We start from the raw sequence: 144179 nt of genomic DNA, 5'->3' as shown, positions 1-144179 counted from the left end.
TATACAGACAGCTGGACACATCAGAAATAACGCTCAGAAAATACAACACAGAACAGGCAGAAACTATATCATAGGTTACCATGACATATAATCTAGTGTGATATTTCATCAGAAATGTCTAAATATACACTAACATCACAGCTTTTGTATAAATATAGGATTTGTCTAAATGTATACAATCTACATATTTGTTAGTAAATCATCAACCAAGGTTTATAAACTACAGGTAGGAAGGTGGGCCATATATAAAATCAGATTCATCCAAACACTGTAATAAAGAGAAGCAAATGGGTAGAAATGTTGGTCCGCCCCAAAGCCTTTTGTCCCATAACTACCTTTCTTCCCAAAACATGTTTATTTTTTAAAATGTCATGCATATTTCTGAATGTCGGATGTTCAATGACAAACATCTTTTTAACAAATATTCCAGTAATGACCAGTTTTAGGTATTCCTGATGAAGGTGATAATTCTATATCACTTAGGTAGATTTAATAAAGGAATTGACATGAAATGATGTGAAACATATTATATTATAGATATGCTAGTGAGAAAACTAACAGATGGTAGGACATAGGACCTTCGTTACTCTTTTGGGACTTTCTGTGTATCAATTTTCACCCTTGTGACCACGAAGATGTTCAAGGTCATCTATTTGAACAAAGTTTAAATAGCCATCAAGTCTGTAGCTATGTCTCTATATACATATTGGAGTAAAGAAAAATAAGGAAGCTGCTCAAAGAAAAAAAATCATGACAAAAGATACAATAAGCAGTACGTCATGCTAAAAAGTTGAGTATCATATATCTTGCTTCAAAAACCTCTGCTGTTTATTAATATATCTTACAATACAGATCTAGCTTTACACAGTTTACAACATCAGTGATAGACAACAAACATACATCGAATATAAGGAGCTCCAGATAACTTACCCTCATGGATAGCATCAGAGGCCTTGTCGAGGGCCGTATCAATCCTGTCCTGGTATTTGAGTGCGATTGGACGGATCGCACGGTTGTAAATCGTGTGTGAACCATTCCATGCTGTTGGGGCCATACAGTAACCAAGGAAACAGCACTGCAAGACGTAAACAAACTTTTAAAGTCAGGACTTTTTCCAAGTATTTTATTTAATTCAAATAAGTTTTATAATTTATACCATTCAGTCTTGTTGGCCCTGATAATGATGGAAGCATGAAGCTAACTAGGAGGTCTTAATGTGGTCGAGGACCAGAGCTGGCTAGGGGGTCTTAATGTGGTCCAGAACCAGAGCTGGCTAGGGGGGTCTTAATGTGGTCCAAGACCAGAGCTGGCTAGGGGGTCTTAATGTGGTCCAGAACCAGAGCTGGCTAGGGGGGTCTTAATGTGGTCCAGGACTGGAGCTGGCTAGGGGTCTTAATGTGGTCCAAGACCAGAGCTGGCTAGGGGGTCTTAATGTGGTCCAGAACCAGAGCTGGCTAGGGGGGTCTTAATGTGGTCCAGGACTGGAGCTGGCTAGGGGTCTTAATGTGGTCCAGGACTGGAGCTGGCTAGGGGTCTTAATGTGGTCCAGGACTGGAGCTGGCTAGGGGGTCTTAATGTGGTCCATGACCAGAGCTGGCTAGGGGTCTTAATGTGGCCCAGAACCAGAGCTGGCTAGGGAGGTCTTAATGTGGTCCAGGACCAGAGCTGGCTAGGGGGTCTTAATGTGGTCCAGGACCAGAGCTGGCTAGGGAGGTCTTAATGTGGTCCAGGACCAGGGCTGGCTAGGGGGGTCTTAATGTGGTCCAGGACCAGAGCTGGCTAGGGGGTCTTAATGTGGTCCAGAACCAGGGCTGGCTAGGGGTCTTAATGTGGTCCAGAACCAGGGCTGGCTAGGGGGTCTTAATCTGGTCTAGAACCAGAGCTGGCCAGGGGGTCTTAATGTGGTCCAGAACCAGAGCTGGCTAGGGGGTCTTAATGTGGTCCAGAACCAGAGCTGGCTAGGGGGGTCTTAATGTGGTCCAGGACCAGGGCTGGCTAGGGGGTCTTAATATGGTCCAGGACCAGAGCTGGCTAGGGGGTCTTAATATGGTCCAGGACCAGGGCTGGCTAGGGGGTCTTAATGTGGTCCAGGACCAGGGCTGGCTAGGGGGTCTTAATGTGGTCTGGGACCAGGGCTGGCTAGGGGGTCTTAATATGGTCCAGAACCAGAGCTGGCCAGGGGTCTTAATGTGGTCTAGAACCAGAGCTGGCCAGGGGGTCTTAATGTGGTCCAGAACTATAGTTACTTAGAGAAAACATATATAATTCAGCATACTCTTTCAATCAAATATTAATTTACAAAAAGAAAACAACCTACATATATATGTGCTACATAGTAATGGTTTCCTTGAAGAACAAACAGTATTTCAGTGCAAGTGCAATAAAATACTTACCTTCAGAAACCATCATTGTATGGATACAAACTTACCTGCAGAAACCATCATTGTATGGATACAAACTTACCTTCAGAAACCATCATTGTATGGATACAAACTTACCTTCAGAAACCATCATTGTATGGATACAAACTTATCTTCAGAAACCATCATTGTATAGATACAAACTTATCTTCAGAAACCATCATTGTATGGATACAAACTTACCTTCAGAAACCATCATTGTTTGGGTACAAACTTACCTTCAGAAACCATCATTGTTTGGGTACAAACTTACCTTCAGAAACCATCATTGTATGGGTACAAACTTATCTTCAGAAACCATCATTGTATGGATACAAACTTACCTTCAGAAACCATCACTGTATGGATACAAACTTACCTTCAGAAACCATCATTGTATGGATACAAACTTACCTTCAGAAACCATCATTGTATGGATACAAACTTACCTTCAGAAACCATCATTGTTTGGGTACAAACTTACCTTCAGAAACCATCATTGTATGGATACAAACTTATCTTCAGAAACCATCATTGTATGGATACAAACTTACCTTCAGAAACCATCATTGTATGGATACAAACTTACCTTCAGAAACCATCATTGTATGGATACAAACTTACCTTCAGAAACCATCATTGTATGGATACAAACTTACCTTCAGAAATCATCATTGTATGGATACAAACTTATCTTCAGAAACCATCATTGTATGGATACAAACTTACTTTTAGAAACCATCATTGTATGGATACAAACTTACCTTCAGAAACCATCATTGTATGGGTACTAAGTAAACCTTTAGAAACCATCATTGTATGGGTACAAACTTACCTTCAGAAACCAGTAGAATGGAATCCAGAAAAGGAAGATATCAGCGAAAAATTCAATGAGAGAGAACAATGCGTAGACCACCCAATATGTCAGCCATTTTGTATCATCATCCTTGGTGTGACTCTCGATGGCTTTGATTCTGAAATCAACAACGTCGATATCTTAACCCTGAAATCAACAACGTCGATATCTTAACCCTGAAATATTGTTTTGACTACTTAAGGATACTTTCCCTTGAGATTTTTTGGTGAAGGGAAAGGGTCACACCTCATGATAAACAGAATTTTAATATATTTTGAATACAAATATATGTGCATACACAAGGGAAAATAAAACGAAAACAAGCTCAGGTCCTTTATGTACAATGGGGCTCCTACAATTCAATATCCAAAGATTTTATCATTTATGAGACATGGATAGTTTAAGACAGGAGAAAACTCTAATAATTCAGTTTATAAACAATTGTATTAAGGGAGAATACCAGGAACTCAATTTGTACCCCTTTGACTAAACATTTATAAATGATACGGTGTATGAGATAACATTTATAATACTGTGATGCGGGCCAACCCATTGATGAATTCAATTTCTGGTTCCACTGATGTTTTCACATAAACACATGCATAACAAAATCATATCTGTTAATTGATGATGATAAGTAATATGATACCTAAAATTTGTTTGTATGTGAATATTTTCAGGAAAGTTTCCTGATATTTAGGACTTACATCTAGCATGGAGGCAAAATAAATAAATGAACATTCCTATGTGTAATTTTTTTAAATATTGATAATGAATTTGTGACTTGAATTTTCTCCTCAATACCTATATCTACCACGTTTATTCAATTTCAGGTAGCCAAGCTTATTAATTAAGTGTTTCAATGACAGACACTTTCACCAGGTTTATTTAATTTTAGCCAGCTATTTCAGTGTTTCATTGTCAGACACTTTCACCAGCCAGCCATGGCCAGCTATTTCAGTGTTTCATTGTCAGACACTTTCACCAGCCAGCCAGCTATTTTAGTGTTTCAATGTCAGACACTTTCAACCATGTCATTCCTGTGCCTAATTAAATTCATTATTTTTTTCTGATGTACATACATATTCATATTTTGGATAATTTTTTCCCATGCCTTGTCATCTAATTTCATATTTCTTATTATATATTTCACCATAAAACTTCAATTAATGAAATGAATTGCACATACATTGTATATATACATAGAGTTGTGAATTTTTTTTGCATGATAAATGAATGTTTTGAACAGACTCTTAAAGCTCTGTTGGTTAATTAACCAACAGAGCTTTAAGAGTCTGTTCAAAACATTCATTTATCATGCAAAAAAAATTTACATTGGTGACTTTGCTGTATCATATGTAATTTTATGTTTGACTATATATATATGTTAGACAAATCTTTGACTCAACATATATTAGACGAGTCTTTGACTCAACATATATTAGACCAGTCTTTGACTCAATATGTATTAGACGAGTCTTTGACTCAACATGTATTAGACGAGTCTTTGACTCAATATGTATTAGACAAGTCTTTGACTCAATATGTATTAGACGAGTCTTTGACTCAATATGTATTAGACGAGTCTTTGACTCAATATGTATTAGACGAGTCTTTGACTCAACATGTATTAGACGAGTCTTTGACTCAATATGTATTAGACGAGTCTTTGACTCAACATGTATTAGACGAGTCTTTGACTCAATATGTATTAGACGAGTCTTTGACTCATTATGTATTAGACGAGTCTGACTCAATATGTATTAGACGAGTCTGACTCAATATGTATTAGACGAGTCTTTGACTCAATATGTATTAGACGAGTCTTTGACTCAATATGTATTAGACGAGTCTTTGACTCAATATGTATTAGACGAGTCTTTGACTCAACATATATTAGACGAGTCTTTGACTCAATATAATTAGACCAGTCTTTGACTCAACATGTATTAGACGAGTCTTTGACTCAATATGTATTAGACGAGTCTTTGACTCATTATGTATTAGACGAGTCTTCGACTCAATATGTATTAGACGAGTCTTTGACTCAATATGTATTAGACGAGTCTTTGATTCAATATGTAATAAAATTCAAATAAAGACTACTATTATTATTACTGATCAGATGAAGATCTAACATGTGGTTTATATTTGATCAATATCCAAGGCAGTTTTCATTTCTCAGTACCAAGTAGACCCAACAAACATGGATATTATATTGACATTTAATATTAAAAATGATGCATAATTACAAAGCACAAATTTCAGTCCCCTGGCAGTTAATTTTAATTAAGTGCTGTATATGTGTTTGTAATACTACACAGCATATTAACTACACAATGTACCTAAGTCCTTGAACAGTTCGAACTCTCGACATTAACACAAAATAATAAATAACTGTATCCTGATCATGAGTATTCCATGTTACCCTCTAAAAATAAAATGAAGGTCAAATTCAAATATACTCATTGTATGTACAGTATACATATACATGTCAGATTATTTTTTTTCCTGCATCAAAACGTTGATGCTAGATCCTAAAAGAACTTCTATAAAAAAATATAGCAAATCAAATGGCCATGGATTCCGGATGTTATAGGACCATTTCATCAACCAGGGAAATATCATATTCCACCCCATCTTCCTCAGCCAACGCCTGTTGGATCATCCAAAATACAAATAAACAATTAACCACAAATAATTGGGTGACCAGGACTGGTAATACTAGTACATTCTATAGAACCAGCCATAAATATTTAATGCGACATTTGCTGATAAAACAGGACATCACAGGACAATTATTACGTATACACGATCCTGTAGGCATTGATTCTGCTAATCATGTACCAAATATTTGAACACCTTTTTGTATGTACAGTGTGTCACAGTTATATTACATGTGTACCACACAAAAATACACTACAGAACACAGAGGAAAGTGAATCATTTTGTTATAAATAAGACTACAGCTAATTCCCTCTGTTTGATCGTGTATCACCGTCCCAGTATGTATTGATCAGCTGATGACAAAACACCTCGCCCAGTACAGTCTGATTTGATGTATACACATGCAGCCCCATATGATATATAATACACCAGATTTATAGTCAATAAAAAATATATAGTCATTTTAAACACAAGATCATTGCATATATCTATAGATTCACATGTCCCACAGTAAAAGCATAGTCTCCACAAAAGTCCCTAAGGAAGAGCATAGTCTCCACAAAAGTCCCACAGTAAAAGCACAGTCTCCACAAAAGTCCCGAAGGAAAAGCACAGTCTCCACAAAAGTCCCGAATGGAAAAGCACAGTCTCCACAAAAGTCCCGAAGGAAAAGCACAGTCTCTACATGCAAAGCTTCAGTCCTGACAAAGTCCACCAGGAAAAGCATAGTCCCCACAAAATATCCCACAGGAAAAGTTAGGATATATAGTCCCCACAAAATATCCCACAGGAAAAGTTAGGATAGTCCCCACAAAATATCCCACAGGAAAAGTTAGGATAGTCCCAAATCTACACAAAGACCCAAAGGTTATAAATCTACACAAAGACCCAAAGAAAAAAAACACATAATTTCATACAGGAGTCCCACATACAGGAAAAGTAATTCTGGTGTGACAAAAATCATTGTCCACACAAAAATGTCCCTCAAAAAATTAAAAGCTGAAGTCCAAACAAAGTACTATAGAAAAAGCAACTCACGACTGGGTTTTCTGGAAATCACCAACCTATTATATAATTACAGCGAACAACTTAAAATTGGCTGAAATAGGAAGGCAACCATAGGCTTATTGCAGGATAATGAAGCCTTATTGCAGGATAATGAAGCCGGATTCATTAGCATTTTTAACAGCAAAATACATAGATATATATATGTAATGTTTCTTGTTACCAGGCATGGGCTCAGTGCTGTATAAATACGGTATATATAGGTAGAATTAGGTGTACGATATCTATATCTTAACCTGGTATATAACCATGTCATATTCATTTAAGTTCCTGAACACATCCTTGTCATATCACAAGGCAACATGTACAAGACATCATTATCAGTGGGACTGATGCAGTAACATGTCTGAGTACATAACCACAGACTGTTTGTCTGGAGACAGATATGTGTCTATACTAATTTACTCACAAGGGAATGGTAATTTTTTTCAGCATGAAGTAAATAAGAACATTAATTCACGACCATTGGTTGCTTGTTGATCAAGTAAATATGCTGTATTTCTATAGCTATATGAATAATGATGAGGAACGAGTCTCAAGATCTTTATATTTTTGTGAGTCAATTATATAACAACAGTTTCATAAAATGTTACATTATATCAAATGAAAATTTTGAGATACATTTGACATTTTGTTACACCATTCACATTTCATTTTACTCAAGTTGTACATTTAATTAGTTTCTTGTATAAAACACAATGACAGTATGTTCATTATTTATATATATGTAAATAAATGTACGCCTTAAATGTGTCACGCCCCAGAATTAGTACCTGCCAGTGACAAAATAAGTCAAATAAACAATACAATATATATATAAATTGTACTAAAACCTATTTTAATGATTTGGCCAGACTATCTACACGTTTACCATCTTCATCCTGCAATTAGCCGATATAGCTATTAGATCATGATCAGACACCCAACACTTTTTAACCCACTGGCTAAAAGACGTTGGGCTTATGACAAAGAAACAGCATTTGTAGGTTATTCACTAATGAACTACAATGGGTGACCTTTACAGGGCATTGGCATGTTTATAGGTAAATAAAGTATTGGTATATGTATACAATTTTGTTGGGGAGTTAATTTAATTTATTAGACCCCATTGAAGGATTTTTATCAGCCCTATGAAAGACCGACCTTTTCTCACTTTCTCTTCTTTCCCTTTATATCCTCTTAATCATTTGATAACATGTGGAACCTACATATGAAGTCAAAGAAAAATATAAGAACTTCTGCAATTATGTTTCCCAATCAGACTCAAAATTCAATGGGCACAACTAAGGACCAAGAGGAACTTATACCTGTGAAGTATGAGAAATATCCCTCTAGCACTTTTCAAATAATAGCAATACCTATCTTCAACACAAGTCTAAATATAATTCAAAAATGACTATCAGCTAGCTGTCAGCCACTTTGTTTTCCATATTATCCTCAAAATTCAACTAGGTCCCAAGGGGAATCTACTTGTGAAGTTAAGAAATATCTCTTCAGTACTTCTCAAAATGTGCTTGCTTATAATTACAAACCTACAGCGGATGATTGACATAGACCAATTTGAATACCACACCATTACAAGATATACTTTTCACATTAAATGAAACTCACATGAAAATAATTTGAAATAACTTGTAGATTTTATCTGAAAATCAATTGTGTTTTGTACACAAATTGTGAAACATGTAGGTAATTCAGGTAAACAGGTGGATGAATATACCTGTCAAATACGATGGATACATTTAATTATATTGACACACCTCTGTGATCCCAGCTTGTGATTGCTAGCCAAGGCAGTGTTGACAACACCCTCAGCTTGTTGCAAGTTCCATACAAGACTTGTTTATCAAAATGATTGAAAATTCAAAGTGTAATTTTCCTACTTAAGAAACATAATAAACATACAGGAAATACAGTAATCGAAGCATGAAAAGATATGCATCACTCGATACATTGCAGCTAGGTCCCCATTAAATTTTGAGCTGGCGTATTCTTGTTTAACTTTGTGTGGCTCAAACATATACACAAGTTCTGTTTAAAATACTTATCCCATGAAACATAAGAGAAATATGTAAAAACATGCATGGCATCAATAAAACACAATCCAAACAAATTGGTTTCCAAATGAAACCACAAAATCTAACCCCAATGGAAGTAAATGCTTTTACAGTACAATCTGTGAATGGGATTTGGTATCTCATATATAGTCCTACAGTTTATAATGACAGTCTTTTATATATATGTTATTTGTTGTTTGTATTATTACTATATATACAAGAGGCCCTAGAGGGCCTGTTTCACTCACCTGGATATTTCATCAAATTTTACAAAAACTTCTACTTGAGTTATATACCAAACACTTTCGAAAATAAGGAAATAAAATTTATTTAATCGGTATATATATAAACTTTGGAAAAGGTGACCTTCATAGATCTCAGTTCCACACTTCAAAAAGATATTGGTCAACAGTTTTGGCCCTATGCTTTTTGTTTTATAGAATTTCAGTCTCAGAATGATTTCAGCACTGATTCACCCATTTTCTTAGGGTTTTATCAATTTGAGATACAAAATGCCTTTGTATTGTCCCTATTGAATTCAAGGGCTTAATGCAAGTTTAAAGAAAAGTTAGCCACTCTTCCAATTTGGATCAATTACTTTAAATATCCATTTCCCCCAGTCATGTCTCTTTGTCATTATTATTATATGGAACACCAGCGATACAAATGACTTTTCAAGGTCTCAGACCAGGTTTCAAGGACATGAAGTATTTTCAATGGCTATGTATAAATTTCAAGAACTTTGTAAGTTTTCGTGCTTTCGGTGACACACTCTCCCCTTCTACGATTCTTATAGGTCTGATATATGTCACTCACAGTCCCAAATAAGTCCCAATCCAACATAAGTCAAAGCCCTACCAAGGGTGTAAAAATTCACTTGCCCGACATCCCAGGCAACCAAAATTTGAGTTTGGACAAGTCAAAAATGTTTGTTTACTTGCCCAGGACAAGTAAGATTTTTCTATCTCTGAAATGACTTTAATGTTTGATTTCCTGAATTCTGTGTGATTAGGAATTTATTAGTATGACAGTAGTGTTGAAGCACATGCTAAAACATTAAAATAAACAATTAGTAGTTGAATTATATTTATTTTTCGTGTTGATAAATCAAATTTTTGAGGTGGGAAAAGTAGGTCGCTGGTGGCACTCTGGAGCCTTCCCTTCACAAACGTTTTTAAGACTTTAAAACTGATGAAAATAAAAGAAACTGCAGCTGAAGTATGAAATAATGTTTGAAAGATGGTACTTTGATTTGTGTGACTAATATTCGGAGTGGAACCGGACCGGAAATCAAGAATTAACAAAAAATCAGAAAAAGAGACAATAATACAAAACTGCAATTTAAATTAAAATACATAGTCTTTCCTTTCAATTATGGATTGTAAATATTTTTCATTTATTTAATATCAAATAAAAAAATTTATATGGACTTTTTATATATTCTAATGAAATGCACACTGGGGCAAGTAGAAATTGCATTCGGGCAAGTGGCTTTCTGAGCTCTACGCGATATACTTGCAAGGGGCAAGTGACTTGAAATTTTTTTTTACACCCCTGGCCCTACACAAGTCACAGTCTGATATAATTAATATGAATTTGTTACACAATTAAATGTATACTTACGAAGCATAGGCAGGATAAAGGAACCCGACAAAGTTACATACAAACTGGGCACCATATCCAATCATCAGGTAGAGTCCCAGAAAGGCCAGCAGACCTGTAAGTGACAAGGACAAAATAAGTTGTATATTTTAACAGACCCATGTCAATGTCGATATGTTTCCAATTATCACATCTAATATTATCTGTACACCACAAGTAATCATTGGTTTGTGTCTAGATAATATTGCATCTCTATGGTACAGTAAACGTATAGATGTGACCTTGTGTAGAACATGTATATCACTTCATCAACTATTAAAACTAACCTATAAAAACTTATTATATTGATAATTAATCCTTATTATATTGATAATTAATCCTTATTATATTGATAAATTAACTAGAAATTTATCATTAATTATCAATTTAATTATGAAAATGACACTGAATCATGCCTAGTACTACTACATGTCAATATCAAGGCTTATGAACCATGACAGGAGGAAAATATCATCAGAGCCACATCAAAATGGACAGAACACATATACATGGACGGAATCCTGAATTGAATAGGCAGTGTGTTCACACTTATCTTTATAACAAAGGGTTTTTGTACCCCCAGTGTCCCAAAAGTAGGGGTATGAATCTTAAGTAAAGAACTGGGGGTATGAAGTTAAAATGTGAGTGTTCAATCATTTTGCGTCTGAAAAAGATATAAATCATATGTGTGCTGATATGACATTTTTTTTCATTTAACTTAACACGTTTGATAACTTCCAAGATCTTAGTTGTTCTTTATTAATTTAACCATTGATCATGAATATTCAATCAGTAACATCACTGCTGTTAAAAGTGTTATTTTGCTGGGAAAACTTGACACACATGCCCTATACACTAGTACTACAGCTTCTGTGTCAGTCTGTTTTTGTTGAGTGACCCGATCACCAATCTATCCTCCACTTATTACTACCAACAGTGAATGGCAATGTGTGGGAATCAATGTTTATATGTGAATTACGTACATAAGTATGTGTAAATTGGAACACTGATAGGCCTTTAGGATTAAATAAGGGGTTTTGTATAAATAAGTCACCAAAAAATATATGTAAGGTATGTAAGATTAGAAGGACTTTCACAGAAAAAAATACATCAAATTGAAGTAAGATGTCATAAGGAAAAAAAATAATCTAAAAATCATTGACAACAAAAGAATTGATGGTAAAACACATTAAAATCTATGGTATAGTTCTATTGCATGTAACCTTAAAATTCAAAGACAAAGACCTATTGTCTCATCTGACATTAGACAGAGATTAAATGATTAGCTTCATATACGGTAAACCTCCGGTTAGTTCGAACAAAATTATATGAATATTGACGGACCTGTTCGAATTATTCGAAATTATGCTTCAGAAAATAAGCGCGAGTTCGAACTATCCGAGTCGACATCGGCGAAAATCTCAGCAGGGTAAAATCATTAGACACAAACACATCCATTGTAAATCTGATACATAATAACGGCGGCCTGAACAGTGGCACATTTATAAATAAATTAAATGATAGTATGTATTTTATTTTTAAAATTCAATATCAATTGATCGTTAAACGTTCTTCATTTCGCGATAACTAAGATGGTTATTGCGCGAGGCTGCTCGGGCAATGCGTAGCCTATAGGCCCCAAAACAGCACAGAACATGTTTCATTTGTGACACAAAAGTTAAACATTTGTACAGTATAATCTCTGCGTGGCTATATTTTTTATCTGAATCAGAAACTAACGCTTTATTTTTGTAATAAATGGTCTCTTTAATACATCTAAAGCATAGTCCCCATAACTTGTTGCGTTTACGAAAGCACTACTGTAAAAATAGGCGATATATTTTGATAAAATTAGGTCAGAACATTTTGCTTTTAAATATGCCCAGTCGTATTATCTACCAAACATATATTTGATACCTGCAAAATTATCCATCTCTTATTGGGACACCTGTGGATTTTTTTTGACTGGATATGAATGCTTATCACATCACTCATCATAACCAGGCGGCCGATCCTTTCAACTTTACCACAAGCGACACCTCGCGTGGCCTGTTTACCTAGCGTGAGGTCGCCGGTTTTCAGGTAATACCTTGATTGGCAATAATTAAGAGATGTCCAGTCACAATTAAATAATCATGATGCTAAGTTAACACTATATTTGAAAATACACGGATGATTTCTTAGTTTGCTATAACCACCGCGATTACAAATATCGCATGCTATTTATACATTGTCGGGGCCTAAATTTGCAATCCGCTGTCTCGTGCGTGGTGTATTTTGCAGTGTAAAAAACTGAATTAACGCTAAAATATGTGGCATATATTAAATCACAGACGCATTCAAATGATCACGCATACAATCTAATAACCTAAACATGCCTGTCGATCAAAATTAAGTCTTGACATTTTTTTCAGGGCCGGTCGTCGGGACCCAGGTCGTCGCGAGCTTTCAATGGAGTTTGTCAAAAAAAATCGTACTTTACGTTTTTAATTTGACATGTTTGAACTATCTGAAATAGTGTCAGTTATAAACAACCAGAGTTCGAACTATTAGTAGGTAAAAAATATTGTTTATCTTGGAAAAAAATGTGCGTTCGAACTAACTGGAGGTTTACCGTACATGTAAATTATGCAGCCTGTCCCAAGCCACTAAATTAGACATATACAAATTATATATCTATATCGCACAATATAAAAAAAACTTGACACTGGTTTCCTTCCTGAAATCCATTCTTTTTTTGTTCCTAATTTCCTAGAATTGAGCATGAATTGAAATACATGTAAATGCAACATTTAGTGCAATAAATTTTCAGCACATGAAAAAAGTAAAAATGCAACTCTTTGAAATGCTTAATATGAAAAAGAAATATAAATAAAAAAAAATTCTCTGATACATTTAATTGGTAATTTCGCTTTATTTCTGGTTTATGGAAAAAAAATTAGTTAAAAGGTAAAACTGACTATTGTAATTGTATCGCTATATATATAGTCTTTGAAATATCACAATACTAATTGTTCCATCGCAATACTATCATTATAGCTTTTTTTTGCCTCAATAATTGCCCCTATCTATAAGGTAGTTGTCATTAGTTAATTTTGTCAGCACCAAGAACTTGGATAAAATCAGATGTCTCTATCATGGTTTTAAATTGAAGCTGTACATGCCCCGAACCCAAATTATAAACATCATTACTTTGTTATGGTTGGAATAGGCACACGAGTCCCTCATTTTTACTTCAAATCGTTACACAAACATTGTTTACAGAACAGGCGCGAATTGATAATTTTGATATTAACAGTTTTATAAAGTGTATCCAGTGGTAAAATGCAAGTGATATCAGTTGTTTTGCACTGCAAAATCTAGCCGAAGTTTCCTCTGACACGTTTTCACATAGTGTGCTCTGGCCATACACCAGACATGGTGTCAGGGCCAGAGGATTCAACTCAGGCTATGCAAAATCGAGACTGGTTCCAGAGCAAGGAGTTCCTAACCTGACAACAAACACCCTAATAAGTTACCGCCTTACAGTACCTTTGTTCGGATCTAGCCGTGTAACCGATGAGGTTTCTGTGGTATGGATCCAAATATCAAATGCAGATTATGCACAAAATTTAGATATAATCTTCAACCGTTAAAAAAACCTCAAAACGACTGCTCCAAATACACCCACCACCACCCCCCCCCAAAATAATCAATTTAATTTGACCTAATTGCTCTGGTCGTATTTACGTGCCCAGTGTGAATACACTTATTTACTGTCATGCATGCACAAGGCAATCAGGACCAGCTGTTTGCCCTCCCATTCCTGTAATCCAGCATGGACTGTTGAGCTTACCCAATGCGATATATAAACGCCTAACTCCAGTTTTCTGCTCTATTTTTTCTAACGTGTCGTTTGCGAAATTCTTCTCGTGGAGTATTTTGTCCAGTTTGGCCTTCCACGTCTCCACATTTTCCGAAACTGCACTTGCCATTTTGATCTGTGTGTGGATTTTCGATTCCGACTGACTAGGAGTGACGTCACCGGAAATGGACAAATGCATCTGGTCAGAATCAGTGAAAAGCTTGTGTATTACGAGTAGTTTTACCACATTTCTCCCAATAAAAGCACAAGTAAAAAAGAACAATTCAGATACAAAATCAAGCCGTCAACCTTTTTTACTCAGGTTAATATAAAAGTAAGAGATAACATTATAAGCAAGCTTGTCAGGTAATTAATACGTTCGTTTGTTTTTTTTTTCTTATTTATTTAGTAGGCCTACTAGCCATTTTCAGTGATACAGTATATATGAGTGCATCAGGAAAAAACAAAATTAATTCTCCTAGTTAGCCCGTACAAACAGCTACATAACCTTGTATCAAATGGCTCAAATTATAAGTAATTCCTTGAAAACAGTAATTAAGCGAATTGTAAGCGCATTACGATGGGAACAACCCGCATTTAGAACACAAATTAAGTACATCATTTGTAATTCGATAATGCAATTTCAGATCATATTTTGCAAAATGTTTAATTTTAAACAGTGAGTGTTTTAAAGAAAATAAAGGGTGATATCACTTGCTTCAATACGATATGTACATGAATAATCTTAACTTTTTGCTCGGGTGGTTTGATATTCAAAACATCAGATTTTTTGGGAGTTCATAGAAATTTCTGGGGTCAAAGGTCGGAGGGTGAAAAAATTCAATATTGGATTAAATAAACATAATATTTTTCTGCTAGATAAGTATCACGTTTTAAAAATACAGCTGAAAAAAAATTAACAAAAATTGACTAAAAGTTGGTCACAGTGACCTAGTTTAGCATATGGTCTATTTTGAAGTATCTTCCGGAAAAAAAGTGCTTATCTTTAAGTGGACGCGGAATGACCGTGCTTTACTATCGCGGATCCGTGGGGTTCATAGAATCCATCTGATCCTTGACACCCATCGGATCCGTGGGGTTCATAGAATCCAACTGATCCTTGACGCCCATCGGATCCGTGGGGTTCATAGAATCCAACTGATCCTGGACGCCCAACGGATCCGTGGAGTTCATAGAATCCAACTGATCCTTGACGCCCATCGGATCCGTGGGGTTCATAGAATCCAACTGATCCTGGACGCCCATCGGATCCGTTGGGTTCATAGAATCCAACTGATCCTTGACGCCCATCGGATCCGTGGGGTTCATAGAATTCAACTGATCCTTGACGCCCATCGGATCCGTGGGGTTCATAGAACCCAACTGATCCTTGACGCCCATCGGATCCGTGGGGTTCATAGAATCCAACTGATCCTTGACGCCCATCGGATCCGTGGGGTTCATAGAATCCAACTGATCCTTGACGCCCATCGGATCCGTGGGGTTCATAGAATCCAACTGATCCTTGACGCCCATCGGATCCGTGGGGTTCATAGAATCCAACTGATCCTTGACGCCCATCGGATCCGTGGGGTTCATAGAATCCAACTGATCCTTGACGCCCATGGGATCCGTGGGGTTCATAGAATCCATCTGATCCTTGACGCCCATCGGATCCGTGGGGTTCATAGAATTCAACTGATCCTTGACGCCTATCAGATCCGAAAGATCTACGACATCCATGGCAGTTCCTGAGATCCGTAGACAGACTCTCACTTGACCTCTACAGTAACACAGGGTTGAATACCGTTGTAATATATGTGAGTTGTCGGGAGCTGGAGTAACAGTGTACATGTACCATAGTTTTGGAATGTGTTTGACAGCGAATATTTTTTCTTGATACGAAAAAGGGAGACAATCATAATATAGATTGTTTTAAAAGGACCACGCCAATAAAAGCACACCTTGCTTATTCCGCTCGTGACCAGTGAAGTAAAGTGTACTAACGAAGTTTGAGCACATATAAGATAGAATTTGTGTTTCTTGGATGCAACTTTTCCAGTTTTAAGTTTGAAGCCCGAGAACTAAATAACAGATATATGTTGAAACTTAAAACTGTAAAAGTTTTACACCATGTACACTGTACTCATTGCTATTGTACCGTAAATATTCCAATATATTACGGCAAATTAACATTTTATTTTCTACTCGACTTGTATATTTAAAAAAGAAATGATTAAATTATATGTTTTCTTTATATCATAGCATTCACATTTTGGATCAAATGGAATAGATTAATCCTAATATTTATTTATTTCAATAAAAAATGACTTCCTTACGTCATCATGCACAAATAAGATATATATCTTAGATCACACTCAAACCCAGAACGCACGTGCATTTCTGTTACTTACCTGAAAAAATCAGAATGGTAAGCTCATTAATTCTAACACTTTGTACCGTATCTGTATAAAAACACTTTATTAATGATAATTAATTACAGTCTGATTATCTTACCGACAGTTTCCACTGTTTTTTATTTGTTTGATTTTTGTTTGCTTTGTGTTTGTATTTCTTTTTTTTTTTCCCGCTATACAATTTATGCTAGGTGGGTCTCTGTGACATTCCATTTCATTGAGTGTATATTATGCTCGTACATACGACGGTGACCAATGCTATATAAACATTTGTCTAGCCACCATTGGTACCCACCCACCACATGTCTACGTCATACTGGATTAGGGATTTATACACATTCTAAAGCTATGATGGACTTACGGGTGTCGTCCCCACCGAACCCAAACACCTTTCGGACGTCCTCTCCGACCACGACTTTGTCGTTTCGCTCCAGATCTAAGATACAAACTGGCGCGCTCTCCATTCGAGATATCCCTAACTTTTAACTAGACCAGTTTTGCCGCTAATTTCTTTTTTTACACTATATACATTTTTCCTCGAGCGCGGAACTCTTGAAATACAGCAAGATACTTTTTCCGGACACAATTTTAACGAAAGTTTTGACATTTACATTTCCGTACCGATATTTTTAGGTGATTTACGGTAGCGGACTTTGATCTGATCAGTTAAAGATATCTATATATAACCTATTATTCACACAGAAAAGCACCCCTCTGGGCTACATTTACAGAGAGATAATCCTACACATATTTATATAATGGATAAACTCACAAAATGCAGTGGAATTAAAGTATGATGTGAAATAATCCACATCAGAGATAGATCGGCGAAAACACATTCACCTAATAAGAATTGTAAATCACACATTCTAATCATGATTTTTACTTCCTTTATACTTTTAGAGATTACGACATATGTATATCAACAGAAAGCTTATACCGTCTTTTAAAAATGAACACAACACATTTTCTATTGATCAATCCTGGAACAGCAAATCCATGCAGATGGGAGATGCATGGGGGCCAAGTTATCTCAAACTCCCAGGGGTTGTGTTCGGATAACAAACTCCCAGGGGTTGTGTTCGGATAACAAACTCCCAGGGGTTGTGTTCGGATAACAAACTCCCAGGGGTTGTGTTCGGATAACAAACTCCCAGGGGTTGTGTTCGGATAACAAACTCCCAGGGGTTGTGTTCGGATAATAAAATCCCTGGGGTTGTAGTCGGATAATAAAATCCCTGGGGTTGTAGTCGGATAATAAAATCCCTGGGGTTGTAGTCGGATAATAAAATCCCTGGGGTTGTGTTCGGATGATAAAATCCCTGGGGTTGTGTTCGGATAATAAAATCCCTGGGGTTGTGTTCGGATAACAAAATCCCAGGGGTTGTGTTCGGATAACAAAATATCCCAGGGGTTGTGTTCGGATAACAAAATCCCTGGGGTTGCGTTCGGATATAACAAAATCCCTGGGGTTGTGTTCGGATAACACAAAATCACCTGGGTTGTGTTCGGATAACACAATATCCCAGGGGTTGTGTTCGGATATAACAAAATCCCTGGGGTTGTGTTCGGATAACACAATATCTCAGGGGTTGTGTTCGGATAACAAAATCCCAGGGGTTGTGTTCGGATAACACAATATCCCAGGGGTTGTGTTCGGATAACACAATATCCCAGGGGTTGTGTTCGGATATAACAAAATCCCTGGGGTTGTGTTCGGATAACACAATATCTCAGGGGTTGTGTTCGGATAACACAAAAGCACAGGGGTTGTGTTCGGATAACACAATATCCCAGGGGTTGTGTTCGGATAACACAATATCCCAGGGGTTGTGTTCGGATAACACAATATCCCAGGGGTTGTGTTCGGATATAACAAAATCCCTGGGGTTGTGTTCGGATAACACAATATCTCAGGGGTTGTGTTCGGATAACAAAATCCCTAGGGTTGTGTTCGGATAACAAAATCCCAGGGGTTGTGTTCGGATATAACAAAATCCCAGGGGTTGTGTTCGGATAATAAAATCCCTGGGGTTGTGTTCGGATAACACAATATCTCAGGGGTTGTGTTCGGATAATAAAATCCCTGGGGTTGTGTTCGGATAACAAAATCCCAGGGGTTGTGTTCGGATATAACAAAATCCCAGGGGTTGTGTTCGGATAACAAAATCACAGGGGTTGTGTTCGGATAACACAAAATCCATAGGGTTGTGTTCGGATAACAAAATCCCAGGGGTTGTGTTCGGATAATAAAATCCCTGGGGTTGTAGTCGGATAATAAAATCCCTGGGGTTGTAGTCGGATAATAAAATCCCTGGGGTTGTAGTCGGATAATAAAATCCCTGGGGTTGTGTTTGGATGATAAAATCCCTGGGGTTGTGTTCGGATAATAAAATCCCTGGGGTTGTGTTCGGATAACAAAATCCCAGGGGTTGTGTTCGGATAACAAACTCCCAGGGGTTGTGTTCGGATAACAAAATCCCTGGGGTTGCGTTCGGATAACAAAATCCCAGGGGTTGTGTTCGGATAACAAAATATCCCAGGGGTTGTGTTCGGATAACAAAATCCCTGGGGTTGCGTTCGGATATAACAAAATCCCTGGGGTTGTGTTCGGATAACACAAAATCACAGGGGTTGTGTTCGGATAACACAATATCCCAGGGGTTGTGTTCGGATATAACAAAATCCCTGGGGTTGTGTTCGGATAACACAATATCTCAGGGGTTGTGTTCGGATAACAAAATCCCAGGGGTTGTGTTCGGATATAACAAAATCCCAGGGGTTGTGTTCGGATAATAAAATCCCTGGGGTTGTGTTCTGATAACAAAATCCCAGGGGTTGTGTTCGGATATAACAAAATCCCAGGGGTTGTGTTCGGATAACAAACTCCCAGGGGTTGTGTTCGGATAACACAAAATCCATAGGGTTGTGTTCGGATAACAAAATCCCAGGGGTTGTGTTCGGATAACAAAATATCCCAGGGGTTGTGTTCGGATAACAAAATCCCTGGGGTTGCGTTCGGATATAACAAAATCCCTGGGGTTGTGTTCGGATAACACAAAATCACCTGGGTTGTGTTCGGATAACACAATATCCCAGGGGTTGTGTTCGGATATAACAAAATCCCTGGGGTTGTGTTCGGATAACACAATATCTCAGGGGTTGTGTTCGGATAACAAAATCCCAGGGGTTGTGTTCGGATAACACAATATCCCAGGGGTTGTGTTCGGATAACACAATATCTCAGGGGTTGTGTTCGGATAACACAAAAGCACAGGGGTTGTGTTCGGATAACACAATATCCCAGGGGTTGTGTTCGGATAACACAATATCCCAGGGGTTGTGTTCGGATAACACAATATCCCAGGGGTTGTGTTCGGATATAACAAAATCCCTGGGGTTGTGTTCGGATAACACAATATCTCAGGGGTTGTGTTCGGATAACAAAATCCCTAGGGTTGTGTTCGGATAACAAAATCCCAGGGGTTGTGTTCGGATATAACAAAATCCCAGGGGTTGTGTTCGGATAATAAAATCCCTGGGGTTGTGTTCGGATAACACAATATCTCAGGGGTTGTGTTCGGATAATAAAATCCCTGGGGTTGTGTTCGGATAACAAAATCCCAGGGGTTGTGTTCGGATATAACAAAATCCCAGGGGTTGTGTTCGGATAACAAAATCACAGGGGTTGTGTTCGGATAACACAAAATCCATAGGGTTGTGTTCGGATAACAAAATCCCAGGGGTTGTGTTCGGATAACAAAATCCCAGGGGTTGTGTTCGGATAACAAAATCCCAGGGGTTGTGTTCGGATAACACAAAATCCATAGGGTTGTGTTCGGATAACAAAATCCCAGGGGTTGTGTTCGGATAATAAAATCCCAGGGGTTGTGTTCGGATAACAAAATCCCAGGGGTTATGTTCGGATAACAAAATCCCAGGGGTTATGTTCGGATAACAAAATCCCTAGGGTTGTGTTCGGATAACAAAATCCCAGGGGTTGTGTTCGGATATAACAAACTCCCAGGGGTTGTGTTCGGATAACAAAATCCATAGGGTTGTGTTCGGATAACAAAATCCCAGGGGTTGTGTTCGGATAAAAAAATCCCAGGGGTTGTGTTCGGATAACAAAATCCCAGGGGTTGTGTTCGGATAATAAAATCCATAGGGTTGTGTTCGGATAATAAAATCCCAGGGGTTGTGTTCGGATAACAAAATCCCAGGGGTTGTGTTCGGATATAACAAAATCCCTGGGGTTGTGTTCGGATAATACAAAATCCCAGGGGTTGTGTTCGGATAATACAAAATCCATAGGGTTGTGTTCGGATAACAAAATCCATAGGGTTGTGTTCGGATAATAAAATCCCAAGGATTGTGTTCGGTTAACAAAATCCCAGGGGTTGTGTTCGGATAACAAAATCTCTAGGGTTGTGTTCGGATATAACAAAATCCATAGGGTTGTGTTCGGATAACAAAATCCCTAGGGTTGTGTTCGGATAACAAAATCCCTGGGGTTGTGTTCGGATAACAAAATCCCTGGGGTTGTGTTCGGATAACAAAATCCCAGGGGTTGTGTTTGGATAATAAAATCCCAGGGGTTGTGTTCGGATACCACAAAATCCCAGGGGTTGTGTTCGGATAATAAAATCCCTAGGGTTGTGTTCGGATATAACAAAATCCCAGGGGTTGTGTTCGGATAACAAAATCACAGGGGTTGTGTTCGGATAACAAAATCCCAGGGGTTATGTTCGGATAACAAAATCCCAGGGGTTGTGTTCGGATAACAAAATCCCAGGGGTTGTGTTCGGATAACAAAATCACAGGTCTTGTGTTCGGATAACAAAATCCCTAGGGTTGTGTTCGGATAACACAAAATCCCAGGGGTTGTGTTCGGATATAACAAAATCCCAGGGGTTGTGTTCGGATAACAAAATCCCTGGGGTTGTGTTCGGATATAACAAAATCCCAGGGGTTGTGTTCGGATATAACAAAATCCCAGGGGTTGTGTTCGGATAACAAAATCCCTGGGGTTGTGTTCGGATAACAAAATCCCTGGGGTTGTGTTCGGATAACAAAATCCCAGGGGTTATGTTCGGATAATAAAATCCCTGGGGCTGTGTTCGGATAACAAAATCCCTAGGGTTGTGTTCGGATAACACAAAATCCCAGGGGTTGTGTTCGGATATAACAAAATCCCAGGGGTTGTGTTCGGATAACAAAATCCCTCGGGTTGTGTTCGGATATAACAAAATCCCAGGGGTTGTGTTCGGATATAACAAAATCCCAGGGGTTGTGTTCGGATAACAAAATCCCTGGGGTTGTGTTCGGATAACAAAATCCCTGGGGTTGTGTTCGGATAACAAAATCCCAGGGGTTATGTTCGGATAATAAAATCCCTGGGGCTGTGTTCGGATAACAAAATCCCTGGGGCTGTGTTCGGATAACACAAAATCACAGGGGGTTGTGTAACAAAGAGATCGAAGCCCGTGGATTACGTAAGAAAATGGTTAATCTTGATCATAGGACAACAACTAGACCGTAAATAGCGACACATATATACCTGGTCTATGTCTACCTTTTTGAAGGATCAATGACAATTTGGTATGTGGATACGGTGTTGTGGTTTTATAGGTCTGTATGAAGATATCCGTAATACCCAACCCAGATATTATTATAACCCCGGCCACTATAGCCAGCCGAGTGACGATGGCCAACCAACGGACATAATAACAACGGTCGTCAGTGATATTACGTCATTCACTGATCACCAGTACTATACGTAATACCCTTTTACCTAGTTTTACTCAAGGTCAACTTCGTAATCTAAAGGTCACAATCTTGTCGGGATCCAAATTCTATCACTGATAATGCTGACCCATTGAATATTGTTGAAGACTTTAAAAATAATACCGTTGACCCATTAAATCCAGTTTTAGATCTAAAGTACACAGTTTAAAAGTAATGTTTTGTTGGATAGGTGTGGATCCTAACGTTATCTGAGTACTGATGAGACATTTTATTCCTCTTTGTGTCCCACAGCCATGGACTTTGACCTACTTTTTTACCGTTTATTTCCTGTCCCTATGATACCATGTACGTGTTTGTATATACTACTTTCCTTCTCGGGGCCCTTACAGTTTTGTTTCATATTTTTTATCCATATCACATGTTTATACCGCCGAATCTTCACATTGCTGTCATTTGTCACATATTTCTGTATATATCACATTTTGAAACTTTATAACTACTTAGCTAGCTAAATGTCTCTGTTTCTTTTTAGTTCTGACGCCAACCCGTCACAAGTTTCTCGTCGTGTCATCCTCTAACCTTGTTGGAGTACTTTATAACCTGTTTTCCTTTGTCTTGACGCCGTTGTTAGATACCCGCCATTAGGGGCGCTACGTGATAATCATTGAAAAACATAAAATAAAAAATTAAGAAGTGATAATTTGCCAATGGCTGTTAAGACTTGATTTAAAACAGTTTAAAACGGATGGTGTCTCAACTACTTCATTAGCACTCGAAACATCTCGGCCGATTCTCTACGGTCATCGTTAGATGACCGCAGAATCGGCCGAGGTGTTCCGAGTGCTTCATTAGCGATACATGTTACCTTGACATGTATCTCCTTTCAAAAGAGTTCCAATTTAAGATTAAAATGTAAACGATTTTAAGACTAGAAATTGTTTGATCAATAGAGAACCCATTGATTGAAATATACAGTAAAATACATGTAACGCTATAACATTATTAAAGGTATATCCCGCTATTCGAAATATGTCCAAGGGAGATAACACTTACAGAAAAGAGTGACGTCACATATTATATATACATAGCGATCGAAATAGAACATGAAGGTTTATGTTAGGTGTATTTTTAACAAAACATGGATTAGATATTTTTGGATCTGTTGTTAATGTGTCGAGCAAAAAGGTGATGCTCTGAATTGCTGGTTACGTTACAGGGTTGTGACGTCACCATTACTCCATATTACTCAATTTTCAAAACAATATAAAGGCTACTGTAGAGTTAAAGACCTGCAGAACAATTTTCTCAGATTATCGGCAGCCACGCGGGAAATATTTCGTAATAATTTTCACGTATTTCAACCTCAATACATCCATTCTTCTAGCCACCGATACTTCTAGCCACTCATACTTCCGGTGGACGATGCGTGCGGCAGGATGTTTAACTTCCTGTTTTATCAAAAGGAAATAAAACAGCTAGATCAGTTTAGTATAATCCAGCTTGATTAGTGTACACGCTATGGCAAAAGTTTATTTTAATTTGTTCTGTGTACGGATTCCTATTTTGTACATAAAACTGTACATTTTTTAGATATTCTTCTTTCTCACTTCTAGAACACCACGTGTATATTTTTACTATAAGTTTGAAATAATGGATAAAACAAAATATTTAGTGTTTTCAGTGTCGTAATGTTAAACTAATTATTGGGCAAGTTTTAATTAATGCTTCATTATAAAAGATATACAAAGAAACAGAATGAACGAACAGACGAATGAACGAAAGAATAAAAGGGATTATTTCGGCCTTGGATAAGCAGTGAGATTCGTTTTAGAAATGTCTAAACGCATCCGAAATGAAAATTTTTGACAAGTCTACAATACTTATTAACTCAATGCCATTTAGATATTACGTGTATGAGTCATTTGAAAGAAAAGAAAAAAACAAGTTTATCGCAGTACAACCGGATAAAGCCTCTCGTTAAATAAAATTATGTTTTGGTTTTTCTGAATTAGAAACCACACACGTTGTCTCTAAAACATAAAATTGGAACCAATCTTATAGAATTATGCGTGTGATTTCCGCTCCTCTACGATACTCTACGGTAGACTGCAGTGCAATGTTGAGTATCCCAGTAGGGCGGAAATTAAAAGTCTAATTTTAATCAAAGTATATTGAATTGGAACAAGATATGTTTAAGGTCGCTTAAGAAACTGTGTGAATCCATCTGAACATGTCTTTCACGTTTTTTGTTTTCTTGAATTGTATCATTTCTTTTCAAGTGCAAGACGTGTCTAGGGTCAATATTAGACGGTATAGAAGTATATCAATGTCGGAGAATTACATGCAAGTAACCGCCCAGGACACGAACAGAACATTTCAAGACATATTTCAATTTTATTTTGATCGATAATACGTCTATTACCATGTAACTGTTAATATTTGCTAGAAGTTCATGATAAATTATAATCGTGTGTAATTTGGCAACAAGTCTCTCTCGGTCTCAGGCTTATAAGAGTTATCTCCCTTTCAACCATTTATCACAGGAGGTTGTTAGGCAATTGGACTCATGCCACTTAGGATATTTTTAGAATGAATTAACTTTTTTGCTTTCTTAATCAATATTTAGATTTAGCTAACCTCATTCTTATGTAATTTATTTAATACCTTTTATCATTTTTGGTAAGCCATAACGATGTACATACATTTAAAGCACCTTTACAAGACACGAAACCACTAATTTCTGAAATGTTTAAAATCAGTGTTTTATTCACTATAAATACATGAACTTGTCATGATAATAGTTTCAAAGTCAAAGTGATAATTGACAATCTAATCCCCAAACACTTTTCTGTAGAAAGGAAAGGGGGGGGGGGGGGTTGTCCTGGGGGAGGATGAGGAACATCCCCCCCCCCCCCCCCCCCCCCCTATCGAAAAATCTGTCCCCGAAAGATGCAAATAATCATTTCATTACCACTACATTTTCGGACCCCCTCCCCCCCCCCCCCCCCTTTCAAATTCCTGGATCCGCGTCTGTCTTCTACAACAAACTGTTTACAATTCATGTGTTTTTTATTAACACTTTCATCATCGTTCGTACTATTTTCGAGAAAGTAAACCACGCCCAGGAATGAATTCATACCACAGGGGTCTGCCTCTGGTTAGTATTGATAGAAAAAAAATTAGGCGCTACCCCTACTATATCAGGGGTAGACTATATCAGGGGTAGACTATATCAGGGGTAGACTATATCAGAGGTAGACTATATCAGAGGTAGACTATATCAGAGGTAGACTATATCAGGGGTAGACTATATCAGGGGTAGACTATATCAGGGGTAGACTATATATCAGGGGTAGACTATATCAGGGGTAGACTATATCTTGGGCCTTATATTTGTTTCTATCAATATTAATCAGAAGCAGACATAATAAATGGCGTAATCAATGTTAAATCCAGCTGCACATGCGTGAAGTGGTCAAGTCTATTCCAATTAGTGTCGTCTGCACAAAAAGGGCAACCATGTTTGGAAGTCGTTAATTGTCAAAGACTCTCTGAATATACCATTGTTACCTTCGGACAATTGGAAAAAAACTTGTGATAACCCAATTGATTTAAACTTACCAAATTAATGGGAATGGTTAATGTGCCTTTTGAGTTTAAATTCAAACATTTTCGTCAATATTTCCAAATCTTCTATTTATCAGAGCTGAGCTAGCGAGTAGTAAGCGATATCGTTTAATTTCAAAAGAGTTTTATTACAAGACTTTTATCCAGCCAATATTGATATCAATAAAAATCAAAGTACTGTAAGTACTGTAGCGCTAAAACTTGTGCAATTTTATCAGTTGACAATATTTTACACGTTCTTTTCTGTTGGAATTGTATCACAAACAGGATTTCCCTTATTTTTGAGCAAGTCGATATTCAGTTCTTCAATTGGTTCATCACCGTAATTTGACAGATAACACGTTTGGACCTGACCAAACTCACATTTTTAGTTAGCCAAAAGCCGTTTGAAAGTGTTAACACAGGTGTTTCATTGAATATGGTTGATGTTAACTTATTCCAAAATATGTTGTTGACTTCTATTACATGAACGCACCAGTCAAATGTAACTAAACTATATATGAAATTTGAGATTTAGCGATAATGGCTGTCTGTCGGCCATGTTGTTTTCAGATTGATACCAAAATGCAATACGAGGGACCAAGAGAAACCTACATATGAAATTTGAGAAAGATCCATTCTGTACCTTCTGTAAGATAGCGATAACAAACTTCAGTTGTCAAAATCCAAGATGGCTGTCTGTTGGCTATGTTGTTATCCGACTGGTCCCAAAATGAAATATGGTGGGACCAAGGGCAACCGATATATCAAATTTGAGAAAGATCCCTTCAGTTCTTTCTGAGAAATAGCGATAACAAACTTCAGTTGTCAAAATCCAAGATGGCTGTTTCTTGGCCTTGTTGTTATCTGACTGGTCCCAAAATGAAATGTGCATAACTAGGGACAAGGGCAATCTTTATATCAAATTTCAGAAAGATCCCTTCAGTTCTTTCTGAGAAATAGCGATAACAAACTTCAATCGTCAAAATCCAAGATGGCTGCCTGTCGGCCATGTTGTTTTCTGACTGGTCTCAAAATGAAATATGCATAACTAGGGACCAAGGGCAACCTACATATGAGATGGTGGGCTAAAAATTGGGTCTTAATTGGTATTAATTTCAGAGAATGGACTAAAATATATGTTCTTCATTGCACAACTGTATCATGTATGTAAAAAAAAAATAGGGGTTTATTTTTTAATCATTCGTGACTCACAGTCCGATTTCCGTTTGAGTTGAATATTAGTTCAATAGTTTTATATGTTGTTGAAATAGCATAATTATTAAGACATAAATTGAAATATTAAAGACACTTGAATAAACTGTATATTATTCAATAATCAACACAAGAGTTGCTGTATTGAAATCATTTAAATTTTAAGAATATCTTATTTTGATATACATATGTTACACCATAACTTTTTTACACGTTTTATAATTCCAACATCCTCATTATGCAAATTCCACATGAACTTGTATAATACAAAATAAGAATAAAAATAATGATTTAATATATTATCCATGGTTATACATATTACATAATATGCAAGAAATAGTGAGTGCATGGCACAGTAAAATTGTGATTTGCAGTTTTATGTGGGTTTTTTTTTATTAATTATACAAAGGCAACGCAATTACCAGTTTGTATTATTACTTTACCTTGATAAGTAAGATTATGAACTATATATGATTGACTACTTAGATTCAATTTCTGTATGAAATATTTATTTAATTTTTGTTGCTATTATAGCGTGTGTTATATAGATTTACTGGGCAATATGACTTTCAACATATTTCAACTATACAAATTACTCCATCCTACTCTTTAAGTCACCTTATACATTCACAGTTATGGAAGTAATTTCTACCATATATGAAGATTAATTTCTCACACCAATAAGTTGACATCCTGAGGCTATACCTGAACTGTCCAGGTAATCAAAGGGTGTCACACCTGTATCAGCAGGGGTGAGGAGAGGAGGGGAGGGGGAGGGGGAGGGGGAGGGGGGAGGGGGGAGGGGGGAGGTAACCTTTGGGGACAAGCTGTTTCACCACAAATTGAAAAAAAACATCTTCTTTTTCTCAAAGACTTACTTAATGTTAAGAAATCGGTAAATTCTGCTATGGTCTTCTTCGAAACTGGTAGATATTCATTGTATGTGCAACGTAAAATAGCAGTAATGAAATATTGGCTGAAATTACTAAAAACCAATAATTGTGTTTTAAAATCATGTTATGATGCACTTGTCGAATTGAATAGCAAAAAACCTAATTGTAAAAGTATCTGGGTTTATCATATTAAACATAAACTTTGTAGTCTGGGTTTTGGTTATATTTGGAACAGTCAATACGTTTTAAATGAAAATCATTTTATGCAAGTATATGTCCAACGTGTTCATGATGTATTGATTCAAGAATTACGCAGTGCGTTTGATATATCGTCGACATGTTATTTATACAAACATATTGTTAATACCTTCAATACTCAATTTTATCTTATTGAGGCAATTGATTATAAATTTAAAAAGTTGTTGAGTCAATTCCGTATGCAAGGACACAGTCTTAATATTGAATCTGGGCGCTACAATAAAATACCTAGAAGTCAAAGAATTTGCACAGTTTGTGACAAAAATGACGTCGAGGACGAAGTACATTTTGTGCTTCTTTGTCCTGCATATTCTGAATTAAGAAAAACATACATCAAAAAGTATTATTATTCTCGTCCAAGTGTTTATAAACTGATAGAATTATTTTCCAGTAAAAGTGTTAAAACTTTGAATAGATTGGGTAAATTTTTGTTACATGCCACTGCAGAAAGAAAAACTCTCCTCGTAAGTAATTAAATTAAGTGTGTTTTGGAAATTAAGATCACAGTTTTCATATATAGTGTTCTTGTGTATATTCAGAAAGCATGTTACTTATATTGAATGGTACATGTTTAAATTATGTCGTCATACTGTCATGACGTCATAGGCATGCAATACGTAAATGCAGAATTGTTATGCATCAGTTACAAGTTTTCAAAATCATTATGTTATTCATTATTACGTGTCGTAAGTATGTTGCTTGTGTTGTGCCCTCCGCTATCTTGTCATTCAAGTTGCAATATGTATACATATATTTGAATATTGTGTTATCCTATATGCTTTGTTGCATTTGGAATAAATAAATTGAATTGAATTGAACCTATATACCTCCATTTTTCACCTGCGAGATATACCCAGAATTTCCTAAGACTGTCTTTATAATAACTTTAACTAGATGTAAATCATCTTTGACTGTAGGTTTAAAGATACAGTATAATTTATCGTTTTGTATCGGATTAGAAAACTCTACTGAGCTAGATCTAGTTACACTTCTTTTGCATTAAAACATATGTACTTGTACAATTAATATAATAATTAGAATAAGACCATCAAATGTTAGATGGCTATACAAATTCAAAATTTACACGGTGCAGATATGATTAAAAAGTTGTTACATTCCAATTTAAATATATAAAGTAAATTTCGGATCAATATTAAAACGATTTCCGGTGAAGATAGACGACAGAGTTTTTACAAGAATTTATTTGATATATCTGTGTTTCTTTTATACTCAGAACATTTTAAACATACAGTCACAATATGTATATAAGTATATATACGTCTCTGTCTTTTTTATAAAAATTCATGTTTATAAGTTTCTTTTGAAAAAAAAAGATAGATTTTGCCGATTTTTGTGAGAGATTGGCTGCAGTTCTTTCCCAACATTCTTAAACCAATTGAAATATACTGTTTCTTAGCAAATATATCTAGGTTGTAAATAACATAATTTCACTTCAGGTAAAGTTGTTAATTGGAGAATTCACCTGTGACCCAATTTGGCGACAGTCGGAGTGTTTCACGGTTGGCTGACTCTTGTAATTAACCCCTTGGGGTTAATTAGTGTCACTGACCATAGCTAATCTACACTTTGGTTGTATATAGGACAACACAAAAGAACTTACATGCAGCACTAGTGTTAGTCAAAATTTGAAGCGTCAAATTGACGAGCGGCTCAAATTATTTTCTGCGTCAATGCACTGATTTAAGATATTGAAATCATTATAAAATTATATTTGCAAATCAGCTACGAAAAGATAGTACTAAATCTATATTTAGCCTTACTGTTGTTTGTGTTAAAAGACCATTTACATTCCGAGCAAATATGAATTAAAACAACTATAAACACACATGCGAATATATATCTTTTATCAAAATATAGATAGATATAATTATAATAAATATATTTATGAAAAAAAGCGCGTTGCGTGCTCATCTCTCAAAAGCGATGACAATAGCTGTTTTAGCGCTAAAAATCAAATTGAAATATCGGCGCGTAGCTGCTTATAGGTATACAATAGGAGATAACTCTTACGAACAACAGTCAAAGGTAGGTCTGGTGTTTGATGGATTTTTTTTCTCGGAAGGTAGCGTTTTATGAATACTTCTTTCCTATTAAAACATAAATAAACGACTTGAAGTGAGACATATTGTAAACATAAATACATTTTTTTTTTCAGACACAAAGTGGAGTGCAAGTCCTTTTAAATTAATTGGTACAGTCAACATTTCGTATGATGTACTCGTCTAGGTGGATGGGCTTCTGCCCAAGTCGCCATAAAATGTCTAGGGAGACAGTCATAGAGACAGTCATAGAGACAGTCAATGTCTAGGGAGGCAGTCATAGAGACAGTCATAGAGACAGTCATAGAGGCAGTCATAGAGACAGTCATAGAGACAGTCATAGAGACAGTCATAGAGACAGTCATACACTGTCTAAGGAGGCAGTCATAGAGACAGTCATAGAGGCAGTCATAGAGACAGTCATAGAGACAGTCATAGAGACAGCCATAGAGACAGTCATAGAGACAGTCATAGAGACAGTCATACACTGTCTAGGGAGGCAGTCATAGAGACAGTCATAGAGACAGTCATACACTGTCTAGGGAGGCAGTCATAGAGGCAGTCATAGAGACAGTCATAGAGACAGTCATACACTGTCTAGGGAGGCAGTCATAGAGGCAGTCATAGAGACAGCCATAGAGACAGTCATAGAGACAGTCATAGAGACAGTCATACAATGTGTAGGGAGGCAGTCATAGAGACAGTCATAGAGACAGTCATAGAGACAGTCATAGAGACAGTCATACACTGTCTAGGGAGGCAGTCATACAGGCAGTCATAGAGACAGTCATAGAGACAGTCATACAATGTCTAGGGAGACAGTCATAGAGACAGTCATAGATAAATATCAGTACCTGTTTTTCTTGATTCTTCCGAGTGTTTGCAGAAACAATGTTTTAACACTATCAAAAGGTTTCACGAACATCATCAGACTGAATGCAAAAAAATACTTGTATTACAACATTGCTTATTCATTCACGTAAAAGCACGTCACACTACACATGCCCAAAGCTGCCGCGGGTTTTAAGATCCGGCGGCTTCCATGAAAAATGCAGAACGCCGAGGTGCCCTCAGTAAGGGTCTCCGCGCAACGCGATGACATCTCCATTTGTCGCGGTGGGGTCACCTAGAACATGCCATGGCGCTCACTTAGTACATTCACAAAATGTGTGCCGTAGCTCTGTGTTCTGATGTGCGCTCAGTAGAAATGTTGTAGGGGCAGCGTGCCAGCGCAGTAAGTAAACGGGACTCTGTCCTGTCCCGTTTACTTAAGGATTGATTGTCAATTTTGTTGCTTGCATGGACTGATGAAGGGAAGTGAACCTCGTGCAAATGGTACAAGAACTGCTTCGCAGTTCACTTCATTTGCACGAGGTTCACTTCCCTTCATCAGTCCATGCAAGCAACAAAATTGACAGCAGTTCACTTCATTTGCACGAGGTTCACTTCCCTTCATCAGTCCATGCAAGCAACAAAATTGACAATCAATCCTTATAATTACCTTAACCAAATTTATAACTTCGCCACCAGATTGCAAAATTCGGTCGCAACAGTGTGACGTAAGTGCGTCACTTTGTAACATTTTTATACTTATCGTACATGTGTGGACGTCACAGGACCCCATTTGGTACAATTTTTACACATTTATTCTAATATAAAAAATACTCACGTGAGAATTTCAAATTAATGTTGATATTTTACTAAGACAACCTTTAGTACTTCCAGCTGCATGATCAAAAAATAAATAGTACGTGATAGCTATTTATAGATCCGCTTTTTTTGTGTTACGTAACTTCCGGTCTGGAGCATGCAGAGAGGACCCCATTTGGTACAAAGTGGTGAGACATCGATTTTTTCAATTATTTCCAAAAATATCATCAATAATGTGAGCGATTGCGATGGTAATACATATATTATTACTTATTACATCAGTATTTTTCCAAAATATCAGTCATTCGTGTATAAATACCATAGCTGGAAATACAAATATCCCGGCCCGTATTTCCCGTATTTTTTTCCATTGAGCTCGAGTCCACGTGGTTTCATTGAACGATATTTTGTGACAAATATCATAAATGCACATGTATGTAAAGTGGTTTCACAACTTACTATAAGTGACAATACATTATACTTCTTTTAGGATGATGAAAATTGCATAATTTTTTTTTTATAAATAATAGATTACTAAATTAGAATATTGAAATAACGGGCACTTGTCGCTGTCAGGAGGTATGTAGAATGCTCCAGTGAGGACATTCCTACTAGCCGTCGGGCAGCTCAGATGTATGTCTACAGGATACATATTGAACCACAGGAATGTTACAATATAATATTAAAAGTATGCATAAAATGTATAGGGGTCATATCTGATCAGTTTAAAGTTATAAACATGTTACATTGAGTATCATTGTCCCTGTGATTGAACAGTTATAATATAACATAACAAAAACACAAAGTTCGTTTCATGTTGGTGACTATTACTGGCAGTATCATTTATTAATTTTGCTTCCTTTTGTTTATTTTTTCCCCGGGGTAATTAGGGAAATGAAATATTACAAGAAAAACCTTTAAAATGACAACAAATTTATTTTAATCAATCAATCAATTAAAACACTCTTGATGGAAAGTCAGGAAACCTTATTTAAAATTGAATATTTAAAACATGATGACATTAGCACAAGTGTTATTCTCGCAACATAACACGAGTAAGATTTAACAAGATATCACAGTTCATGTAAAAATGTCAACAAATTAATTTGAATATAATTAGATTGATCACTTACATCATAAAGGAAGTTAGGATGAAATGAAAGATATTGAATTGTTGAATAAATGTACTAGTAATTCTCACAGGTGTGACTAAAGAAATAGTTATAATACTATTGTAATGTACATGTATATATAGATTATATGCTAAAACACTAATATAGTGTGAGTTAAGAACATTCAATCAACAGAAGTGAAATTAAAAGTTAACCATATTGTTTCTCAAATTGCAGGGCACATTTGGCAACACCAGGATGAATCTGATGCCTTCCTCATTTCAAATGTTCGGTACACTCTGGGTGGCAAACAATATGCATGAAACGACTTTTTACAGAAGTAGCATGTCATCCAATATATTTCTTCCTCTATCGGAGAAAGAAGTTGGTGATACTTGACATATAAGCATGCTGTGTCCCTCTGGGGTTGTACGATCCTGGTCAAGAGCCTTGTCAAGTGTTGGAAATACAATGTAGCTCAATATCTGACTGAACACAAGTACTGTGACTGGTGTCCTGACCAAGAGCTGAGAATGGCTCAACATCAACATTCATGCTCTTCATGATTGAGGCAGTCCTGGTGAAACCAGCAGCCACATTAGTTACCAGCGTATCTAACCCAAAGGATATCTTCCTCCTCATCATTACATCGATCCCTGATGTTGCAAATTTTGCATGTAAATATTTCTTCTGCAAGTTCATTGCATTTGTTCTGTAGATGAAAGATTAAATTATGAGTTAAACCATAGCCGTGTTGTTATTTGTGTGTAAAAAGGTTCTAACTAACAAAACAGAGCCTTTACTGCTCAATTCCCCCGGCAGTAATGCTAACTTTTTTTATTTTCCTGTTACCTGTAACAATCAAAAGTAATTACAAGAGAGTGACTGATCGCCATCTGCAGAGGTGTTTTTTCCTCAACCCCACTGGTGACAGCTAGCCATTCAACCATGGCCTAGACAACAAGAATGGTCAGGTAGTAATTAAATAATTATTAAGACCAACAAAAGGGGATAAAGCAATAGTTATGTCAGTCATAATTGGTTTACTTACAAAAACAACCGAATGTAAATCTGACAGAACAATTCTCTTTAGTTTTACAGGGTTAATGTTGTAATAGAAAAGATATTTCAAACCTTTTTTTCCAAAATATTGATGATTAATGAAAATTGTTTTAATAAGAATTATCTTTACCTTTTGTCTGTGGAGTATTTGTCTGAATAGACATTCATTATAGGATGATATTGTGAAGATTTTTTTATACTATTGGCTTACTATAAATTATTAAAACTATCAACTTCTGAAGTTCAGTGTTTATTTCAGATAAATAATTGAAAATTAATTAGGCATTTGTCTTTTATTCATTTGTTTTATTGTTTAAATATAATAAATCAGGAGATATATATGGTAGTGTACAGTAGTCAGATTTGGTTTGTTTCTTGGTTTATAAGGGATATAACTTGTTGAACATCTATATGAAGGACACCTCTCTATAAAGGACACTTGTCTTAAAGGACACTTGTCTCTTAGGTGTCCTTTATACACAGGTTCGACTTGTACATTGGGTTTTCATTCATTAAAACTAATAATAAATACTATGTTAGAATATGTTGCATACTCCGGCAAGATCTTGTTCAATATAATATGTTGATCAATTTTATCACTTAGCCGGCCTGCTCATGCATCTGTTACAGTCATGCCATAAGTAAGGACATACAGACTGAAACAAAAGGGTGGGCTTGGCATTTTATAAATGGGGTCTTTTTCAGATAAAAAAAAAATTGGGTTCATGAGAATAATTTGAATCGAAAAAAAAATTGGGAGTCCCAGAGTGTTTTAGGTGTTAATAATCTGCTTGGAGGGAATGGGTGAATGTAAAAAAAATTATATATATTCATGTCATAAATATTATATTAATTTGTATTTATTTTTTCTTCATGATAATATTGATAATGATAATGTATATCATTGAAGGGAAATGGTGAATTACTTTTTCTCCAATGTCCAGAGAGAATATTTCCCATTTATGTATGTTAAAAGTATTAGAAGGATTATTATAAATTTAATTATTTATTGAATTATTTCGCTTCAGTGTTCAGTGAATGCCCCTTTATGTTAAGTATTCATAGTAAAAGGGAAATAACTCTTAATAAAGGCCTTAAAAATCCGGACTTATCTTTGATCAAGCACCTGTGAGAGTGTATTAGAGATCAACTTCCGACATGCGCACAAACAGTTTTACTGCAATGGCGAAGCGGGGGAAGTTCGAATTGCAGGTACAGCACACTGAAAATGAGTGCATGTTCACTTTATAAGGCAAGTACCTGTGTAATACGACCAACGAAGACTTTTAGGACTATAAGAAATCATTTGGAGTGATAAATGTGCCGGAAAACATTTCAAAAGTTGATATAACACTGTCGTCGAAAGGCAAAACTATGCACAAAACGGATGTTTTCCTATAACTTACCCATTTCAATATCTTGTATTAAGCAAGCTGGATCGCTGCATACCTCAAAATTGACGTTGAAATGACCGTTTATGTTTACATTATGACGCCATGAAATCTTGGGTCATGGAATGGACATGCGAGGATTTGGGAGCTATTTTATCAAATTTTGTACCAAATGGGGTCTTGTACCAAATGGGGTCCTGTGACGTCATATGTTTAGATTGAGTCAAATTACGACAATAATGTGTCCCTGTTCTCGATATAGCATACTTCTGCTACCCGTCTGTTTTGTGTTATTAAATAGTGTTTAAATTTAGGTTTATTTTCTGACCACTGAAATGGTATTAAGCATGGCATTCGAGATACAGCTAACGTTAGACCTACTGCGCTAGGTAGGTCATGAGCTCGGTGCTATCGAGAGTGTCAGTGTTCTGTCAGATCCTGTTTTCTAAACTGTCTGCATTATACTGGCATTTTTATTAGCACATAAAGTGGCTATTCCACTTGTGTTCATATACGTTTATAACAATGTTACACAATTCACAACATGAAAGTGCATTCAAGTCTGAGGCGGTACAGAACTCGATCGCCATTGTAAACTCAGTGAATGTATTCACACGCCGGCAAGAAAGTGATTCGTCTCTCAGAACAGAAGCACGCGACCCAAACTCTTCAACGGGAAATGAAGTGATCTGAGTTTACTATGTTCATTGAGGCGGAGCGAAGTGAAAATGTAAATATTTCAATGTGTTAATACATAAGTAGATGTACATTGTACAATGCTGATACTGACTAATCATAGATACAATCCTCTGTCGCTCTCTCTCCCCCCACCACCTTTAGTGTCCTCACTGACATTAACATCTGGGGATGTAGTAGGAGGAATTATTTCGAATCGCGAAGACACAATGTCATTGTCAATGGTCTGGCGTGCTCGTGGTGTAATGACGGGAACATATTGCCTAAGGAAGAGTCGTTGGAGTTCTCCGGTCAACTGAAATCGTTGGTCAGGTTTGAGTAACTGACGGAAGACTTGATGAACCAATCCAAGTCATAAGCGCACATCTGTAATGTTCCTGGGTGTTGGAAAGTCATTGATGGTGCGTAAATATTTCTGTGATGGCCGCACACTGTCGTTGGGGTTCAGTGTAATGCCATTACGTCCACAGATTTCAAGCCATTGAACTGCGTGAAATAAACTTCCTTCGATGCTGTCGGACCATAATAAAACATCGTCGACACGTTTGGTTTTGTTAGGGATATCTCGAACAAGCTCGTCGTAGCGCCTTGTGCAGCCGTCGCCAGATGCAATGTAGCCTTGAGGTGCAGTTTTGTAACGGTATCTTCATCAAGGAGTAATGCATGTTGTTAAGTGCCTGTCCTCCTCGCAGATTGGTACACTCTGTGATAGTCGTCCCATGCTTCAAATAGTGTTTTCTTTTTGCCTGGTGGAATAGAGCGGGCTTGGTGGAGTGGTGATTGGGTGTTATGAGTCTCGCGGGTGGCATGCACGTTTAATGGCTGAAAGTCAGCAGAGTGACGCGGTGTACCACTCTTTATCGCACATACGACCATCCTGTGACACCAAGTGACAAGCTCAGTATCTCGCGTCAATGTGAAGCCTAGAGCAGCACAGTCCTTTACAGTAACTTTAGCAGTTACGTTTACAAATGGTTGAGGCTTAGAATGTTGCTTAATCCATGAGTTTGCGAATTCATCGTAGACATGGTGGTCAATGCAAATTGAACGTTCAATGCAAGATTCCCTAAGGGTGCAGTGTTGACCATCTAGAGGATTGTGGACGGGGCACAGTGCATCAAACACAGCACTACCTGATAGTGTATCTCGGTCTCGGTCTGTCACTTTGGGTTTGTCCTTGCTTCTACACACCGTCTCAAAATGAGGTTTATTTTGTCTTTGTGTGTTGACGCTTTGCTTTATTTTGTCCTTGTTGGTCGATACTGTGGTTTATTTTGTCGTTGTGTGTTGACGATGTGGTATATTTTGTCCCTGTAATGAATAATATTGTTTCAATATATATAAAAAAAACTTGTTTATACCAAGATAACTTTTTACCGGATATGCAAATATGAATTCCAAGTTGGTTCCCTTTATCACGGTTAGCCTGTTCCGTTTTTATCATTGAGGAGATGTTGATTATCTATAAACCCGATTGACGTATAGTCCTCGTTAAGTAAAGATGTCACTCATTTGATGTTACCGTGATATTATCGGTCCCTTTACACATTAATCGATCAATGGAATATTTACATAAACCCTTTTAACCCGCTCATCCTAATGATTTACTTTATAGTGTTTACGTCATTGTTACCGTGATTGTTTACCAGAACTGAAAACGAAGGATAATAATGATAAAGCAAAAACAGAAAAATGAAATAAATTAAATATATAGATAGATAATTAAATAAATACTCTGTGTTGATAAAAAGAGTATCAAGGAAATAAATTTTCACAAATTTAGCCAGTATGGCGAGAAGGCATCCTGCCACCCGGTAAGTGGGGACTTTAACACGCGCTGTTATAAGTTTGCTAATTATCACGGCCAAGGATAGTCAACAGACTCAAAACTGACCTGCCTAATATAAAACAAGACTGTTTAACTGGACATTGATATGAATACCTCTATATCCATGTGGCCAGATAAACTGCTTTGGTCCGGTGTCCGACTATAACACAAAAATATCAGCCTATAATGATTTGAGAAGGACATTTTCAAGATGACATAAATGTGAGTATACGTATAACTATGTATATAACAATATTTTATGTGGTAAGAGTTTCCTTAATGGTCAGTTATTTTGAAAGTCTGTAATTGATGGATTGTGCTATAGCTTACACTACTTATTTGTTTATTGTGATATTGTGAACTTTCCTTTTCTTGATAGTGACACTGTGCTTGCTCATTCTATGGTTTTCAATGACTTCTTCACAAGATAAGCATTTCAGATTGATGAAGACTATATGAACAAATGTTGTGGTTCTCATCATGATCTCACGGAGAAATGTTCTATTTTCATGTCGGCAATATCTTATTGCGTTGCTAGGGCGGTAAATAATAGCAATCAAACTTATTTAAGCATGCGTTACAAAATTCAATGTGTTCGCCAGTTTTGTACTCAGTACACCAGTGATATGTTCACATATATTTGGTCGTCGATGGAGCAGAAGACGTTTACGCTTTTGAAACACCTGGTCTTACATCACCTTCACTATTTCGAAAGCTCCTTCTTTTTATTCATACTTCTTCTCGTATTTTGTTTTTATTTTGAGTTTTGACACTCGCCAAATCCAGGAAAATAATGAGCGAAACTGAGAAGATAATGTAATGCTGACGTCACATTTCAAAATTTGCTTTGAAACTGTTAGATTTCATGTCGAAAAGAATGATGTTGACATCAGATTTTTTCGTTGGTTTGTTTTTTTATCGTTCCGTGAACATCTAGGACATCCTTGTAGTAGCTGGAGAGTGCTTTTAACAACAGTGAACAACTTACGGAAGGCCTGTCGCGTGCTATTCAGAGCATACCACTATAGCATCACAGGGCAGTCTGGGATCTCAGCTTCCTGATAGACACAAACGTACGAAAGCCGAGAGAGGTCAAATTTGAAGTGGCGAAAAAATTATGAAAAGTCGTTATTACGAGAAAAAAGTCGTTTTTACGAGATAAAAAAAATCGTAATAACGAGAGGAAAAATTCAAATTTGACCTCTCTCGGCTTTCGTACAAACGTATCCCTCGGTAGTGATCGAACCCTCACCTCTAACCTCTGGTCCCGAAGTTGCATTATTTGGTTTACGACCGAAATATAGCAGGCCTAGAAAAAGGATACAAATAAATGAAACCTGTTGATAATTTTGTGTTCTTGGGAAACAGCACGTGTTCAGAAACAGTGTACGTACACTGTGTAACTGTATATACAATGTCAATTTCGTTATGACGTCAGAACAATTGATTTCTCCCAGCTAGGTAAATGTTAGATTTGTCTTTTTAAAAGATAAAGCAAGCGCCTTATGCTTTAATGAATAAACCTGGTACAATTTAGACAATGATACATGCGTACTCTCGTGACGTAACATTTCATGTCACCAAACAAATGCGTCCAGGGAACAAATAATCCTGGCCCAAATCTCACGCAGTACTCATAATGGTACAGTTCATCGGGTATATCTCAACACCACGAGGAATAGGTTTCATTGCTGACATGACTTCATCAAACAAATTATATCCTCAAAATACTATATGATGTCTGCTGACTTTGTTTTGATATTATTGTTTATCAGAATAGAATAACTAGCTGGTGAGTTCTCTCACAATTTGGCAAGGAAATGTCAAAGTCAGTGACTGACAAATAGCTGCCGACTTCACCTTTGTCCTTGTATAAAGGGGAACACAGTATTAACTGTTGTTAAATTGAGAACTATATACTGGAATTAGCTTATTTTGATATTTGTTAATTACTGATTTGTATCTACACTGATGAAGGGACATAACAAGTCTATCGCCTAGAACAAAACACACAGCGTGTTAGATCATCGATAACTAGGAGGATTTGATGTGACAAGTGATTGTTGAGTTAAGGCACATCTCTTTATCTAAAGCTTATTTAGATTTAAATTACTCCCATTAGTGTTTCCTTGGCGTTTTTTTGGTTTCGAGTTAGAAGACCTGCTCTATGATGTCCTTAACATCACTGAAGAGTCCTTGAAGGACGATACAGCTGTGTGATGTTCCTAACATCACTGACGAGCCCTAGAAGGACGATACAGCTGTGTGATGTCCCTAACATCACCGACGAGCCCTAGAAGGAAGAAACAGCTATGTGATGTCCCTAGCATCACTGACGAATCCTTGAAGGACGATATAGCTGTATGATGTCCCTAACATCACTGACGAGTCCTTGAAGGATGATACAGCTGTGTGATGTCCCAAACATCACCGACGAGTCCTTGAAGGACGACACAGCTATGTAATGTCCCTGACATCACCGACGAGCCCTAGAAGGAAGAAACAGCTATGTGATGTCCCTAGCATCACTGACGAATCCTTGAAGGACGATACAGCTGTATGATGTCCCTAACATTACTGACGAGTCATTGAAGGACGACACAGCTGTGTGAAGCAACTCTCTATGTAATGTATCTATTACTTAATTCCTATTAATTAATTCTCGCCTTCTTAACAAATCTTCATCTTTGTATAATTGTCAAAGAAAAACATGCACTGACATTTTTCAGCGATACGAATTAATGAGGATAAAAGAAAATTGAAAGAATCACATTAAAACTGTAAATACAAATGGCTTGCTAGAATACGAGTATTTTCCATTAATTTAAAAAAATCCATATCGCCGTTAATATTTGCCCCGGCAATTATGATAGAAAGGCACGTTTACAATGGAATGATTATCGATATTTTAATTTAGTACAAAGGTTTCTGATTTTGAAAGTACGAGCAGTGGTTAACCAGAAGTAATTGCCGGCCAGAATAGCCATGTAAGGTGTCGAACCATCGAAGCTTATTGAACTCAGGTAGTCAGCAAGCGACATACTCGGAATACTTGATTAGAGATGGCCTTATACGACCAATCACCTCCCGACCTCAAGGCGACGTACGTGTGAGTCTATGGTTAGTACCGCAAGTTGTATTGTTTACTGGTATCTCAGATATTGGCTACACTCATTGATGTTCCGAAAATAACCTAGTCCCATTTTCTTAATTTAAAATTTCCATTTGGAAGTCAAGGAACATTGATGAAACCGTCGGCCTGGCAGTTACATTTCTTTCATAATGGCCATTTTTCGGAATTAAAGTTTTTATAAAACAGAGTTAAACTCTACTATACATGATACCTTTTAAAGCAGGTGTTACATTACTGTAATATTGATAATAGGAGTTGGTTTATTTCATCATAAGACAATGTTTCCATTAATAATTTATTCCATTTAAATTCAATTATTTTCTCTTTTCTTGATGTCATATCAATTCTGGTTTATTTTTGTTATCACCATCAAATTCGGATTTGTGTTATATAACAACCCTTGTTGATATATTCTTCTATTTTTATGCAACATAAAGATCAAAGCACCAGGGACGAGATCTCCTAAAACAATACGCTATTATCACGAATCGATAGAACTTTTACATAAATAATGAAATTGTAACAATTTGTGCATTGAGCACGTGGAAATGTACATCACGAGATTGGAAATGTACATCTCGTGACTATGATCTGACTACTATCAATGTCTTATGGCGCGCGATGGAATTGTCTACTTTAGCGTCATACAATATTAACACGAACCGATTACGTTAAATGTCAGACGGACAGGCTAACACCGCACCAAAGTGAGTATCAAGGCCAGAGTTACAAACTCACACCACGATTAATAATTAATGCTTTACTCCCTAATTTATTTACCCTACGGTTACAGTCCGGTTTCAGATACACAAGCCATGTCTTTTTTCATCCGATTTTCGTCTGGATAGGATCATCCGATTTGGATAGGATTTCTACGAAACTGGACGATTCTTATAAAAATGTAAAATAAATACAATACAATAATTGGTGGATGGGTAGGGAGAGAGGGTTAGTGAAGATATATCTCATAGTCTCGAATGGATCATTTTCTAGTTACACTCGCGCAGTAATATACTACCGCAGTGATACGATTGGAAATCAAACCAACATACTTGATCTAACGTGTTCACAATATTTCATGAAATTCTGCGGCAAACCTTTCAAGAACCGTTCTGTAATTGACTTCTCCTGAGATGTAGGGTTCCCGACTGTTAAATTGTAATTACAGACAATTTCCTTAATTTGAATTACACACAATATCGTAAATCATTTCTCAAACAATGCAGTCGGTCCCGGTTTTCTTGCAGGCTTTCCGTTCCTATTTCGCAGTCTTCATACTAGCCTCGCTGCCTTGTAGTGACAACAACCAACACCGTTTGTCTATAAAACAACATGTTTTATGCAGCAACTAACAATCTTAATGGTAATGACCCACTGCCAATGAATAATTCACTTCCACTAAACAACTTCTAAGATTTCATTACCCTTTGGATGTTCCCTGCGTGCTGTAAGGGGAGGCTTGCTGGAACACAGGTGTAATTTCAATGTTAGATCGAGAACTGATGTGCTTGTCGTGGTTTGTAGATACAAAGACCAGATCGGTCATGAAAATTCACGTCTTGCATGTTTAAAACTTTCAAACGCTTATCAATACATCTCAAGTTGATTACTACGTGAAATATTATATACTTCGTGGAATGAACATATCGCGGTTGGAATTCCAGCAAAAATAAGAGGAGATTTAATTTCGCGCAAAATTGCGATACAGAATAAATACCTCTATATCTACAGGAAAATAATTCCCAGTTTGTCAAACAAGGGAAACAGAACCGAAAGAAATCCATTCACGGTGTTGTTGAAGTTGTAGAGTTAGTTAATCATTTTGTCAGTCAGTTAGTCAGTCAGTGATTTAGTGAGTGAGTGAGTGAGCAAGTGAGTTAGTTATTTAGTCTGTCAGTCAGTCAGTCAGTCAGTTAGTAATTCAGTCAATGAGTTAGTTATTTAGTCAGTGAGTGAATCAGTAAGTCAGTCAGTGAGTTATTTAGTCAGTCAGTCAGTCAGTGAGTTAGTAAGACCATGAGTTAGTTATTTAGTCAGTGAGTGTGTGAGTGAGTTAGTCAGTCAGTCAGTGAGTTAGTTAATCAGTCAGTCAGTGAGTTAGTTAGTCAGAGATTTATTTAGTCAGTCAGTCAGTCAGTCAGTCAGTGAGTTAGTAAGACAGTGAGTTAGTTATTTTGCCAGTCAGTGAGTTAGTGGGTTAGTCAGTCAGTGAGTTAATTAGCTAGTCAGTCAGTACGTGAGTTAGTCAATTCAATATTGACATTCAGACAAGCAGCGCCCATATCTAGAAAACTGCCGCTTACTACTACCAAAGACCTAGCCTTAGAACATTGTAATCTTACCTACATACAAAAGGACACGGTTACACAATCGTGTCTGCGGTCTTACCTAGCAATTTACTACAGAACAAGATGACTCTGTACAATGTCACATATCTGTTTTACCCCAGGATACAATGACAAATTAATTGTACACATACTACACATTAGATAACATCGCTAAAAAGGCGTGAATTAGGCCATGCTGCTTCAGCGTGCTACAGTATCTTGACTGGAATAGATCCTCAAACATTTCGTTACCAAACTCCTTCAACCGTGACCAATTAATCAATTCCAATATCTTATTTATAATTTCTGACTATAACTAATTATTGATCATATCCCTGTCAACTTCCCTCATCCATGGTAACTTAATTATGTTGAATATTTTATTGATATTTTTAATACGGGAACTTATCTTCGATGGAGGTCGGGTGGCGCAATGGTAACGCACTCGCATGTGACCTAGCCGGCAGGGACTCGATTTCATGATCAGACGTTAAAGTATATGAAATCATTTTGACCGACCAAGTGGTTATTTTCGAGAAAAAACAATCTAAATGACCTCTTCAGAACTCCAGTGGTTTCTGTATACTGTATTGCTTTGACCAGTCTAGAACATTCTAACAAGCTTCTCTCCCAGCTTTCCCTATACATGGTTACCAATACATGGTTACCTATACATGATAACCTATACATGGTTACCTATACATGATAACCTATACATGGTTACCTATACATGGTTACCTATACATGGTTACTTATACATGATAACCTATACATGATAACCTATACATGGTTACCTATACATGGTAACCTATACATGGTTACCTATACATGATAACCTATACATGATAATCTATACATGGTTACCTATACATGATAACCTATACATGGTTACCTATACATGGTTACCTATACATGGTTACCTATACATGGTTACCTCTACATGATAACCTATACATGGTTACCTATACATGATAACCTATACATGGTTACCTATACATGGTTACCTATACATGGTTACCTATACATGATAACCTATACATGATAATCTATACATGGTTACCTATACATGATAACCTATCCATGGTTACCTATACATGGTTACCTATACATGATAACCTATACATGGTTACCTATAAATGGTTACCTATACATGGTTACCTATACATGATAACCTATACATGGTTACCTATACATGGTTACCTATACATGATACCTATACATGGTTACCTATACATGATAACCTATCCATGGTTACCTATACATGATAACCTATCCATGGTTACCTATACATGGTTACCTATACATGATAACCTATCCATGGTTACCTATACATGGTTACCTATACATGATAACCTATACATGGTTACCTATAAATGGTTACCTATACATGGTTACCTATACATGATAACCTATACATGGTTACCTATACATGGTTACCTATACATGGTTACCTATACATGATAACCTATACATGGTTACCTATACATGGTTACCTATACATGGTTACCTATACATGATAACCTATACATGGTTACCTATACATGGTTACCTATACATGATAACCTATACATGGTTACCTATACATGGTTACCTATACATGATAACCTATACATGGTTACCTATACACGGTTACCTATACATGATAACCTATACATGATAACCTATACATGGTGTTACCTATACATGGTTACCTATACATGATAACCTATACATGATAACCTATACATGATAACCTATACATGGTTACCTATACATGATAACCTATCCATGGTTACCTATACATGGTTACCTATACATGATAACCTATACATGATAATCTATACATGGTTACCTATACATGGTTACCTATACATGATAACCTATACATGGTTACCTAGACATGGCTACCTATACATGATAACCTATACATGGTTACCTATACATGGTTACCTATACATGATAACCTATACATGGTTACCTATACATGGTTACCTATACATGGTTACCTATACATGATAACCTATACATGATAATCTATACATGGTTACCTATACATGGTTACCTATACATGATAACCTATACATGGTTACCTATACATGGCTACCTATACATGATAACCTATACATGGTTACCTATACATGGTTACCTATACATGGTTACCTATACATAATAACCTATACATGGTTACCTATACATGGTTACCTATACATGATAACCTAGACATGGTTACCTATACATGGCTACCTATACATGATAACCTATACATGGTTACCTATACATGGTTACCTATACATGGTTACCTATACATGATAACCTATACATGATAACCTATACATGATAACCTGTCCATAGTAACCTATCCATGGTTACCTATACATGGTTATCTATACATGATTACCTATACATGGTTACATATACATGATAACCTATACATGGTTACCTATACATGATAACCTATCCATAGTTACCTATCCATGGTTACCTATACATGGTTATCTATACATGATTACCTATACATGATAACCTATACATGGTTACCTATACATGGCTACCTATAAATGGTTACCTATACATGGTTACCTATACATGGTTACCTATACATGGTTACCTATAAATGGTTACCTATAAATGGTTACCTATTCATGATAACCTATACATGGTTACCTATACATGGTTACCTATACATGATAACCTATACATGATAACCTATACATGGTTACCTATCCATGGTTACCTATACATGATAACCTATACATGGTTACCTATACATGATAACCTATACATGGTTACCTATACATGGTTACCTATACATGATAACCTATACATGATAACCTATACATGATAACCTATACATGGTTACCTATACATGATAACCTATACATGGTTACCTATACACGGTTACCTATACATGGTTACCTATACATGATTACCTATACATGATAACCTATACATGGTGTTACCTATACATGATTACCTATACATGATAACCTATACATGGTGTTACCTATACATGGTTACCTATACATGATAACCTATACATGGTTACCTATACATGGTTACCTATACATGATAACCTATACATGATAACCTATACATGGTTATCTATACATGGTTACCTATACATGATTACCTATACATGATAACCTATACATGGTGTTACCTATACATGGTTACCTATACATGGTTACCTGTATATGGTTACCTATACATGATAACCTATCCATGGTTACCTATACATGGTTACCTATACATGATAACCTATACATGGTTACCTATACATGATAACCTATACATGGTTACCTATACATGGTTACCTATACATGGTTACCTATACATGGTTACCTATACATGGTTACCTATACATGATAACCTATCCATGGTAACCTATACATGGTTACCTATACATGGTTACCTATACATGATTACCTATACATGATAACCTATACATGGTGTTACCTATACATGGTTACCTATACATGGTTACCTGTATATGGTTACCTATACATGATAACCTATCCATGGTTACCTATACATGGTTACCTATACATGATAACCTATACATGGTTACCTATACATGATAACCTATACATGGTTACCTATACATGGTTACCTATACATGGTTACCTATACATGATAACCTATACATGGTAACCTATACATGGTTACCTATACATGGTTACCTATACATGCTAACCTATACATGGTTACCTATACATGATAACCTATACATGGTTACCTATACATGGTTACCTATACATGATAACCTATACATGGTTACCTATACATGGTTACCTATACATGCTAACCTATACATGGTTACCTATACATGATAAACTATACATGGTTACCTATACATGATAACCTATACATGATAAACTATACATGGTTACCTATACATGGTTACCTATACATGATAACCTATACATGATAACCTATACATGATAACCTATACATGGTTACCTATACATGGTTACCTATACATGGTTACCTATACATGATAACCTATACATGGTTACCTATACATGATAACCTATACATGATAACCTATACATGATAACCTATACATGATAACCTATACATGATAATCTATACATGGTTATCTATACATGGTTACCTATACATGCTAACCTATACATGGTTACCTATACATGGTTACCTATACATGGTTACCTATACATGGTTACCTATACATGATAACCTATACATGGTTACCTATACATGGTTACCTATACATGGTTACCTATACATGATAACCTATACATGATAACCTATACATGGTTACCTATACATGGTTACCTATACATGGTTACCTATACATGGTTATCTATACATGGTTACCTATACATGATAACCTATACATGATAACCTATACATGGTTACCTATACATGGTTACCTATACATGGTTACCTATACATGATAACCTATACATGGTTACCTATACATGGTTACCTATACATGGTTACCTATACATGATAACCTATACATGATAACCTATACATGATAACCTATACATGATAATCTATACATGGTTATCTATACATGGTTACCTATACATGGTTACCTATACATGGTTACCTATACATGGTTACCTATACATGGTTACCTATACATGATAACCTATACATGGTTACCTATACATGATAACCTATACATGATAACCTATACATGATAAACTATACATGGTTACCTATACATGATAACCTATACATGATAAACTATACATGGTTACCTATACATGGTTACCTATACATGATAACCTATACATGATAACCTATACATGGTTACCTATACATGGTTACCTATACATGGTTACCTATACATGATAACCTATACATGATAACCTATACATGATAACCTATACACGGTTACCTATACATGGTTACCTATACATGGTTACCTATACATGGTTACCTATACATGATAACCTATACATGATAACCTATACATGATAACCTATCCATGGTTACCTATACATGGTTACCTATACATGATAACCTATACATGATAACCTATACATGGTTACCTATACATGATAACCTATACATGGTTACCTATACACGGTTACCTATACATGGTTACCTATACATGATAACCTATACATGATAACCTATACATGATAACCTATCCATGGTTACCTATCTATGGTTTCCTATACATGGTTACCTATACATGATAACCTATACATGGTTACCTATACATGGTTACCTATACATGATAACCTATACATGATAACCTATACATGGTTACCTATCTATGGTTTCCTATACATGGCTACCTATACATGGTTACCTATACATCGTTACCTATACATGATAACCTATACATCGTTACCTATACATGATAATATATCCATGGTTTGTTTACTGCTGATGTGGTAAGCCAAGTGTTGCTGGCTGATTTATGTTTGGATTTTGCTTTATTTTGTTGAATGTACATTTTAAAATTGAGAATATTTAGTTTCTGCCTTATTTTGATAGTGTTTTTAGGGAGTCCAGGCTCAACGCCCTTTCAAAAGACAAGTGAAGAATTCCATTTTCAAATACTGTAGCTCAATTTGATTTAAACACATTTGGCAACTTTTTTGAAATAAAATGATTAAAATTGTACATACATTTTATGTCCAAACTATACACAGTATTGAATTCCAAAGTGACTTGAGAGTGATCATTGATTTAATAGATACACGTTTGATTAAATAGTCTGCCTCCGATATCAATTTTAGTGAGAGATTAATTAAGTATTGTCGAATTCGTCACCCAGGTAAAGGCAGTGGTCGATGTCGTCCTGCCACTCTTCGCCACCAATCGATACCATGTATTATATAGTAGGGACGTGGAACAGCATACACTGCACCATGTATTATATAGTAGGAACGTGGAACAGCATACACTGTAAGGCAGCTATCGTCTGCAAGTTAAAACATTGATTTTGTAATAAGTGCACAATAAAAACAACTTTCTGTGTTTTACTGATCAAAATCAGTAAGCCAAGGTAAGCTGTTTTTATTTTTAAATCGTGTCATGGTTTACGGCACATGTGAATGCCAAGAGAAAAGTATCGCTGGCTGCGAAACTCCTCCATGGTCAATGGGAACCTACCAGCTATGTAGCCGTGACGTTTTTGCTGCTGTCGTCTGCTATCGATGGAAATTGGCGGCAGTTGTGATATAAACACCTGATGTATTTGGATTGTCACCTGAGCAACGTGCGCGTGCACTGCATATGATGCTGGTGAGACCTTGTCCGTAAAGTAACATTCGTGACACTGTCCGGTTATGGACGAACAATTGTGACTGTTCATTCGTTGGATACTTTTTATCTATTGCAAGATACTTAGAATTGTATTATGAGTGTTCGGGGTAATGCATTTCTGTTCTATCTAAATTATTAAAACAAGTAAGATTATATCTGTTCTTTCTGAGTATAAAACAAACGGAATATCAGTACAGTGTAAAGCCAGCTACTACAATGGACCTTTATTCTTTAAACAGTTAAAGCTGTATTGTTTGTTTACTGTATTGATTGTCCAGTTTTGTTGGGGTTTGGTACAGTCGAGGACTCGGAACGCAGACAAGGATCTACCTGCAGCTCCCAGAGAATATCGCTGGGTGAATTACTGGTACCTATGTTAGCAATCGTTTTAACAAGATCCATTTGATTTGTGAATGTTTTAGTGCGATGGAACTTAACGGAACGCTTAAGAACCGCTGGAAGGTGAGAGAGACTTTAACAGATGACCGTACTTCGGCCAACTCGTGGATATAACCTTCTGACCACTGTCCGGCAAACACATGGGATGTACGATTACCGTCTCCTCACGGAAAACCAAACCGCAATGGCCGATACCAAAAATCACCACTGGCAGCAAAAAGGAAAAAGACTCATATGAATATGCATTAGAGAAACGAGTTACCCCCAGAAATTGGACAAATGTTGCTGCTCCCGGTAGTGGAGGGGGAGGACGGGTGAGTGCTACCTTTAATATGTCAGTAATGGTAAAGAAATATCGGGCAGGAATTCTACTTAGACGAAAGATACAGGTCGATTCCCCGTGTTTTATATACGACAGAGTTCGATTTACAGAGAATTCAGATAAAATGGATGTAAAATAATTAAAATGAACATTATATCTAAGTAGGGCAGTATGAGGTGTATCAAATGATGTTATTGTAAGGAAACATTATGTGTCAGAGGGTAGTTACGTGTATCTAACAGTATTATCGGACATTAATTACGTGTATCTAACAGTATTATCGGACGGTAATTACGTGTATCTAACAGTATATTCGGACGGTAATTACGTGTATCTAACAGTATTATCGGACGGTTATAACGTGTATCTAACAGTATTATCGGACGGTTATAACGTGTATCTAACAGTATCATCGGACGGTAATTACCTGTATCTAACAGTATTATCGGACAGAATTACGTGTATCTAACAGTATTATCGGACATTAATTACGGGTATCTAACAGTATTATCGGACATTAATTACGTGTATCTAACAGTATTATCGGTCATTAATTACGTGTATCTAACAGTATTATCGGACGGTAATTAAGTGTATCTAACAGTATTATCGGACGGTAATTACGTGTATCTAACAGTATTATCGGACATTAATTACATGTATCTAACAGTATTATCAGACATTAATTACGTGAATCTTACAGTATTATCGGACGGTAATTACGGGTATCTAACAGTATTATCGGACGGTAATTACGTGTATCTAACAGTATTATCAGACATTAATTACGTGTATCTAACAGTATTATCGGACATTAATTACATGTATCTAACCGTATTATCAGACATTAATTACGTGTATCTAACAGTATTATCGGACGGTAATTACGTGTATCTAACAGTACTGTCAGACATTAATTACGTGTATCTAACAGTATTATCGAACATTAATTACGGGTATCTAACAGTGTTATCGAACATTAATTACGTGTATCTAACAGTATTATCGGACATTAATTAAGTGTATCTAACAGTATTATCGGACGGTAATTACGTGTATCTAACAGTATTATCGGACATTAATTACATGTATCTAACTGTATTATCAGACGGTAATTAAGTGTATCTAACAGTATTATCGGACATTAATTACATGTATCTAACAGTATTATCAGACATTAATTACGTGTATCTAACAGTATTATCGGACGGTAATTAAGTGTATCTAACAGTATTATCAGACGGTAATTACGTGTATCTAACAGTATTATCGGACATTAATTACGTGTATCTAACAGTATTATCGAACATTAATTACGTGTATCTAATTGTTTTATCGAGCATAAACTTTATCTGTTACTAAAACAGCTCTCTTCGTAAACTGTATCTGTTGATTAAACAGCTCTCTTCAGAAGCTATATAAATATATAAATACAAGTTTGATTATTAATTTATTTGTATGACGATCCCACCTGTACCAAATGGGGAAATACTACCAGTACGACCGGTCGGGAAATTATTTATTTAGCTAATTGGTATGATTAAGTTGGCATAGTAGGTAATAACAAAGATACCTAGGTTCAAATGTCATTGATCGGTATCACAGAAAATATCAATTAATCTATATAAATGAACATTGCTATTTTTGCATCTTTATTCTTCATTAGCATTGTTGACGTGAACACAAATACTTCATTGTATGATTTCCGCGGCTTGTTATACGTAAATATAGAAATAACTGTTTATATACATATGACCAGATTACTGCCTCATTACCGTGGCTGTATACTGTAATCCTAGTGTCCATACACTGATCATCTGCAATCGTCACATTATAATACTACCTCCCATGTAATTTCACAATTCAGTAATCCAACGGATATAATATATACAGGTAACATCATCGGTGTTACGTCATAGCATGGCATGAAGGCATGGGCGATGAAAACAGTAAAATACTGAATTAAGAAAACACGATGACATAAAGTGCCATGAACACAATATACAGTGCTGACGTAAGGTACCAATATGGCCTAAAGCCCTGACGTACTGTACCAAAATAATATAAATCCTGCTGTAATGTACCACCATGAAATAAATCCCTGCTGTAATATACCACAATAACATAAATCCCTGCTGTATTATACCACAATAGCATCAATCCCTGCTGTAATATTTAAGGGTTAAACTGTAATATTTTTTTAAGGTTATTGAGCAAAACACAAAAAACTGGGGTGTACTCTTTTCATAAACCGCTTCGCGGCGGTTTATGAAAAGAGTACACCCCAGTTTTATGTGTTATTGCTCAATAACGTAAAAAAAATATTACAGTTAACCCTTATAATTTAATTAACAACGATAAGAAACATTTTCATTAAGTTTAACATGTTTATTTTGCTTCAGATATTTAAAAACGCATCGATAATACAAAATCCCGTGAACAACGATTATTCCGCTGACGTCACAGTTTATTTTTTTATGTTATGAGATGATAACATCATTTGTTGAGCCAATGAAAATGCTTGTTACAAGCAAAATTAAATTATACCACAATAACATAAATCCCTGCTGTAATATACCACAGTAACATAAATCCCTGCTGTAATATACCACAATGACATCAATCCCTACTGTAATATACCACAATAACATAAATCCCCGCTGTAATGTACCACGGTGACAAAGTTCTTACGTACTGTACCAAGATTATTATGATTATGTTAACATGCATCATACTTTCTTTTTTGTGCTTATTTATTATGTATATTTTATTATTCGTCATTTGTTTATTTTAACATAGCGTGTTGCATTTCTATGTGTGAGTCTTTATTTATTTCTGTCCATATATATCAGCCCTTAATTTGATCGAATCAAAAATTGTAACCGAAATTTCTTCAGATCTTTATTAAGTGAGTTTTTAAATTATAAAAGTAATGCATTTTTTTGTTTTGTTTATGATGATAAAACAAATTCGGTGGCACACGCTGACATTCGATAATATTCGGCGATATTCGTTGAATTTCGGCAACATTCAGTAATATTCATTTGTTATCATTTAATCATATTTACCCATGGTGCAATACGATACCAGGAATGCTATTTTTAGATAATTAACTTCACCTTTTTCATTTATAATATCAGTCGTATGGTGAAGTATTAATGAATGATTTATCATCACATATTTTGTTTCTAATTAAAAAAAAAAGTATCCGATAATTTACTAGTTTGACAAGAAAACGAATGAATGCTCATAAATAGGAATGAACATAAAAATCCAGGATATCAGACTATTATTGAAAATATCATGTTTGAATTATAGATATCCGTGGGGGAATACTCCACAACGTGTCGCTCGGTAATGATAGTCCTAGATAAAAATATGGACGTCTCGTTTTCCAGGAATGATTTTACAGTAACGGCAACACAACAATTATCCCATAGCCTGAACCGACGTAATATTAGTGCCGGCCTATGTCTATAAAGATAAGTTGGGCGTTTACACTGTAACGTAATGACTCGGCAGGCATGAAATATGCCTATTAATAAGTCATAACACAGAATTATCTGGGGGATAGGCAGAGGTCGCCCGACAAAACCTGGGCAAGGGATCCATACTGAATGTGTTGATATAAGAATCCCCGAGGGAGTTCTCACAAACGAGTGTGAGATAATCATTTTGTTTACTAACATATACCGCCATTATCCATAACTAGGGCACTACTGGTTTAGTGACGTATGGGATAAAAAAACAACCTAAAAAAGATAAAATTAAAAAAAAAAGATTCAAAGCAAAAGGGATACTTACTCTTCCAATTCTGTCAAACCTATTTTGTCACAATGTCATCAGTTTGTGGCTCAAACCCCAGTGTTGCTTTAGGTTGGCGTTCTACTGGGTTTTTTTGTTTCATGAAATTGCGACATTAATTATTAAATTTACAATATGAGAATGCAAAAAAAGAAAAATGATATTTTAATGTCTTTTAATTCCCGATAGATTTATTGTGTATACATTTCAAAGTTAATAAAGGAGGGTCGTTTTTGTTACCACAATCGAACAGAAATTAACAGCGGAATCGGAGAACTATTGTTTTTATCAACTAGATAAAAGCATCCAAATAGATGAACTTTGAAAAAAATCAAGCTGAGATGTTTCAAAATAATAGATAGATGAAGCTCAAACAGGCACTAGAAATAGACCTGAGTATTTCATCTATGTTTAATTCCTGTAATGAACCTGGGTGATCATGTTTTAACGTAGATAGGTCAAACAATGGGAGAGGCACCGTTCGATTAAGTTAATTAGGGTAGTGGGATATAAAGTATACTATGTGTTTTTTAATTTCCCCCTTCGCGACATAGAGTCATATTATTTTCTGCCTGAGTAGCGGCCTACAGTTTGAACTTCTCAGAAGTGTCATAAAGTGGGTGTTACCTAATTATTGTAATGGTATATACCCCTGACGAGGTAACAGGGATGCATCACTTTGAACTTTCTAAACTGCACTGACGTTGGATGCACGCAATGTTTGAGGCGAGTATACATACAATAGCATTACCATGAGCAATATTCCCCGAAGTATTTTTAACCCATACGTAACCTAGGCAGGCACACTTTAATGACTTTAGCTGTATGATATATGGACGAAAATATTCCACTACGTAAAAAAAAAAAAAAAAAAACAGAAAAAAATACCACTGGAAAGGTATACGTTAACGATGAACGCTAACGCCAAGAACATCAAAACCTCTATATCTAACGCCAAGAACATCAAAACCTCTATATCTAACGCCAAGAACATCAAAACCTTTATATCTAATGCCAAGAACGTCAAAACCTCTATATCTCACGCCAAGAACTTCAAAACCTCTATATCTAACGACAAGAACGTCAAAACCTCTATATCTCACGCCAAGAACATCAAACCTCTATATCTAACGCCAAGAACATCAAAACCTCTATATCTAACGCCAAGATCATCAAAACCTCTATATCTAACGCCAAGATCATCAAAACCTCTATATCTAACGCCAAGAACATCAAAACCTCTATATCTAACGCCAATAACGTCAAAACCTCTATATCTAACGACAAGAACGTCAAAACCTCTATATCTAACGCCAAGAACGTCAAAACCTCTATATCTAACGACAAGAACATCAAAACCTCTATATCTAACGCCAATAACATCAAAACCTCTATATCTAACGACAAGAACATCAAAACCTCTATATCTAACGCCAACAACATCAAAACCTCTATATCTAACGCCTAGAACATCAAAACCTCTATATCTAACGACAAGAACGTCAAAACCTCTATATCTAACGTCAATAACGTCAAAACCTCTATATCTAACGCCAAGAACATCAAAACCTCTATATCTCACGCCAAGAACTTCAAAACCTCTATATCTAACGCCAAGAACATTAAAACCTCTATATCTAACGTCAATAACGTCAAAACCTCTATATCTAACGCCAAGAACATCAAAACCTCTATATCTCACGCCAAGAACATCAAAACCTCTATATCTAACGCCTAGAACATCAAAACCTCTATATCTCACGCCAAGAACATCAAAACCTCTATATCTCACGCCAAGAACATCAAAACCTCTATATCTAACGACAAGAACGTCAAAACCTCTATATCTCACGCCAAGAACATCAAAACCTCTATATCTAACGCCAAGAACATCAAAACCTCTATATCTCACGCCAAGAACTTCAAAACCTCTATATCTAACGCCAAGAACATCAAAACCTCTATATCTAACGCCAAGAACATCAAAACCTCTATATATAACGCCAAGAACATCAAAACCTCTATATCTCACGCCAAGAACTTCAAAACCTCTATATCTAACGCCAAGAACATCAAAACCTCTATATCTCACGCCAAGAACTTCAAAACCTCTATATCTAACGCCAAGAACATTAAAACCTCTATATCTAACGTCAATAACGTCAAAACCTCTATATCTAACGCCAAGAACATCAAAACCTCTATATCTAACGCCAAGAACATCAAAACCTCTATATCTAACGTCAATAACGTCAAAACCTCTATATCTAACGCCAAGAACATCAAAACCTCTATATCTCACGCCAAGAACTTCAAAACCTCTATATCTAACGCCAAGAACATTAAAACCTCTATATCTAACGTCAATAACGTCAAAACCTCTATATCTAACGCTAAGAACATCAAAACCTCTATATCTAACGCCAAGAACATCAAAACCTCTATATCTCACGCCAAGAACATCAAAACCTCTATATCTAACGACCATAACATCAAAACCTCTATATCTAACGACAATAACGTCAAAACCTCTATATCTAACGCCAAGAACATCAAAACCTCTATATCTCACGCCAAGAACATCAAAACCTCTATATCTAACGCCAAGAACATCAAAACCTCTATATCTAACGCCAAGAACATCAAAACCTCTATATCTAACGCCAAGAACATCAAAACCTCTATATCTAACGACAATAACATCAAAACCTCTATATTTAACGCCAAGAACATCAAAACCTCTATATCTAACGCCAAGAACATCAAAACAACATCAAAACCTCTATATCTAACGCCAATAACATCAAAACCTCTATATTTAACGCCAAGAACATCAAAACCTCTATATCTAACGCCAAGAACATCAAAACCTCTATATCTAACGACAATAACATCAAAACCTCTATATCTAACTCCAAGAACATCAAAATCTCTATATCTAACGCCTAGAACATCAAAACCTCTATATCTAATGATAAGAACATAACAATTAAATATACATTTGTACTTCAGGCTAACACTATAACAATAGGCAATCTAAGGACACTAAACAAAAACCCGTGTTCGATATGGTATTCTGTAGGTGGTGTGAAATTACTAAACACACCAAATGGTCAACACATGTTTCCCTAATTTCATTCCAAAAGACTAAAGATACCACGGATTCGAAATACAACTAAAAGACACTATATATCAGTCACCATTCCGGGTAATAGGAAATCGGCAAAGGATAAGATCAGGAGTCAGTAAATAAATAAGTCAACATAGATAACGGTAGTCCTGGTAACGCAGTTCAACTTCATTGCACTTACTGGGTAAGTTTATTGATTCAAATCAAGTACTTGCGCAGGCTCGAAAGCACCGGGTTTAATTGGGCGGGGGTTCAAGGCAAGTCTCTGACTAGGTCTTCTTTTCACGACCACAAACTGGGTGGTGTAACACAATGATAGTGTTCTCGGGGCCACAAACTGGGTGGTGTAAACAGACAATGATAGTGTTCTCGGGACCACAAACTGGGTGGTGTAAACAGACAATGATAGTGTTCTCGGGGCCACAAACTGGGTGGTGTAACACAATACAATGATAGTGTTCACGGGGCATTCTGTCATAGAGTCCCACTTATTCTCAAGAGTCGCTTTCTAGAGTATGTTCGATCGGAAATTTCCGGTTTCTGCTTCCGTTTTCTGCATCCATTGAAATTAGGACAATGACATTAATAAGATTAAATGTAGGAGACTTTAGACGGATACTTCGGCCCTGTATCTACACCCAATTAAGTATATGGAATGAGGGAGAATTCAATAAAAAACATTATCAATTGATTATCCGCCGTATAGCCCAAATGACAATATTAAAAGCGTTGTGGTTATATTTTTATAATATTATAGCAGTTATCATTTTTACTGAAAAACTCTAAGGTAAGTATTGAAATAATGATAATAAGATACTCTGCTATATAGTATTATAGTAGCTAGACCATTAATGACCATTATATTAACGGATAGTAAGGTGTACTTTCTTACTGAACACCCTTTCATTTTGTAAATATGCCCATATCCTATATAGTAATACCGTTTGTCAGTTTACAGGAAGACAAACTACAGTGTATCAAAACCTTAAAATTACCACGATGTTCATAGTCATAAACCAGAAAATAAAATAAAATGCATCAGACGACATGTTTAATGACAATCTCTCGGAAAGTGTTTTTTGTTAAAGTGACACCATTATAACGTGCATTATCGAACACGTGCTATATACTTTACGTATCAAATCATTGATGCTTTTGAAGTCATCAATAGTATGTATACTACACTGTATGATCTTCTTTTGTTGAATATGCCTCTAGAAAGAGATTACGAAAAATATCGGCGTTTATATCTTTAAAATAATCAATGTTATAAAAGAAAGAAATTGGCGAATTAAGTGCGTTTCATTTTTATTTTCTCCCGGAAATCAATATTAAGTTATGAGCAACTACACATTCTTTGAATAATTTAGTAAGTATGACTGGCAGGTACTGTGATTCGTGAAATATTTCACATAGCTGCAGTCACCTTGAGAATAACGTCACGAGACACAAAGAAGTCACGCCACAATGTCTCTATAAATAAATCTAATTATACATACACCTGAGAGTTATGTCATCACAGAAAAGGTTACGTCAGCACGCGTTCTTAGTCTCGTGTAAAAATAATAAGTTCTTTATTGACACGTTCGTACGTGAAATCTTGAAATCGTACCAACAACGTCGGGTTTGGCATGAAGTGTTTGAGCTATTGTATATTTTATTGTTCCATGCACTGTATTAGATTTTATGGTAAAATGAGAAAATATGCCAAAACAAGCCATTGAAACGTAATTTGTTTGTAATGTGTTATGACACACTATTTCGCTAGAATATCATCACTGTTCTGTTGATTTATGGACTGTTTATTACTAGAAGTGTAACAACATCAGCGATGTTTTATCTTCATTTTTCTGCAAATAGTACCAAGACTCGTCATCTAATATAGTATAATTAAATAAGAGGTCGCTGTATGGTTTTATTAACCCCAGAAAAGTATCAATCGTGGTCAAAGGTATCTTTTTTATGTGTTGTCTCTATTAGTGATTAAAGAGGCTTGCCCGCAGAGAGGTAAGAAAAATTGGCTAATAGAAAAAGATTTTTTACACATGACAGATTGTTGGAATTGTTGAGTTTTTCATTTTATTTTCCTTATAAAACGCTGAAAAGTGATATTAAAACCTTATTTTTTGAATATTATTTATTTAATCGCAACCCGCAATAAGTCCCCGCTATAAAGTGGAGTCTAATTTGATTGACACATCAAAGAAACAAGCACGTGCACAGTGCCGCACAGTGATAACTTCAAAGGCAGCGGCGATTTACAAAGAAGATATTGCCGTTATATTCCATACATTTCCCTCTCAGGTTGAGTTTTAAAACGTCTTTTAAATACATATTCTGTAATTGTTTTCAAGAAATAATGTCGGAAAGCCTCTAATTTTGTCACATAGAAACGTGTACTGAAGTTTATTTAGTGATCGGAGATGTGCCGATTACCGGTCCGTCTGCGGGTAAGCCTCTTTAATTGTTCGCATGGTATTCGCCTTCAGTGAACATTTTCTTGCCTTCACTAATACGTTAACATGGCTTTATTAACAGAGAAGAAATATCACCCTCGGACTAACGTTTTATAATAATAAAGATAATACCCAAAGTTCTCTTGTTTGTATTTGTTCGAGGCAATTCATCTTAGTAAAAGCTGAAGTCGAATGAGGGCTGTGACCTCAAATGATAAAGTCAAGTATGTCTTTTTGGTCGCATGTTCAACATACCGTGCATAAGTTTGAATCTGTTTATCATTGTCTATTTTAGTTATAACATCTGTTTATCATTGTCTATTTTAGTTATAACATCTGTTTATCATTGTCTATTTTAGTTATAACATCTGTTTATCATTGTCTATTTTAGTTATAACATCTGTTTATCATTGTCTATTATAGTTATAACATCTGTTTATCATTGTCTATTTTAGTTATAACATCTGTTTATCATTGTCTATTTTAGGTTGTAACATCTGTTTATCATTGTCTATTTTAGGTTATAACATCTGTTTATCATTGTCTATTTTAGTTATAACATCTGTTTATCATTGTCTATTTTAGTTATAGCATCTGTTTATCATTGTCTATTTTAGGTTGTAACATCTGTTTATCATTGTCTATTTTAGTTATAACATCTGTTTATCATTGTCCATTATAGTTATAACATCTGTTTATCATTGTCTATTTTAGTTATAACATCTGTTTATCATTGTCCATTATAGTTATAACATCTGTTTATCATTGTCTATTTTAGTTATAACATCTGTTTATCATTGTCTATTTTAGTTATAACATCTGTTTATCATTGTCTATTTTAGTTATAACATCTGTTTATCATTGTCTATTTTAGTTATAACATCTGTTTATCATTGTCTATTTTAGGTTGTAACATCTGTTTATCATTGTCTACATTAGGTTGTAACATCTGTTTATCATTGTCTATTTTAGTTATAACATCTGTTTATCATTGTCTATTTTAGTTATAACATTTGTTTATCATTGTCTATTTTAGTTATAACATCTGTTTATCATTGTTTATTTTAGTTATAACATCTGTTTATCATTGTCTATTTTAGTTATAACATCTGTTTATCATTGTCTATTTTAGTTATAACATCTGTTTATCATTGTCTATTTTAGTTATAACATCTGTTTATCATTGTCTATTTTAGTTATAACATCTGTTTATCATTGTCTATTTTAGTTATAACATCTGTTTATCATTGTCTATTTTAGGTTATAACATCTGTTTATCATTGTCTATTTTAGTTATAACATCTGTTTATCATTGTCTATTTTAGTTATAACATTTGTTTATCATTGTCTATTTTAGTTATAACATCTGTTTATCATTGTTTATTTTAGTTATAACATCTGTTTATCATTGTCTATTTTAGTTATAACATCTGTTTATCATTGTCTATTTTAGTTATAACATCTGTTTATCATTGTCTATTTTAGTTATAACATCTGTTTATCATTGTCTATTTTAGTTATAACATCTGTTTATCATTGTCTATTTTAGTTATAACATCTGTTTATCATTGTCTATTTTAGGTTATAACATCTGTTTATCATTGTCTATTTTAGTTATAACATCTGTTTATCATTGTCTATTTTAGTTATAACATCTGTTTATCATTGTCTATTTTAGTTATAACATCTGTTTATCATTGTCTATATTTAGTTATAACATCTGTTTATCATTGTCTATATTAGGTTATAACATCTGTTTATCATTGTCTATTTTAGGTTATAACATCTGTTTATCATTGTCTATTTTAGGTTATAACATCAGTTTATCATTGTCTCTGTAGCATCAGTAAAAAACAAAATGTTTTAATGTTAAATAATTTATTATGAAAATTGCTTGATGGACAAGGTGTCGATGAATTATTGATAAGGTTTAGTGTGATATCTGCCCGTATATAGATACAGCACAAAAAGAGGTTTTGACATAATCATGTTTGCGGGATTAAAAATCACTAATGCAGGTTAGTGACTCTAAAAATAGAAGCGGTTTGCCTCTAATAAATATTAAATACCAAGTAGATCTCGTTTGTTAGTACTGAGAGCTGAAGGTAAAGTTCATATGACAAGTAAATTACAACTTTTAGTCATAATGACTCAATTTGAGTTTGTAATTCCAAACAGTGGGGGTTGAAACAAGAACATTTTCCATTATCTATTTAAAACGCCTACCAAAACGACGCGGGATAAACCCTACACAGTCAATCTTCCATGACTTTATTTTGTTTTGATGTGCAATTAGTTAATCGCGTTTCTATGTACCGGTTATTCTCAATCACGTGACGACATGGTGTTGTTATTATGACCACAACAGCCTAAAACACTTGCATAGCAAATCGCTCATTTGTCCTTATGAATATGCAATTAGGCCTGGTGTCTTTGACGTCGACACTGATGTTATTGACTGCGGAACTACTCGCTTTAATACGAAAAAGAGGCAAACTATGAATATTTATGGTTCAAAGAGGTTGAATGCATAATGAGTGCGTGTAGGGTAAAATGTCGGATGATAATGCGTGTATCATATGTTAGAGAGACAGTGGAACAGATATTTACTGCCCTGAAATGCTGTAGAATAACACATATTTGGTTCGAATTTACAGATATCTTGTTTTGTATATGGAAACTATGTCTTTAAAGTGCGTTGTTTAAATTTAATTTTCGTTGTCTATTTATACGGCAGAAATTGTACTTTTATACATCAAGCTATTTTACTCCCTCTATGGGTATTGATCACGTAACCGTCAATAGGAAGGTTTATCTCCCCTGGTTCTTTTCCCCGTAGTAACAATAGAGGCAGTTTCTTCAAGATAACAATTTCCAAAGTAAATTTCAAAAATGTCGAAATTTCAGTAGTAGAACCGATAGATGGTATTGACTTTCCGTTGTGATTTAGTTTTTGTAATACTCGGCGCAGGTTTGTTTCTGGAATGTTGTGAATGTGATAAGCGATATCAGGCTTTTGTGTCGTATACAATCTGTAGAAACGCCACTTAGTGTAAGGGGTATCTAAACAGCAAATCCAGTCAAAACAGTGATATTTTACAGGCCTATAAATTCCTACTATGGTGCAATTTAACACAACTAGCATGCTGACCTTTTAGTATGTATCATGGCAACCATGGGACTTGCTGTTGACATGTTATTTGTTAAGCTGTTTGTAAATCACCAAAACATACGAACAATGGATGCTTCAGGGGGACACAATTAGCTCATTTGTATCGCATGTATTGCACAAACTAGCCATGTCGTTTTACTCACAAGTGTCTAAAGCACATAATAGGAGCATTGGTTTGACCAGATTTGATTTTATAATACATTTGTATGTATAAACACTGATTCTATTTTGACCTTAAAATGCAAATGGCAGTCGTGGATATTGTCACACAAATATGACATATAGGAAGATGTTTCAAACATCAAAAATGCTCTTATTAGATACTATAAAGAACACTAGACATGGCGAAAAGACTGCTTTTAGAAAAAAATGTTCAATCGTTCTGTTTGGGGTAGAATATGCATATTTCTGGAAGAGGCCACAAACTCACCAGTTTAACAATTTGACTTAAAAGGTCCTTCCAACTACATTTTTTGTATTGTCTTAAAAAGTTTGATATATGAGCATTTTTATTGATTGAAATGCCATTCTTTAATGCCATATTTTGTGATCTTATTCACAGCCGCCATTTGCATTTCAAGGTCAAAACAAAATTAGTGTTTATACGTACATAAAGTCAAATCCGCCCAAATAAATGATCCTATCCTGAGGTTTAGACACTTGTGAGCATAACAGCTTGGCTATTTTTCAGGACTGGTCATTTTTAGGGAGGTTGAGAGATATTATCCTGCTTTCTATTTCTGTTACAAGTTATACGAAAATTTGTACGGTTTGTGGTTTAGTTTTTCAAAGAACAGTCAGCATAGCATCGCGCTATTAAAACACGTAAGTTAATGGAATGATCACAGAAATAGATTTATAAACTCTTAACTGTATAACATTAGTACTTGATCTAGAATGGTGATAAGTACATTTTCTGTTATCTTTCTTGGAGAGATTTTTAAGTAAATATTTTCAATGAACCATCGTAAATCGTCACAAAATTACATTGGCCACGAAACTTTATTCCGTTTACAAGTTAAATATAGTATCAATCGATAACTGTCTCTGTGTGATGAAACACCACAGGGCGGATGTTGTCTAAAACTCATTAATATTCAAAACACCACAGGGCGGATGTTGTCTAAAACTCATTCAAACTATAATCCACCCGGTATCAATACACAGTGTATATTACCTGTCAGGGCCTGTATGTCTATTTAATGCTATATAATTTCATATATATTGATTATTTATCTATTTATTAGAATAAAAATAACGTCACTGTCGCTATGGAATATTGTATTTGATGACGTAGATGTTAGGTTGGAACTAAACACCAAAAAGGAAGATTACTAGTCTTCTACCGGCGAATCCGGGACGGGGGGTGGGGGCGTCAGAGGTTTTTAGGTACAGGTAAAGGTCACTATTACTATTAGTTTAGCGGGGACCGGTAGAGTACATGTATTGCTTTACTTTAGGGGGAAATCAAGGTCACTGTTACTATTTTTAGCGGGGTCCTGTAGTGTACATGTATTGCCTTAGTTAGGGGGGGGGGGTCAAGGTCACTGTTCATGTACTGCTTTAGTAATACCCAGTATTCTTGGTTTATATAGCTAAACAAAATATCTACACATCGTCCTACATTCCTGAATAATACCCATCCTTCTGTCCTCACACACAATACCTAATACAAATGTCTTTCCTGATACAATTGTACAAAAGATATACAAGTTTTTAGCACCTGTCTATACATATTGAGAGTTTGATACATTACAGCCAAGACAGAACTAAATTACACCATACAGCTGTTCCGTCCCACACGGTATCTCGAACGTAGTCCCATTATGATGTCTATTAATGCTATTTTCACATGAAACCGCGTGCACATGTTATCATTTGGTAATATAAGAACATAAAATTTGTTTAAAACAATAACAGCGAAGCTTTGCTCTCCCCAAAATGCACTTTACCAAATTCTTTAAAACTTGAACGATATTGACTTCCTTTGAAGATATTATCACGCAACGCCGTTTCGTTAAACAAACATTCGTATAGCTTAACAGCATCGACGTTAATTTCATACGGCTAGTGTGGAAATAGGCTAGTGTGGAAATAGGCTACAGTGGAGATAGGCTAGAGTGGAAATAGGCTAGTGTGGAAATAGGCTAGAGTGGAAATAGGCTAGAGTAGAAATAGGCTAGAGTAGAAATAGGCTAGTGTGGAAATAGGCTACAGTGGAGATAGGCTAGAGTGGAAATAGGCTAGTGTGGAAATAGGCTAGAGTGGAAATAGGCTAGTGTGGAAATAGGCTAGAGTGGAAATAGGCTAGAGTGGAAATAGGCTAGTGTGGAAATAGGCTAGTGTGGAAATAGGCTAGTGTGGAAATAGGCTAGAGTGGAAATAGGCTAGAGTAGAAATAGGCTAGTGTGGAAATAGGCTAGTGTACGTGGAAATAGGCTAGTGTGGAAATAGGCTAGTGTGGAAATTAGGCTAGTGTGGAAATAGGCTAGAGTGGAAATAGGCTAGTGTGGAAATAGGCTAGTGTGGAAATAGGCTAGTGTGGAAATAGGCTAGTGTGGAAATAGGCTAGTGTGGAAATAGGCTACAGTGGAGATAGGCTAGAGTGGAAATAGGCTAGTGTGGAAATAGGCTAGAGTGGAGATAGGCTAGAGTGGAAATAGGCTACAGTGTGGAAATAGGCTAGAGTGGAAATAGGCTAGAGTAGAAATAGGCTAGTGTGGAAATTAGCTAGTGTACGTGGAAATAGGCTAGAGTGGAAATAGGCTAGTGTGGAAATTAGGCTAGTGTGGAAATAGGCTAGAGTGGAAATAGGCTAGAGTAGAAATAGGCTAGAGTGGAAATAGGCTAGAGTGGAGATAGGCTAGTGTGGAAATAGGCTAGAGTAGAAATAGGCTAGTGTGGAAATAGGCTAGTGTGGAAATAGGCTACAGTGGAGATAGGCTAGAGTGAAATAGGCTAGTGTGGAAATAGGCTAGAGTGGAAATAGGCTAGAGTAGAAATAGGCTAGTGTGGAAATAGGCTAGTGTGGAAATAGGCTACAGTGGAGATAGGCTAGAGTGAAATAGGCTAGTGTGGAAATAGGCTAGAGTGGAAATAGGCTAGAGTGGAAATAGGTTAGAGTGGAAATAGGTTAGAGTGGAAATAGGTTAGAGTGGAAATAGGCTAGAGTGGAAATAGGCTAGAGTGGAAATAGGCTAGAGTGGAATAGGCTAGAGTGGAAATAGGCTAGAGTGGAAATAGGCTAGAGTGGAAATAGGCTAGAGTAGAAATAGGCTAGAGTGGAAATAGGCTAGAGTGGAAATAGGCTAGTGTGGAAATAGGCTAGAGTGGAAATAGGTTAGAGTGGAAATAGGCTTAGAGTGGAAATAATTTGGAGTGGAAATAGGCTAGAGTGGAAATAGGCTAGAGTAGAAATAGGCTAGAGTGGAAATAGGCTAGAGTAGAAATAGGCTAGAGTGGAAATAGGCTAGAGTAGAAATAGGCTAGAGTAGAAATAGGCTAGAGTGGAAATAGGCTAGAGTAGAAATAGGCTAGAGTGGAAATAGGCTAGAGTGGAAATAGGCTAGAGTAGAAATAGGCTAGAGTGGAAATAGGCTAAAGTAGAAATAGGCTAGAGTGGAAATAGGCTAGAGTAGAAATAGGCTAGAGTAGAAATAGGCTAGAGTGGAAATAGGCTAGAGTGGAAATAGGCTAGAGTAGAAATAGGCTAGAGTGGAAATAGGCTAGAGTGGAAATAGGCTAGAGTAGAAATAGGCTAGAGTGGAAATAGGCTAAAGTAGAAATAGGCTAGAGTGGAAATAGGCTAGAGTAGAAATAGGCTAGAGTAGAAATAGGCTAGAGTGGAAATAGGCTAGAGTGAAATAGACTAGAGTGGAAATAGGCTAGAGTGGAAATAGGCTAGAGTGGAAATAGGCTAGAGTGAAATAGGCTAGAGTGAAATAGGCTAGTGTGGAAATAGGCTAGAGTGGAAATAGGCTAGAGTGGAAATAGGTTAGAGTGGAAATAGGTTAGAGTGAAATAGGCTAGAGTGGAAATAGGCTAGAGTGGAAATAGGTTAGAGTGGAAATAGGCTAGAGTGGAAATAGGCTAGAGTGGAAATAGGTTAGAGTGGAAATAGGTTAGAGTGAAATAGGCTAGAGTGGAAATAGGCTAGAGTGGAAATAGGCTAGAGTGGAAATAGGTTAGAGTGAAATAGGCTAGTGTGGAAATAGGCTAGTGTGGAATAGGCTACAGTGGAAATAGGCTAGTGTGGAAATAGGCTAGTGTGGAAATAGGCTAGAGTGGAAATAGGCTAGAGTGAAATAGGCTAGAGTGAAATAGGCTAGAGTGGAAATAGGCTAGAGTGAAATAGGCTAGAGTGGAAATAGGCTAGAGTGGAAATAGGCTAGAGTGGAAATAGGTTAGAGTGGAAATAGGCTAGAGTGAAATAGGCTAGAGTGGAAATAGGCTAGAGTGGAAATAGGCTAGAGTGGAAATAGGTTAGAGTGGAAATAGGTTAGAGTGGAAATAGGCTAGAGTGGAAATAGGCTAGAGTGGAAATAGGTTAGAGTGGAAATAGGTTAGAGTGGAAATAGGTTAGAGTGGAAATAGGTTAGAGTGGAAATAGACTAGTGAGGAAACAGAATTGAATAGACGGCTGCGGTTTGTTCTAATATGTTTTTATAGATTCCTGGTGGTTCCGTTGTCACCTCCCCGGTTTCTATAGATTACTAGTGGTTCCGGTGTCACATCCCCGGTTTTTATAGATTACTAGTGGTTCCGTTGTCACCTCCTCGGTTTTTATAGATTCCTAGTGGTTCCGGTGTCACATACTCGGTTTTTATAGATTAATAGTGGTTCCGTTGTCACCTCCTCGGTTTTTATAGATTCCTAGTGGTTCCGTTGTCACCTCCTCGGTTTTTATAGATTACTAGTGGTTCCGTTGTCACTTCCTCGGTTTTTATAGATTACTAGTGTTTCCGTTGTCACCTCCTCGGTTTTTATAGATTACTAGTGGTTCCGGTGTCAGCTCCCCGGTTTTTATAGATTACTAGTGGTTCCGGTGTCACATCCCCGGTTTTTATGGATTCCTAGTGGTTCCGTTGTCACATCCCCGGTTTTTATAGATTACTAGTGGTTCCGTTGTCACCTCCCCGGTTTTTATAGATTACTAGTGGTTCCGGTGTCACATCCCCGGTTTTTATGGATTACTAGTGGTTCCGTTGTCACCTCCGCGGTTTTTATAGATTACTAGTGGTTCCGGTGTCACATCCCCGGTTTTTATAGACTACTAGTGGTTCCGTTGTCAGCTCCCCGGTTGTTATAGATTACTAGTGGTTCCGGTGTCACATCCCCGGTTTTTATGGATTCCTAGTGGTTCCGGTGTCACATCCCCGGTTTTTATGGATTCCTAGTGGTTCCGTTGTCACATCCCCGGTTTCTATAGATTACTAGTGGTTCCGGTGTCACATCCCCGGTTTTTATAGATTACTAGTGGTTCCGTTGTCACCTCCTCGGTTTTTATAGATTACTAGTGGTTCCGTTGTCACCTCCCCGGTTTCTATAGATTACTAGTGGTTCCGTTGTCACCTCCTCGGTTTTTATAGATTACTAGTGGTTCCGTTGTCACCTCCCCGGTTTTTATAGATTCCTAGTGGTTCCGTTGTCACCTTCCCGGTTTTTATAGATTCCTAGTGGTTCCGTTGTCACATCCCCGGTTTTTATGGATTACTAGTGGTTCCGGTGTCACATCCCCGGTTTTTATACATTACTAGTGGTTCCGTTGTCACCTCCTCGGTTTTTATAGATTACTAGTGGTTCCGTTGTCACCTCCCCGGTTTTTATGGATTACTAGTGGTTCCGTTGTCACCTCCTCGGTTTTTATAGATTCCTAGTGGTTCCGTTGTCACCTCCTCGGTTTTTATAGATTACTTGTGTTTCCGTTGTCACCTCCCCGGTTTTTATACATTACTAGTGGTTCCGTTGTCACCTCCTCGGTTTTTATAGATTCCTAGTGGTTCCGTTGTCACCTCCTCGGTTTTTATAGATTCCTAGTGGTTCCGTTGTCACCTCCTCGGTTTTTATAGATTACTTGTGTTTCCGTTGTCACCTCCCCGGTTTTTATGGATTACTAGTGGTTCCGTTGTCACCTCCCCGGTTTTTATAGATTACTTGTGTTTCCGTTGTCACCTCCCCGGTTTTTATGGATTACTAGTGGTTCCGTTGGCACCTCCCCGGTTTTCATGAATTACTATATTAATGGCATGGGAAAATATTTTCAAAAGAATCTTGTCTTATCTTATAAAAAAAACTTATGGTTGACCTCCTATATATGATTAATGTAGTACTAAGATTATGTAAAGTACCTTAAAATAGAATATCCCGCGATGTGATCCAACATGTTAATATGAATCAGTAAATATATATCTTTATGTTTGATGCCTTTGAAAGGCGTCTCATAAATATACAAATATAAACATAGCAAGGTAATGGATGTGTCGCTTTGAAGATATTATACTTATACATATATATATATATATGTAGAAAGTAATTATAACAGTGTGGACATGAACAATGTCAAATACTCTGGATATATATACACATACATATTTGAAAAGCAGGATTAAAACTAACATTGCTATCGTCGCGTTTCACCTACGGACATCGATTTCAAACGTTGATTAAATGATGGCTAGAACAGATCAACAATTGTCTGAAATGTCTCATGGGCCTTCACGCATGGCTAAAACGGAAATTAAAATGCTGTGAACATCATGAGAAGACCAAAGTCCAATCTATATGATGAGATGACAATGATACCGGTTTAATGAGAGTTTTGTTTAGTCAGAACTCCTGACTTTTAACCAATGTTACGTCCTAAGGATGACATTACCTTTCCAATCCAGAGTAATGTTAACCATTTAATAGGGGAAAGTCGGGTAACTTCGATCACTTCAGTTTCTCTCGGGATTTGAGAGGTCACATGATCGATTTTAGGCTATGCGTTGCTTACGTAAATGAAAATAGGGTCGAATGCTCCCAAAATACAAAAACTACATTGTCTTCAAAGAAGTTAAAAAGCGAAGAAATTCTTTAATAACGAATTCCAACATTTTGCTTTATATTTCGAGCTTCTGTCCTAACACATATTGCCTATAGGTATATATATAATCTACTAGTTGACCACAGTTTGACGTGGAATTCTCTGAGAACGTTTGGAGCGAGAATGTTAATACCGATGTAAATTCGTAATTAAATACCGGCCACTTTGTCCGTAATGTCCTGGGCTATCATCTGTCCTAACTGAACGGCAACATTTTGTATATCATGTAAAAAAAAGGGGCATCGCATAACTTCTCATAATTATAAACTCGCGCTAGGAGACGTGTGAAAGGCATTGCTTTACTTCTCATCATTATATACTCACGCTAGGAGACGTGTGAGAGGCATTGCTTTACTTCTCATCATTATATACTCACGCTAAGAGACGTGTAAGAGGCATTGCTTTACTTCATAAGTCACTGTATTGCAAGAACTTTAAACCTTGCCATTGGACTGATTCCATCTTAAAGTTTAAGCATTGCCCAGTACACAATACCCGAGATGTTCAAGTTCTTCCCAATACACAAATTGTTAATTACTTGTTTCTGTCTCTTTCTCTTGCTTTCAAAATTTGGAAGGAGATAGAGGTAAATATCATATTTTTAAACAATTTGCTGTGATGCTTATTATTTCTTATAAATATCAACAAATAACTATAAACTTGATTTATTTTGCAATAATGCGAAACAGGTAAACTTAGGCGAACCGCGCTTGTTTGCCCGGAAGCGACTAATTAATGCCGTAACGTACTGAATTAACTAACTAAATAAATGTTTAAAGCTTTCCCTTTGTCTGATTTTTTGGTTTTTCTATCTTTTTATTTTAATTAAATTTTTTGTATTATTTGCTAAAGTAGGACTGGAAAGGAATGTTAGTTTTTACAGTCATATTGTGTGTTGTACCTAAACAAGTTAACACACACAGAACGTACGCCAAGTTAACACAAACGTACACCAGGTTAACACAGAACCAGTATGAATACCTACCTATTCATGTATGGCGGGCAATGCTGTGTTTGGAAATTCTTCACCTTGTACATCGTGGCGAGGTCTGAAGACTGGAATACTGCCATCCAGATATCCACAGTTGTTGAGCCGTCCAGATATACACAGTTGTTGAGCCGTCCAGATATACACAGTTGTTTAGCCGTCCAGATATACACAGTTGTTGAGCCGTCCAGATATACACAGTTGTTGAGCCGTCCAGATATACAGTTGTTGAGCCGTCCAGATATACACAGTTGTTGAGCCGTCCAGATATAGACAGTTGTTGAACCATCCAGATATACACAGTTGTTGAGCCGTCCAGATATACACAGTTGTTGAGCCGTCCAGATATAGACAGTTGTTGAACCATCCAGATATCCACAGTTGTTGAGCCGTCCAGATATCCACAGTTGTCGAGCCATCCAGATATACACAGTTGTTGAGCCGTCCAGATATACACAGCTGTTGAGTTGCTGGAATGATATAAGTGCATCACAAACTTAAACTTTGTAATGTCTTAAAGATCATTAATTTTTTCAGGGACATCGACAGTTTTTCATGAAAATAACCCACCTCGCTGAAGGGAAAGCTAAGGGAGGGAACTATTGCAAAAATGTTGCATTTTGAGGATTTGTAGATTTCAAAATATTGAATGATACATTTCTTTTTTTCAGAGAGTTCGAAATGGGAAAACCCGCGGGGACAACTACTTCATTGATACTGATTTCCCGGCCGAAAATAAGTCTATCTTCCGACACAAACCAATCACAAAAAACATTGTATGGAAGAGGCCGAACGTAAGTACTATTTCTATCAAAATATACTCAACAGTGGTCGAGTGATCAAGCGTCTCGGTGATCTTGATCTTACATTTCGAAACTGCGATCTTATGGATTTTAGATAAAAATTAATAATTGACCAAAATAAACAAAGACAGGATTGTTTTGTAATAGAATTATTTGTATTTTGTGTTTTTGTTGTCCAGGAGATATCGTTTAATGCCGTATTAGTATCAGACGGAACAAGTCGACACGACATGAAGCAGGGAGAGCTCAACGACTGCTGGTTTCTGTCTACGCTGTCCGCCATTGCTGAAAAACCACAACTCATGGATAAAGTGAGTGTGAATACTAGAACTAAATAGGAGCGTTATCTCAACAGTGTTTCCCAACTATTTACCGTTCTCAAAAACTTCTGCATATATTCTTTGTCTACATCCTCTGCACCTGCTTACACTGGGTACCGGAACCCACTCACGGGTTGGGTTGCATATTAGAGAACTGCATGTTATGGTTTGTCCACAGCGCCAATCCTCTAATGTTTGATTGGCTCAGTTTTAGACTTACATGGACAGAATTTATTCGATGAATTATCAAGGGGTAACATTTCTGAATCTTTGAAATATGATAAACAAATAGACGTTTGATTATTGAAAATTGAGGCTCCCGGCCATTAGTAGGGAAAATATGGGACGCACTGCACTTTGGACATCTACCATTATCAGTACTGCTTTATTGGAATAACTTTCCAGTCATATATGAACAACGTTAATACCGAATGAAATACACTTTGATTCCGTCACGCTTGATGGACCCTGAACGTTCAGTTATCTAGATATGCTCTGTAGCCTATTAAACATTTTTTCGACCAAGATTAATGCCGAGTGAGTTAAACGCTCCTAGTGCATGTTGTTGCACGACGACGAGGCCACACAGTAGTCACTAGCATAGCGTTTTTTATTTCAGCATGTCACGTCGCTAAAGGGTAACCGATAATTAAACAATGACTTATCTTCAAACGAAGCCTGGATTTGACGGCTTCATTTATCATTGGTCCTGGGCATTACAGGATCTCTACCATTAGGAAACTCGATGCAGCTATTAGGTGCACGAACAAAAACAATTCTCACCTTCTACACCATTAAGTTTACTGTAGGAGCAGATTACGCCATTATTATTAAGGTTATATTTGCTGCTTCCGTTCACACCTTGATGTGGCTTGACGACCGAGGGATCACATCGGTAACCCAAGATGTTCATTAGTTATTTCCACATATACATCTTTCATGCTTTGATTAAACAATCACCGGTGCTGTCTGTAACCCGGATGTACTTTACAGTACCTAGCTATCTCGCAAATTGATTAACGATGAGATACTTTCAGTGAATTTATTTCCTACTTTTACCTTATATTCATTGTATAAAGATTTGTTGTCTTTCAATAACTTTATGCTATTTATCTATTTTATTTATATGTTTCCACAGGAAAAATCCTTTTACGGCGCTCATGACTGCTAATGAGTAGCAGAAACAAACATTATAATAGTAGTTTGTGTTACTTAGGACATCACAATTTGTCATTCTGTTGATAGCCATTCTAAATATATCAAATTATTCTTTGTAGTAGCAAAGAGTCGAGAAACTTCATATCAGTCGCTCTAAATTTCTTCTTTTGATGATTTTATATGTATTTAAAATAATTACCAAAAATATGTTCATTGTCTTGTCATTCTCTTTTACTCGTTATAAAATGAAAAGTTTTGGTTGAACCAAGTCAAACGATGTACCTTGTTCAGATATCGATAGATCGGTAAGCTAAGATGAGAAGGTAATGCGTGTAGTAATTACAACGTCTTTGTTGTTAGTTGTACTTCTCACGGGAATTCTGTTGTACTTCCTGTTGGTTCGACAAAAGGCATGAAAGTGATTTACTCTTGCATTTTTAATTGCGACCATGTTAGAAAGGTATCGCATCAAAATTATCGAAGGCACTTAAAACAACCAGACACGGAAACCTTTATGGTTTGTTTGTTGCTAATGAATGTGTCTAGTAAGTGTTCTGTGTCGAAACCTTCCCAAGACGTAGGGCTTTATCTATTAGCTAACACGGGAAATGTAAAGGCTTTAAAATCACAAGAATTATTCTGCAGCGTGATGCAAATAGAAAAATAACCATTGACCATTAATCTTAAACAATATTTCTTCCATTCTCATTTTTTTACATGTCCATTCATCTACTTACTATCGTATTCATATCAGTTTTTTCCATATATTGTCGATGAAGAAGAGAAGATAATTCTTATATTGTCGATGAAGAAGAGAAGATCATTCTTTCGAAGCATATGTTGCCATGATTCCATCGATTCGAAATTTTAAATATGGTTTTATTTACGCTTCAAATCGTGTATGTTTTTACTTGTTTACATGTACTTTTCACATGTGTTTGTGACAAACCATGGTATTTTTGGGTGTTTGTGACAAACCATGGTATTTTTGGGTTTTTGTGACAAACCATGGTATTTTTGGGTTTTTGTGACAAACCATTGTATTTTTGTGTGTTTGTGACAAACCATGGTATTTTTCCAGATAATTCCGAGTGACAATACGTTCGGGACACCCGAGTATGACGGCAGATTCCACTGCCGGTTCTGGCAGTTCGATAAGTGGATTGATATTTACATTGACGACCGATTACCCACTGTGGATGGAGAAATATTGTTTGCTCATTCATCAGATCCAAACGAGTTCTGGGTATCTCTTGTAGAGAAGGCCTATGCAAAGTATGTATAAGTGACCGGTATTATTCATTTTTTTTTTTTTTTTTTTAGAAATTACGTTTACTCTTTTAGGTTATATGCAGCCTGTGAAACAGTGTACGGAAAAAAATATCAGCAAAAATTAAGAAAATATTGTATCCTTATTGTTTATTAAAGACACAACAACTGCTCCAGAAAACAATTACTTAAAAATCAAGGTAGTGGTGAAGTTGACCTCTGAGAAACTACAACACAATTCTGACAAGTTATCAGGCTCCTCTTGGGAGATGGGCTTTGATTCTTGTTTCTAGCGTGAAATGATGTTAGGGAAATTTCCTTTCGGAGAACACATGTTGACCACACTGGGAATACCACATTCTGTGACAATAAAATCACTCATTTCTTCTCCATAACGATTACGATACGCAGTTAAGCAAATAACTTCAACAACAACACAAATATACATTTTCTGGAATAATGTCCTCGTTAAATTATTGTCTCATAAAAGAGTCACAGAGAGTAATTGCTTGTTGAAAATTAATTATCTGCTGTCACATTAAAACACATTTGGCATAAAATCTGCACAGTATTTAGCGTCTTTTGTCAGAAGCTTCAAACACGCTGTCACGTTCACTACAGGACTGTAACGCTGGTTGGCAACGCTTACAAAGTGCATGTGCACATCAATAAATTCGACGTTATTTCATTATGAGATGTCCATCACGTTGACGGCATTTTTTTTTTTATAGTTTTTAAAACTAACGTTATAATCTCGCAGTAAATGTGACGTCACATGGTGAGAGAGTTTGTAATTTAAACAGATAAAACTGTACTTTTGTGGCGGATGTAAATGTCAATCATAAGACAATGCCACATGGTTTGTTCTTCAAATTTTAGATTTGTTGAAGATGATTCCAATAAAACATCCTGAAACATGCAAAAATGAAAAGATAATTATAATCTCTACTCTCACAGCATATGCACTAAACTCACGATCATTAGACACTAAAAACTCACGATCATTAGACACGAAACTCACGATCATTAGACACGAAACTCACGATCATTAGACACGAAACTCACGATCATTAGACACGAAACTCACGATCATTAGACACGAAACTCACGATCATTAGAAACGAAACTCACGATCATAAGACACTAAACTCACGATCATTAGACACGAAACTCACGATCATTAGACACTAAACTCACGATCATTAGACACTAAACTCACGATCATTGGACACTAAACTCACGATCATTAGACACGGAACTCACGATCATTAGACACTAAACTCACGATCATTAGAAACGAAACTCACGATCATAAGACACTAAACTCACGATCATTAGACACGAAACTCACGATCATTAGACACTAAACTCACGATCATTAGACACGAAACTCACGATCATTAGACACTAAACTCACGATCATTAGACACTAAACTCACGATCATTAGACACGAAACTCACGATCATTGGACACTAAACTCACGATCATTAGACACTAAACTCACGATCATTAGACACGAAACTCATGATCATTAGACACTAAACTCACGATCATTAGACACTAAACTCACGATCATTGGACACTAAACTCACGATCATTAGACACTAAACTCTCGATCATTAGACAGTAAACTCACGATCATTAGACACGAAACTCACGATCATTAGACACGAAACTCTCGATCATTAGACACTAAACTCACGATCATTAGACACGAAACTCACGATCATTAGACACTAAACTCTCGATCATTAGACACTAAACTCACGATCATTAGACACTAAACTCACGATCATTAGACACTAAACTCACGATCATTAGACACTAAACTCACGATCATTAGACACTAAACTCACAATCATTAGACACGAAACTCACGATCATTAGACACGAAACTCACGATCATTAGACACTAAACTCACGATCATTAGACACTAAACTCACGATCATTAGACACTAAACTCACGATCATTAGACACTAAACTCACGATCATTAGACACGAAACTCACGATCATTAGACACTAAACTCACGATCATTAGACACTAAACTCACGATCATTAGACACTAACTCACGATCATTAGACACTAAACTCACGATCATTAGACACTAAACTCACGATCATTAGACACTAAACTCACGATCATTAGACACGAAACTCACGATCATTAGACACTAAACTCACGATCATTAGACACGAAACTCACGATCATTAGACACTAAACTCACGATCATTAGACACTAAACTCACGATCATTAGACACTAAACTCACGATCATTAGACACTAAACTCACGATCATTAGACACTAAACTCACGATCATTAGACACTAAACTCACGATCATTAGACACTAAACTCACGATCATTAGACACTAAACTCACGATCATTAGACACTAAACTCACGATCATTAGACACTAAACTCACGATCATTAGACACGAAACTCACGATCATTGGACACTAAACTCACGATCATTAGACACTAAACTCACGATCATTAGACACTAAACTCACGATCATTAGACACTAAACTTACGATCATTAGACACTAAACTCACGATCATTAGACACGAAACTCACGATCATTAGACACTAAACTCACGATCATTAGACACGAAACTCACGATCATTAGACACGAAACTCACGATCATTAGACACGAAACTCACGATCATTAGACACTAAACTCACGATCATTAGACACTAAACTCACGATCATTAGACACTAAACTCACGATCATTAGACACGAAACTCGCGATCATTACACACTAAACTCACGATCATTGGACACTAAACTCACGATCATTAGACACTAAACTCACGATCATTAGACACGAAACTCACGATCATTAGACACTAAACTCACGATCATTGGACACTAAACTCACGATCATTAGACACTAAACTCACGATCATTAGACACGAAACTCACGATCATTAGACACGAAACTCTCGATCATTAGACACGAAACTCACAATCATTAGACACTAAACTCACGATCATTGGACACTAAACTCACGATCATTGGACACTAAACTCACGATCATTAGACACTAAACTCACGATCATTGGACACTAAACTCACGATCATTAGACACTAAACTCACGATCATTAGACACGAAACTCACGATCATTAGACACGAAACTCTCGATCATTAGACACGAAACTCACAATCATTAGACACTAAACTCACGATCATTAGACACTAAACTCACGATCATTAGACACTAAACTCACGATCATTAGACACTAAACTCACGATCATTAGACAGTAAACTCACGATCATTAGACACTAAACTCACGATCATTAGACACTAAACTCACGATCATTGGACACTAAACTCACGATCATTAGACACTAAACTCACGATCATTAGACACTAAACTCACGATCATTAGACACGAAACTCGCGATCATTACACACTAAACTCACGATCATTGGACACTAAACTCACGATCATTAGACACTAAACTCACGATCATTAGACACGAAACTCACGATCATTAGACACTAAACTCACGATCATTGGACACTAAACTCACGATCATTAGACACTAAACTCACGATCATTAGACACGAAACTCACGATCATTAGACACGAAACTCTCGATCATTAGACACGAAACTCACAATCATTAGACACTAAACTCACGATCATTGGACACTAAACTCACGATCATTGGACACTAAACTCACGATCATTAGACACTAAACTCACGATCATTAGACACTAAACTCACGATCATTAGACACTAAACTCACGATCATTAGACACGAAACTCACGATCATTAGACACGAAACTCTCGATCATTAGACACGAAACTCACAATCATTAGACACTAAACTCACGATCATTAGACACTAAACTCACGATCATTAGACACTAAACTCACGATCATTAGACACTAAACTCACGATCATTAGACACTAAACTCACGATCATTAGACACTAAACTCACGATCATTAGACACGAAACTCACGATCATTAGACACGAAACTCACGATCATTAGACACGAAACTCACGATCATTAGACACTAAACTCACGATCATTGGACACTAAACTCACGATCATTAGACACTAAACTCACGATCATTAGACACTAAACTCACGATCATTGGACACTAAACTCACGATCATTAGACACTAAACTCACGATCATTAGACACGAAACTCACGATCATTAGACACGAAACTCTCGATCATTAGACACGAAACTCACAATCATTAGACACGAAACTCTCGATCATTAGACACTAAACTCACGATCATTAGACACTAAACTCACGATCATTAGACACGAAACTCACAATCATTAGACACTAAACTCACGATCATTAGACACTAAACTCACGATCATTAGACACTAAACTCACGATCATTAGACACTAAACTCACGATCATTAGACACTAAACTCACGATCATTATACACGAAACTCACGATCATTATACACGAAACTCACGATCATTAGACACTAAACTCACGATCATTGGACACTAAACTCACGATCATTAGACACTAAACTCTCGATCATTAGACACTAAACTCACGATCATTAGACACTAAACTCACAATCATTAGACACGAAACTCACGATCATTAGACACTAAACTCACGATCATTAGACACGAAACTCACGATCATTAGACACGAAACTCACGATCATTAGACACTAAACTCACGATCATTAGACACTAAACTCACGATCATTAGACACTAAACTCACGATCATTAGACACGAAACTCGCGATCATTACACACTAAACTCACGATCATTGGACACTAAACTCACGATCATTAGACACTAAACTCACGATCATTAGACACGAAACTCACGATCATTAGACACTAAACTCACGATCATTGGACACTAAACTCACGATCATTAGACACTAAACTCACGATCATTAGACACGAAACTCACGATCATTAGACACGAAACTCTCGATCATTAGACACGAAACTCACAATCATTAGACACTAAACTCACGATCATTGGACACTAAACTCACGATCATTGGACACTAAACTCACGATCATTAGACACTAAACTCACGATCATTGGACACTAAACTCACGATCATTAGACACTAAACTCACGATCATTAGACACGAAACTCACGATCATTAGACACGAAACTCTCGATCATTAGACACGAAACTCACAATCATTAGACACTAAACTCACGATCATTAGACACTAAACTCACGATCATTAGACACTAAACTCACGATCATTAGACACTAAACTCACGATCATTAGACACTAAACTCACGATCATTAGACACTAAACTCACGATCATTAGACACTAAACTCACGATCATTGGACACTAAACTCACGATCATTAGACACTAAACTCACGATCATTAGACACTAAACTCACGATCATTAGACACGAAACTCGCGATCATTACACACTAAACTCACGATCATTGGACACTAAACTCACGATCATTAGACACTAAACTCACGATCATTAGACACGAAACTCACGATCATTAGACACTAAACTCACGATCATTGGACACTAAACTCACGATCATTAGACACTAAACTCACGATCATTAGACACGAAACTCACGATCATTAGACACGAAACTCTCGATCATTAGACACGAAACTCACAATCATTAGACACTAAACTCACGATCATTGGACACTAAACTCACGATCATTGGACACTAAACTCACGATCATTAGACACTAAACTCACGATCATTGGACACTAAACTCACGATCATTAGACACTAAACTCACGATCATTAGACACGAAACTCACGATCATTAGACACGAAACTCTCGATCATTAGACACGAAACTCACAATCATTAGACACTAAACTCACGATCATTAGACACTAAACTCACGATCATTAGACACTAAACTCACGATCATTAGACACTAAACTCACGATCATTAGACACTAAACTCACGATCATTAGACACTAAACTCACGATCATTAGACACGAAACTCACGATCATTAGACACGAAACTCACGATCATTAGACACGAAACTCACGATCATTAGACACTAAACTCACGATCATTGGACACTAAACTCACGATCATTAGACACTAAACTCACGATCATTAGACACTAAACTCACGATCATTGGACACTAAACTCACGATCATTAGACACTAAACTCACGATCATTAGACACGAAACTCACGATCATTAGACACGAAACTCTCGATCATTAGACACGAAACTCACAATCATTAGACACGAAACTCTCGATCATTAGACACTAAACTCACGATCATTAGACACTAAACTCACGATCATTAGACACGAAACTCACAATCATTAGACACTAAACTCACGATCATTAGACACTAAACTCACGATCATTAGACACTAAACTCACGATCATTAGACACTAAACTCACGATCATTAGACACTAAACTCACAATCATTAGACACGAAACTCACGATCATTAGACACTAAACTCACGATCATTAGACACGAAACTCACGATAATTAGACACTAAACTCACGATCATTAGACACGAAACTCACGATCATTAGACACTAAACTCACGATCATTAGACACTAAACTCACGATCATTATACACGAATCTCACGATCATTACACACTAAACTCACGATCATTAGACACTAAACTCACGATCATTAGACACGAAACTCACGATCATTAGACACTAAACTCACGATCATTAGACACTAAACTCACGATCATTGGACACTAAACTCACGATCATTAGACACTAAACTCACGATCATTAGACACTAAACTCACGATCATTAGACACTAAACTCTCGATCATTAGACACTAAACTCACGATCATTAGACACGAAACTCACGATCATTACACACTAAACTCACGATCATTAGACACTAAACTCACGATCATTAGACACTAAACTCACGATTATTAGACACTAAGCTCACGATCATTAGACACGAAACTCACGATCATTAGACACTAAACTCACGATCATTAGACACGAAACTCACGATCATTAGACACTAAACTCACGATCATTAGACACGAAACTCACGATCATTAGACACTAAACTCACGATCATTAGACACGAAACTCACGATCATTAGACACGAAACTCACGATCATTAGACACGAAACTCACGATCATTAGACACTAAACTCACGATCATTAGACACTAAACTCACGATCATTAGACACTAAACTCACGATCATTAGACACTAAACTCACGATCATTAGACACTAAACTCACGATCATTAGACACTAAACTCACGATCATTAGACACGAAACTCACGATCATTAGACACTAAACTCACGATCATTAGACACTAAACTCACGATCATTAGACACGAAACTCACGATCATTAGACACTAAACTCACAATCATTAGACACGAAACTCACGATCATTAGACACTAAACTCACGATCATTAGACACTAAACTCACGATCATTGGACACTAAACTCACGATCATTAGACACTAAACTCACGATCATTGGACACTAAACTCACGATCATTAGACACTAAACTCACGATCATTAGACACTAAATTCACAATCATTAGACACTAAACTCACGATCATTAGACACGAAACTCACGATCATTAGACACGAAACTCACGATCATTAGACACTAAACTCACGATCATTAGACACGAAACTCACGATCATTAGACACTAAACTCACGATCATTAGACACTAAACTCACGATCATTAGACACGAAACTCACGATCATTAGACACTAAACTCACGATCATTAGACACTAAACTCACGATCATTAGACACTAAACTCACGATCATTAGACACTAAACTCACGATCATTAGACACTAAACTCACGATCATTAGACACTAAACTCACGATCATTAGACAGTAAACTCACGATCATTAGACACTAAACTCACGATCATTAGACAGTAAACTCACGATCATTAGACACTAAACTCACGATCATTAGACACGAAACTCACGATCATTAGACACTAAACTCACGATCATTGGACACTAAACTCACGATCATTAGACACTAAACTCACGATCATTAGACACGAAACTCACGATCATTAGACACTAAACTCACGATCATTGGACACGAAACTCACGATCATTAGACACTAAACTCACGATCATTAGACACGAAACTCACGATCATTAGACACTAAACTCACGATCATTAGACACGAAACTCACGATCATTAGACACGAAACTCACGATCATTGGACACTAAACTCACGATCATTAGACACTAAACTCACGATCATTAGACACTAAACTCACGATCATTAGACACTAAACTCACGATCATTAGACACTAAACTCACGATCATTAGACACTAAACTCACGATCATTAGACACTAAACTCACGATCATTAGACACTAAACTCACGATCATTAGACACTAAACTCACGATCATTGGACACTAAACTCACGATCATTAGACACTAAACTCACAATCATTAGACACTAAACTCACGATCATTAGACACGAAACTCACGATCATTAGACACGAAACTCACGATCATTAGACACTAAACTCACGATCATTGGACACTAAACTCACGATCATTAGACACTAAACTCACGATCATTAGACACGAAACTCACGATCATTAGACACTAAACTCACGATCATTAGACACGAAACTCACGATCATTAGACACGAAACTCACGATCATTAGACACTAAACTTACGATCATTAGACACTAAACTCACGATCATTAGACACGAAACTCACGATCATTAGACACGAAACTCACGATCATTAGACACTAAACTCACGATCATTGGACACTAAACTCACGATCATTAGACACTAAACTCACGATCATTACACACTAAACTCACGATCATTAGACACGAAACTCACGATCATTAGACACTAAACTCACGATCATTAGACACTAAACTCACGATCATTAGACACTAAACTCACGATCATTAGACACTAAACTCACGATCATTAGACACGAAACTCACGATCATTAGACACTAAACTCACGATCATTAGACACTAAACTCACGATCATTAGACACTAAACTCACGATCATTAGACACTAAACTCACGATCATTAGACACTAAACTCACGATCATTAGACAGTAAACTCACGATCATTAGACACTAAACTCACGATCATTAGACACGAAACTCATGATCATTAGACACGAAACTCACGATCATTACACACTAAACTCACGATCATTGGACACTAAACTCACGATCATTAGACACTAAACTCACGATCATTAGACACTAAACTCACGATCATTAGACACTAAACTCACGATCATTAGACACGAAACTCACGATCATTAGACACTAAACTCACGATCATTAGACACTAAACTCACGATCATTAGACACTAAACTCACGATCATTAGACACGAAACTCACGATCATTAGACACTAAACTCACGATCATTAGACACTAAACTCACGATCATTAGACACTAAACTCACGATCATTAGACACGAAACTCACGATCATTAGACACTAAACTCACGATCATTGGACACTAAACTCACGATCATTAGACACTAAACTCACGATCATTAGACACGAAACTCACGATCATTAGACACTAAACTCACGATCATTAGACACGAAACTCACAATCATTAGACACGAAACTCACGATCATTAGACACTAAACTCACGATCATTAGACACGAAACTCACGATCATTAGACACTAAACTCACGATCATTAGACACGAAACTCACGATCATTAGACACTAAACTCACGGTCATTAGACACGAAACTCACGATCATTGGACACTAAACTCACGATCATTAGACAGTAAACTCACGATCATTAGACAGTAAACTCACGATCATTAGACACTAAACTCACGATCATTAGACACTAAACTCACGATTATTAGACACGAAACTCACGATCATTAGACACGAAACTCACGATCATTACACACTAAACTCACGATCATTAGACACGAAACTCACGATCATTAGACACTAAACTCACGATCATTAGACACTAAACTCACGATCATTAGACACTAAACTCACGATCATTAGACACTAAACTCACGATCATTAGACACTAAACTCACGATCATTAGACACGAAACTCACGATCATTAGACACTAAACTCACAATCATTAGACACTAAACTCACGATCATTAGACACGAAACTCACGATCATTAGACACTAAACTCACGATCATTAGACACTAAACTCACGATCATTAGACACGAAACTCTCGATCATTAGACACGAAACTCACAATCATTACACACGAAACTCACGATCATTAGACACTAAACTCACGATCATTAGACACGAAACTCACGATCATTAGACACTAAACTCACGATCATTAGACACTAAACTCACGATCATTAGACACGAAACTCATGATCATTAGACACTAAACTCACGATCATTAGACACTAAACTCACGATCATTAGACACTAAACTCACGATCATTGGACACTAAACTCACGATCATTAGACACTAAACTCACGATCATTAGACACTAAACTCACGATCATTAGACACGAAACTCACGATCATTAGACACTAAACTCACGATCATTAGACACTAAACTCACGATCATTAGACACGAAACTCACGATCATTAGACACTAAACTCACGATCATTGACACTAAACTCACGATCATTAGACACTAAACTCACGATCATTAGACACTAAACTCACGATCATTAGACACTAAACTCACGATCATTAGACACGAAACTCACGATCATTACACACGAAACTCACGATCATTAGACACTAAACTCACGATCATTAGACACGAAACTCACGATCATTAGACACTAAACTCACGATCATTAGACACGAAACTCACGATCATTAGACACGAAACTCACAATCATTAGACACTAAACTCACGATCATTAGACACTAAACTCACGATCATTAGACACTAAACTCACGATCATTACACACTAAACTCACGATCATTAGACACTAAACTCACGATCATTAGACACGGAACTCACGATCATTATACACTAAACTCACGATCATTAGACACTAAACTCACGATCATTACACACTAAACTCACGATCATTAGACACGAAACTCACGATCATTAGACACTAAACTCACGATCATTAGACACTAAACTCACGATTATTAGACACTAAACTCACGATCATTAGACACTAAACTCACGATCATTAGACACTAAACTCACGATCATTAGACACTAAACTCACGATCATTAGACACTAAACTCACGATCATTGGACACTAAACTCACGATCATTAGACACTAAACTCACAATCATTAGACACTAAACTCACGATCATTAGACACTAAACTCACGATCATTAGACACTAAACTCACGATCATTAGACACTAAACTCACGATCATTGGACACTAAACTCACGATCATTAGACACTAAACTCACGATCATTAGACACGAAACTCACGATCATTAGACACGAAACTCACGATCATTAGACACTAAACTCACGATCATTAGACACTAAACTCACGATCATTAGACACGAAACTCACGATCATTAGACACTAAACTCACGATCATTAGACACTAAACTCACGATCATTAGACACGAAACTCACGATCATTAGACACTAAACTCACGATCATTAGACACTAAACTCACGATCATTAGACACTAAACTCACGATCATTAGACACGAAACTCACGATCATTAGACACTAAACTCACGATCATTAGACACTAAACTCACGATCATTAGACACTAAACTCACGATCATTAGACAAATTACATCTTATACCAGCGATCTCTTAATTTCCTTGTCCGCTGACACAGTAACAGTTGATTTCGCTATCGCGATAAAGCTTTTTGAATATACATATATTAAAAATCTATGAATATTCGTGGAAAAATTCATTTCCGCGAATGAGACTTCTCGCGATTTAATACGAAAATAAACGACTCGGGAGAATTAAATGATCAGTATTATCTGAAGATTATCTCGGTGGCAATTGTTTCATGACCCGAATGTCAATGACCGGATTTTCATCGTGTGGTCAATTGTTTCGAGCGTTCTGAAAGAAATTCAAAGGAAAGGAAATATTAACGAGTTTACGAAATAGTATATATATATATTATATATATCAGTAGATATTGATTGAAACACAAAAGAATATACGATGCTGACGCTTTCTGACTTCATTAGAACAGCTAGGCGGATGCTAGCATGCTAATGAACCTACCTTTGGTGCCAGCCTATTTTCAGCTCTTAACAAGATGAGATGAAAAAACTTTTTTTGTATTGATTTAACACATTGGAATACACCACACTATAATGAATTGCTGAATAGTGTTTTGCTAAAACGTATGTTAGTGATTGTAAGTATAACATCTAATGATCGTGATGTTGGTAATGAATAGCCCATTTTAGTACACATTGGATACGTATCTACATAAGACATCAAAGGTTACCGGAAATATGAACTCCAATAATGAGATATATATATACAGTCAATACTATAGTAAGTCCGTTCAGTACTTAATTAATATCAAGATCAAAGATAAATAGCTACATATATAGTAAGTCTCTGTATTTGTTTAGGATCATAGCTACATATATATCTCTGTATTTGTTTAGGATCATAGCTACATATATATCTCTGTATTTGATTAGGATCCTTCGTTGAGGCATGCTAAAGTTCCATGAAAACTGCAGAAAAGTTATTGTGTCACTATTAATAAACATGTTATACCCTCCCCATTACATTTATATAGCAGTAAACAGTTAAACAAGAGATATAAATTTACATTAAAGTCAGAATTGATACATTCTCTCTACACATGAATGTAAACAAAGACAGGAATACTCACAAAAAGGAGTTAGATACTGCAAAGCCAAAATGACTGCATCACACAACTGTTTCGTCCTTCTAGGACTCGTCAGTGATGTTAGTGACATCATACAGCTGTTTCGTCCTTCTAGGACTAGTCAGTGATGTTAGTGACATCATACAGCTGTTTCGTCCTTCTAGGACTAGTCAGTGATGTTAGTGACACCATACAGCTGTTTCGTCCTTTTGCACTCGTAAGTGATGTTAGTGACATCATACAGCTGTTTCGTCCTTTTGGACTTGAACGTGATGTTAGGGACATCATACAGATGTGTCGTTCTTCTGGGACTCATCAGTGATGCCATGAGCCTAAATTGTTGATATATAAGAGGCAATGGAAGATACTCAAAGTATGTCGAAAGAAATGCCGAAAATAGAAGGGGGAGGGGGATTATAACTCCATCAAAAGAAATTGTCAAAACATGGAGATGCCCAATTATTACTCTCTCCCAAGACATTATCAAAACATGGAGGGTTCAAGTTCAAGTTCAAGTTCTTTATTTCCTTGAGCCTTACGGCTCATCGGTTCAACAAATATATACATGTACAGAAATGATACAATACAAAAAACCACACACTCGCATACACACACACACACACACACACAACCGGACTAACACATACATTTTACAACAGGTAGAGATGTCCCATTATTACTTTCTCCTAAGGAATTGTCAAAACATGGAGGTGTCCAAATTGTTAGAATATGGAGGTGCCCTTTGATATCTCTCTCTTAAGGAACTGTCAAAACATGGATATGGCCAATTATTACTCTCTCCTGACGAATTGTCAAATTATTGAAGTGTCCCATTATTGCTCTATCATAAGGAATTGTCAAAGCATGGAGGTGTCCCTTTATTACTCTCTCCTTAGGGATTTTGAACTTTTGATCCTGTTTTAGGTTTGTTGCTATGAGTTGAAGGACGAATGTTAATCATTGACTATTATAGATGTTATAAATATCCTTCAGCCCGGTTTTCTGGCACGGACCTGCACGAAACATCACCGAGAAAATGAGAAAATTCGTCATAACAATATTATAAAGCATATATTGAGTTATGCCAGTACCTAGGGTGAGAACAATCGGAAGTGTAAGAGTGATAAGTTAGACACGGTACGGACATCATTACTATTATAGACTTAATGTGTTCACACAAGGTTCAGTTAACGGCCAGCTCGATCATCCATTGACGTATTAGACAAGTACAGGCTCATTAGGATGGGCGTTACTAGATACTCAAACGTTTTTTTTTTTTTTTTTTTTTTATATATATTTCTTTATTTATTCCTTGCAATTTGATATTAATACTTTCTGGGGTATTTATGCAATTGATTGTTCGAGTAATCTGAAATGTTTTGTGTTTTGAGATTAAGACAATCGTATTATAGAAAATAAAGATTTTCTTTTCATAAGTTACTTGCGATTATATTGATACTTTCTGTAATGACGTAGAAGACTCTAACCCTTTCGGAACGCCTGGTCTTGTACTCCTTGTATTTTACATTGGTCTCAATTAAACATTCGTTTAGTTAGAAAAAAAGGTTTTGTTTGCCATATCAACATTATTTGTTTTGCTTTGTGTAACTGAAAGCTAAAGGTTTAATAAACTGAACTATTTTGTCTTTTAAGACTAAATAAATCCTACGAGGCGCTCGAATACGGGTTTGAAGCTGACGCCTTTACTGACCTGACCGGGGGTCTAGCCGAATGGTACAACCCCACCGACCTCCGGGAACAGGACTTTTATCTTATCCGGGCAGCTTATCAATGCGGAGCTGTGATTGGCTGTCTAAGTATTGTAAGTAATGCTTTCATTGGCTAAAATTGACAGGAAGATTCATGTTTACTTATTTTTTCTCTCAACTTTACTTTCAAGGTAGCTATACATGTGTTTGGAACATTAACGCGGAAGAGAATGAACGTCCTAGTTTTTTAAAAATAATAATTTCTTTTTTTTTAATAAGAACGATTGCAAAGATAGTTCAGATGTAGTAATTTATATTGAATATTTTATACAATTAAGAATCACTAAAAATTGTTCTTGTGGCGGGGTAATGGAGAGAAAACGGTGATCCGGGGAAATTATCGGACATGTGGCCGATTTTACCGATCGGTGAATTGAAACCCGGCCATCTTGCGAAAATGCATTATTTAACTAAGAGTGTTAATTGCAAAATTCCACTTGTTCCTATATGGATTTGCGGTCTCCCGTTTATCATCTTATGATTGGTAATCGTATTTCACATGACAGTAAAACTAGAAAGCTGCCAATGAAGATTACTTATGATAGCTCTTATTATGCTTTATCTAAGTAAAAAAAAAGACCAAAGAATTACTTTTAAAAAAGAAGAGGCAATGTTTTTCTATGATCTCAGAAAACACAGAAGTTATAGAAATACATGTATATGGTTAATGATTAAGTTGCGTGAGTCATTTGATGACACTTTAACTATTGGAGATGTTTCATTAGAGCAATCAATCATACTTTACTGATACAGGATAATCACTGTTTCTCTCTTCAGGATAAGGAAGGGCGCACCGAGCGGGAGAAGAAAGGTATGGTATCGAATCATTCCTACGTCATCACAGGTGTGGAGGAGATACCGTACCTGGATACAACGGCCAAACTCATCCGTGTTCGTAATCCCTGGGGGGATACAGAGTGGAATGGGGCGTGGTCAGACGGGTGAGTGACACCAAGGGGGGGATACATAGTGGAACGGGGTGGGTTCAGACGGATGAGTGACACCTAGGAGATACAGAGTGAAACGGGACGTTGGGAATAAAGAGTGGAATGGGGCGTGGTCAGACGGATGAGTGACACCAATTGGGGATACAGAGTGGAACGGGGCGGGGTCAGACGGGTGAGTGACACCTAGGGGATAAAAAGTGAAAGGGGGCATTTTGGATAAAGGTGAAACGGGCGTGGTCAGACGGGTTAGGGACACCAAGAGGATACAGAGTGAAATGGGGCGTGGTCAGACGGATAACCTAGAGGATAAAGAGTAGAATGGGGCGTGGTCGGGCGTCTACCGTCTCGTCATTGAAAAAAAAAACATAACTTCATTTCATCCGTCAATTGAATTATTATTCAAATAAATAACCACTTTGTACACAACAGGAGTGATGAATGGGACCGGGTGATAGATGATATCAAACAAGATCTCGAATTGACTACACAAGATGACGGGGAATTCTGGATGAATTTTAGGGACTTCCGGCGTGAATACTGCAATATGATAATATGTAACCTCTCCCCCGACTTCGACCACGATGGAATCAGCGACAAAGCCGGTAAGATTGAAGTTATAAACATTCTTATTATAAGTCGTTGGCATTATTTGCGTATTACGTAAAGAAGGAATAAAACACAGAAGCGATATACGTATTGCAGTGTAGTTATATACGTAAATATACGATATTTCTATACAAAGCACATAAAAGTAGTTTACATAATACAAAACAATGATTTTGACGGATACTTATGTCTTTCAGTCCTCTTGTGTTTTATTGTATGCATTGTTTTTTTTCGTTTGGCATTGTGGAACGGTTGATCAATGTGTACCGTACGAGAGTGATATATTTGCGACTGGTTAATGACGACCTGGTATAGTTTTATACTGAGTGTTGTCGATGTTACATATTTAATTGAGCAAACATTGTCGATTACACCATGAATACAGCGCACAGAAACTCTAGCAATCTACATAGATAAACAAAACAAAACAGACACATATTGACTAATCCGGAGCACTTTAGGAAACAACACAGAACAGACACACTTTACTATAAACGTACACCTTCGGAACTCTTTGGGAAACAACATAGAACAGACACACATTACTATAAACGTACACCTTCGGAACAACACAGAACTGACACACATTACTATGAACGTACACCTTCGGAACACTTTAGGAAACAACACAGAACAGACACACTTTACTATAAACGTACACCTTCGGAACAACACAGAACAGACACACATTACTATAAACGTACACATTCGGAACACTTTGGGAAACAACACAGAACAGACACACATTACTATAAACGTACACCTTCGGAACTCTTTAGGAAACAACACAGAACAGACACACTTTACCATAAATGAATACCTTCGGAACAACACAGAACAGACACACATTACTATAAACGTACACATTCGGAACACTTTGGGAAACAACACAGAACAGACACACATTACTATAAACGTACACCTTCGAAACAACACAGAACAGACACACATTACTATGAACGTACACCTTCGGAACACTTTAGGAAACAACACAGAACAGACACACATTACTATAAATGAATACCTTCGGAACAACACAGAACAGACACACATTACTATAAACGTACACATTCGGAACACTTTGGGAAACAACACAGAACAGACACACATTACTATAAACGTACACCTTCGGAACTCTTTAGGAAACAACACAGAACAGACACACTTTACTATAAATGAATACCTTCGGAACAACACAGAACAGACACACATTACTATAAACGTACACATTCGGAACACTTTGGGAAACAACACAGAACAGACACACATTACTATAAACGTACACCTTCGAAACAACACAGAACAGACACACATTACTATAAACGTACACCTTCGAAACAACACAGAACAGACACACATTACTATAAACGTACACCTTCGAAACAACACAGAACAGACACACATTACTATAAACGTACACCTTCGGAACACTTTGGGAAACAACACAGAACAGACACACACTACTATAAACGTACACCTTCGGAACACTTAAGGAAACAACACAGAACAGACACACATTACTATAAGCGTACACCTTCGGAACACTTTTGAAAACAACACAGAACAGACACACATTACTATAAACGTACACCTCCGGAACAACACAGAACAGACACACATTACTATGAACGTACACCTTCGGAACACTTTGGGAAACAACACAGAACAGACACACATTACTATAAATGTTCACCTTCGGAACAACACAGAACAGACACACATTACTATGAACGTACACCTTCGGAACACTTTGGGAAACAACACAGAACAGACACACATTACTATAAACGTACACCTTCGGAACACTTTTGGAAACAACACAGAACAGACACACTTTACTATAAATGTACACCTTCGGAACACTTTTGGAAACAACACAGTACAGAGACACTTTACTATAAACGTACACCTTCGGAACAACACAGAACAGACACACATTACTATAAATGTACACCTTCGGAACACTTTGGGAAACAACATATAACATATGTGAAATACAATTACAAGCGTATACAAGGACAAGTATTGGTCGAATACATATCGATTGAAGAGAAAAAACAACACCAACAGAAAATACCAACTTTAAAACCGACTTAGTACATATAATTTGTATATGTATGTAAGACAATACTATCGACATAGAAACAGGAAACCTACACTAATACAAATAGACTTCAAGGTGTGAATGAAGTGTAGGGTATGTATCAATGATATCAGGTTAATAAACATAAATCATATGACATGATTTTGAACCAAATTATGTATATTGTTGTGAACTCATTGAAAATCGATCAGTATATTATACGAAGTATCAGCGTGAATCGACACATTTGAACGTACGTGGGATCAGCTACCTGGATACCATGGTAATGGTTGACGTCATCAGAGACGGCTTCATCAGCCGACCGACACATTCTTTGATTCCCCATATGTACATATTATATCAACGCGATAAGCTCGATAATTCCCTGTATGAATGCCGGAGTAGATTAAAGTAATTTAGAAATAAATCATATGGGCCAATTACATTTGCTTCGTGCGTATATCAAGGTGAAGAATATATGTTATTTCGTAATACAGTTGCGACAACCCGTTAATATCCATTACGTATTGGAACTTATGTGATCTGCCTATACAACATGGGACTGGTAGGCACTGCTCGAACTAAAATAATGACATATCAGGGCAGGGAACCATAAACATTGGAGACTTTATAATTAAAAAATCAATGAAAATATCAATTCTAAAACAGAAAACGTTGTCGGTAGTTATTTGAACCATAATACGAATTAATAGTATAAATCATACGTTAGTCAGCTGTGAGTATATCCTTTGTTGTATTGATTACCAGCTATTGATTCGTATAAACCTTGATGGTAGTGTACTATAAAGAACAGGAATACCACCATTACTACCCTGTTTAATTAACATACCGATAAAAGCAATTTATGCAACAATACAGTCACGCTGGAGTCGTAAGTCAAAGCCAGTGTTTGTCATTTAACTTCATACTGACACCGTATCCACGATCTGAGCTCAGCATCCCTTATACCACCTATATACATGTTTATACGAAGTATAATGAGTTCAACAACCTTATACGACCAATATATTCCTCACTGGCCAGTAAATTGTTTGCCCTAAATTGACGAGAAACACTAAGACAGGTTCCATTTGTGATGAAAGAAACACTTACAATCCCTAACAACTGATATCTACCTTCCTGTTTTTGTAGATGTTCATGTTGTCTTACCTTGCTGTGTAAGGTCATGCCCTTCCTGTGATATAGATGTTCATGTTTTCTTACCTTGCTGTGTAAGGTCATGCCCTTCCTGTGATATAGATGTTCATGTTGTCTTACCTTGCTGTGTAAGGTCATGACCTTCCTGTGATATAGATGTTCATGTTGTCTTACCTTGCTGTGTAAGGTCATGACCTTCCTGTGATATAGATGTTCATGTTGTCTTACCTTGCTGTGTAAGGTCATGACCTTCCTGTGATATAGATGTTCATGTTGTCTTACCTTGCTGTGTAAGGTCATGCCCTTCCTGTGATATAGATGGTCATGTTGTCTTACCTTGCTGTGTAAGGTCATGCCCTTCCTGTTATATAGATGTCCATGTTGTCTTACCTTGCTGTGTAAGGTCATGCCCTTCCTGTGATATAGATGTTCATGTTGTCTTACCTTGCTGTGTAAGGTCACGCCCTTCCTGTGGTATACATGTAGATGTTCATGTTTTCTTACCTTGCTGTGTAAGGTCATGCCCTTCTGTGATATAGATGGTCATGTTGTCCTTCCTTGCTGTGTAAGGTCATTCCCGTCCTGTGAGTTTAGCCTTTTGTCCTTGTTTGTATTGTCATAGAACTGTTATATCATCACGGGGCGATGGGCGATACGCTTTCTCAACATTCTAGTCAAAATGTGAAAGTAAAAAAGTTATAACATTAATTATGCGATAGTGTTAAAATTGACGTTCTGTATTCCTCAGAATACCAGGTCAGTATCAGAGGAGGGTGGAGATCTAACCTAAACGCTGGTGGCTGGCTGGAGTGTGAGACGTTCCACTCAAACCCACAGTATATAATAAACCTTCACCCAGATGGTAAGTACTTACATAAACCGGACAGAAATACAAAACCTATGACTTCAAATGTGAAAAAAGACTACCACCCAAACACAAATAAAACCATGTATTATGTAAACATTAAGGAAACAACTAAATGCTCCATGCCTATGAACTTACAATATTTAATATTTTATCTTGTATTAATTGAGATCTTTTTGTTTCTTTTTATTGAAAACTGAGATGGATTTCTTCTATGTACTTCATCTAATCTTTTATTGAGTTGCTTTATTGACTTATATTGAAAACAACAAATAATCACTAAAATACAAATGTGATCTCATTTCAAAACGATCTTTCTTCAGTATTTGTTTTTCAAAATACTCCTTTTTCTGGTCAAATTTGCTATGTCCGTAGTATGTTAGTATCATAATAATAGTGTTTCCTTAATACCAAGGAATCATTCACGTCCTGTTTACGTTTCCCCAACAACAACACAAACAACATCATCTATAAAGGGAAACACGCGCTGCCGACATTGTACCTATATTTATATACTCCATCATATGATGCCCATACACGCTACATCGATTTGTGATGCCTTGTCAGGGAATCGATCCCAACTTTTGTAAAAACATTGGTAATCAGTAAACATGTACAGGAAACATACCATTGTCACGTGGTTTGATTACACCTATAACAATTAGTCAGTAGATATCACACTGGTACGGATTGTGTTTACCAAGTTATTTAAATGAATTCAATGTGTGGCGTATATTCATTATTTGATATGAATCTGCCATGAACTCTTTATCTTTTTAGATAATAATATTTAGGGTAGATATAGATTGCTGAGTTTGGACAATGTTATATTCAGTAGAATTATATCGATTTTGGAACAAAACACAGTTATTTCTCTCATATTTTTCTTTTGTAAATTCAACCCTATCCTATATTAAAGGTGACATACATAACGTATTGCTTAGGTACATCTATTGTTAGTGAAAAAAAACACCGAATGGTTACCTATTGTTTGTCAAACATTAAATTATATATTTAGCTATTGTTTGTCAAACATTAAATCATATATTTACCTATTGTTTTGATACATAGATTACATATTTACCTATTGTTTTAATACATTGGTTACATATTTACCTATTGTTTTAATACATTGGTTACATATTTACCTATTGTTTTAATACATTGGTTACATATTTACCTATTGTTTTAATACATTGGTTACATATTTACCTATTGTTTTAATACATTAATTACATATTTACCTATTGTTTTAATGCATTGATTACATATTTACCTGTTGTTTTAATACATTGATTACATATTTACCTGTTATTCATTAAATGTTAACTTTAGGATTATGTATTGATATAAAAGTATCAACTATATAATTACCTATCGTTTTCATGAGTCAACTTTATTTTTGTGTTAAAACCTCAACTGTAAATTAACTCATTGTTATCTAGGTAAAATGTGAATGTTTACCTTTCGTATAATTCCATTGTGATTCAGATGAAGAAATAATGTTATTCCCATTTTACAAATATTACATTTCAGTGAGCGTCCAGCGCAGGTTCAATGGCCGCCTGCCACTAGTCGTGTCCCTTCTCCAAGTCTACCGCCGTCAGGATAAATTGGACGGAATTGGACTCTATGCAATAGGATTTGAAGTTTTCCAGGTGGGCTAGAGATACCTTTACGCCTTTATATATATCCGTGTACAATTAAAAATGGTCACTGTAATTGATATAGACTTAACAACCTCTGTTGTGTACAAGATGTCGGGATTGACCGCCATACAGATTTTGCAGTATTATCCAACATGTACTCGAACTATCGTCTTATCTGAACACCCCGGTAAAGAATTATGGTTAACATCATGATTTTATTTGGAAATATTTTAGTTCCTTATGTGATATGAACGCAGACGTGTTTGATGCTTGTTGATATGCATTGTCATCACCCTAACTCTCATCTGGAATTGTGACTTAACCCGGATTCGACCTAGATTTGTACGGCGGGTGTCGTCGGATTTGACCTAGATTTGTATGGCGGGTGTCGTCGATTTGACCTAGATTTGTATGGCGGGTGTCGTCGATTTTACCTAGATTTGTATGGCGGGTGTTGTTGGTCGTCGATTTGACCTAGATTTGTATGGCGGGTGTCGCCGATGAAGAAAAGTTGCTAACACTAAACATTATCTTATTCTCCATGTACTTGTTCATGAGTTTTCATGCAAATCTACACTTTTGTTTACAGTTTACCCTTGTTTAATCAATTGCAGTTTAAATGATGGTTTCGTTATTATGATGGTATTCTTTATTGCTATTCTATGTACTCAATATTCAGCGTATTCAATTCTTAAATCTCTTTACCGAAACTGATTTTCATAGTAAAACGTTTATAAAATTATGTTGCATTTTAAAAAAATTGCCTGAATATCTCTAATAGTATCAAAACGATGAGGATATGAAAACCTTGAGTGGTGAGCATTATAAATAATGACCTAATCACCTCTCAACTCTTTGTTTACAGTTGTTTAACCGCCCGACTGGAGTGTTGAATAAGATGTTTTTTGATAGAACTGATCCACTAATGCCTGAAAATGAGGAGACGTACGCGGAATACCGGGAGACTTCCGGTAGATTTTTCCTTGACCCCGGCCAGTACTTACTGGTTCCTACGTCACAACTTCCGAACCAGGACCGAGGCTATCTTCTTCGTCTCTTTACTGTCAGCAAAATGCAATGCTCGTAAGTAAAAGTTTTCTAAACGAAATCACACATTTCAATGAATTCATTACAAATTTGTTAAAAAAAAGTGCACAGCTTAATAACAAATTTAAAATAAATTCAGAATTATGAGGGTTGATTATGTTTTTTGATAGAACTGATCCAGATTTATGTAGTATTAATAAGACTCGTGAGTGAATCTTGTCTTAGAATAGCTCAGTTTTGTATTACAGTATTTCAAATGTATTCATTCCAAGCTTGCATAGAATTCACCGATATTAAGAAATTGATTTAGCTATATGGCAATAGTTAATAAGTTATTTCGTAGTCTTAATTAATGCTTGAGACTAAAAAACTGAAATCAAGAAAAAACGAAACGTAAAATATTATAAAAAAAGTAATTTTCAAAAAAAGGCTTGTTTTCGCAGATTTCAGTTTAAGTAGAATGTTCAACAACATACTACCAACATTCACCAAACTTAAGTGTCATCACGGAACAGCAAACTATGACATTTCGTCAGACAAATTTGTAAACAATATCTGAACCTATACACAGCGTAGTGACGGGACTTCACCAATGTCATGCTTATTAAGAATAGCTGGCTTCATCATTTCGATAAACATGATTTTCACATTTATACCAATAGTAACAAAAGCTAGTTTTATCTCAGATATGTATATTTCATTATGTTTCATTAGCATTTCCTTCAAAATTGTTATCGGTATATTAAGGCCTATTCTGCTGCCGGCTAACTTCCAGTCATATCAGCAGGGTCGCAACCCACACAGTCGTGTACAAATTACAGAATATTAAGATAGGAATGTGTTGAGTGGGAGTGATGTAGGGTTGGTCTATAATTATACTATTTGACACAATAGAGTACTCTATTTCATGGTAGATGTATTGGTCTGGTCTCAATTTGGCTTCATTTCGTTGTCTCGTTAGCAGCACTTGTTATCTTGTCGTTTGGACATTATATGTTGCGGCTAATATTGACCTGTTGTTTGGGTATACCTTTCATTTAAAGTTCTTCAAAGTCAGGTGGCGGCGAATTCAATTAAATTCAATTCTGATAATCGAGATGATAGTTAATAATATCGAACATAGGTTTCTCCACCTTTTTGTGTTTCGTCATTGCAGTTATGTTAATGTGGTTTTGAAGACCTCGAATTAAAAGGATTTAAAGCAGTTTAGTCACTTACTGTATCATCCAATCAACGTGAAGACTCCATTATAAAAGTACCTCAAATCTTCATTATTGTGATAATTTTTCAATACCTGAAGTCAAATTATTTTTAAATACTATTTTGTGTTATATTTACGTTACTTTATAGGCGGTTAATAAACTGTGGTTTGGTTGACGGAGATATCCATGTCAATAACTACTGTGTATTCAACTGTTTTATACCAGATATAAATTTCATTATATTTCTTTGTCACGTGGTCTTTCTATTTCCACGTTATACCGAACACGACTCCTTAACGGAATGCTTATTACATGTATAATATGGACAGCTCTATATCGACTATTAAACCAAATGCCAAAGTTGAGATCGATTTTGTGATCGCTTACGATAACGCGTGATATACGACTCCAAGCCCTTTTTACGTTCCATTTGAAATGTACAAACTTGTTCATTCCCGTCAGGTATCTCGGCGCGTGCTAGAGAAATCAATCACGTGATCGATAAACATGTTAATTGAACGCGATAAGATGTTTTCAGTACGGCAAATTACAAACCATTACTTCTGTAAAGGTTGCTCTGTCAATTAATATCGTAATGATTTTAACATATATGTAAGTTTCGTTGTAAAATGTTACCGATAAGATTTCATGTACAAAAACACATTAACATATCAAAAAAGTTGGCAAATATAAAGTCTAAATCTAAAGTTCCATCTCGTTATCGTAATTAAAGTTTAAGTACATATTTTTGTCTTAAAATCATGTAGATTAGGAACAGGTAACATGCATTTATTCATGGAACATTAAAGTAACATGATACTTCGGATACCCGTGCCGAGTACCGTAAAGAATGTCGTAATTCCATTTGTCTACCCGTGTCAAGTAATATACATGTACAAGACAATGATCTGGTATAAGTCCTCTTGACTATTAATATCTCTCACTAGTTGGATGCATGCACCATAGCAATTAATATCACCAAGGTGAACGTTTTAGCTTGATGAGTCTCCCTGTGACAAGTACTATTCCCAAAGGAATACACACAATGTGTGGTTCGTTTACCTGTGGCAAGTATAATGTGTTGTGGTACATCACTAATAACATACCGGAATGGCAAGTAATATCAGCCAAACGGGAGATCATATCATTTTTAATATTTATTCATTCCAACGCAAAATAGATGTATCATGATAAACAATGATCAAAAGAAATAACTTAACACTGTCAAAAAGAGAGTATAATACAATGTATTGACACGATTCCGAATCCGATTTTCGATATTAACTTTCATTATGCATGTGTTTCAAAAGGCCTTTTGGCTTTAGCATCAGTTTTTTCTTCAATTACGTACAGAAGAGAACATTGATGATTGTACTTATAAATACTTAAAACTTCTATTTACCATGGATTGATTATTTTACTGATGTGTTGCTAACTTACGATAAAAATAGTGTATCTGTCGTTTGTTATTCATACTAGATCCAAGTGATAACTATGCAGACAATTACACGATAACTGGATATACACAGACTGGGAAATGTTGTTGTGTCAATAACTACATATACACAGACTGGGAAATGTTGTTGTGTCAATAACTACATATACACAGACTAGTAAATATCCTTGTGTCAATAACTACATATACACAGACTGGGAAATGTTGTTGTGTCAATAACTACATATACACAGACTAGTAAATATCCTTGTGTCAATAACTACCTATACACAGACTGGGAAATGTTGTTGTGTCAATAACTACATATACACAGACTGGGAAATGTTGTTGTGTCAATAACTACATATACACAGACTGGGAAATGTTGTTGTGTCAATAACTACATATACACAGACTGGGAAATGTCGTTTTGTCAATAACTACATATACACAGACTGGGAAATGTTGTTGTGTCAATAACTACATATTCACAGACTGGGAAATGTTGTTGTGTCAATAACTACATATACACAGACTGGGAAATGTTGTTGTGTCAATAACTACCCCTACACAGACAGGGAAATGTTGTTGTGTCAATAACTACATATACACAGACTGGGAAATGTTGTTGTGTCAATAACTACATATACACAGACTGGGAAATATCCTTGTGTCAATAACTACATATACACAGACTAGTAAATATCCTTGTGTCAATAACTACATATACACAGACTAGTAAATATCCTTGTGTCAATAACTACATATACACAGACTGGGAAATATCCTTGTGTCAATAACTACATATACACAGACTAGTAAATATCCTTGTGTCAATAACTACATATACACAGACTGGGAAATGTTCTTGTGTCAATAACTACATATACACAGACTGGGAAATGTTGTTGTGTCAATAACTGCATATACACAGACTAGTAAATATCTTTGTGTCAGTAACTACATATACACAGACTGGGAAATGTCGTTGTGTCAATAAGTACATATACACAAACTAGTAAATGTTGTTGTGTCAATAACTACATATACACAGACTTGAAATTGTTCTTATTTTTATCCTGAAGTAAGACACTTTAAATACACAATTAAAAACAACTACCTGTGAATAGTGAAGCTCCACAAAGTTTGCCATGTATGTATGTATGTATGTATGTATGTATGTATGTATGTATGTATGTATGTATGTATGTGTATGTATGTATGTATGTATGTATGAGGCAACAAAATGGTAGGTAAGCCATACTTGTTTTCTACTGTATACCAAAGCCTTTGTTTTCACATCGATCTGTTGAAAGCGTCATCATTTTAGTGCGGTAATTTCCCCACTGTTATGGTTTATTAGATTTTTAAAGTGTAGATTTATGCATCAAAATAGCGAATTAATGCATCGGGGATACCTTAAGGAATTTATTTTAAACTGGTGAGAGATGTGACAATATCGCTGTGGATATATATTTGTCATCCTCGAGGGGTTAACTGCAGGGGTTACGATTTTATACGCTATTTCGAAGAGACCCTAGAGTATCGAGGAAATTTTACGGCATAATTTGTCATTTTTTTAATTGCCTTTTTAAAAATTTACCGGAATCACGAAATGGGCTTTTTTGAAATACATTATCAGAGTCACGCAACGACCCCAGAAGATCAATGTTGATTTTCTACTAATGTCTACTTGTTAAGGACCCTTAATCAATAGACTAGTGGATCACAACAGGTCTTTCCGAGAACCTTCACCAGTATAAATTTGATGTAACAGGATCTAAAATGATTAGTTAGTCCTATCAACGTTAACTTACTGAAATTCCTTAGATAATTTTTTCCAAAAGAAAGCATAACATAATTTTAGGGAATTATCTTAATTGTGGAACCTTCCTAAAATTCTGTAATGTTTTTTTATGGAAAAGTTTACGTTAAGGAATTTTACAAGTAAAGGAATATTGTTTAAACTGGTCCCAGATGGAGATTATGGCATTACAAAACACCTTTATAATGAGGGATTGATATTATGTTAATCTTCGTCGTTTGTTATAAAATCTATTTTAGATAGAGTTGTTTACCTGGGGATGTGGGGATGTTAGGGAAATTGATTAAATTATACGACACGTATAAAACTTGGCTTCGGTAAACATCATTCGCCTGGTAGTAATTTCAGTGTGCTAATAGCAGTTGATTTAATGTTTACATGAAACACTCGGGTGCAGCCTATATAAACATTCTCCCATGTTTAATTTATTCTATCCATTATTCTGACATGTAATTTTTTTATGTGCTGTGAGAAATTATCAACCTTTTGAAAATGTCAATACGTACTTGATATCCATGGAGAAACAAAACACTTTCATGGATTTGATGGGAGAATTATAATTGGATCTCGCTCTCGTGTATAAAAAATCTACACTTCCGGAACAGACCGTTTCACTTCCGTTAAAGGGTGTCCATTATATGTTTATGTGTACTTGAAACTGCGGATTCAAAAATTTTGGTCGATATTATTCAAAATTAAAATCAAGCTAAAAATACTTTTACTGACAATAGGTAATGAAGTATTCTAAATACAAATAACTTACACACACAATTATTCCATTTGAAACCTAAGGACGAGTGCATAATACGAACGTAATATCTAAACGAAATCGCATCTCTAACTCATAATTTATAAAATGAGATTGCTATATAATAGTACAAAGTGAAAGGCCCCTGTCATAAAATTCTGGGTTCGAATCAGGTAATGCGATGTTCGTTAACTGGAATTCAAACATAGCAAAAACTAACTTTTTCTGTAGTATGACATAATTATAGTGAGTGGAATTGGTCGATACATCATTAACCAAATGCTTTTACCATAAATGTTTAATTGGAAATTGCATCGACAATAAACGTAACGAACAAATACGATAAAACAGGTAATGAAAGTAAAACTTTATGGATTTGCTCATTGGTATATTACAAATTCTTCCTTATCCTAGTAACTGTTCAGTGTTTAGGGGCACGCCACATAATCTCGCAATATATGTAGGGCCGTTTTAATTCATTACCATAATCACAAAGCCGATATGATCACATCTAGGTTGTATAAAACTGGCTCGGCAGTGTGTAGAAACTGACATATTCGCGATAACACCTTCTACAGTGACTCTAAATAATACAGAACTCATATATTGATCAGCAGCTTACTTTGGTTCGGACTCCCGCTGAGAGCGAAATACGGTACCATAGAGCATATCTATAAATCAACATCGTATGTTTTACTGTGTAACACACAGATCCTTGTGTGAAACTCCGGAACCAGCGAGCAAACAAAACAATATTTTCTTAAAAACGCAGATCCTATGATAGGCAGGTATTATAAACAATATATTCTTAGGTCGACATCAAGCGTACATGAATAGAATACATGAAAACAAACGAAAATTAATACTGCAAAGTATAATGTGTGTTAAAATGCTGTTATATTCGTTGAATTTGCTATTTGGTTTATTTCGATGGGGAAGGGGGGTGTGGTGGTGTTGCATCTTGTTTCACCTTGCTGTCATGCTGTTTTACCAATTGTTTTTGTAATGGCTCCAGATATTTTCCTTTCATATTCTCTTTCGTATCTTGCTTTGTTCCGCTAGTCCAATAGTACCATAAAGATACATCAGAAATCGGCTATACTTTCAAAACAAAATATCTCTGTATAACTAATGCGTTGCTTTTTCGTTCACCTTTAAAAGGTAGGTATAAGGACATGTTGTAAGTGACAGGTTTGAGTATTAACAAACAATTCATTAAGATGGCATGTTGAAGCTATCTATATCACTATTGTACACTGTAGTCATAAGGCCTTTTATGCTACGAGGCCAAAAACGTGAAGAAACCATAGGTTGTTTTTTTAAATTACTAGTATTGAAAAAAAATATTCCTCCCTGGGGAGCGAAACAACCGTTTATGGCTCATAACCTGCCGGCAATTTTGTATGATTGCCAATAAAATTAGTATGGCAAATTTCGACCCAAAACCACAGTGGCTCAGTATTACTTTATATTTAAATGTCGTGATAGTTATTTTTTTAGTGGGAATAGTTTGACTCAATTCTGTGTCAGCCCCTGTAAGGGAGGATTTCGGTTCAGTTCCTTGTCCTAGACATACCAGGTTTTCTAAAATGGTAGTTTCTACTCAGCATTTTAGGAGTGGAACTACTGGTTCACATGTTGTCAGCAGAACGAGTGTCTTCGGAAATACGTCTCAGTGAAATAGCGCTATAAAATCGTTATTATTTCCGGACTATCACAAGGAGACAGACACCTATATACCGCGAAACAAACACCAATATACCGCGAAACAAACACCAATATACCGCGAAACAAACACCAATATACCGCGAAATAAACACCAATATACCGCGAAATAAATACCAGTATATCACGAAACAAACACCAATATACCGCGAAACAAACACCAATATACCGCGAAATAGTACACCAATATACCGCGAAACAAACACCAATACACCGCGAAATAAATACCAGTATATCACGAAACAAACACCAATATACCGCGAAATAGTACACCAATATACCGCGAAACAAACACCAATACACCGCGAAATAAATACCAGTATATCACGAAACAAACACCAATATACCGCGAAATAGTACACCAATATACCGCGAAACAAACACCAATATACCGCGAAACAAACACCAATATACCGCGAAATAGTACACCAATATACCGCGAAACAAACACCAATATACCGCGAAACAAACACCAGTATACCACAGTTTCCCAAAAGTGACGCACACATACACGTATGCATTTCGGGGGGCTGCCTTTAAATGACCTTGACCGTTGGTAGATCGTTCAATAATATATACCTAGACTCAAACCAGGTCCTAGTTTGATCATCGTTCGTTAACTGAGGGAAATTCCTTTCTTTTCTTAGAATATTCCTTTGCAGAATATTTAAGCTAAGCTTTTCTGTAATATAAGGAACATTGATGAAACTATTGTCCGGCAGTGTCATGATCTTGATTAATGATGTTATTTTTATTTACTTTCAGACCGTTAGGGAATATTATAGAAGGGACCGAACAGTGGGATTTATAGCGGCCAATGAAATGCTTAGAGACTTAACGACTGTAAACCGGATGGGGCAATATGCAGCTTCGCCAATTCAGACTTTGTATAGCAAAACAAACATGACGTGGATGTTAACGGATTTTACGGAACAGTTTCAAAACCCAACAGTTCGCACTGTTGAAAGGCCGGTTTTAACTGCTGAAATATTAGAAAGCAATCTACAGAAGTGACAAGTAACCCGATCTTATTGAGTGTAGGTGATCTAGGGTAGATATTGGTCCAGAACTTAATAGATAAACAAGACGGACAGGGAAAAGAACGGTGGCACGTGCAATGACATCATCGTAAACATAACAACCGTATCCAGAGTGACATGGATGTCAATTTCGGTACATTCCGCCTTTCGTAATCGGATTGTGGATCATTCTGGTATGTCTCTCCTGTCAATATAACCGGTATGCGTGATTACCTACTTCCGAACACATCTCTTTAACACAATAAGACAGTCTGATAAACGTCGCATACCTTTGAAAAGGATAGGACCTTTGAACGATTTCCATCTAATTTCTTTCGGATTAGAATCTACTGGAAAGAAAACAGAACTAAGACAAATTAGAACATTGCCTGATTTAGAATTGACGTACATTTATGTATAGTTAATGGATAAACACGATTGGAGTGAGAAACCATGAATCTAATACGTTTTGGCGTATATCGATTTTTAAATCTAATGTTATCTGCTAGATCAAAGAAAAGAGATTTTTTTATAACTCGAGTGGTTTCTTAATCATCTCCCATGTTTGTGTTACTGTTATATGGATATACTTGCGAGTGGAATTTGTTGAGTCTTTTAAGTTCTCAAATATTCAGGAGTTCAATTCTTGCATTACAATTCCGCAAAATTTATCCGCAAAAATGTCCGGAAAAAATTCTAGTTCTGCAGTATATCCTTCCACAAATGTTAAATGACATTGCATCTCCATATAATGGCGGCAATTTGCTTTGATGTTATTGATATGTTATAACGTAGATACCATTATACATGATAACGCTGATACATGAAAACGCTCAATTATAACTACTGATACGCTGAAGAAAAGCTTGTCCGAACTGCTCATACTTGTGTAAAAGGGTGTTTAGTGTCTTTTTGTCTTTCAAATAAACTGCTCGTCTCTTAGTAAGATATTTTATTATATCCCTATGTACCAAACTAGCAAGTGTAAACACCTAGTCCTATTTTGGCGCTTCTTTACTGACTTTGTTATGTATATTTTTCAGAAATAGAGATATAAGGATATGTTTCTCCAGAAATCTTGTAAAAATTACCATTTTTCCTCGAAATTTAGAAATACAAGACATCATTTCTGAAGAAAAAGTAATATGCGGATAATACATCTATCAACCTTGTAGAGTTGAGTTGAGACATTAATTTCCAGAGCGCAAACCGTCTCTTTGTATGAGGTATTAAAGTTAACGGATACGTTCTGGAAATTACGTGGTGGTATACAAATATAAAGAAAGTCCTTATCCATGTCAAGTATACCATGGATACATAAACTGATACCGTTAGGTATGTTTGATAGAAATTAATTTTGATTTTATATGAACTAGAACTATTGGTTACGTTTAAAAGTTTGAAACACAGGATGTGTTTTCGCTCCCAAATGATCACTTGTTGCGAACGTCAGTCAATGAGTAGATGATAGGATATGTCTGCTTATTACAGGTAATATAGATTGTTTATTATATATCATTATGTATATAGATCTATAGAATAATGAATTATGTTAGTTTAAGCTTGTGTCTTCCAATATAGTTACAATATAGCATCAGAAATGTATATGTAACTGATTACTTCAATTTTCAATATCGGTACAAGGAACATACCAAGGAACATATTTTGGTCATTCCAAGCCCTTTATATATCTTTTCACGTTATTTGATATATTTAAGGATTAAGTTAAATGTATTCAAATTCATCCTTATAATTTGATCTGGTGTACAGACTCTCTGTGAAAATCTACTTCTATACAGTATCAGCCAATCAACGTGGTCGTCCAGACAGAGGGTTTCCGTGCGATAACTCAAATTCCCTCGGGCTGATCAAACTCAATTTTCATCCAGATCTTCCTAACAACAAGTGCTTGCTTGGAATTAATTTTCAGGTCCGAATGTCAAGGTCACTGTTACTAAAATAAGAAAATATGTTTCCATGTAATCACCCAACATTCTGCGAAGGCAACAAATCCACTTCCGTAGAATTCTTGTTACGTTACAGGATGATAACATAATTTTTTAAGTCAATAAAATCACTTGTTACAAGCAGGATTAAAACATAACGCTAGGAATAAGATGTGTTCAATAGATAATATCAATGCTATACCCCATTTGGGTTTTTTAGATACTTAAATTTTATCGATTTGATTCATTATATCAATCTAGAAAGAAAAATCTAACATTTTTTTATTCATGCTATGCATGAACTGGTGATATTGTAATTAATCGTCTACTAATATGAACGACCATTTTTGTCAAATCTAGTCGTGGCGTCCTACTTAAAAGAAGACATTGGTTGTAAGACAAAAACGTCTCGTTAGATGTGCAGTCTGCACATGCTTTGAAAAATTGTTCTAACAATATAGATATTTCATACGCATACTTATGACCATATTTATCAAATCAGCAAAATATGACCAGCCGGATATTCGCAAGGACAAATAGACTGCAATAATCTTGTACTAATCGCGCAATACATTATAGCTTGAAAGAATTTCCCAGAAAATATTACAACCTGTCGTAATTTTACCGTATTTCTTTCTTATCAACATAATTTTTGTGCGTATGTAAAATTAAAATCAAAAATTTGTAGAAGGCCAAAAATGAATGTTTTGCTCATACCTACTTTATATTTGCACTATTACCCATCACATTATCTAGCTGGTGGTAGGCCTTATAGTTGCTTGTTTGTAAATGAAATTGTCTGATTATATTAATCATGATTTATATTGATAAAGACTATGCACAAATGTATATATTTTATGTTTATACTTCTACTGCTCACAATATCATGTGCTCTTTTTAATTAGAAATGGCAATGCATGTTGATTAAGGATTATTTCATGAATTATATAAAACTGAAGCTTAAACGAAAGTATTAATCAACTAAATATCATAGTATTAGTTTAAGGCAGATATATGGCATAGACTTCACACAGATGTGTTACAGAATAAATAACATTCATTTCTGAGCTACAGTTGATATTTCAGTAAGATTTTATTTGAACTCTAATTAAATTACCCAGACATTTTGGAAAAGTAGCTAGTTGTAAAATCAACAAATAATAAATAATAAATGCTCATTTAGTAATTTACGTCATATTTTATTATTGATGATTTCTTTTTCATTTTTGAAATGTATTACTGGAATACCCTTCATGTGAACAGCGTTCCACGGGAGACTACCCATATAGAATGATACGTATCTCTAACGAAGCGAGATATTTTAATGCAAATTTGTTATTTGACAAAGTATCCTGTGTTCTACACATATAATTCTAGGTATGGTTGTCTCACATAGTAAATACATAATTGTCCAGAATACGAGATATCCGTTTAAACAATAGTTCACACTCATGATTGTTATTTGTGTGTATATATACATATATACAGTATAAAAAGCATGAACTGGCCTTCTCATAGTTAACATATAAATGAAGGGATCCCTTTCTCTAGCGCTCTCACATCCTTTCGTAGTTTTTGAAGGAATCGCTTTTTATTTTGTTAACAATCATATGACACTACATCACACAAGACAAAGGCAGATAACGTCATACCAAACACTTCGTTATACTGTCACAACATCCTTATTACCAAACAACAATAGCTTTTTGATTTAATCGTCATTAATCAAATTATATTTCGGTGACACGATTAACGTCACAAGATGATATTGCAACAATGATATATACCTTATCGTTTGTCCTTGCAATTCATCGATACATTTCTAACAATATTTGTCCATCTACCGTAGTTAGCTCTAGAATTATAGAAAGGCAGGTTACAACAAAACCTATCTACTATGTTCTGTTACTGAACGTTTTAATATAAATTATCAATCCTATACACACAGGTATATCAAGCGCAGCACAAACAATAAAAGCAAAATATCATGTTTTCATACATAATTCTATACACAGTGTACACACAGATATATCTACTGCTGAAGAAGTCACAAAGAGAGAGAGAAAAAATGCCATGTAAATAAAACTTATCACCATTCATTCAAATTGTACTAAGGAGAATTCAGATGTTCTATCAATGTGCTTAACAAAATTCTTATTGATTCCTCAAGCGCAAAATGAAAAAAAGGAGAAAAATCTGAGAAAGTGGGGATCCCTTTATTTTGTTTGTTTTTTTAATTTTCGTTTAATGGGGGACGAAGGAGCTGGTTTATTTAAAGGATATTAGATAAGAACAGTTTTTGATTTATCCTCTTACAATATGATTATTATTCTTATATTGGTTGATTCAGTTCAACCAATATAGGAGTTATTGTTCTTTTTAAAACAACATTATATTGACTACAAAAGGAACTGTACCCTTTTATGTGAATAAAATTTTCCTTTGAAAGATTTTGATATTGTTTTTGTTGTATTTGACTTTTTAAACACTCCGACTCGATATCTTACCTCATATTACCCAGAATGTTATGAATTTGTGAATTTACAGCTTACCACATAACAATAGGCATCATTGGTCCAGATCATAAACCTTTCTCAAAACGTAAGATACACCAATAACTAATATTAGATTTTACTTTTGATTTACTACTGGGGTGTCCTATATCAATGTCTGGATTACCATCATGTTGATATACAATGTATATATCTAGGACATATGGTTTTTACCGGAGATGCAGAGTTTTTTTTTATGGAATACCTACAACCTCGTTTCTACATTCCCATGTTCTCAACATTGAAGTCTACCTTGTCTCTAAGGCCCCGGAAACATGACGTTATATCGCGAAATAACCATTTTAAAACATCAGACTTACTAACCCTTCAGCACAAAAGCGCGTGAAATGGATTGCAATAATCTTTTCAGCGGTTTAGTGTTGATTAACCAGTTAATAGGTAAAACATTGGAAGTCCTAATTATCAATTACCTTGTAGGTATGAGAAATATTGGTACTTCGATTGGAGTAGTAATACGTCATGCAATTTAGTAGTTACTACATAGAACAGCCTTACATAAATCATTCATCATAAACAATTGTGGGTTAATTCGTACTACAAAGGACTGCCTTATGTCAATCATGCATCGTCAACAGTTGTGGTTTAATTCTTACTAAAGCAAATAATGAAGATATGATTACTTGCATATTTTGATGGATGGCAGATAAATGCATCTGAATATAATGTGTATACATTCCAAATATATATAATTAGTCATGTAGTAATTACGACAGTACAGACGAGTAAATTGTCGAATTTTCGATGCAATCTGCCCCACATAGAGACGTAGAACATGAAACAGTTACACAAGTTTAGTAGATAAACAAAGAAAAATATAGTTATGTTTGTATTACATATCATCTCTACATACGGCGTTTAGATCCTTAAGATGATTCGATATTGATAGATGGAGAAATTAACAACACGATGGTACGAGAAGTGCAGGTTGATAAAGACCATGGAAAGTGTTGTGATCAAAATAATGACCTCATTTAGAAATATTCTTTATGACGTCAGACGTGTTAATATACCTAGTGGTGTCATCGCCTTAGTTCTCATTTGAGGATGTGACTTAGCCCGGATTTGACCTGGATTCCTATAACTGGTATCATTGATGAATCAGAAGACGGTTACTCTCTGGAGTACCTGGTCTTATTATCTTTGTACTTTTTAAGGTTATCCATGAAAATTCATATTTATGTTCATACTGTACCATCGTTTTATAGATTTTTTTTTATAGATTTTGAGATGGAATCAAGGTTTCGTTTTCTATCACATTGCACTGCCTGTACCACTCCCGGACCATTGGGTAAACGTACTTTGTGTGTTTGATAACTCTATCGCTATATTACTAGTCGTGTATTATTTTCATATATATATGGTGTTTGATGGTGTTTTTTCCCTTTATAGTAACTCGATGTACTTAGAGAAATCAACACAACGTCCGATTTAGCGTTGCTAAAGTACAACTGCATGTAGTAAACACGTTGAAAACAGATATATAATACATGATATGTACGTTTATTTTGATACTGTTTAACAATCATAAACGGGTTTACTACTAAAAACAACAGAACCTTGCATATGTGACAGACCAACCATTACGATCCTATAAATATAAATAACTACGTACTGTGTACGTACTTTATACTCAATCTAAGAAGGAAGTTCAATAGAATAATGTATGTATAACTTTTGATTACAGATTTATGAGCTTTTATATTAGGTTATGAACTAATCAATAATTGAGCACCTAAGTAAGTTATAGATCAAAATCAATAAAAACAACACGTATACATAAGCATTAGAGATTTCATACTTCAATCTTAATGATGCTTAACTACATTAATTACCTAGATACATTGTTACTAGGTAGAATGTTTAACTACATGAATTAGGTAGATACATTGTTACTAGGTAGAATGTTTAACTACATGAATTAGGTAGATACATTGTTACTAGGTAGAATGTTTAACTACATTAATTACCTAGATACATTGTTACTAGGTAGAATGCCTAACTACATTAATTACCTAGATACATTGTTACTAGGTAGAATGTTTAACTACATTAATTACCTAGATACATTGTTACTAGGTAGAATGTTTAACTACGTTAATTACCTAGATACATTGTTACTAGGTAGAATGCCTAACTACGTTAACAACCTAGATGCATTGTTACTAGGTAAAATGTTTAACTACGTTAATTACCTAGATACATTGTTACTAGGTAGAATGTTTAACTACATTAATTACCTAGATACATTGTTACTAGGTAGAATGCCTAACTACATTAATTACCTAGATACATTGTTACTAGGTAGAATGTTTAACTACATTAATTACCTAGATACATTAGGTAGAATGTTTAACTACATTAATTACCTAGATACATTGTTACTAGGTACAATGTTTAACTACATTAATTACCTAGATACATTGTTACTAGGTACAATGTTTAACTACATTATTTACATAGATACATTGTTAGGTAGAACGCTTGTATGAAGGACTAATTGACAAACAATAGTTTAATCATTACCTTAATTAATTTTTTGTTTGACTTCTTTGATAAAGAGGAATTAGGGCAATTGCTGCACTATTTTTCCACACTAATGCGAGCGAAGTGGCTGTTTCCCTAAAGAAATAGCCACTACTGCCTTTGTATGATATGCAGGATACCAGGTTAAGATACACAAAATATGTTTCCGATTAAATTTTGATTATTACATATTTGATCGGACTAATTCCCTAGTTTATCATGTCTGTCTATCGGGGGTATCTAAATATCACACCTCGATATCATATAATCTGTCAGGATAGAGAGTAGATAACTTAACCTCCCTGAAAGATGATCGTAATTAATCTGTATTTACATTGATAGTAATCCTCGGACCAAATACATATCCACAACAATGTACCAAACTGAGGATTTATGAAACAGGATGAAACGCTGAATGAAATTTGAGAGAAAACTACAAACGGCGAAATACAATCACAAATCTTTAAAAGACTCTTGTGTAAATATAAGTTGAAAGAAAAACATAAGCATTAAGTTACACAATGTGAAGATCCACGGTGCAGTACCAATCACTATTTAGTGGACGGGAAATAACATTTCCCGAGGAACAAAACTTACTATCAATGCAAATATTCCTTAAGAATTAAACGTTTAATCATTAATTAGTTTCAGCATCAATATGCCCATTATAATTCATAAATAATCAGCAAACCTGTTATTTCTGATATTTGATCAAGATAAAAGGTTTATGAATCGATGATTAAATCAAGCGTCAAGAGGATATATAAGAGTACTAGTACCCTGTACTAACACCAGGAGTGTCAGACATGGAAGAAACTCGTGAAATACCATACAGAAGATGTGTGATTGGAATGGACACTTTGTTACTGGTGATGTCAGGTGAAGTTGTAACTTATCATTAATTACCAGACACTAGATGTGTGATTGGACTGGACACTTTGTTACTGGTGATGTCAGGTAAAGTTGTAACTTATCATTAATTACCAGACACTAGATGTGTGATTGGACACTTTGTTACTGGTGATGTCAGGTAAAGTTGTAACTTATCATTAATTACCAGACACTAGATGTGTGACTGGACACTTTGTTACTGGTGATGTCAGGTAAGGTTGTAACTTATCATTAATTACCAGACACTAGATGTATGATACGACACTTATCAGGTAAGTTAATCATTTGGTATATATAATACGGGGTCAATTTGGTAAATATGTACAACACATAATTTGTTCATTTAAGTTGTGAATGTACAGAACAATTTCTAGAAATTATCATACAAAAGAAACTCAATTGAAAAAAAAAACATTTAAAAGCGTAGATCTACTAATAATTATACTGTAAAGGATAAGAATTATGAAACTGCATCATATAAAAGTTTCATAATTCTGGAATATACTAATGTCCTTAGCATTTATTTGAAATATAATAATGACTGTCATAAAAAATGCAAAAGTGTATAAACACTGCTTTTATTTTCACTTTGAAATGCAGATTGCGGTCGTGAATAATATCAAACAAATATGGCATATAAGGAGGCGTTTCAAACATCAAAAATGCTCTTATTAGACACTATTAAGAGCTCTAGACATGACAATTAGACTGTTTTTAGAAAACAAACATGTTCGCTTGTTGAGTTTGGGGTAAAATATGCCTATTTCAGAAAGAGGCCACAAACTCACAATTGAACAATTTGAATTAAAAATGTCCTTCTTACTATGATCAGATGTCTTAAAGGTATGATATAGGAGCATTCTTTTTGATTGAAATGCCCCCCTTTATGCCATATTTATGTTATATTTTTCATAGCCACCGTTTGCATTTCAAATTAAAAACAAAAGAAGTGTTTATACGTACATAAAGTCATATCCGGTCAAACAAATGCTCTGTTCTATAGACACTTGATTATATACTTGAGCATAACAGCTTGGCTATTTTTCCGGTTTTCATTTTTGCGACTTAGAATAATTCCATGCTACATGATAATACAAAGTAACTCTATAGAAGAAGATGATAGCTTCTACAGCAAATTCTTGGCGATCGTAAGAAACTACATGTCCAAACAAATGTTTTGGTATGTTACATGACTATTTTTCGGCAAACTTTTAAATACTTATTCCTGAAGTGAAATTTAACATTATTTTGCTTCGTATATAGATGACTCTTAAACGTACCTTTGCAGTTAGTAGTACAAACTCATTTTCTGCGGTTTGCATTCATAATTATATAAACATGTAAATACTGTATATTTCATGATTATCATCGCTGTAGTAATAATATTTTGCTCTCAAAACGGAGAACGAGAAAAAAAAACCCGTTATATTATTCTAGAGATAATTAAAGACTGTTGATACTGTATATAAATAATATTTTGATTCTACCCTTAAATAATTTGTATACGACGACAAAGATAAAGCAGTAATATATATTCAATTCGCCCCAAGAGAAAACAGAAAAGGAAATACATGTATATACATATGAATAATGAATATTGTTGATATGTATAAATAATGGTATTAACGGTTCATTTGTTCATCTTTACACTCACACCACATAAACAAAGTTAGAATTATTCGTTTGATAAAAAACCAACACACATCTCCTCACTTAGACTTGACACATAAATACTACGAGACTAAACGCTGGGCTTTGGGGCGTTCTTGGCTCCTGTTGTATAGTAAAACAAACATTAGTACGGAAATTAAAGAGTGATACAGTAGCGCCAATATATAGCTCCATCATAAGTTGTCCCATCCATCTAGAATCACATAGAAAAGCCTTAAGTATGAGGCTTGAAACTTAAAAAACAAACATGGTATATATACAGATATATATTTCTATCTCTAGCAAGTCTTGCTTTTGTATATTGTAACAACATTCTAGTATGAATGTTTGAATGCATGTGTGAGTGAATCCTTGTTGGTTATTTTATTACATACAAGTCATCATTTATAGGCCTGACAGAGAGATGCTGTGCTTTTACTTCACTAAAGATTAATGCTACTTTTATGAATCTTAGCAATGCCATTGGTCTATTTAATAAATTATACCTTCTATTTAGGTAATGGGAGGACTATTGTGGTTCCTCTCACCGTCTTACTCTTGTATAAATACATTTAACTTCCATACTTTACAATTATACTTTAGGATCAAAAGACGGAGCGTCAGGTCTAACCTGAAGTGGAAGAAGACTTATAAAGACTTGGTCTGTTGTCCGAGTCTTTTAACAATGCTGTATTTGCATGCATAAATATGTGTATGTAGTATATATATATTGTTAATAAAATATTTTAAAATTAAATGGTAGAACGAAATGTCAAACTCGGGACAGGTAGGTACAATGGCCCCATTAATCAATGAATTCAGATTATCGGACACCATAGGAAAAAACCCACAGAATTATCAATTTTACCCCCCGCAATGTTGCGACCTTTTTCGAAATTTTATTTGCCATGGAAACTGGTCACTATAAACCGGTTTTCTGATAAAGGGTCATAACTCTTCGTTCAACGCAACGCAACCCTGTTTTCTTAATGGTCAAAATTTAAATATTGGCATATTTGTTATTCAGAGATATTAAGGGAGGCTGAACATCACTGTATGGGTTTTGTTGCCATAACAACTAATCTAAATTTGATATTGTTCCCTGATTCGTAAGAAGATTTGGCATGACTAAGGGAATGATACACGTCGAGAAAAATTCAAGGTTATACTAAAATATTGAGTTCACTGGGACTGAAACTGAAATAGTTGATGTATAAATAGCATCTGCGGGTGTATAAGTTATCCTCAGGGTGAGAGTTCTAGTTAATTGTAGGTAATATCCTACCGGGTTTCAGGAATATTAATATGAACAACTGACTCAAAAATCAAAAACAAATCATGGCTGACACGGATTTGTTGTATAGGGTTACCCAAAAAATAATATCGATAGTATGCGGTTTGGTGAGGAGATGGCCATTATGTCATACTGTAGATACATACAAGTAAATGTAAAGAAAGTGGTGATTGTTACAGTTTTGTAGAAAACTGATCATTAATGTGATAATATAAGGACATCGTTTACACCGCAATTTCGAAGTGAACTATATCGTTTGTTGTAAGTATAAAAGGTAAGTTCCTTGTCACTGTGTCAATACCCAGGTGATAATTTTCAGAGGTGTCATTTAATTATGATAGACTTTTCATGGCGGGTGTCAACGGTGAAGTAAAAGGCGCTTGTTCTTCCGGAATACATGGTCTTGTTATCCTTTTGGGTTTTTTCCCCCAATTAATTTGATGTTAATGCTTCTTTCATTTTATGTTGATGAGTCCTTTGTCCATACTACCCATATTTTGTTACATTAAGATGTTTTTAATTGAATCTGTATGATTAACAATGATTTTTACTTACTCTTTTAATGTTACAATAACAAAAGAATTATTATTGAAATTTCAGTGATTGGAGTAGCCTCGTCAGTCATTCAACAGAACTGGGTACGATTAGCATCGGTAGACATATGTTACCTTCAGGTAACTGGAGGGACAAATACCACAGCGGCCTCATTATCAGATTGTTTGATGTCGGGATTGACCAATCAGATAAAGGTTGCTTCATTTGACGACATATCCGGCCTCTGTACGTTACACGACCAGACGACTATACTCAGTCAATCCGGGGACGTTTACGTGATGAGTAATGTTTCTTCTTTATTTTCTTTTTTTTTTCTTTCGGATTGCAATATAATTACTCCGGGATGCCTGTAATAATTAATTCACTTTATAATTCCGTAAGATAACAATAAATTTTAGATGGTTGTTATATTGTAGAGAACTGTACTTTTGGTATCATTTAAAAATTATTAAGATATACCACCTTTAATGCAATAATTATCATACGTTATCCAATACACTTCCCTTCTTGGTCTCCACAATTGTGGTCCCGAGTATCCCCGATTGTCTAGATAGAAGCTACCCGTACCAGTTGAGTGATACGCAATGGCTTGTTATTCATCACAATTTCCGACATTTCAACACAAGTTCTCGAGAGATGCCGATTACAGACGACCATCGGGAAATGTATGGTCGACATCATGATATCAGTTGGAACCATTCTATTTCCTTGTGCGATATAAAGTCAAATCTGTTGCTGCTTGTTGAAATGCCTGGTGGTTCCATTAACCATTCTGACAATGATTTCGAAGGCGGCTGCGGAGGCCGAGGACGCTTACACTTCTGGAACACCTAGTTCTTTGTCCGAGGTCTCTTTGTCAGAGGTCTCTTTGTTACACCTAGTTCTTTGTCCGAGGTATCTTTGTCCGAGGTCTCTTTGTCCGAGGTCCCTTTGTTACACCTAGTTCTTTGTCCGAGGTCTCTTTGTTACACCTAGTTCTTTGTCCGAGGTCTCTTTGTCCGAGGTATCTTTGTTACACCTAGTTCTTTGTCCGAGGTATCTGTGTTACACCTAGTTCTTTGTCCGATGTCTCTTTGTCCGAGCTATCTTTGTTACACCTAGTTCTTTGTCCGATGTCTCTTTGTCCGAGGTATCTTTGTTACACCTAGTTCTTTGTCCGAGGTATCTTTGTCCGAAGTCTCTTTGTCCGAGGTATCTTTGTTACACCTAGTTCTTTGTCCGAGGTCTCTTTGTTACACCTAGTTCTTTGTCCGAGGTATCTTTGTTACACCTAGTTCTTTGTCCGAGGTCTTTTTGTTACACCTAGTTCTTTGTCCGAGGTCTCTTTGTTACACCCAGTTCTTTGTCCGAGGTCTCTTTGTCCGAGGTCTCTTTGTCCGAGGTCTCTTTGTTACACCTAGTTCTTTGTCCGAGGTCTCTTTGTCCGAGGTCTCTTTGTCCGAGGTCTCTTTGTTACACCTAGTTCTTTGTCCGATGTCTCTTTGTCCGAGGTATCTTTGTTACACCCAGTTCTTTGTCCGAGGTATCTTTGCTACACCCAGTTCTTTGTCCGAGGTATCTTTGTTACACCTAGTTCTTTGTCCGATGTCTATTTGTTACACCTAGTTCTTTGTCCGAGGTCTCTTTGTCCGAGGTCTCTTTGTCCGAGGTCTCTTTGTCCGATGTCTATTTGTTACACCTAGTTCTTTGTCCGATGTCTATTTGTTACACCTAGTTCTTTGTCCGAGGTCTCTTTGTCCGAGGTCTCTTTGTTACACCTAGTTCTTTGTTCGAGGTATCTTTGTTACACCTAGTTCTTTGTCCGAGGTCTCTTTGTCCGAGGTATCTTTGTTACACCTAGTCCTTTGTCCGAGGTCTCTTTGTTACACCTAGTTCTTTGTCAGAGGTCTCTTTGTCCGAGGTATCTTTGTTACACCTAGTTCTTTGTCCGAGGTATCTTTGTTACACCTAGTTCTTTGTCCGAGGTATCTTTGTTACACCTAGTTCTTTGTCCGAGGTCTCTTTGTTACACCTAGTTCTTTGTCCGAGGTCTCTTTGTCCGAGGTCTCTTTGTCCGAGGTCTCTTTGTCCGAGGTCTCTTTGTTACACCTAGTCCTTTGTTCGAGGTATCTTTGTTACACCTAGTTCTTTGTCCGAGGTCTCTTTGTTACACCTAGTTCTTTGTCCGAGGTCTCTTTGTTACACCTAGTTCTTTGTCCCAGGTCTCTTTGTCCGAGGTCTCTTTGTCCGAGGTATCTTTGTTACACCTAGTTCTTTGTCCGAGGTCTCTTTGTTACACCTAGTTCTTTGTCTGAGGTATCTTTGTTACACCTAGTTCTTTGTCCGAGGTCTCTTTGTTACACCTAGGTCTTTGTCCGAGGTCTCTTTGTTACACCTAGTTCTTTGTCCGAGATATCTTTGTTACACCTAGTTCTTTGTCCGAGGTATCTTTGTCCGGGGTCTCTTTGTTACACCTCGTTCTTTGTCCGATGTCTCTTTGTTACACCTAGTTCTTTGTCCGAGGTATCTTCGTTACACCTAGTTCTTTGTCCGAGGTCTCTTTGTCCGAGGTATATTTGTGACACCTAGTTCTTTGTCCGAGGTATCTTTGTTACACCTAGTTCTTTGTCCGAGGTATCTTTGTTACACCTAGTTCTTTGTCCGAGGTATCTTTGTTACGCCTAGTTCTTTGTCCGAGGTATCTTTGTTACACCTAGTTCTTTGTCCGAGGTCTCTTTGTTACGCCTAGTTCTTTGTCCGAGGTATCTTTGTTACACCTAGTTCTTTGTCCGAGGTCTCTTTGTTACACCTAGTTCTTTGTCCGAGGTCTCTTTGTTACACCTAGTTCTTTGTCCGAGGTCTCTTTGTTACACCTAGTTCTGTGTCCGATGTCTCTTTGTTACACCTAGTTGTTTGTCCGAGGTATCTTTGTTACACCTAGTTCTTTGTTCGAGGTATCTTTGTCCGATGTCTCTTTGTTACACCTAGTTCTTTGTCCGAGGTATCTTTGTTACACTTAGTTCTTTGTCCGAGGTCTCTTTGTCCGAGGTATCTTTGTTACACCTAGTTCTTTGTCCGAGGTCTCTTTGTTACACCTAGTTCTTTGCCGGAGGTCTCTTTGTTACACCTAGTTGTTTGTCCGAGGTATCTTTGTTACACCTAGTTCTTTGTCCGAGGTATCTTTGTCCGAGGTCTCTTTGTTACACCTAGTTGTTTGTCCGAGGTATCTTTGTTACACCTAGTTCTTTGTTCGAGGTATCTTCGTTACAGTTTGTCCGAGGTATCTTTGTTACACCTAGTTGTTTGTCCGAGGTCTCTTTGTTACACCTAGGTCTTTGTCCGAGGTATCTTTGTTACACCTAGTTCTTTGTCCGAGGTATCTTTGTCCGAGGTCTCTTTGTTACACCTAGTTCTTTGTCCGAGGTATCTTTGTTACACCTAGTTCTTTGTCCGAGGTATCTTTGTCCGAGGTCTCTTTGTTACACCTAGTTCTTTGTCCGAGGTATCTTTGTTACACCTAGTTCTTTGTCCGATGTCTCTTTGTCCGAGGTCTATTTGTTACACCCAGTTCTTTGTCCGAGGTATCTTTGTTACACCTAGTTCTTTGTCCGAGGTCTCTTTGTTACACCTAGTTCTGTGTCCGATGTCTCTTTGTTACACCTAGTTGTTTGTCCGAGGTATCTTTGTTACACCTAGTTCTTTGTTCGAGGTATCTTTGTCCGATGTCTCTTTGTTACACCTAGTTCTTTGTCCGAGGTATCTTTGTTACACCTAGTTGTTTGTCCGAGGTATCTTTGTTACACCTAGATCTTTGTCCGAGGTATCTTTGTCCGAGGTATCTTTGTCCGATGTCTCTTTGTTACACCTAGTTGTTTGTCCGAGGTATCTTTGTTACACCTAGTTGTTTGTCCGAGGTATCTTTGTTACACCTAGTTGTTTGTCCGAGGTATCTTTGTTACACCTAGTTGTTTGTCCGATGTCTCTTTGTTACACCTAGTTTTTTGTCCGATGTCTCTTTGTTACACCTAGTTGTTTGTCCGAGGTATCTTTGTTACACCTAGTTGTTTGTCCGAGGTATCTTTGTTACACCCAGTTCTTTGTCCGAGGTATCTTTGTTACACCTAGTTCTTTGTCCGAGGTATCTTTGTTACACCTAGTTCTTTGTCCGAGGTATCTTTGTTACACCTAGTTCTTTGTCCGAGGTATCTTTGTTACACCTAGTTCTTTGTCCGAGGTATCTTTGTTACACCTAGTTCTTTGTCCGAGGTCTCTTTGTTACACCTAGTTCTTTTTCCGAGGTCTCTTTGTTGATAGTCTGCCCTTGTTTGATCAATTTTGAATTAGAATTCATTTTGTAAAATTGTCGGTATTTTTGTTGTTATAGTTTTAAAGAATCTAGCCATCACTCAGAATTAAACATTCATGTTCATTTAGTTTCTTGTTTATATTTGTTATTTGTATCTCTTAGGCCCCAGTGACTGTGCTGATGTCAACCCTGGCTGTAGTTCTATCGTCCACAAAATTACCACTGCCACGGGGAAATGTTTCGACATATATTGTGATATGGACAGTGACCAGGGACATTGGAATGTAAGTTAAACATTTTGGCTTTGTTCTTGATATACATAGGTAATACTTACCCTTCCCAAACACTTAATGACTTTAGTATTGTACATTTTCTAGAGTCTACATGAGAATCTTTAATATTTTAACGATTTTGCATTCGTGGTTGAATTAGGGTTTTGTGCACATGTAAATATTAATATAATGAAACTGATATACAAATGTATTGTAGGTAATCCACAACAGGGGAGACAGCTCCGTTGACTTTTATAGAAACTGGAACGAGTACAAAACAGGATTTGGTGATGTTACCGGAAACTTTTGGCTAGGTAATGAAATACTCTCGGGTACATTTTGGTAATGACAAACAGTCATTTATATACAGGAGTGTCCTACATATATAGATATAAAGATATATCCTACATCTTTAAGGAATGTGTATTTTTTGTAAAATAAAGGACAATTTACTCGAAGGAATATCCTTGGGTTTCACTCATGAATTCCGTTTCCCTAACATCTAGAATAATAAATCTGTCGCCATATATATGTTCAACACAGTTCTTATTTATTTTTCTTTCTTTTTTTCAGGAAATGAAAATATATATTCCATGATGGTATTCTCGAGGTACAAACTTCGAATTGAACTGGAAGCCTGGGGCGGAACTGTAGGAATCGTCGAGTATTCCCTCTTTAAGATCTCTAGCGAGGCAGACAATTACCGACTTACGATTGGCGGCTTCTCCGGCACCACAAGTAAGTATAACACAACACAGGTAAGTATAACACAACACAAGTAAGTATAACACAACACAAGTAAGTATATAACACAACACAAGTAAGTATATAACACAACACAAGTAAGTATATAACACAACACAAGTAAGTATATAACACAACACAAGTATATAACACAACACAAGTATATAACACAACACAAGTAAGTATATAACACAACACAAGTAAGTATATAACACAACACAAGTAAGTATATAACACAACACAAGTATATAACACAACACAAGTATATAACACAACACAAGTATATAACACAACACAAGTAAGTATATAACACAACACAAGTAAGTATATAACACAACACAAGTATATAACACAACACAAGTAAGTATATAACACAACACAAGTAAGTATAAAACACAACACAAGTAAGTATATAACACAACACAAGTAAGTATATAACACAACACAAGTATATAACACAACACAAGTATATAACACAACACAAGTAAGTATATAACACAACACAAGTAAGTATATAACACAACACAAGTAAGTATATAACACAATACAAGTATATAACACAACACAACTAAGTATATAACACAACACAAGTAAGTATAACACAACACAAGTAAGTATATAACACAACACAAGTAAGTATATAACACAACACAAGTAAGTATATAACACAACACAAGTAAGTATATAACACAACACAAGTAAGTATAAAACACAACACAAGTAAGTATATAACACAACACAAGTAAGTATATAACACAACACAAGTAAGTATATAACACAACACAAGTAAGTATATAACACAACACAAGTAAGTATATAACACAACACAAGTAAGTATATAACACAACACAAGTAAGTATATAACACAATACAAGTATATAACACAACACAAGTAAGTATATAACACAACACAAGTAAGTATAACACAACACAAGTAAGTATATAACACAACACAAGTAAGTATATAACACAACACAAGTAAGTATATAACACAACACAAGTAAGTATATAACACAACACAAGTATATAACACAACACAAGTAAGTATATAACACAACACAAGTAAGTATATAACACAACACAAGTAAGTATATTACACAACACAAGTATATAACACAACACAAGTAAGTATATAACACAACACAAGTAAGTATATAACACAACACAAGTAAGTATATAACACAACACAAGTAAGTATATAACACAACACAAGTAAGTATATAACACAATACAAGTAAGTATATAACACAACACAAGTATATAACACAACACAAGTATATAACACAACACAAGTAAGTATATAACAACACAAGTAAGTATAACACAACACAAGTATATAACACAACACAAGTAAGTATAACACAACACAAGTAAGTATAACACAACACAAGTATATAACACAACACAAGTAAGTATAACACAACACAAGTATATAACACAATACAAGTATATAACACAACACAAGTAAGTATATAACAACACAAGTAAGTATAACACAACACAAGTATATAACACAACACAAGTAAGTATATAACAACACAAGTAAGTATAACACAACACAAGTATATAACACAACACAAGTAAGTATAGCACAACACAAGTATATAACACAACACAAGTATATAACACAACACAAGTAAGTATATAACACAACACAAGTATATAACACAATACAAGTAAGTATATAACACAATACAAGTATATAACACAACACAACTAAGTATATAACACAACACAAGTAAGTATAACACAACACAAGTAAGTATAACACAACACAAGTAAGTATATAACACAACACAAGTAAGTATATAACACAACACAAGTAAGTATAAAACACAACACAAGTAAGTATATAAACACAACACAAGTAAGTATATAACACAACACAAGTAAGTATATAACACAACACAAGTAAGTATATAACACAACACAAGTAAGTATATAACACAACACAAGTAAGTATATAACACAACACAAGTAAGTATACAACACAACACAACACAAGTAAGTATATAACACAACACAAGTAAGTATATAACACAACACAAGTAAGTATATAACACAACACAAGTAAGTATATAACACAACACAAGTAAGTATATAACACAACACAAGTAAGTATATAACACAACACAAGTAAGTATATAACACAACACAAGTATATAACACAACACAAGTATATAACACAACACAAGTAAGTATATAACAACACAAGTAAGTATAACACAACACAAGTATATAACACAACACAAGTAAGTATAAAACACAACACAAGTAAGTATAACACACACAAGTAAGTAAGTATACTACAACACAAGTAAGTATAACAACAACCACAAGATATAACACAATACAAGTCAGTAATAACAACAAACAACAAGTAAGTAATAATCAACACAAGTAGTATAACACAACACAAGTTAGTTTATCACACAACACAAGTAAGGTATACACAACACAAGTAGTATAACACAACACAAAGTATATCACACACAACAAGTTATTATATCACAACTACAAGTAAGTTATAACACAACACAAGTATATAACACAACACAAGTAAGTAATAACACAACACACGTAATATAACACAACACCCGTAAGTATAACACAACACAAGTATATAACACAAACACCAAGTAAGTATAACACAACACAAGTATATAACAACACAAGTATAGTCAACACACCCCAAGTATATAACACAACACAGTAAGTATAACAACACAAGTATAAACCCAACACAAGTAAGACAACACAAACAAGATATAACCCACAAAAGTATATAACACAACAAAGTATATAACCCAAACAAAATATATAACACAACACAAGTATATAACACAACAAATAAGGTATATAACACAACACAAGTATATAACCACACAAACACAAAAGTATATAACACAACCCAAGTAAGTATATAACAACAACAAATATAAAAAAAAACAACACAGGAAGTATATAACACAACACAAGTAATATAACACAACACAAGGGAAGTATATAACACAACACAAGTATATAACAACAAAAAGTAAGTATATAACCACAACACAAGTAATAATAACACAACAAGGTAATATAACAACACACAGAAGATAAAAACAACACAAGTAAGTATATAACACAACACAGTAAGTATATACCCAACACCAAATATATAACACACCACAAGTATATAACACAACACAAAAGGGAAGTATAAACACAACAAAGTATAAACACAACACAAGTATTTCAACACAACACAGGGAAGTATTAAACACAAACAAGTAAGTTAGACTAAACCAGGTAGTATATACCCAACAGGTCAAGTCTATAACACAACACAAGTCAGTATATAAACACAACACAATAAGTATACCCAGTATTATAACACAACACAATGTATATAACACAACACAAGTAAGTATATAACACAACACAGTAAGTATACCACACAGTATATAACACCACACACGGAAGTATATAGCAACAACACAAGTAAGTATATACAACACACACAGGTTAGACAACACCACAGTATTACAGCACAACACCGATATATATAAACCACACTAAACCCTGTTCCGGGTTCTGGATTTTTTAAGGGAGTAAAATGAGGACGAAACATTATTAAAAAAACACAGGATTTAATCTTGTGTAACGAGCCATTTCTTTGGCTAAAAAATGGCGTTGCCGTTTCTATCTTTTTTATTTGTATTTTTGATTGGCTGATGTAGTGACGTGATAATAATTTCGTGTAAAAGTATTTTTGTTATCATATCAAAAAAGATATTCAAGTAAATACTTCGACAATTATATGAATATAAAAAATGGTATAAAAAGTTGTTTAAAGGCGACGCATTGGAGTATGTCAAACGTTAACGTTAATTAATTTTTTCGTGTACCGCAATACAGTATGTTATTATAAGATTTTTGATAATACAAATATGAAATATTTTTCTACAGGTGACGCAATGGACCATGTAAATGGACAGATGTTTAGCACGAAAGATCGCGATAATGACGAGACTTCTACCAGGAACTGCGCTGTGTACCGTCATGGGGCATGGTGGTACCGCGCATGCGCCTTCGCCAATCTTAACGGTAGGTACACAGTAGACACCGGAAACTCCAAGTCCTCCATGTATTGGAAGTTTTTTTTCGCGGAGCGATCACACGTCCCGATGAAGAAAGCTCGTATGATGATTAAGAGATATTAGTCAGGATGTCGTATAGCGTGTGTTTATCGAGACCAAATCATATTTAACTGAAAAGTGTAGTACATAAGGTCAAGAGACAAATCAGGAAAAGCAACGTTGTTTGGTATAATCTTAATGTACTGTCCCCATTCTAACACGTTTACTGTCAAATATACGTGTACAAACATTGTTTTACATCGCTACAATAAGCTGTTAGTACTCTGTGACCTCCGCTAGTAACCTGTCATACTGTAGCGGACTGACCAATCAGAAAGAAGCTTTCAAAGTCGGTCACTTGGCCACGCCCATACTAGCGAAACTTCGATTTGTATGTTGACGAAGCGGTATGTTTGGATTGTTGTGAAAGTCCTGTTACCGAAGATTTAACGACATATTTGGATTTACTCTGCAGTATGCATAGCGATATGTATGTTTTGACAAAGTCAGTGTAGATGTGTTTCTATAGGCCCAACCGTTATGTGCAATTTTGTGCACTTGTTCATTTCATTTCGGATTTTACTTGGCTACTCTAGATATCTCGTTGCCTACACACGGACGGAATGACGTTTTAACCAATAAATGACGGTAAGAACAATATTTTCAGTACTATTTTTGTTTAATATATTCAATTAATTCATTCTTTTCGATTTCTTCACTTTCATCCAAATCCCATGAGTCATCAATCATAAATGTTGCGGAGACGAACTTGATGCCATATTGTTTTGACTAGAAACGGGGCGTAGCTAAACACGATATATTGATCATGTTTCTATCGCAGCTTAGAACATGGTCCGTAACCAATCAAAACACGCGTTGCAAACGAATCGTGTTAGAATTTACGTTAAAGTTAAATTACAATGCCGTTGTTATATTATAGTGTTATTTGTACTAACGTTATGGTTGTATGTTGTTTTATATATTATTGTCTGATTTGTATCAAAGTTACGGTTATGTGCTGTTTACATACATGAATTATTGTATGATTTGTATCAATGGTAACATTGTTTACTGTTTTATATATCATTGTCTGATTTGTATAACCCACGTTTTCAATACAAATATATTTTCGCGACAAGGTGTTTTTTTTTATCATAATCGGTACTGATTTATTTTTGCGAGTATGATGAATTGTATTTGATACTTGTACAGGCTTATTTTCGTGGAATGGTGAATTTTATATGAAATTATATACGGGTTTATTTTAAGATACCCAGTACATGGCATGAAAAATTTCCATGAAATTCGGTACAGGGATATTTTCGAGACATGGAAATGTTATATGATACTCAGTTAAGGTTTATTATCATGGCACGGTGAATTTATTTGAAATTAGGTACATGTTTACTTTTGCGGCATGGTGAATTTTATATGAAATTCGGTACATATTAATTTCGCGTCAAGGTACATTGATATGATATTCTTCGATTCTAGAATTATTGTATTTGCACGGCGTTTGGAACTATGTATTCCATATAACAAATACCGTATTCACATAAAGCACGGTTGTAGAGCTATGTAGAATATTGTGTGTGCAAAAGTCTAAAGGAACTGTGTTTGGTCTTTTGACTGCTACTGGACCACGTGGTCACAGTGTCCGTCATAATGGTGTAAAGTTTCATTCCGAATTCAACGGACTATCTATTGCATTCTCATTGTAACATTATGCTGTCCACTGCGGCCAGTGGACAGACCCCAAGGCCTTCCTAATAGGGAGAACGCTCAACTAAAACTAAAAACCAAAAGAAACGTAGCGTCAAGGGATCCAATAAGAAGACTAAAGTTTTTTAAGGAGCCAATATTGAATAAGATCTCCTTTTTTTCGAATTTTACGATCATGCAATAGAGGCAGCAGGTACAATTGAGCGATAGAGCCATAAGTTAGCCAATCAGTCCTTCAACAATGCTTTGTTTTTATACATACGCATACTATGTTCATTAAAACACCATAGAGTGTGTGTGTTTTTTCCAGACAGTGAGTCTTTGTCCCCAAAACAAGTGATATTTGACACATTGGTACAAATACATCTAAAATGTTTGTATTTGTGGTCAATCATTTTGCTTTGAATGGCAATAAAATGTGTTTAAACCAAATTTTCATCACTAATGTGCCAAGGGAATTCTAATAAACTTAAGTTTATGAAGCGAGTGTCACACGAAACGAACCAGTGTATTTTGATCTCTTTTGAATAGTAATGCACATATATAATGCATCATTCCATTGGCAATGAAACTTAACGCCATTCGTGCATGGCGAATATCTTTCCGTTCCACTCTAACTAGGACCATGACAACACTCGTCATCTTAGAGTCATGCCATATATTACGTTCCATGATAAAAGTATTAGATAAGTAAGATTGATGGTAATATAGGGAACAACAAAAGGGTGAATACCTCCAAATGTGTGGGAATAAAATAACGTTTATGTAAAACATGGCAATTGATTGCAGTCCAAAATTCAACCAGATCACTTTAATAGTTCGCGAGATTATTTTGCAAGCAACTTCGAATTGGATCAAAACTAGATTGACATCTTTGCCTAAGGTCCTTACCGTAATAATAATCACTTTCTTAATTCAAGCTGAGAACAAAAATAAATACGGACGTAGATAATAGTTATCTGCCAAGTAACCAATTTCCAGTATGGCCACTTTCAGTTTTGGGAAAACCCGCGCCAAATATATCACGGAATATGTGCCGCTTCATTGTGCCTCACTGAGGCATACTGCAGAGGACTCCTAGCAGGACACATCACCTGATCACATGAAACTGACAACGGCCGAACCAATCGTCAACTTCTTAATTGCTGATAATTTAATAGAAGACTGATATGTCTCGGCCAGTGGACAGACCCAAGGCCTTCCTAACAGGGGGAACGCTCAACTAAAAGCCAAAAGAAATGTAGTGTCAATGGATCCAATAAGAAGACGAAAGTTTTTTAAGTAGAATTGAATAAGATCTCATTTTTTTCGAATTTTACGATCATGCAATAGAGACAGCAGGTACAATTGAGCGATAGAGCCATAAGTTAGCAAATCAGATTTGCAGGGGTCGAGCAACCAATCAGAGATTTTGAAAGAAGTTAGACACCGCAGTTTGTAAACAAAAGCAACAACACACTGTTAAGAAAGTAATCACGTGCATATCAGTTGTGAAACAAGCCTAGTTATTGGTTAAAAACAGTTGATAGTCCAAAACACTACATCATTAAACTAATGGTAGTCATTTTTTTTATTGAATTTTAAACACCAAATGTATTGTTTAAGGTGAAGGTCAAATAAGGATTCAAGTGCTTGACATTAAATAGAAATCACACTATTGAAAAATTTAACAGCAGAAGTGTTAGAAAGCAATCTACAGAAGTGACAAGTAACCCGATCTTATTGAGTGTTAGTGATCTAGGGTAGGTATTGGTCCAGAACTTAATAGGAAAACAAGACGAAGAAAAAAACGATGGCACGTGCAATGACATCATCGTAGACATAACAACCGTATCCGGAGTGACATGGATGACAATTTCGGTACATTCCGCCTTTCTTAATCGGAATGTGGATCATTCTGGTATGTTTCTCCTGTCAATACAACCGATCACATATATTTAACACAATAAGACAGTCATGATAAGCATCGCATTACTTTGAAAAGGATAGTACCTTTGAACGATTTTCATCTAATTTTCTACGGAATACTGGAAAGAAAACAGTACAATGGGTTTTCTTATAAGCCGAGTTTCAAAATCATATCTAATGAGTTTTTTACCGTTGTAGAGACCAACCAACCAATTGTTTTCCCATAGACCTTAGTGTTAGCGTTTTGGATTATTTCATTCAAATTCTTGAATTGAATATGACGATTATGGTTTATAACAAAAGTTTAGGGTCTGATATAACACCTAATCAAAAAAAAAAGTTGGGTTCTTCAGCTCAAATTTTCTCCAGGGTAGCCATTTTGAAAAATAGGTGAATTTCGCAGTAAAAATTTTCAAAAATCTTAAATGTTTACCTGTTTACTATTATTACGTGAACTTTTGGGAAAAAAACCAATCGGACTTAAGAAATTTATATCAACATTTCTTATTGATAGTTACCTATCAGGCTACATATCTATTTTCTCACTTCATAACATACTGGCCAATCAGTGGCTGCCAGACATTTTATCCTTGGCTCAACGTTCTATACACAGGGGCTGTTTCAAAAATATATTTTTTCAATTGGTTGGTTGTTCCCTTATATGGATATACTTGCGAGTGGAAATTGTTGCGTCTTTTAAGTTCTCAAACATTCAGGAGTTCACCTTTCTGTTACAATTCAACAATTTTATCCGCAAAAATGTCCATACCGGTAAAATTTCTAGTTCTACAGTATATACTTCCACAAATAATTAATGACATTGGATCTCCATAGAATGGCGACAGTTTGTTTTAATATTCTTAATATGTTTAGATACATAGTAACGCTCAATTATAACTACTGGTACGCTGAAAGCTTGTCCGAACTGCTCATACTTGTGTAAGAGGTGTTTAGTGTCTTTTAATACAAATACTAATTAATCATCTGTTAGTAAGATTTTAATTAAATTCTAACGTACAATACAAGCAAGTGTAAATATCTTATCCAATTTTGACAATTCTTTACTGATTGTGTTATGTGTCGCGGTTTTTTTACCCGATAAATAGACATATACGAATAGGTTTCTCTAGAAATATAGTAAAAGTACTATTTTCCTCGATATCGAAATCTAGGAATTTATTTCTGAAGATAAAGAAATAGGCGAATCCGTAGGCGCGAGCCGAATTGTTTCTTTTTTTTTGGGGGGGGGGGGGGGGGGGGGGGGGGGGGGGGGTGTCTGCGAGGGGTTTTAACTTGAGAGTAGTTTCCAGAAAAAGAAAAATATTACAGATATAGTGCTTGTTTGAATATGAAATTATCTTATTACATTAATCATGATTTATATTGATAAAACTTATGCACAAATGTATATATTATATGTTTATATTTGTACTGCTCTCGATATCATGTGATTTGTTAATGATTATTTAATGAATTATATAAATCGGAAGGTTAAACGAAATGTTATTGTATCAGTTTAAAGCAATTATTTTGATATGGCACAGACATCACACAGAAGTTTTACAGAACAAATAGCATTCATTTTTGATGTACAGTTGATGTTTCAGTTAATTTCCATTTTTGCGTAAAAAGTAACAAGTTAAGAAATCAACAAATAATAAAAACTTAATGCACATTCTTCCATTAATTTTCTTAATATTTTTTAGTAATTCCTTTTTTTAATGTATTAATGGAATATCCCTCATGTGAACAGAGTTGTAAGGGAGGCTATTCATACTCAATGTGACGTATCTCTAAATATACCAAAATTGATTGAACATTAAGAAGTGAGATATTTTAATGCCCATTTTAAAGTAATCATACAAATTATCATGTTCTCTGCATTTATAATTTTATGTATGGTAATCATTAAATAGTAAATATATAAATGTCCACAATATTTTGACTTTAATGTTCAATCCCGTACCTACCGGTATATCAAGCACAGCATAAATTACAGAAGCAAAATACCATGATTTCAAACATGATGAACTCTATACACACCTGTCAAGCCACTGCTAAAGAACCAGCAAAGAGAGAAAATACCATGTAAAAAGGTTATCGCCATTCATTCAAATTGTTCTAAGGAAAATCCAGACTCTGTTGATCTGTCAATTGTTTAACAAAATTCCTATTTATTCCTAAAGAGCAAAATGAAGGGAGGAAAAGAAGAAATAAAGTCTGAAAAAGAAGGGATCCCTTTATTATTATTATTTTATTTCATTTTTTGGGGGGGTGGGTGGGTGGGGGGGGGGGGGGGGATGACGAGAGGGAGGGGACGAGGATGCTGGTTTATTCGAAGGATGTTAGATAGGAATTGTTTATGATTTATCCCCACAATTTGAGCAATATTTTTATATTGGTTGAATCTTTTCTTTTTTGAAACCACATTATATTTACTACAAGAGGAAATGTGTCCTTTTATGTAATAAAATTTTCCTTTGAAGATTATATTGTTTTTGTTGTATTTGACTATTTAAACGATCCGACTCGATATCTAACCTCAATGTACCTAGAATATTATCAATTTGTGTTTCAGATCGACCTTTCTCAAAACGTAAGATACACCAATAACTAATATTAGATTTTATTTTTGATTCAGAACCGGGGGGACCTATATCAATGTCTGGATTACCATACTGTTGATATACAATGTATATATCTAGGACCTAGGGTTTTTACCAGAGATACAGAGTTTCTACATATGTGATTCTTATATTCTCCTGATTGAAGTTTATATTGCCCCAGATACTCCTTCAGAGACATGACGGCATTTCGCAAAGACACCAACCCAAAACAGTTGTCTAAACAACCCTTCAGCACTAAAGCACATCTAATGAATTGCAATTGTCTTTTCGGTGTTTAAGTACTGATTAACAAGTTAATCGTTTAACCGTTTGGAGTCCTAATTATAAATAATCCTGATTTATGAGAATATTTGAAACAACAAGTAGGAAAAACGTAGCACTTTGCTTGAAGTAGTAGTACGGCAAATATTTTAGTAGTTGTTACATGGGACTGCCTTATGTAAAGCATGTATCATAAACAATCGTGGTTTAATTCGTATTGTATAGAACTACCTTATATAAATCATTCATCATAAACAATTGTGGTTTAATTCGTATTGTATAGAACTACCTTATATAAATCATTCATCATAAACAATTGTGGTTTAATTCGTATGTAAATAAAGAATGCAATGAGTATTGTTATAGTTTAATGAATATCGGAACTGTGCTGTCCCATAAACAATGTACAGCCAGTTTACCTCGTACAACATCCTTTATTTCCAACTAGTTTGTTTTACATATAGTTGTAGTGTTTTGGTGTTGAAAGGTGTTGAAAAATGGTAAAAGTCTGTAATAAACAGAAACAAAGAAACGTAAGAATACGCGTAAAAAATTGAATTTACATGTATAGCAATTTTAGCATTGTCAGTTATATGGTAACTATGAGCTTCCATACATTGAAAATTTTGACAAACTGACGATTCCTTCGATCACGAAAATTCCATAAATCTTAATAAATGTCGTGGTTTCAATGTTCAACAATGATTGGCAACAATAAATCTTCAATTCAAATAGCAGCATTGTTATTAAAAGTTCACAACTGAGAGTCATAGCTCCGTCTGCACATCGTATAGTGACACCACGTGGTACGAGCGCAGAAGTTTCACAACTGTTGAAATAATCGTACTTTGTAAGAAATAACAGTCATAAATGAACAAAAACCACTTATATTACTTATATAAGTTCTGATAACTGAAAGTACTTACACCGTGGTGGCTGCAAGTTACATAAAACATCTTTTTCTTTACACGAAGTATGCATCAACCGTAGTAAACAACATTGTCAATATTGAGAGTTCTTCAAAGGGAGATAATCGCGAGACTACTACGGAAGCCGCGGCGGCACACTCCTCGCCTGATGTCACTAGACAACACTACCGAGTACCACATAATACACTTTCTATGTCACATTCAGCCTTTGTTGTCTCCAAGAAGTAAGATCAGTTCGTTGATCGGTCGTACATATAACACAGGCTTTCCTTGTCCGGAAGTAATCTTGACCTCTGCCGTTCGAACTAAACCGTCATTGCTTGGGAAGACCCTTGCGACATAACCCAATGGCCAATTGTTCCTTGATACCTCCTTGTCCCTAAGTAGCACAATATCCCCTATCGCGATATTCTTGCGCTTGTCATTCCATTTCCGTCGAGGTTGTAGAGTATGGAGGTATTAGGCTCTCCAGCGCTTCCAAAATGTGTCGGCTAGAACCTTCACTCTTTTCCACTGCGCCTTGTGCAAACTAGAATTATCAAGAGGCACAAATGGTTCGATGATGGAGTCTGGTTTCTGTGTCAGAAGTGTAGCCGGACTGATTGGAAATGGATCCTCCGGATCTGAAGACACGGGTACTAGTGGCCTGGCGTTAACGATCGCGCAAACCTCAGCTAGGAAGGTAACGAGTACTTCGTGAGTCAAATTAGTGTTCATCACTGTTGTCAGCATTGACTCAAGAACGCGACGTGAGACACCTATCATCCTTTCCCAAGCCCCGCCCATATGTGATGCGTGCGGTGGGTTGAAAAGCCAGGTAGTTCCGCGGTCGTATAGGAATGTCTTCACTGCTTCTTCCTCAACCTTAAAGGCGTTAATCTGCAGATCATCCACCGCGCCAATGAAATTAGTGCCACGATCTGATCGGATCTGTTTTACATGGCCCCTCACAGCGGTAAACCTTCTGAAGGCATTAATAAAAGACGACGAACTCAATTCTTCTACCACCTCTATGTGGATAGCCCTGGTGGTGAGGCATGTGAACATAATTGCCCAGCGTTTTGCTTGGGCTGAACCACCACGAGTACGCCTGCTAACAATCTGCCATGGACCGAAAGTGTCCACACCGACGTTGGTGAATGGTGGGCCAGGTTGAGGTCGGTCGGAAGGTATGTCTGCCATCAATTGGTGCTCCAATTTCCCTCGAAGTTTACGACATTTCACGCACGCATGCAAGACCGTTGATACCAAGCGCTTACAGCCCGTTATCCAATATCCTGCTGTCCTCACGGCTCCTTCTGTGAAATTTCGCCCTTGGTGTTTAACCTGTTCATGAAATAGTCTCACGAGAAGTAATGCGACATGATGCTTCCCAGGGATGATGATTGGATTCATTTCATTCTGTTGAACATGGCTTTGATTTAGGCGTCCGCCTACTCGTAGAATTCCATCCTGATCCAAAAATGCGTTCAGTGACAGAATCGAACTTCCGTTTGGAAGAAGTTGATCGCGTTCGAGACTGTTTAGTTCTTCCGGATATGCCTCTTTTTGCACCTCCTTCACCACGAATTGTTCGGCCTTGTGGTAAGCAGCAACACTTCTGTCCTTACTGCAAATATGCCAACCCCTACACTCGGACTTGCTGACAATGGACTGTGCCACATGCGTCAGTGTCATAATAGCCCTGATAAGGGTCCTCCAAGTAGAAAATCTTGCGAAGCGATGAGAACCAAGTGGTGACTGTTTGACGTCTGTCTTTAGACTTTGAACCTGGGGCCTTACCTCTTTGTCATCTTCTGGTTCATGCAGATCAAACACATGCTCTGATGTCATATCATTAATCGTAGTAAGACGAGTAGGTCCATTGAGCCACATGCTGTCTTGAATAGCCTGGGCGGGTACTGATCTTGTCCCTTCATCTGCTGGATTTCTATCTGTTTGCACATACGACCATTGATCTGCGTCCGTCACGTGTATAATGCGTTCTACCCTATTGGCTACATATGTATAAAACCTCCTTGTTTTGTTGTATATGTAACCAAGTACAACTTTGCTATCGGTGTGGAATCGAAATTTCTCAAGAGGGATATGTAAGTGGTCAGATACTGTCTCTGCTATGTCCACGGCCAATACTGCAGCACACAATTCCAGTCTCGGTATTGTATGGCCATGGAGGGGGGCTACCTTAGCCTTGCCAAGAATGAATCCAATATCTTGTTTTCCGTTTCCATCCTTTGTATGTAGATAACTTACTGCAGCGATAGCTTTCTCGGAGGCATCAGAGAAGACATGGACGGTACTGTCAATAGATAGTTTGAATGAAAACTGTGCGTAGGTCCGAGGTATACGAACATGTTGTAGGTGTTCAAGAGAGTCTCTCCAGAGTTCCCATTGTATGCGATGTTCTGCGGGGAGAGGTTCTTCCCAATCTTTGGTTCCATGAATAAGAGATCTCAAAAAGTGTTTCCCATCGATTACTACTGGAGCCAAAAATCCTAACGGGTCGAAGATCCCGTTGACAGTTGACAGTATGCCCCTGCGCGTGTATGGTTTAGCTTCTGTTGAGACTTGATAAAGAAACGAGTCGGTTTCCAAACTCCAACTGACTCCCAAGCTACACTGAACAGGCAGTGGTTCACATCCTAAATCGAGATCTTTAACACCTTTTGCAAGGTCGTCTGCAGGAAAAGAGTTCATAACTTCATCACTATTAGAGGCAATTTTGTGTAAGCGTAGTTTCCCTCCTTGGTGAAGTGCATGCTGTGTTCTTTTCATAAGGTCAACAGCTTCGTCGACAGTTGGTAATGAGGTAAGCCCGTCATCCACGTAGAAGTCATTAGTGACAAAGTCGGAAACGTCATCATCATTTCCTTCGGCTGACTTTCGAAGTCCTAAGGTGGCAATGGCAGGAGAAGGACTGTTTCCGAAGACGTGGACGCACATGCGATATTCCACCAACTCATTTTCCGGATTGTTGTCCTTGTACCATAAGAACCTTAAGTAGTTCCTGTGGTCTTCCCTTACTTGAAAGCAATAAAACATTTGCTCAATGTCTCCTACTATAGCCACCGACTCCCTTCGGAACCGCATCAGCACTCCAAGCAAGCTATTTGCAAGGTCTGGACCAGACATGAGGACATCGTTCAATGAAACTCCATTGTGCCTTGCCGAGGAGTCAAACACTGCTCTAAGTTGCTCCGGTTTCCGCGGGTGGTATACACCGAAAATTGGTAAATACCAACATTCTTCGCTGTCCTTAAGCGCCGGCGCTAACTCGGCGTGGCCACTACTGAATATCTTTTCCATGAAGTCTACGAAGTGCTGTCGCTTCACGGGGTTCTTTCGCAGACTGGTATCCAGGGTTCTTGCTCGTTTAACAGCTTGTGTTCGGTTGTTAGTCAATCTTGGTCGTGGATCGCGGAATGGCAGTGGAGCTATCCATTTACCATCATCACCTTTCACAAGCTCTTCTTTCATGATGCCGAGAAACCTTCGGTCTTCCTGTGACATGCTGACTTTCTCATCCTCCTTTGTACGATGGAACACATGTTTTCCTAATACATCAAGCTCCTTTAAGGACCTGTTCGCATCGTAGATGCACTCAAATTCGTTCGGACAGGGTTTGAAGAGTGATGGTCGGCCATCTGCTAGGAAATTGGTTTTACAAACATTTACTAGTTCTGGAATGCGAGTCCTTCCTAAGCAAGTCTCTCCGATTATGACCCAACCGAGAGGGAGTTTCTGGGCATATGGCGTGTTTGATGGTCCTATTCTCTGGTCCAAAACATGATGAGCTCTAATTACGTCCCTTCCAATAAGCATCAAAATGTGAGCAGTGTTGTCAATAGGAGGAATACACTTGGCAACGTCTCTGAGATGGGCGTAGTTTTCGGCTACCTCAGGAGTAGGTATTTCATCGCGAATTTCAGGGACGCGGTCACATTCTAACAGGATGGGAATGTCAAGACTTATAGACCTGTCTACAGGTTCAACGATAACCTTAGTCGAGTCTCTGCCTGTGGTCTTCGAAACCCCGGACACCGAAGATAACACGTAGTTGTGTTGTTTTCCTTTAATGCCAAGTTGGTCAAATAATTGTGATTTGGCCAGTGACATGTTGCTCTGGTCGTCAATCATGGCATAAAGTCTTATGCGGTCTGTGGGTCGGTCTTGATGGAACGCGTCAACAAGAACAATTTTGGCACATGATTTCCCTTTGAACTTATTGCCACAGATCTGCGTGCAGTTAACTTGGACAGGAGATTTAGATACCAGTGATGCAGGCTCCTCGCCGTACTCTAAGGAGCCTGAATTTGACTGATGTTCAAGATGGAGTGCTGTGCAGTGCCTTGCACTATTACATTCGCTACAAGGTTGTTTCACATCACAGTTGCGACTGATGTGTGACGTCGATTCACAGCACCGGAAGCAGACCTTCTTATCCCGCAACAACTTCTTCCTCTCCTCCATCGACATGGTGAGGAAGGCCCTACATTTGTTGAGAGTGTGGGAACTAACGTTGTGTAGAAAACAAGTCTTTCTGTTTCTGTCACTGTTTTGTATGCTATCAGCGTTGGTTTTCCTGACTGAGATGTTCTTTCTCTCTTGAGGATTCCTTTGTACAGTCTTATCATTCTTGCTTCCATTAGGTTGGTCATATGTGAAACTGGGATTGTTTTTCACTTTACTTAGATCTCTCAAAAATTCAGAGAAGAAACTGAATGGAGGAAATGCGACATGGTGTGTTTTTGTAAACTTTATTGCAGCATTGGTCCATCTCTCTTGTAGGTTATGTGGAAGTTTGGACACAATTGGCGAGACTCCTGTCGATGAGTCGAAGTATCCTAAAAGAGACTTATATTGGCTATCCTCCTTGAGTGATTCAATTTCGGATGCTAAATCTGATAGATCAAACAGTTTCTTGGTGTCTCTTGGTGTAAGCTTAGGAAAGCTCGCTAACCTCTGTCTAAGTGAAGCTTCTATCATCTCTGGTGCCCCAAACCGTTCGTCAAGACGCTCCCATACTCTCAAAAGTCCTCTTTCTGGGAATCCGAAGTTTGAAGCTTTGAGACTTACGACATGTCGTTTAGATTCGGGTCCACACCATTTCTCAAGCAAATCCATCTCATCTCTTGGGGTGACGTTAAGATCTGCCATGATTGACTTAAAGCTTGATTTCCAGGTTTGGTATGACTCTGGTCTGTCATCAAAATTTGTTAACCTTGAGAGAAGAAGATCCTTCTTCAACAGAAAACGGGTGAGGTCCATAGCTATACCTGTGTCCGTATTGGTTGCCGTAGTAAAAACAGGTGCATTTGGATTCATAGGTAAATGCAAGTGTGGGTCTGCTGTCACCGGGAGTTCAGCACTATGATCATGAAATACTGTTTCTTCGACATAGGCTCTTGTTCGTTGCTGCGTGTCAAATTTCGGAATAGCCTTTATCCTATCGTGGTTATGAGTTAGGTTAAACTCCTCCGAGTCCTCAAGGGCTTCCGCTTCCGCTTCCGCAGCAGCGACCTCCTTCTTTTGTGTAAGTAGGTCAAGATCGGCTTCTAGGTCGGCTTTCTCCAGTTTGGCTGCTGCGCTAGCTCGAGCACTTTCCAGTTCAAGCCTTGCCTGTCTCTTCTTTAGGGCCGCCTCTTGTTCAGCATATTGCAGGCGTGCCTTCTGTGCCTCAGCCTTTGCCTTTTTTCTAGCGATGACAGAAATCACACTTGAATTTTTCGAACTAGACCCAGCACTGGATTGTCTCGAAGATAATGCAGGCTCAATTGACTTTTGCTTCTCTGCCCGCTCCATACACGTGCCTAATTCCTTAATAGATTGATCTATGACTAACGTATGACTGTGCCATCTCAAACTCTGGTTATCAAGAAGTTCAAGGCTCTCTTCTGTGTTTTTGCGTTTCAGATACTCGAAGAAACTGGATTGGAGTTTATCAAGGCTACCAGTACATTCCCGTATGTTTCTCTCAAGGTCGATCAGGGAATCGAGATCTAATTTCCTACCTTCACCTTTTACACGTCGAAGATGGGAATCTAATTCTATCCACATATCCTCATAAAATTTGTTGTGACTTTGGACTGCATCCTCGTACAGTTCCTTAGCCTTGGGAGTTAACGTCCTTACCCTAGGCTGACTGGTGTGTGTTGCCTCACTGAGCTCCGTTACTTGATGTGTGTTGTCTGTGTGGTCGTCCATGCTGTATGAATTCGTGTAGGCGTAGACCGATGTCTGTGTCCTTGACGTAGACGTTGTCCCGTTGCCTGTTGAAATCGTAGCTGGATCTCAACTTCAGCCGATTGGGTACTTTTACTGTGCTGTCCCATAAACAATGTACAGCCAGTTTACCTCGTACAACATCCTTTATTTCCAACTAGTTTGTTTTACATATAGTTGTAGTGTTTTGGTGTTGAAAGGTGTTGAAAAATGGTAAAAGTCTGTAATAAACAGAAACAAAGAAACGTAAGAATACGCGTAAAAAATTGAATCTACATGTATAGCAATTTTAGCATTGTCAGTTATATGGTAACTATGAGCTTCCATACATTGAAAATTTTGACAAACTGACGATTCCTTCGATCACGAAAATTCCATAAATCTTAATAAATGTCGTGGTTTCAATGTTCAACAATGATTGGCAACAATAAATCTTCAATTCAAATAGCAGCATTGTTATTAAAAGTTCACAACTGAGAGTCATAGCTCCGTCTGCACATCGTATAGTGACACCACGTGGTACGAGCGCAGAAGTTTCACAACTGTTGAAATAATCGTACTTTGTAAGAAATAACAGTCATAAATGAACAAAAACCACTTATATTACTTATATAAGTTCTGATAACTGAAAGTACTTACACCGTGGTGGCTGCAAGTTACATAAAACATCTTTTTCTTTACACGAAGTATGCATCAACCGTAGTAAACAACATTGTCAATATTGAGAGTTCTTCAAAGGGAGATAATCGCGAGACTACTACGGAAGCCGCGGCGGCACAGGAACGTTATTACTGCCTGTAGTTGCACTGTAGCAACCCCTTAACTTCCCTCTTAAATTTAGTATAGAGTACGTGCAGAATGCCAGGTTATCTATAATTTATAAGATTGTAATGTTGATCAGTCAGATATGCTAAAATTTCTTTTTTTTATTAGCATCCTTCCTCGATTGTTATGTAATATCAAAATAAAGGTAGCTACTATGTACTAAATATTCATCATCTTATTTACTACATTTTGTCGCACTTTAGCAAGACTAAATCGGTAAGAAAGCTGTGTTGATTTCTCTAGATAACATCGAGCTACTAATAAGGACAAGTATCAAACACCATATATATATATATATATATGAAGGTCATATATCATGAGTGATATATCGATAGATTTATTCAGCAGTCAGTACATAGTACATATATACAATGGTCCACGAGTGGAATAACGCAGCGTATTGCTGTTGAAAACTAAAAAACAATAATGTCATCTTAAGAAACACTTGTTGATAAAGCATAAGCGCTTTCAGACGTTATAAGTAATTATTCCATTATATTTTCTGAAGAATAGATGAATTGTTTATGCACTCCTATGCGAGCCTTGTGCCAGTTTCTCCAATGAAATACCCACTACAGCCTCGGCAGGATCTGTAGTATATCAGGTGTTTAAATACGTACTCCCGTCTAAACATTGATAATTACTTATTTTATCGGACAGGTTTCTCAGTTCCTCATGTCTGCACATCGGAGATATTTAATTTAACGATTTAATTCCAAACTTCCCTTTTCAATTGTGGTCTTCCTTTTATCATGTTTTAACTGGTACTTGTATTATACAGAAAATCAAAACCAAAACGTTGACAAAGACCTTGAATAGCTCCACATTTGCTGTTCTTGGAAATTATATGAAATGGATGTTTGTGTACATTATATTAAGCTTGATTCAAGTAATATCAGGTTAATGACTGAGTCGCGTAGGTCAATTGATGTAACCTGAATCATTTCAGATGTTTCATCACGCAAAAGCAATTAATCAGCGAAGTACAAATATTTTATCAACCTGAAATAATGACATTGCAACTAAAAGTAATGATAACAAAATGATATCACTCCGTGATAATAAAGAAGGGCGCACACAAACAGCTCGATATCTTATAGTCTAGCAAGGAGGATGGAATTATCGTTAGGTCTCAATAAGACAACATCGTCAAGATGAATTGAAAAAGGAAAAAAAATCACGTACCATTAGGGAACCCTAATCAAATTATCGAACATAGATGGAACTAGATAAATCAGAACTAATTAATCTCCCTGAATGGAAGATCGATGCACGATTTATCAAAGAGGATAAAACGCGGAATGAAATTTGAAAGAAACTAAATCTATAAACAGATAAAGATAACCAAAAGTCCTGACAGGACTCCTATAACATAACATTAAACAACATAATAAGTTACTTAATGTGGAGAATAACTGTGCAATACCTTTTTAAATGGAAGATGACTTATTTTTTTGAGTGGAACAAAATTCACAATCAATGCACATATTCTTTATAGATCTGAAACCTGTTATATACCTGAAACTAAAAGTTTAATTATTCATAATTTTCAGCATCAATGTACCGACTTTAATTCATAATTAATCAGCATACCTGTTATTTCTAATCGCGATAAAAGGCAAATGAATCGATGATTAAATCACCCGTCAAGATGATATATAAGAGTACTAGTACCCTGTACTAACACCTGGAGTGTCAGACATGGAAGAAACTCGTGAAATACCATACAGAAGATGTGTGATTGGACTGGACACTTTGTTACTGGTGATGTCAGGTAAGGTTGTAACTTATCATTAATTACCAGACACTAGATGTGTGACTGGACACTTTGTTACTGGTGATGTCAGGTAAGGTTGTAACTTATCATTAATTACCAGACACTAGATGTGTGACTGGACACTTTGTTACTGGTGATGTCAGGTAAGGTTGTAACTTATCATTAATTACCAGACACTAGATGTGTGACTGGACACTTTGTTACTGGTGATGTCAGGTAAGGTTGTAACGTGTCATTAATTACCAGACACTAGATGTGTGACTGGACACTTTGTTACTGGTGATGTCAGGTAAGGTTGTAACTTATCAATAATTACCAGACACTAGATGTGTGACTGGACACTTTGGTACTGGTGATGTCAGGTAAGGTTGTAACTTATCGGGTTATTTATTTTCCTGGTTGGAAGAATACCACAGTAGCATACCTTTGAAGAGTAAGAATCAGTCTTTGATGTCTTGGAGGAACACTAAGTAACGGTATATTTGGGATACTCTGTAGGGTTTTATGTTTAGACTCCACTTTTACATGTTGACCAGATTTTCAGAAAATATTCCCGCTAAATTGCCTTCTTTAGGTCGCGAGGGTCAATGCATATGCATATTTTGTCGTTTCGTTTTTGTGACTGATACCATTGAGTTTTCCCAATTTGTTGGAGCACTTCGTCTTACCATGCAATTTTCTCAATTCTGTCAAGTTCGGCTTTCACTTTATCTTTTATCGTGAAATGATTACGTCATAGGGAGTGAACCACTGGTCTTACCGATGGGACGGTTTTTATTGTGTATGTTCCAGCCAATCATCCTAAGTCATAGAGGAGTTTGGCGATATTCCTGAGGACACTTCTTTGGATTCTTGTTGGAGAGTGTAAGCGCGTCGCACCTGTCCCAAGCCCTCAAAATAATTTGATCCCATCACTGTGTGTACATCTAGGTCAACAACATAGAACCACACATCCTCGACTCTTCCTTTGATGGAACAATGCTGTAGTACACTGCCTTTACTCTTGATTGTGTGGTTAGAGAATGATCGGAAAGATATTGGAGTGGGTTTCACAGCAATGTTC

At 36.2% G+C, this 144179-nt stretch overlaps 4 protein-coding genes and 1 long non-coding RNA gene across 7 annotated transcripts in view; 3 read left to right on the top strand and 2 right to left on the bottom strand.

The window, feature by feature from the left end:
* The window catches only part of LOC117334474 (receptor expression-enhancing protein 5-like), a 23250-nt gene extending 8527 nt beyond the window's left edge, over nt 1-14723 (bottom strand). For 2 of the 3 annotated variants that reach the window (XM_033894118.1, XM_033894116.1), the window contains exons 1-4: nt 14521-14723; nt 10668-10761; nt 3235-3373; nt 931-1075 (exon numbers count right to left, since the gene is read on the bottom strand). In XM_033894118.1, the coding sequence (XP_033750009.1) occupies nt 931-1075; nt 3235-3373; nt 10668-10761; nt 14521-14659 (517 nt within the window). In that variant the 5' untranslated portion in view covers nt 14660-14723. The remainder of the gene's footprint in view (nt 1-930; nt 1076-3234; nt 3374-10667; nt 10762-14520) is intronic. The other variant, XM_033894119.1, reaches the window with a different exon arrangement.
* Nucleotides 14724-32350: 17627 nt separating this feature from the next.
* Nucleotides 32351-34236, top strand: LOC117333837. The gene is made up of 2 exons (XR_004534017.1): nt 32351-32564; nt 33726-34236. It is a non-coding gene; the product is annotated as an uncharacterized LOC117333837 (long non-coding RNA).
* Nucleotides 34237-49973: 15737 nt separating this feature from the next.
* LOC117334650 (calpain-9-like) lies at nt 49974-110387 on the top strand. Its single transcript, XM_033894391.1, has 11 exons — nt 49974-50869; nt 72183-72305; nt 72494-72625; nt 74874-75067; nt 89564-89732; nt 90457-90620; nt 91056-91228; nt 95222-95335; nt 96875-96996; nt 97853-98070; nt 105735-110387. Exons 1-11 carry the CDS (start codon nt 50696-50698, stop codon nt 105778-105780), a joined length of 1629 nt encoding a protein of 542 aa, XP_033750282.1. The 5' UTR covers nt 49974-50695; the 3' UTR covers nt 105781-110387.
* A 5940-nt stretch (nt 110388-116327) lies between these two features.
* Nucleotides 116328-126929, top strand: LOC117334019 (fibrinogen-like protein A). The gene is made up of 5 exons (XM_033893439.1): nt 116328-116358; nt 121868-121989; nt 122195-122291; nt 122551-122715; nt 126676-126929. The coding sequence occupies exons 1-5, from the start codon at nt 116328-116330 to the stop codon at nt 126927-126929; spliced, it is 669 nt and encodes a 222-aa protein (XP_033749330.1).
* Nucleotides 126930-135137: 8208 nt separating this feature from the next.
* LOC117334018 lies at nt 135138-140349 on the bottom strand. The gene is made up of 2 exons (XM_033893438.1): nt 135254-140349; nt 135138-135171 (listed from the first exon to the last, which is right to left on the bottom strand). The coding sequence occupies exons 1-2, from the start codon at nt 140347-140349 to the stop codon at nt 135138-135140; spliced, it is 5130 nt and encodes a 1709-aa protein (XP_033749329.1).
* Between the last annotated feature and the right edge of the window lie 3830 nt (nt 140350-144179).

The sequence above is a fragment of the Pecten maximus genome, chromosome 9, assembly GCF_902652985.1.
Source record: "Pecten maximus chromosome 9, xPecMax1.1, whole genome shotgun sequence".
In the NCBI taxonomy this organism is placed as follows: domain Eukaryota; kingdom Metazoa; phylum Mollusca; class Bivalvia; order Pectinida; family Pectinidae; genus Pecten; species Pecten maximus.
The sequence above is the reverse complement of the archived record's forward strand: the minus strand, read 5'-3'. Positions and strand labels throughout refer to the sequence as shown.

Bases quoted from the DNA above. Each gene is read 5' to 3' on its own strand.
- LOC117334019 (XM_033893439.1), top strand. From the start codon at position 116,328: ATGGTAGAACGAAATGTCAAACTCGGGACAG. The intron at 121,990-122,194 runs GTAAGTTAAACA...AATGTATTGTAG, and splicing joins GTGACCAGGGACATTGGAAT to GTAATCCACAACAGGGGAGA. The intron at 122,292-122,550 runs GTAATGAAATAC...TCTTTTTTTCAG, and splicing joins TACCGGAAACTTTTGGCTAG to GAAATGAAAATATATATTCC.
- LOC117334650 (XM_033894391.1), top strand. From the start codon at position 50,696: ATGGGATGTACGATTACCGTCTCCTCACGGAAAACCAAACCGCAATGG. The intron at 96,997-97,852 runs GTGGGCTAGAGA...CTTTGTTTACAG, and splicing joins TAGGATTTGAAGTTTTCCAG to TTGTTTAACCGCCCGACTGG. The intron at 98,071-105,734 runs GTAAGTAAAAGT...ATTTACTTTCAG, and splicing joins GTCAGCAAAATGCAATGCTC to ACCGTTAGGGAATATTATAG.
- LOC117334018 (XM_033893438.1), bottom strand. From the start codon at position 140,349: ATGTGGATAGAATTAGATTCCCATCTTCGACGTGTAAAAGGTGAAGGT. The intron at 135,172-135,253 runs GTTTACCGCTGT...GATGATCTGCAG, and splicing joins TTTATTAATGCCTTCAGAAG to ATTAACGCCTTTAAGGTTGA.